Source organism: Maylandia zebra, linkage group LG18 (genome assembly GCF_041146795.1).
Source record: "Maylandia zebra isolate NMK-2024a linkage group LG18, Mzebra_GT3a, whole genome shotgun sequence".
In the NCBI taxonomy this organism is placed as follows: Eukaryota; Metazoa; Chordata; class Actinopteri; order Cichliformes; family Cichlidae; genus Maylandia; species Maylandia zebra.
In genome coordinates this window covers 7,711,769-7,855,947 of record NC_135184.1, presented here as the reverse complement: position 1 = coordinate 7,855,947, position 144,179 = coordinate 7,711,769, and the positions used below count along the sequence as shown (strand labels likewise).

The window sequence follows — 144,179 nt, the reverse complement described above, 5'->3', positions numbered from 1 at the left end:
AGTGTGAATGTGTGTGAGTGTTAGATAGAAAGCACTTACATAGAAACAGAATAGAAAAAGATGCTTCTGTGTTGCAAGTTGCATAAAGTGCTTTGAGAGCTCGGGAAGAGTAGAAAAGTGCTAAATAAGAACATAAATAAGAACCCTTTTTAACTGCCCTCGGTCTTGTTCGTCCTGCTGGATAACATTGCAAAGTGACATAATTGTATTGTTAATATACTGCATAAATATTCCGGGTGTGGTGATGCAAAGCCAGCATTACACCAAAGGATTGAAAAAGCATTGAAAAGAAGTTAAAAAAGGTAAAAATATTGAGTTAGGCAAGTTGCCAGCTGTTACATATAGTTTTACTGGTAAAGGCTCCACCCCCCTGTGACCCTGAAATGGATAAATAGTTAAAAACAAATGGATGGATGTTTGGGCTCTACTCGTCCAACTCACTAGAGAATAAATTAGGCTGTCTGTGGTTTTTTTGAACTAAAATGAGTTTGACACAATCATACGTCTTTTTTCCACAGAGGAGATGACCCTCACTGGTCATTAGATAGAATTCAGGGCACTTTAGATTGGCTTCAATTTTTTAAGATCTAAAGGCTCCTTGTTTTGACTCACCAGTGCCAGAACAGGAAGGATGTACTTCTGAAAAAGTTTGAAGAAAATAATTGGTCATGTGCTCAATAAAATCCATAACAAGGTCATAAGTTAGACTCTGAGTTTAGACAATGTAAGCTAAAATGAGCCAGTGAGCTCGGTAAAGCGAGGGATTAGTGGCTGTAGAGGGGTTCGACAATTTTGTATGTCATATTTGTTGTGAGCAAATGGCTGTGATGGGGGTGGATTAATTTAGTGCAGCTGTATTCGAATACTCTACTTATATCCCATACTACAAACACTGCTGTGATATTTTGTCTCTCTGCGCAGGTGTGTCATATGGCCAGATCTAAGATGACTTGATTTAAATATATTTATGGTGAACAGTTTTCTGCTCTGTGAATTGTATCATGGAGATGGGGTGATATTTTCTCTCTCTGTCAGGGCCTACTATATAGCAAAGCCTAAAGGCAAGTTTGGGTTGCTGAAGCCGGAGTGATTACTGGCCTTCTACTTACAGGGTGGTGGGTCTTGGAGGACAACCACTGATCCCCGTTTAAGTGGTTGACATGTAAAATGAAGCTGACTTGGGACACTGGACTGTTTTGTCCCTTCATATTTTTGGTCATTGTACTAATAAATTATCTTTTAGAATTGTATTGGTTGTCATCTTTTGCCAACGGCTGCAATGGCTGGTCAGACCTAGAGTCTCTGTGTGTTACAGTAGTTTTTGCTAATTTGCTGAGGAATGATGGTAAATCTGAGCCCCAGACAGATGGTTTGGGGAATAAACAGTGTTATTTGTGAAGGCAATGGGTGAAGGTACCTAGAAAGAAGTTAATATGAAACAGTATTATTCCCCAAATTAAACTCCATTATCTAATTTTACCCATGTTTCACGTGTTCTCAGAGCTGGCCCAGAGCAGCTGAGAGCTGAATGAGAACAGCAGGTAGACGAGAGCCCAGACTTGGATTATACTATAGCTGAAGTCATGAAGTTTAATGATTTGCATGCCTGATTATCAAAATAAATGCTTACTTTGTCTGTGGAGGTTGGTTAAAGATTTTTGGGAACAGTAGCTGGGTGAGCCATATTTGGCTCTTACTGACAATTTGACAACATCTAGGACTGCCTCCAGCTTGTAGTTATCATAACACCTCACTTCAAAGTTTAGGTCCTTCAATCTTTTCTCCAAATTGTAATGATCAGCTTTGGTTCCATTTCAGTCACGTAAGACTAACCTTTAAAGTTGACACAGTTTCTTGTATTGTGTAACTAATCCTTCTTGGTGTACTGGCCAACTAAACTGAAACCGTGAAACGTGAAAACAACATTTTAGTTAACTAAAATAAAAATAACAAAACAATATAATATTGCCAAATATCCTTATTTTTCTGTTAGTTTGGTTAAAAATACAATTTGCCTGAGGGATCGGTGGTTTATTGAGACTCTGGATGTCTACAAGACTGTGAGTCAACTGCTTTAACAATCTGTGTTTTTATTGTAGCTGTACTGTTTGTTGTTTTGTTTTTCTAAATCTCGCCTCTGACATATGCCCTCCTTCACGTTTATAATTAAAAAGATGAAAACTATCGCTGAAACGACTAAAAATAAACTAAAAATAAACAGTTTTAATCAAGAAACTAAACAAGAAAACTCTGGAAACTAACTGAAATTAAACCGAATTAAAAATAAAGACAAAATAAGAATAAAAAATTATAATAATTAGAAAATACAAAACTATAGTAACTGTAACAGATCATACGGCACCTTTAGTGAAAAAGAGACACGTGGTACAAAAATAAGCTGTTTCCCATCAACAGAACAAACATTTTGTGCAAAAATTAAATATGTTTCTGCTGGTCCGCCATCCTCTGTCTTTTGTTTTGATTCCTTGTTCTTCTTCCACTGTTCATCTTGATGTCAAAGACTTCACCTGGTACAATAAGGGGCTGGCTATGCAAGCTCATTCATTTACCAATCAAATCACACTGGGGGATGTGTGACACGATCAGACTCACACCAGGCAGTAACGGGCATAGCTGCTGCATTGTTTGATAAGCACTTTGATCGCTGACCTGCTGACTAAATACTTTGTCTAACAGTATCACATACAACAGAACCTCAGTGAGAACTAAAAAAAAACTCTGCATAAAGATGTGAAAAACTATGATTCTCATATATATTTACAGTATACAGTGCAGAGTATATTGAAAACATCCATTTAATAATATAATCAACTGTGTGTGCACTCATTCAATGTTATTTTAATTAACTAAAACCATTTAGTTAGCTGACATCTGTAGATATCTAAATGCCTCCCATGTAAATCTTTGGCGAATGGGAGGCTCAAAGGCTACTTTAACTCTGCTGTCGAAAATCTAATTAGTTCACTTTAATTACACTTTTGGTATCATCAACATTTGCTGTTATTTCAGACAATACTGAAACCCTGTTTGCTTATCGTCAGTATTTTTACTGTCTTTTAAATGTAATTTTCTAATTTACAAAGTTTATAAAATGCTAACAACATGAGTATGTAACTGGTTCTTTGTATAGACAGTGTGCTAAAACAAAAGACTTGAGACATGTCCAAAATGAACAACCATTAAAGTTTGTTTTCATTTAATTGTGAATTTATTAATAAATCATTGCTGATTACTACAAAGTCATGAGAGCTGAAAAGGTTTTTAACCTTAAGTTTTAAGTGAACTGGAAACACGGTCCCCGCAAAGGGCTTCAGCTTTACAGTTGTCGCGACTTAGTTTCATTCCCTCATTTTCTGTCTGCTTCACTGTCTCCTCAGCAGGACGACAAAGGATGGGCAAACGCTGGAACACAGAAAAGGACGACTGATTAGTTAATACATTGAAAACTTGGCTGTGATTATATATTAAGCCATTCAGCCATGACTGCGGTAGGTTTATGTGATTGATTATGTAAGGTGTGAGTCATGAGTTTCTGGCTCTCTTCCACAGCATGTCTTTCATCCTGTCTTCCTTCTCTCACCCGAACCAGTTGCAGCAGATGGCTCCGCCCCTCCCTGAGCCTGGTCTGCCAGAGGTTTCTTCCTGTTAAAAGGGAGTTTTTCCTTCCCACTGTCGCCACAGTGCTTGCTCATAGGGGGTCATATGATTGTTGGGTTTTTTCTCTGTATGAATTATTGTACGGTCTACCTTACAATATAAAGCACCTTGAGGCGACTGTTGTTATGATTTGGCACTATATAAATAAAACTGAATTCAATTCAATTCAACAGTAATAAAGTTAACTGTCTAAAAGTCTATAATAAACTGCTAGCATATAATCATAGTGTACAGCTGTACATACAACTAAAAGTTACCAGATTTTCAGAGCCATGCTTTTTTAAGATCAAGCCTGCATCTTTACCTCTACAAAATATTGCAGTTTTATAAACTCCCAGTGCATACCTGTGCTAATTTGTGATAGAGGAGGGTCGAACCATCATAACATGAAATAATGAAGATAAATATTTACATTTTTCTAATTCTCAAGCCATGAAAAATAGGACAAAAGACCATCACTGAAAGACGAGCCTATTTGTCAGCTTTGTAAAATTAAACAATATTAATGGGTTAACAAGTTTTGTTGAACTTGCCTTTGAACTAAGCCACGCAGTGTCACACCTGTGAATTACCATAGCTGGCTGGCTTTATTCTTTTAAATGTTATGTATTGATTCTACTAAACGAAGAAGAAAAAGGTCGGTGTTAACAGTGTGTGGCAAAATAGCAGGAGTATCTTCACTGAGCACTGACCTGTCTGAAGGTGCCTGGTGTTAAATACATCTGTACAGCTGCGAACAGTGGTACCATGAGAACAGACGACAGAGTCATGGCCCATCCTAGTGTGTATGCCCAGTCTGGGTAAACGTACGAGTTGTTAATCTTGAGGTGTTGATAATCAACGAGGTACAAGATGAAGGAAGACTGGAAAGGTTGGGTGAATCACAAAATAAAATTTAGATACATAGTTCTTACATGGTTATATCCCATAATTACAATAATTACTGAAAGAGATGATGGCAACGTTAAAATCAGTAATGAGGATTAGACTAGTGAATAATTGCCATCTCACTTTGATGCAGTTAAATTTCGAAACTGTAACAAACATAAATTGTGATCAACTTGTTAAAATGTATCACCACCTATCCATCCGTTATCAATGTTTTGGACTCACAAGTGTCAGCAGAGGAATGATGTATCTCCAGCACAGATTAAAGAAGGCAGATGGTTTCTGTCCTGCCATGTCCTGAATAATGTTGGAAAAACGATCAGCACCTGTTGGAAGTTCAGAGGTTCATGTAAAGATATGGTATAAACCCTTTTCTTATTTTGCGCCATTTATGGAAAGCAGTTAACACCATTTTAAAAGCTTTGGGTTTCCAGTCAACCATGGGGGCAGACAATTTTAGAAATGGAGAAAACTTGAAAGAGTGGTGGACCTTCCCAGGAGTGGACAGCCTACCAAAAGTACCCCAGGAGCACACTGGTGACTCATGGAAGGTCACAAAAAAGCCTAGAGCAACCTCTACAGGAGCCACACGTCTCAGTTAAGCTCAGTATTTATAATTCAACAGTAAGAAAGACACTGAGTAAAAATGTCATCCTACTTTGCTCAGTGTGGCTTTTACTCATTTTGTCTGAAAATCAAATAAATTATGTGCTGCATTTGGGTTTTACGTCTATTTTTCTACTTGGCTACTCACTCAGCATTTGACCATCTGTGACCATCTGCTCATTACGGTAATGTCTTCTATATGTAGTCAAATACTCACCAAAAATCCAGGCTATAGCCACACACTGACAAACAGCCATACAATCCTGACAAGCTCTGGTGCAACCGTAGTAATCAATAAGCTGGAATATGTAAATTCCTCCCTGGCGGAGAATGAGAAAGTGTTTTAATAATTAACAAAGCTTAGAAAAACAACCAGCATTTTAAGCATTTATTTGGTTATTTTTTACCTCGGTGACCATGGTCAGATGGATGAGAAAGAAGGCTGAACAGAAGATAAAGACAAAGATCTCATGCCTCACTGGAGCACGAAACAATGTCGGAAACAAGTCACTGATGGAGGTGATGACACTCTCTACTGTCACAAACTGGAGACAGGATTATGAGTGACTGTTTTCAGGTTTATATTCAACTGAACAGTTGTTAGTTAATAAACAGTCAGTACAACATTCCTACATGTGTGTCGACACTGAGCAGAATGAGCATCAGGAAAAAGCAGACGGTCCAGAACTGTGGCAAAGGCATCATCGCTGTAGCCTGAGGGTAAGCAATGAAGGCCAGACCTGGACCTGTGAATCACAGTTAAACAAGAACGAAGTCTATACTCACCATAAAACATTAATACAAAACCTTGTTCGAATTAATACTTGCTTTCAGAACTCTTTTGCTTCAAAATACATCAACAGAGCTGAAAGAGCCTAAAACCTTGACTTCACTCTGAATCTTTATATGCACAAGAAGTTATACCTGACTCAGCCACAGCATCCACAGTTACACCCTGTTTCTCTGCCATGAATCCCAGTACAGAGAAGACGACAAACCCAGCAACAAAACTGGTTCCGCTGTTCAGCAGACACAGCCAAAAGCAGTCTCTGGGGGGCAAAGTAAAGCAATCATAAAGTCTGTATTTTTTCATATAATTGGATATATAATAGTTAAACCTATTTTTAAATCCAATAAAGGTGACAATTCATGTAACTTGTACCTACTTATAACAGTTATTGTTGTAATCATTGTAGCTGCCCAGAACATTTAGAGTCCCCATCGTCAGGCTGTAGGAGAAGAATATTTGAGAGCCTGCCTCAATCCAGACCTGTAACAGAAAAATATATATATCAGATGCATGTACCAGAAAAGGCTGTATTCTATTTGAAATTGGTTTTTATGGGAATATTTATATGTTGGTTAGCTCAATTAAAGGTCCTACAGCAGAGTCCAAAAAAAGAAAACAGTAGAAATCAGTATTTTTAAATTAATGGTATTTATTCAAGTTTGTCATGCTGGCAACCACGATGGTGTACATGAAATTAAGTAAGCAATATACCTCAAGGTTAGCCAGCTGGTTCACATCTGGATACAGGTAGAAGTAAATTCCTTCCCATGCTCCTGGTAAAGTGAGCCCTCTAATGAGCAGTATTAGGAGTATCACATAGGGAAATGGGGCTGTGAAATAGGCTACCTGAAAAGAAAAAAAATAAGTTTATTTAAAATCTTGTGATACAAAAAAAGAGTTCAGCTTAAAGTTATCAAAATACTTCCAGTGACCTTTCCAGAAGATCTGACACCTTTCCAAATGCTGAAGTAACAGAACACCCAGCTGCCCAGTAAACAAAGAGCCAGCTCCCACCTCACACCGCCCATTTCCTCGATACCTGCAGACATACCCAGCATCCGACGCCTCAGAGAGGGAAAATTAGGAAAAACAAAAATCATGTTTTTAATTAATTTATAATTTGTTATGTTCAATTAAAGTAATTAGTGGATTTATACAGAAACTTGCAGCGATTGCATCAGAATTCAAATTTTACTCATGAGAGCTCTTTAAATTATAAGTGAATTGAACTCACTCCCAGAACTCGACTGCAGCAGAGGTGGCGTTGGTTAGATTTGCAGTCCCGTTAGATGAGTAAAGACCAAGACAGTTAGCTGGATTGGGGTGAGATAAGTAACTTATAACAACAATAATAGTAATACATTTTATTTATAGGCACCTTTCAAAAGCCTCAAGGTCACCTTACATTAGTACAGAAATTTAAAAACACACACACACACACACCACTAAATGGGAATAAAATACACAACTAAAACCCCAAAACAAAAGCATAAAAAAATTCTAGAATTCTAACCACAGAGAAGAGATTTACAGTAATCAAGCCGAGATATGACAAGAGCATTGACAAGTATGGCAGTATTGTTTGAGTAAGTGAGAAATGAAAGCAGTTAATATTGCGAAGATGAAGGTAGGCCGACTGGGTGATATTGTTTATATGTGCTGTGCAGTGTTGGGGAGTAACGGAATACATGTACCGCTGTTACGTATTTAAAATACAAAATATGAGTAACTGTATTCCGTTACAGTTACCGTTTAAAAGGGTGGTATTTAGAATACCGTTACTTTGTTGAAATAAAGGGATTACACGGCAGTCTTTTCCTGTTTCATATGTTAGGCTATGCCCTCTCTATTTTTTGTAATTCCACACAGGTGGAAACCCAAACAAAACACACATTAAGAGGCTCAAATGCCCGTGTCTCAATCTCGAGTCTCATAATGACGTGAAGAAATATTTTTTTAAAATGATTTAATATGAAGGCAATAGCAGAGTGTTACAGACATAGCCCTAAAGAATGTAGCCTCATGGGCAGTGTAGTCCGTGCTGCAGGGAGAATGGACTGCCGTACACGTTATGTATCTATGAGCGAGGGAGGGAAAAAAAGGTGAGTGGAAAAGTACGAGTTGTCATCGAGCAGAAACGGGAGCTGGAAGCATGTAAATATAATAATAACCACTGCAGCCAAAAAAGAGTGCCTGACGAGCCCAGTTGTAAGTAAGCTATTAAGACTCGAGTGTACACCGTGTTCCTGTTTTCCTCCGAAACAACAAGTTCCGCTGGAGCAGCCTTTCAACGCTTCTCTCTGTCTCTCGCCAGCAAAGTTGACCAAGACAACAAAGTAAAGCTAGTTTTCGGCTATGAGCCCGACACGGAAACCGACGTGTTAACCAGAGGTCCCTTTACTACAGTTCGGAGCCGCGGATCTGTTTTATATAAGCGCGGAATAGTTTTCTATACGAGATCGCTGCAAAAAGTGCAGCCTTACCTAATGTCCACCCTACTGTTACTCATTTTATATTAAGATTTAAAAATCTAGTTGCTATTGAGTAGCCTGCGAGTAGCCTTCAGTAATAGTAATGAATCACACAGGAACAGGACATTCATTAGTTGTAAAAAGCATGATAATATATTAAGTAATCCAAAGTATTCAGAATACGTTACTCTCATTGAGTAACATAACGGAATACGTTACAAAATACATTTTGGGGCATGTATTCTGTAATCTGTAGTGGAATACATTTCAAAAGTAACCTTCCCAACACTGGTGCTGTGGAGGAGATAGTACTATCAATGATGAAATCCAGACTCAGGAAGGTATGCAAAGGGAATTATCGGTAGATAATGAAAAACTGTTAGGTTTAGACAGAGTAGATGTTGTAACAATAAGAAAACATTCAGATTTATTACCATTAATTTCAAACAAACATTCAAAAACAGATGTGGGTGGGGGAGTGGCAGTGGGTTTGGAATACAAATAGAGGTGGGTGTCATCTGCATAACAGTGAAATTAAATGAAATTATTGCAGAAAGGCAGAGATAAACTGAATTAATCAACTGGATTGTGATCTGTGTATGCAGTTGCACAAACTGTGAACAACTGGAGAGGTATCAGGGAAACCAAGCAAGTGCCATATTGTTGATGCCAATAGAGGCTGATCTATAGAGTAGGATATGATGGGAGATTGTATCGAAAGCTGCATTAAGATCAAGGAGAATGAGAATAGTGATGAGTCTGGAATCACCTACAGGTAAAAGATCATTTGTAACTTTCACAAGAGCTGTTTCTACACTGGAAATTAACATAAACCAGATTGAAACTCTTCATTTAAATTATTTCCAGTAAGGCGTTTATGAACCAATAAACCAACTGTTCAATAATTTTGGAAAGGAAAGGCAGATTCTAAATTTTTAAATTGTTTGTGTCTGAACCATTTTTTCAGCACTGGAGTAAGTATTTCAGTTTTTAAAAGTGCTGGAACAGAACCAGAGATAAGGACGGAGTGTACAACATTAGTAATAAGTGGGCCAAGAGAGGGGAAGGAAAGTTTAACAAGATTGGAAGGCAGTGGATCAAGTTGACATGTCATTGACTTTACCTTACTAATAATGGAAGATATTTGAAATACTGAAGTAAGCTCAAAACTGGATAAAGAAAATGACAGTCGGGTAGGTGAAAAGGTGCAAGCAGAACACGTCCCTGCATTGCAGGAAGAAGGCAATTGTTGATGAATATTCATAATTTGGTATAAAAAAAAGTCCATATATTTATTACAGAGTGCACCAGAATGTGTTAAAGCTGTCTGAATGTGGAAAACAAACTACATATATTTCCTTCAGCAGACTGAATAATATTAGTGTAGTAAGCAGATGTGGCCACAGTTGTTCCAAGAGAGTAACAACAGTAACTAACTAAACTAAACTGAATAAACTGAACATATATATATCTATTTCTATCTATATATGTATATCTATATCTATCTATCCATCCATCCATCCATCCATCCATATATATATATATATATATATATATATATATATATATATATTCAGTTTATTCAGTTGATGTATATTTATAGTTAAAGAATATAATTTGTTTATGACTAAAATACATGTCTGTATGAATAATAAGTTTAGTTTCCCTGAAGAGATGCTCCAGGTGGAACAGGAAAACAATCAATTTAACCATTAATGTGAGGTAAACTGTTATATACTGCTATATACTACTATATATACTATACTACAGTAATATACTATGCTATACTACAGTAATAGCCTGATAGATAAAAGAAGATGATAGATAAAAATATACAAAGCTGAAAATGGAAAGACTGATTTTGTGTTTATACTGTTTTCTTATGAGTGTTCACATCTATTTCGGGGGGGATTATGTTGTGATTACAGTCATTTCTTGCAACTTACTTTTATATATTTACAAATCTAAAACTGTTGCTAATATCATGCCTTTTTTGCTGATTGAATGTTGCCTTACCTGTATTCCAGGTGTTCTCACAGCTGACCCATGGCAGCTGGGAGCTGAATGAAAACACGAGGTAGAAGAGAGCCCAGACTTGTATTAAAATGTAGCTAAAGTCATAAAGTTTCATTATGAAAGCTCCATATCCAATTCCTATGATGGAAATAAAAATGATGGTTAAAATGTTGTAATCTGTGGAGCTAATACAACATGAGCATTTAAAACTTCAAATATAATTTCTTATTTTCCCTGCTGATTTAATATTTTAACTGAGCAAATATACCTTGTGCCAGTGGACACAGTTTCCTCCAGCAGGTGATAAATCCTTCTTGAGTGTACTGACCTAATGAAGTCTCCATTAGGAACAATGGTATCCCACACACCACAGCTAAGAGACAATATGGCACCAGAAAGGCACCTGAGAATATTCAAACCAAGATGATTATGTAGCATCGAATGTGATCTTTTTTATGCTACTCGGCAATGATCCTTTTAACTCACCTCCACCATTCTTGTAGCAGAGATAAGGAAATCTCCACACGTTGCCCAGACCCACCACATTTCCTGCAACGACCAGAAGATATTCTGTTTTGTTGGCCCACCGTCCTCTGTCTCCAGCAGTGTTCTGACTTCGCTTTACTCTTCCTTTGTTCATCTCAAGGCGAAGGATTTCGCCTGTTGTGCAGTAGAGAGCTTTAAGTGTTTTGGTGTAGTTTCATTAAGTTATGAACAATATAAATTATTATAAGGCTTTGGGAATGCACGTGGCAGTTGACCGGTAACAGTCTCCGCAGCGTGCACTCCAATTACGCGCGATGACCGAAATCTGTGTAGTTATCTCAAAAACAAGATTTTAGTAAGTCATTTGGGTCACAGTAATTTGGCCAAGTGTGATGAAAGGGTTAATATTGGAATATTAACAGTCCTGTGTTTTGCATAATCGGAGTTACCAGATATGTGTTCCTGCGTTGGCAAAACGTCCTACCATATGTACTTGATGCACATTCCTGCTGTCACACAATTCCAGCATAAATTTAAATAGTTAGGACGGTTTGCCACTTAACTTTACCCATCAGCGTATGCTTCTAGCTCATATTCATAAAGGTAGGACGGTTTGCAACTTAACTTTATTTTAAAATCGGGTTTTAAAATAAAGTTGCGCAGAAACAACGGGTAGGATGGTTTGTCAGGACGGATTACCAGAACACCCCGGTCGGGTTTTTTGTCCCAGGCTAGGACAAAAAACCCGACCCCGGTCAGGTGTTTGTGCTGACAATCATCATATTTGATGATTGTCAGCACAAAAGAGGGAGAGAGAGGAACAGAGAGGGAGATGGAGAATGAGGACAGAACAGAGATGGAACAAGAGCAGGTGAGACACACATGTTAGTCAAATGGTTGTTTACCAAAAGTATCACCGTATCATAGGTACTCATGCATCTCGTACCTAGTGTTTCTTTTTAGGTTTGCTATTTTTCAAATTCTACATTTATTAAGTTATGCAGGCTTGTTTATACAACAAGGCTAAATAATTATATAAACTTTTCTCAATCTAAATAGTGGACTTTGGTAGAATTAAAAAAACAAGTGTAGTGCAGGTCTATGATGATTTTTAGTGCTACTATCATCTAGTTCTGATTCTGGTTCTGTCTTGGTTAAGTCCTCAGTAGTCCTGATTTTGAACTGTTGTAGTCCTGTTTTAATTCCGGATCAGTTCTGGGTCTGGTTGAATTGGGGTTTAGTCCTCGTGTCTTGATACAGCCCCGACTTTGTTCTGCCTTGCTGCTTAATTAAAAAACTAGTTTAAGGTGTCCTGCATGTGATATATATTTTTCCCTATATGAAGCCATTCTTTTTTTAACAAAACTGAAAACAGAGACTATTAATCTTTCAGTCATTTCTAACCCCCCCCCCCCCAAAAAAAAAAAAAAATATCCCACATGCATACTACCCTTTAGGGCTAAGCCCCAGGTGTTTCAAATGTCTGGCTCCGCCTCTGGTCCCAGCCCGCCCCAGTTTGCAGATATCTTGTGTGGAAAATTCACACATGAAATTTGTTGCTTTTTATGGAGTTTTCGCAGTGAAGAGAACTGAAACCGTTAAACAGCAGCCGAGACTGCAGTTAGATCCTTCAGCATCCTGCGCAAAGATCGCCTGCAAACCGATGATTGGAGATGTTCGGGAGGTTCGAAACTCGTCTCGCCTTTCTACACAACTTAATTAAATCTGATTGGATCTAGAACATGTTTATCTCCTTTTTATTCTTTGACGAAAGTGTGAAATTTCATCACAGCTTTTTGTCCTGCACTTTCAAAATAATTGCATTTTCAGTAACCAAACAACAATACACATAGATAACTGAAACAATAATGTCACATAAACAAAGACGAAAAAGACAGTTACGTCCTTTGAAATTAAAGGTTTGGCTTTAAGTCTGATTTGATTCTATTTTCAAGACTTGCGGACTTTTCGACCACTTACAGACACTTACAGGAGGAAGCTAACCATGTTTTTTTTAATGCTTGCAGACCTTGATGACGGTGAAAACTGAAACTGGTTGAATTGAAGAGCCAAACCATGTCATTTCTATTTTTTATTTAGTTGTCGTCTTGTTTTCGTCAGGAAAAAAAGGCCGCTGACAAAACTAATATTGGTCAACAAAAGTAACACTGCTTTAAAGAAGGAGCGGACCCGGAGAAAACGCGAGTGTTCACAGGTATTTGTGAAAGAGTGAATGAACCAAAAACATTTGCAGTGACACTTCCCTTTGTTAGTGTTGTCAAAACTCACTCTGAACAACTCTCAAAATATCTTCAGACTGTTTCAAGGTGTTTTCATTATTAATTCTATCATTATTTATCATTACCCAAAAAGATGAACATCAGTCAAGCGACCTTTGAACATTGTAAAGATTTTTCTGAAAGGATTAATTAGCGTTGTGGATGTATTCGCTGCTGGGAGGAAAGGCACCTATTATAAATACAGACACGTGGAATATTAAACATAAGTTGGTTTTCACAAACACACACACACAAAGAAAATTAAATTTCCTGAACTTTGTAACATCCAAGTTCTCACCTGTTCGTTAAGTGATGAAGTATTGACCCTGATTTCAACTCCAAGCGTCTACTGCTGATGAATTAGGCTCTCCTCTTTTTAAATGCCTTTTGGTGGCCCGTGTTTGGGCTGGAAGTCCAACATTTGATCTTTAGAATGTTTTAAATTATTAATTAACAGACAGTTCTGCCTGAATATGTATGTTTAAACTAGTCGCCCTCAGGTCTGCTTTCAGTGTGAACATTAAACTTAAGGTCACATATTTGTCAGAGTGACCTAACCAGGCAGAGACATAAACAATAACCTATTGTGGATGTGGATTGTAGATGTACTTCTGTACTTTTTCTGTCTTCTTCCTGTTTTTGATTTTCTAAATGTTTTTAAGGTGGTTTTAGAAACTAGTTATTAGGGGACTGGGTAGGTTGAGATTGTTCTGCCTCATGCAGCAGGTGAATCGGTGGGCGCAGTACCCTTTCCTGTGCTGCCTCTAAATACAAATAAGGCAACATTTTTCATGACTTACAGTATCCCGCATATCATTCCTTCCCTCTAACTCTCCCTCTTCACGCAGACCACTCCAGTTACTCTCCTGCAGCAGTTCCACTCCGCAAGCCTAATTTAGTCAGACGTGCTATGTTACTTTGTAAATAAACCTTTTAATACACTCATCACGTGTCCGAGTCTGCTTTCCGGGTAACCGTGAGCATTGCTTATGACAGAACGATCTGGTCAACCCATTGACCCCACGTGCCCAATACATTTACGTCAATGCGCAATTTCAAGCAACATGAAAAGTCCTAGGCACCGTGGTTCAGCAGCTCCGAGAAACCCACCAGTTATTTGAGCGCTTCGGTGAGTTCCTTCGATCCGCTCATGCAAAATTGTTCTCAACTCAGCGTTTCACGGAATCAAGCCAGAACCGAGGTCGTCGTTCTGCAGCAACCCGCCACTAAGCCCCGGGGCTCAGCCCTGTTCCCCGCCTCACTGGATCTGTTCGGGAGGAGTTGAGAGCTGGGCCGCTGTGTTCTCGTGTTGAAAGTTTTTATTAGTTCTGACAGAGCATTTAAAGACACATAACGAAGGCAAGGAAGAAAGCTTAAAAAAGAATCCGATCTGGCAGCATATAATAAAAGCGCAAAGCAAGGAAAAAAGAAAAATACGCACATAAGATGGATTCTTTTCAGCGTTTGGCTGAATAATCTAATGGTTTATTGATTGAAAGATATAGCTAATGTGACTTTACAGGTAACATTAAACACGGGAGGGGGAAGTCATCATATTTTCTGTCATCATACCACAGATGTTCAGCAGGGTAATAAAGGACAGACACGGCTGGAGTGAAGCGAGAGGAACGGACCACGTTGAGCTTAGACGGTGAGAGATCTGAAATAAATTATTATACAAACAAATCTGTCTAACTGCCTTCATTCGGTCCAAGAGAACATAGGATAAAGTCCTGCGCCATCATAGTGCTTACGCCTAGGCAGCGTAAATGTACAAGTTGTTTCTAATCAACCAGGTAGAAGATGGAGGCTCTCTGAAAAGGTGAGGATGTTATGCCAACCACAGTTATTCAGCAATTAAGTGTATCATTGCTGAATAACAGGGGGAATCTTGACTCCTAGTAAGAAAAAGTGTTTAATCAATCTGAAGTATTTAGTTTTAGAGACAAAAACTAAACCTTTACACCCCAAAAAGTTGATTCTGTTCATCTGGACGTTTTGGGAATTCCTTACCTGGATGATTGAACTTGCATCAACACATAAACTTTTACACCTTTCAGCTGTGATCTGTACATTTTAATGAGCATGCAATGACAGTAAACTCAGTAAGTGTTCTTCTTAAGACATGTTAAGGAGAAACTGTTACTGCCTGTTGCATATTTTGATAAGCACTTAGATTATACTTGCACAATCACACACTGGAAACGAAATAAAACTGTGCATGAAGTATAAAGCAAGTTTGCTATGACAAGAGAATATGCTGAGACTATTTTATGTTTGCATCTTATCTTACCACATTCAAAGAGGTACAGAAATATGAGTTCACAAAAAAATGATTCATTAAATCATAAAATGAATTCACAAAAACGTGGTGAAAAAAAAGGTCTTCAGCTTTACAAATGTCAACATTTTGTTTGACTGCTTATATTTCTATGCACGTCACTGGTTCTTCAGTTGGACAACAAAGTACGTGCAAACGCTAGAACACAGGAAAGGACTAGCGATTCGTGAATAAGTTTTTAAATTATAATAACACAGATAAATCAGTGCAGTGTGTTTTAAGCAAAATAGCACGAGTATCTTGACTCAGCACGGACCTGTTTGGAAGTGCCTGGTGTTAAATACATCTGTACAGCTGCGAATAGTGGTACCAAGAGAACAGAAGACAGACTCATGGTCCATCCTAGTGTGTACCCCCAGTCAGGGTAAACGTAGAAGTCATTCATCTAGAGGTGTTGGTAATCAGGAGGTACAAGATGAAGGAACACTACAAAACAAAATTCTTTATATGTGGTTGTTACCTGGTAATATGACATGATTATAGTACGTCATTCAGTGAAGTAATCAAGACGTCTCTAAAAGACAATAACAAGTCTTAGCCTAGTGAGTAATATCACGGTCACTTAAAGCCTTTAGACGCTGGACACTTAAAATTCACTCAAATATTTTGTGCGTTCAAAAATGAGTTAAAAAATTTTTGAACTCATTTTTAACACTGACTGTGCAATTTTGCAGGACGAATTTATGGCGTTTACTTTTTCAGAGTCAGATTTTTCTTATTTTTGCATGTCAATAAAGAGATCTCACCAATCAGACCTCTAGATCTGGCAAGAAGTAGGCATGTAGCGAAATAGTAAACCATTACTATTTTACACACAGCTAGAAGCTGCTCTGGGTCAATCACGCTGTTTGGAATTATTTCTTTGCCTTCACAGATGTGGTCCCAACTCTGCCAAAACGAGCTGACATCCTGAAATATGTACCGCAGCAGTCATGATGCAGCTTCAAATCCTGGATCAAACCATAATATTATTCCTGCTACTGCACTCTCTTGAGAATTGGATTAATAAGAATCTCAATTTAAGGAGCTTAGAACGAAAAACATCTGGACTAAAGAAGCACAGACGCTTTTATTTCCAAGCTGAGTACCTTCACAGACAAGAATCTCAATTTCTTCCTGCACTTGTTGAGAAACATGAGGAACAGCTGATTATGTCAGTAAATCTACATTTTTTGGGCTCACAAGTGTCAAGGGAGAAATGATGCATTTCCAGCATCATTTCTAGAAGTTGAAATTCTCCAAGCCTCTACTGTTGGTGACTGAAGTGCACTCTTTTTAAAAGTGTGCAATGCCCTGTTTATACTGGAAGACAAACATTTGAATTCCTAAGTAGTCTTAAATGATTGAAAAAAAAATACACTCTGTTCTGAACACATCACTCTCAGGCCTTCGATGATTTTAGTGTGAACATTAAACTTAAGGTCACATCTTTTTCAGAGTAACTTATTCAAACCACACAGGACACTAGGAATGACCAACCTCTTTGTGGATCAGGTTGCTGACACTTTCATGCACTTTCATTAGAAAGTTTGACCTATAGAAACAATCATATTTTGAAAACAAAGGTTTTAAACTGAGCTGAGGGCTCAGGTTTATTCATGACCTGGATGGGGGCTTGGGTGGCTTTTGGGTGGCGTTTTCCTGGTGGCTGCGGGCAGCAGAGCTTGGGAAGGGTCTGTGCTGGTGGACGTGGGTTACTGGCCAGGTAGCCTGTTGGCCACTGGTTGGGTCTGGGACAGGCTTGGGGGCTTGGGGATGCAGGGGCTCCTGGTGGGCCTCGGGGGCTTGGGTCCTGGTTGGTGTGTGCATGGTAATATTTAATATATATAATTCTTCCTTCTTCATTTTCCAAAATGTAATCATTGGCTATGACCCTTGACATAGGGTGACAAAGCCTTCTCTGAAACAAACTCTGCTTTAAATGAATCACTCTCTAAGATGGTAAAATAACTAAGCTTATAGTTAGTTATTTTACCATCTTCACACACTCAGTCTTTGTACAAGAAAGTTATGTTTTCAAATTAATAGTACACAGTTTTATTGTGTAAAAAAAAATAACGCATAGCCAAAGTAAAGTAAAAGAAGCATAGCAATAAGGGCACACATTTTTGGATCTGGCTACAGTTGCCGGTAATGAACAGCTGCACAAAGCCAGAAGTTGTCATGGTTTATCCATTACCAGCAGTCTAATGAAACTCCATGGTAGGGCAAGCTATAATTTCTGGGACACTGACTGTGGAGCTAGCAACTCTTCCTTATTGTCTAAAATTGTAATTCCTCAAGTGTATAGTTTTATCAGTCTTTCTCAAATCTATTTAAATTCTTCTCCAAATCGGCCAGCTGTACAGCTTTTCTGATTTCTGTCAAACCACCATCACCAACACCACCTCTGCTGTTACTGAGTTCTGGGAGTACTTCCACATGTACTTTAACATTAATCAATAAACATGAAGTTTATTTAAAACAACAATAATAAATTAGCTTTATAGTAAAATCTAAAAAAATAGTTTAATTCATAGCATTTACATTATAATGCCACGTCTCTTTCGATTTTTACATAAAGTTAATGACAAATTTATCCTGATAAAACCTGTACTGGCTATGTCTGCTTCATTTTATGAAAAAGCATCAGGTCCTCTGGAAAGGTTCCAGATCCATAAAAAATAGAGCTGTGGTACACAGCAGTGATTAGACTAATGAACATGAAACTAAAATATTGTCTTAATGTTTTCCTTTGAAAGTTGCATATTTCACAGCCACCTTTCCCTACATGATACTGCTCATCAGGTGCTTAAATCTAGCTTGGGAAGGGATTTCCGTCCAGTTGTAACCAGATTTGAATTGCCTCATAACTGTGGCAAAAGCTTTTGTCTCCCTCCTCTGGCAGTGCGATTATTTACATGAACACTGTGACCTGTTCTTGAAAAGATAAAACAATATAAATTGATGTAATTGTTGTTGTTCTCCTTTTTTCGACCAGATGCCTTTGTCTAATTGCTGTTTCTTTTTTAACTTAAAGTTAGTAAGGTTTCTCTGGTAACTCCCAGTTGCCGAGCACAGAAAACAGTACAATGTACTGTATAAATGAGAAGGAACTTACCATATAAGTTACCTACAGGTGATCCTCCTGTATTTCTTAACTACTACAATGCATTGTGGGATCAAGAACCCCAAAAGGAGGGAAAAGTAAGAGCGAGGCCAGCCATTACACTAGATTTTGTACTCTGGAGCTGCAGAAATTGCCTTCACGTTTATGTGGTGAATATTAAAGCTTTTAAAATAATGTATTTAAAAAGAATATATGTTTTTATTTAGAAAGAGTGGTTAAATTTTTAACCAGGTCTTCCCATTAACACCTGACCTGCCCAGAGGGTCAGTCAATGAGCTCGTCAATAGCTTCAATGCTAACATGTTAAATGTAATGGACACTATTGCTCCCATTAAGGTGAAGGTTATCTCTGGAAGGAAAAAGTCTCTATGGAGAAACTCCACACTGGTGAAAAATGAAAAAAGAGAGTGTAGGAAAGCTGAGCGCAGATGGAGAAAAACAAACCTCCAGGTTCATTATGACATTTATAAAGAGAAACTTCACAATTATAATTTACAACTGAGGAATGCAAGGAGGTCCTACTTCTCTGACATCATCACTAAAAACAGCCATAATGCTCGGGTCTTATTTTCTACAGTTGACAGGCTAACAAACCCTCCTGTGTCAGTGGCAGCTGAACTTCATTCGACCATGGCCTGCAATGACTTTGCCAAATTCTTCACTGAAAAAATCCAAAAAATTAGACAAGCAATTGGTACATCAACAGCAGATCCAGGATATGTACTGTGTCCACCAAAAAACTGTTTAAACACCATGAAACAGTTTCAACCTATTAACAGCAAAGACCTGGAGGACATCTTAGGTCAACTGAACTCCTCCTGCTGTTTTGATGTCCTGCCAACAAGTTTTTTCAAAAAGGTCTCAAAGACTTTAGAGTCAGACCTGTTACAGATCGTCAACTTTTCTTTATTATCAGGTGTGTTTCCAGAATCACTAAAAACTGCTGTAATCAAACCTATACTGAAAAAGGACAATCTTGACAAGACACAAATGAACAACTACAGGCCGATCTCAAATCTCCCGTTTTTAAGTAAGATCATTGAAAAAGCAGTTTCTCAACAGCTCAGTTACTTCTTAAAACAGAATAATTGCTACGACACCTTCCAGTCAGGTTTTAGACAGAACCACAGCACTGAAACCGCTCTGACCAAAGTGTTTAATGACATATGTCTGAATACAGACAGTGGAAAAATGTCAGTCCTAGTTTTACTGGATCTCAGTGCAGCATTTGATACAGTTGACCACAACATATTACTCAAACGACTGGAGAACTGGACAGGTCTTTCAGGAACTGTACTAAACTGGTTCAAAACATACTTAGAAAACAGGAAATACTTTGTATCAATAGGTAACTTCACATCTGAGCAGACAAGTATCACATGTGGAGTTCCCCAAGGTTCCATCTTGGGACCCCTTCTGTTTAACATCTACATGCTCCCACTGGCACAGATTATAAACAACAACAAAATAAACTATCACAGCTATGCAGATGACACACAAATATATATCACAATGTCACCAGGAGACCGAGGCCCTGTACAGGCTCTTGGTAAATGCATTGAGGAAATCAATGACTGGTTGTGCCACAATTTTCTCCAGCTAAACAAAAACAAAACTGAGGTAATAGTCTTTGGCGCCAAAGAAAAACGATTACAGGTCACCAGAGAACTTCAATCTATACATCTAAAAACCACAAACCAGGCGAGAAATTTGGGTGTAGTGATGGATGCAGACCTAAACTTAGAAAAACACATTAAGACAATAACAAAGTCAGCTTACTATCACCTCAAGAATATATCAAGGATAAAAGATCTGATGTCTCAACAGGACCTGGAAAAACTAGTCCATGCATTCATCTTTAGTAGGCTTGATTACTGTAACAGCATCTTTACAGGTCTACCTAAAAAATCAGTCAGACAACTACAGCTCATTCAGAACTCTGCTGCTCGAGTCCTCACTAAGACCAAAAAAGTGGACCACATCAGTCCAGCTCTGAGGTCCTTACACTGGCTGCCTGTCCGTCAGAGGATAGACTTTAAAGTTCTGATGCTGGTCTATAAAGCTCTGAATGGTTTAGGACCAAAATACATCAATGACCTCCTGACCCAGTATGAACCTTCCAGATCCCTCAGGTCATCTGGATCCGGTCTTTTATCAGTTCCCAGAGTCAGAACCAGACACGGAGAAGCTGCATTCAGCTTTTATGCTCCTTATATCTGGAACAAACTCCCAGAAAGCCTCAGATCAGCTGAAACACTCAGTTTATTTAAATCCAGGTTGAAGACTCACCTGTTCTCAGCTGCATTTGAATAAAGCACCAAATCCACACTTTAAGCTTAAATTTCAAAACTTACATTTAACTACTGATTTTATCTACTGTTCTGATTTTATCTGTTTTGATTTTATATACTGTTTTGTTTGTTTGTTTGTTTGTTAATTAGTTAGTTAGTTTATTTGCTTGTTTTAATCAATTTTAAATCATGCTTTTTATTTGTTCTTGTTTCTAATATCTCTGTAAAGCACTTTGAATCACCTTGTTGTTGAATTGTGCTATACAAATAAACTTGCCTTGCCTTGCCTTGCCTAAATTTGTTTGTTAACTGCTGTCTGCTGTAACCAGAAAAGTCAGGAATATTCTCTTGACTTATTTTAAAAATAATCGGGATTTGGGTTTAATATTATTTAAGCTTTCAATTTTAGAGAATACAAAGGTTATTTTTTTGCTATGACACTATAAGTTTTGGCCTCCAGTGGCAGGATGAAGACCAGTATTCATAAATACTATAGTTAGCTGTCTGCTTCTCTCTGGGTTTTACACAGCTGTGACTGCTAGCTAATGAGCTAAAGTCAGTGATATAAATAACTGGGAAAAGTGAAAACTTCATGTTTCTACTAATGTATAAGCAGGAAGAAATAATTTTAAGACTCTAATGAGTTATATAATGATACTTTTGCTTTACAGTTGCCTCTACTGCAGACTTTGAAGGGTTTCAGACAGAGTTCCACTAATCCCAGTTTTAGCCTCAGCCCGCTAATGCTAGCCTCTGATTTGGGTTGCTAAAGTAAAGACTGTTAGCTAGCTGACCAGCATGAACTAAATTCCCAGTTAACGGACTACAGTTGTAAGATTATTGAAAGGTAATTTTCACCTCAGCCCATTTATCATTATGTCCATGTTGTAGGACATAAGAATGTTTGATTAACATTTGTAGACAGACAAATTTTCGCTCTTGTCTTCACTCTAACCTTTGTTGAAAACGTGATTTATGTTATGCTGAGCAAGTCATTTAAAGCACCTGGCTTATTTTTGTGACACTATTGAGCTAATGTGATGAAAATATAAATATAATGTGATTAATAAAGTATGATATAAGCACAGTGCTGGTGCGTAGGGGTGTTATATGCCTTGTGGGATGCTTATGGGATGCTGCTGACATATTAGAAATAGTTTTGTCCGTGAAGCTTCTCAGTCATACGGGTCAGAGTAGTCTAAGTTGCTTAGAAAGAAAAGCTTCTGGACTTCTTTAAGTTTCGGGAAGATGTTTCGGGCAGGCCCAAGACTAAAGGAAAAGAAAGACAACTCCGAAATTCCATACTTTGTACAGCAGATGTATACCTGTTTTCACACCTTGGCTCGTGTGATTAGGCAAAGGTTCAATAGGGGGTCCACAACTCTCTTAGGGACACTCCTAATAGGGCTTAGAAATCTAGGACTCTCCACCAATTTCTCTTGGAACTGAAGAAGCTTCTTGAATGAGAGGTGAAAAGTCTTCAAGAAACTTAAAGATGTCCACACGCTTTTCTTTCCAAGCTCTTTCCTAGCTTAGACTAGAAATTGTTATGTCTGTATGAAGCTTTTTAGCCTAACAGTAAACAGAAATAATCTTTCTTCAACAGTTGGATCCTTAGAGATTATTCTCTAAACCCTGCACTGGAAAAAATATCCTTCACTTCACCTGTGATCACACACTTTAGTTTTCCAGTGCAAAGGAAGCTGGCAGAGGAATGCCCAAGAAAAGAGAAAACTTTACAGAGTTGATTTGTGGCAAACAAAGTTAGCGTTCATATTTTATCACATTTGAATACTATTTAAATTTATAGTTTTGTATGCCTGAATTTTACTTGTAAGAATTGCCTTAAGGTGCAACTGTAAGTGCCTTTAATCAACAGTTGTTGTGATTTTGGTCTATATAAATGAAATTAATTTGATTTTAATTCAATTATACTTTGTACAACCAAATCACATATCTGTAATGCAAAAAAAACTGAACAATAGCAAATCTAAACCTTCAACCGGTGCTGACCATCATTTAGTAACATTACTGAATCTATGAGTGTTCTGTCACTAGTAAGTTTGTTATCAGCTTGACAGTTACAAAATATATAGTTTAATTAAGCTTACCATTATTTTTAAAGTGCTAGTTCACAGCAACAGTTGTCTCAAAAGTCTTTGTATTGTAATCCTAGTTTATGGTCACAGTGGTTAGACAGTGTTTCTAGCCTCTTTGGGGCTAAATGCAGTAACAGAAAGTTACGGATCATTTAGACCATTGTGCATTTAAGTCTTGCCTGTAGTTTAACTGATGTGTGTCATCTGGCTTTATAGATCAGTACAACCGGGTATAGGCTGCATAGTATTGGAAATGTGTGCAGTGTTTGCACAAGCGAACCAGTTACAGTATGAAAAATATTTATTGTACAAAATAATGAACTTTTTACAAAAGGATGTCACACATTCTATCACAAAGAAACCTTTAACATTTTGCCCTCTCAACTTATTTAACCAGTTCATTTTCATCTAATTGCTATGAACCGTTTTAATTTATTAGTTTTGGTTTATTTCTCAAGTTTTGCAAACTTTCAAAGATGTCCTACATCCTGTCAATTACAGACACCTCTAGATAAATGACTGGTACATTTATCACACCCCATGATGGATTATGAACCTCTGTCATCCACAGCGTTCATGGTACCACTGCTGGCAGCTGGACAGATGTGTTTGACAGCCGGTACTTTCAGTTAGGTTGGGCTTACGATGAAATGTTTAATCATTTACTGAGAAAACCTTGTGTTCTTCTTGTGTGGTACAGATTTTTTAACATGTTTAGACAATCTTAGTCAAGTTCGACCTTTTCGCATTTGTCTGTCCTTTTCTCATTTGTAGGGTGGAACAAGTGTTAACACAGCAGAAAATTCATTAGTTTATGATTTTTATGGTAACAGCTACTGGAAGATGGTCAGATTAGATAAGTATGACTTCTTCAGTCTGGTGAAGTCACTTGGATAAGTGATGAAAGGTTTCTCCCACTAAAAGCGCTACATCCAAATGAAAAGAATCAGCTTTTTGGGATTTGCACCTTATACTTTGTACTTCATGGTAGAAAGTATAACCAAAATTAGACTAACCAAAATTAGACTCAGATGCCACATTAACTGATGAAATAGTACCTATTATTTTGAAATTTGACATTGCCTATAATGAGTATTTTATTTTTGCTTCTCTGGATATATTTTGATACTAATTATGATATATTTAAGTAAAATGTTTAATGTGTTTAGATGTAAAAGTGTCTTTTTAAAGATCTGAAAAAACACTGTTGCTCTAGTTTTCAGTTTCACCACATGATGATGAGGCAGTTGTATGACAGACTTTATATCACCCATTTTTAATTTATGTCTTTCCCATAAAATGACTGGATGTAACTGCGTGAATGACAGTGTCATTGTTTTCCCCTGTGCAAACACTCATCAGCACATTCTTGCCTAAAGCCTAAGGCATTTACAGTGAAACTAAACCTACACACTACATGACTACAATAAATAAGAAACAGCTGTCAACTAATAGGCTTAGCTGGATGCTGAGCTCTTCAGTACACATATGATTTGAGAGGCAGGGGGCTCAAATAAATGTGTATTACAGTGCCACTGAGCAAAATCTCTGAAAAACCTTTGGCAACATGGTGGATCAGTGTTGCCCCACAGCAGGAGGATCTTGAGTTTAAACCCAGGCAGGGCTGTTCTGTGTGGAGTGTGCATGTTCTCTCCATGCTTGCGTGGGTTGTGTCCAGGAGATCGGGTTTCTCCCACTTTTGGGAAAAAAATTCCTATAGGCTTTTGTGAGCCCAGGATACACCCACAAAAGAGACTGATTTCATGAGCTTCACTTCCTGGTTAGATAATGTGACATGTGAAAGGTCATCAGGTCATTGAAAAATGATTCTAAATATATTTTGAAATGTGAAAGGACATCTCTTCCTCATGGACACTTCTGGAAACGTCTCACACTTAAACTCGAAACACTTAAAAACTCGGTGAAAACAAGATACAGTATTTCACTGGAAAGAGGCTAATACAGTAAACTCACACTGCAACTCACCATGATATTTATGTATATGTAGATGCACATGGCTGGAATAAACTTTTTTTATGTGTTTACCTATATATTATCAAATGACATCTAGTAATAGTAGTCTGTGTACCTGGAGTTAAAGTTGGGATCTGCCTGATAAGACAGATAAGAATAAATGGCAATCAAATTCCATTAATCAATTTTCTTCCAAGGCTGGAGCCTATCCAAACTGTCATAGGGCGAGAGGCGGGGTATACCTTGCACAGGTTGCCAGTCTGCTGCAGGGCTAACACCCAGAGAGACAAGCAACCAGTTGCACTCACATTCACACCTGTAGGCTATTTGGAATGACCACTTAACTATCTGGATGTGTTTGGACTGTGGGAGAAAGTCAGAGTTCCTAGAGAGAACCCACACAGACATGGAAAGAGAGGCCACACAGAGAGGCCAGATGGTATATCAAACTCAGAACCTTCTTCCTGTGAGGCAACAGTCCCACCACACCATTATGCTATGTGAAATCAAAATGATCAAATTCTATAAAAGAAAGATTTTTGAATCAGTGACTAGTTGTGATAGAAATAGCTACTAAACTTTCATGATTTTTTACCATTCATACCTCCAGTCAACACAAGGATATTCAGTGGGTAAACATTTTGAAATGAGGATGAATTTAAGAGTTTTTAACAGCATCAAAAGACAAGTGTTGACTTTTCATGTTTCAATCAAATTTAGGCGTAAAGGCATTCATTTTTAAATACCATGAAAGGCCAGACTCATCCCAGATTTAGCTGAATAAAGAGGGACATAATAAGAGCTCATATGACTGAATAGCCCTTCCTGTTGTTATTACCAGTATAGTAGACATAGTCGACAATGTGGTCTGTGGGGACTTGTTGCTCAGTTATAGCCAGACTACCCTGTTAGCTCACACAGCAGCGCCACACCCTTTCATCCCTCTGTGAACACACAAGTGGGCCAGTAGAACTGGTATTCGGATTAGCTAAGCACTCTAAAAGGATATCACTCAGTGTTTCAGGGAGTGGCCTGAAAATGTGTCCAGCCGCTAGCGGTTTGCCATGGCTTTTGCTCCATTATATGGCATCTGCTGAGTGAGGTCAGGCATGATGAATTTTTAGTTATGAGGAGGTCTCACAGCTGCAACCTTCACAGCATGCCGTAGTTCTGTCCTCTCTCGGAAGTAACAATAGCACTACTGTTCCTAATATTTCCCTGGCAGATTAGATAAACAAGACTCCCACACTGTGGAACATAAATACATTTTGTCTGTTTTATTGAAACTCATAAATATTCAGTGAAACATTCAAATCTAAGAATGAAGAATAAGTCTAATGTTATGATGCTAAATTTGACACATTTATAGTCTATGTACATGGTTTACAGAGGTTTAAAAGCACGATGGATGATATATAAATACATTTTCTGCATCCATTTTTTTCCCCTTCTGAGGCATAAAGTAAATTTTAGGCAATCTTATAAGTGTATGAAAATGCCATTTTTATGGCAACACAGGGGTAAGTATTTATTGAGCTTAGGACCAAAACTAATTTATGACGTATCTTTTATAGTAAAATCATAATATATACACAACATTATTGTGGATGTGTGCAACTGTGGCTCAAGGAGGTTAATGGTTGAATGTTTGGTTGAATGATTGTGCACATTCCCCAAATAACAAGTATATCTTTGGACTGTGTGAGAAAGCTAGTATAACCTGGAGAGAACGGATGCACACGCAAGTTGAGGGAGGACACGCAAACACCACACAAAAGGAACTCAGCCAACAGGTGGATTTAACAACATCCTCTTTCTGCGAGGAGACGGAGCTAACTACTGCATCCGCTGTGTCACCAGTTTTATTCATACATAATTTTAATGCTGATTGCTTTCTATATTGTTCTAATTTCTCATCTATTAAAAAATAATTACAGGTGTGCCATGTTTTTAACTTAAAATACAAAGTATTGAGTGATGACTACAAGAAATGATCTGAAATTAAGTACAAGTGAAAAGTGGCAGCAAGGTACAAATACTTTAAATACTTTGGGCAGCTGCTGTGAGCTTTTGTGTGTATTTGCTGATTAATGAAGATTTCACTACAGAAAAACAGTAAGGAGGGGAGCGCCTGCCGGGGTGACGTCATTGTGATCCACATCCACGGTAGCAGGAGGGGTGAGGTGGCCAGCCGCTGATCCACCGGTATCATGGCTTCCTAACAGGACGGGGGGAAGTGACTGAGTGGAAAAACAAGGATTTTTGTCTAATGTCCAACTGATCATCGCCCTTTCTAGAACCTGAGATTGGGACAGAGGGGCTCGGCCTCCCTTTTCGCCTCTCACGGCCGCCCCTGAGATCCAGTATATACTTTAATTCTTCTCGTGAATTTCCATTCTTGAACCGTGGAAGATGGCCGACCCGGCGGAGTGCACCATCAAAGTGATGTGCCGTTTTAGGCCCCTGAACAGCTCCGAGGTGACCAGGGGCGACAAGTACATTCCCAAGTTTCAAGGGGAAGATACCGTCATTATCGGGGTGAGTTGATTTGTGTTGCTACCTGTTTGACAGAGCCCTCCGGCACTGGCAGCCGTACGCCATTTTTGTCTTTCGTTGACGGCAGTTAGCACCTTAGCCTGGTAGCTAGCGGCGCTAACCTGCTCACGGTTGCGTTGTTTCGCTGGCCCTCGGCTGGCGCCTCGATTCAGTGGCTCACATATAACGTGCTAAGTCTTCAGCTTTAATTTTATATACAGACTCCGGCAGGATTTAATTCCACGTTTCGGAAACAAAGCCCAGTAGTTGTTGTCATAAAAATGTCACCACTCGCGGTTGCCCTGTCATTGCTAGCGAGCTGTCATTCAACAAAGCCACAAACACAGCGACAGGTTAAAATGTCGTCGGCGGCCGCGCGCTTGCCTGCCAGTCCCATCCCTTACAAACTGCAATATTATAACGATATAAATTATTCATAGAGTGTGCATCTGTAACGATAACTCTATTATGAACAGTTTGCGTCAGCATAAAGCGTAAGCCAGCTTTGATTTGGTAGTGGCTAGCAGGCTAGGCCAGCTGGTAGTTGACAGATTAGCTGGCCTCGGCTAGCTGGCTAGTATTAATACTGTAGCTTAATCAGAGCTAACATCAGATAGCCGACTAGCTGGCTGTTGAACCAACCCTTCTGCAGACCATGCACGTTTATCAGAGTATTGGATATGAGGGTGGGAATGAGGAAGAGGAAACGTGGACACACAATAACTGGGAGTGGAAATGTCCATTATCATGCAGGCCAGTTGTAGTCTGTTGGACTAAAGTGACTGGACACATTGCAGTGCTATCTTATAAAATCCATGTGTTCTCTTTTCAGGATGTTTAAACTAGAGTTTTTTGTCTTTAGTTTAATTACCCCCCTTGCACTTGATAAGGATAAAAGGCTTTGGAACAGTTACCATCACAACAAAAGAAGGAAATGCCTTGCAGTACCACGTTACCTCCATTTTACTAAACCAACAAAGAACTTGACTTGAGAACCATTTGCAAATAATGTGCACTTGATGCTTTGTCATCGCAGGCCTGTAAAGCATGTCTAGAGCAGGAGCTGTTCACACAACTTGATGCCCTGCCATTGCATGCCTCTACACAAAAGGAAGTTACCCGATCTTTATGTATTTCACAGTTACTTGTAATTAAGAAGCAAACAGCCCTAAACCTGAACTGACATATAAATTTTACAGTGTATGCTCAACAGGTGAAAGGGAGTGGCATATTATTTGAAGAAAACGTGGTTAAATATTAGTTTTTCTTGACGGCAAACTGCCTCACTCTTTGTGGACTTTGCTATCTTTATATGATATGATCACCAATGGAAATACAGCTTTAAGAGAGATTACAAGGCAATAGAAACTTGTCGTGAATTTGAGTCACGTCTTCTCGAGTAAAACTACTAATTTAGGTGGTGATTGTAGAGTACAACACAGCCATTCATTTCCTGTCAAGCAAAAACAGAGATGACCGTTAGAGCTGTGTGCTGAGTTCTTGAATAGTTTTGCTGACAATGACTTCAGGCCTCCAGCTAATAGCAGGCACACTGTCTGTGCAGCTAAGGCATGATGCAGCCCTGCCCAGTTCAGAGTGCCAGTCATAGTGGCAAAATACCAGTGCAGATTTTGAGAGACGCAAGTGTTGCGAGCCAGAAGCGAATCGTCTCTGTTGGTAAATCTGCTTCGAGAAGTACAGGACCGGCAGCAGCTCAGGGATCCTGTGTAATCCCCTGGTGTTTTTCTCTCCTGGTTACCAGCTGTTGGACCAATCAGAGCAAGTGGGCGCTGGGCAACCACTGCGGGTGGGGAGGGTAATTATTATGGTGATGTATTTTGTTTTGCAGATGCTCTTAGCTCATACTTTGTCCTTTTTGAAACAATTCAGGGCATGGACTCTGAGCTGGGACTGATACCTCAGCATCAGTGCCCACACTTCCAGCTGTAAAGAGAAGCAGCTAGACCAGTGCAGACCATTTTGATAGTGCTTAATGCTCCTTTTTAGCTTTGATATTAGCTGATTACCAACACACTTTGTCTTTTCGGAGGAATTCACGCAATACATCAGAGTTCCCCTGTAGCTCACTTTTAGGTACTCCCAGTCTTTTGGCTTGAAAGCGAGAGGTAGATGAAGTTTCCAGATGAGGTGGTATGGGTGTCGTAACTAGCTTGATTTGCCAAGAAAGCTTTGCCATCCTAGTGTGAGTGTGCAGCAGGTGAATTATTCATGCTTTCTTTCGTTCTCTGTCAGTGGTACACAGAAAGATCAGGTCATCACCCCCTTCCTTTGCTTTTACGTTTGCTATTTTCATACATTAGCCTCAGATGTCCCTCAAGAACAGCTTTGAGGTACTTTTACAAAGTGTAGTACTGCAAAAGCGTGAATGATAAATGGGAGGAAAATTATTCAAAAGAGGATATAAAAGGAAATGTTGTATAAAAAATTATATGTACTGTATGTACTGTATGTATATGAGTGCATGTGTGGTGGATAAAGAGCTACACACTAGTTTCTCCTCTTGGAATTGTTTGTGGCTAGGTGGTTAGCAGCAACTAAACTCTTAAAACGAGAACTTTTTGATTACACATGTAAACGCTAAAATGAGTCGCTAGTATTGTTGGATGGTCTGCCCAAGTAAGATTGATGTGTTTGGTAGGGTTGTCACAATACTAGAATTTGAAACTCGGTACTGATACCTTGGGAAATATTTGATACCATATTGTTTTCACAAAGGGGAAGATTTTGACCCCACCCTGCAACAACCGAAGTGATGGCAAAGTCATCTCTCGAAAACTTGTTAATTTAACCTGTTAATTTTAATTTTTTCTTTCCCAATTTGAAGTTAGAGTTAATAAAATAAGTATTTAGAAGTTTTTACAGAGTATTTGGATCATTTTATCACAGATCATGAAGGTAAAATATGTTTCAGAACCTAGGCACTGATACCTAGGTCACAAACACCAATACCGGTAATACTTACTCTCTAAATAATTGAATTATTTTAGAAGAAGAACAGTATGAAAAAGTTAAGAATAAACATATAGTTAACGTTCATCGTCTATCTGCAGCAGTGTTGTGTGAAGTTGTGAATCGGCTGGAGGAGGCCACTGTTGGTATCGATACTGTTGCAAAGGTGTATTTTAATTCGATATAAATTTTTAGTATCACTTAATACAGGAGTATTGATATTTATGTATTTAATTGTGAAAACCCTAGTATGGAGAAACACAGGATAAAAAAAGTGCTTATGCAACATATAAGATGAGATAAATCAGATATACTGTATTTATCCCAAACCATGGGAACTTACTGTGTTCCAGCAGCCAAAACATTAACCATAACAACAAAAAAATCTAAATAACATAAAAAAGCTAAGTAAAATAAAACTGGACAAAACGGCGAAATCAGGTTAAAAAAATATGCAAAAGGAGCAAATTGAAACAGAAATGATATGAAATGGTTTGAAGATTTTCTGTCCTTGTGACAGCAGCACTTAAACAGATGACAGAGAAGAGTGAAAGCAGTCAACACCTTTTATTTTTTTCTGCCATATGTAAGAAAAATCCAGATTTGGGGAAAAAACCCCATGGCTGTATCATGCTTTGAATATTAAGATGCATTGGGTGTTGGTAGAATAATCTAATTGTAGCTCTATTGTCTAAGATATAACTTAATACGCCTGATAGAAAACCATCAGGAAGCAAGGGGTGTGACAGAGCACTCATAAATACTCTAACAATACATTTCACTGCAGTTACAATTACACACAGTAATCCCATTAGACATAAGTGCAGGTAACAATGAGGACTTTAAAGTCAAGCTCTGTTGTTTGCTGACAGCGTCTGGCAGTCCTGATAGTGGCTCAGCACTCTTGTTTTGGGTCAGTTTCCGGGATGTGGCTAACTGGAATGAATTACAAATGTCTTAAGATGCTGCCGGTAGGTATTGCACAGAGCTGTGCTTTAGATGCGACCGTCTGTCAGGAGGGGATTATGAGCCGGTGTGCAAATTGAGGACATCTAAGCACAGCTGCAGTCGTCTGAATGATTCCAACACCGGTAAACAGGCTGTTGCGTTTGCTGCCAGGCTATGAAGTATCTGTGACTTCACCTTGAGTAGTGAATGTGTTTGCTTTTATTCCTGGCCTCAAACTAGTAAGCTAGTAAGTGGAGCCTTCAAGGTGACAGCAGTTGCTTGTCGTCATTTTCATCTTCCTAAACAGGTGTTAACGCTGAATCTGACAGTAACTTACCTGCTGCCATGTCTGTTTTTAACCTGGGCTATCACTAATGAGGCTCTCTTGTGCTCAGACTGTTAACACATCACAGCTACGTCCTTGCCTGTACGGCTGAAAACAAGATGAGAGATCCAAACCTTCAGAGATAGCATGCCATCCCAGCTGAACTTCAGATTTGCTTGTAGCATTAGTTTTATCGCCCTGCAGTTCATCATCTTCTTCCTCATCTTGCACTTCGTCATCTTGCCAGCTATTGATTGCTATCTGACTGAAAGTCTACTTTGAAGTTTTGACTAGCCTGTGGGTCAGAGTGAGATACACTTGGCTTTTTTGAAGCAGGATGGCTCTTAAATTAGCACTAAAAGCTCAGGGTATACTTTAGTTTATTTCAAATGCTGGGAGAGAGATGTGGGATGAGAAAAGCTATATTAGATGGGAAATGCAAGCATTTAGAGGTTAACTAGAGTGCAGCTGACAAAGGCTGAATTGGGTGGAGAGTAAAAAAATACAACAGTATAAAAGCCGCCAAGGTTTTAGTTTAGGTTTATTTATTTATTTATTTTGTCCAACATCAGATGACATCCCTCCTATTAAAATACATTTCCTGGTATCTTTCAGTTTTCTCTCTTAAAAAAAAAAAGAAAAAAAAAAGGAAAATGTGTTTGGGGAAAAAATGCTTTTAAACACTTAACAACTGATGAAACACACCTAAAGTACAATTAACAGTGTTTCCCCACACGTAGACTTTACAACCATTAATGATTTTGCTGGTGAACAATGCTGCCACTCTTTATTTTTAAGGTTCAGTTACTGCTTACCAGCTAGTCCTTCTGGTGTCATGTTCTGCCATTGGCAGGCTGATCAGAACCATGTTCTGGCGAGTCTCTTGTGTCACGATCAGGGATCCACCCTGACATCACCATCTACCATTATGATGGTAGGGCTGGGCGATATATCAAAAATTTATCGTTACCGAAATTTATGACTCTCATCGACGTCATTTTGCCCATGTCGGTAAATTCGGTATTTAAAAAAAAAAAGAAAAGGCATGTGCAGGTTGGCGATGTTCATGTCCCTTTAAGATGCTGTGCTACGTTACAGACTTGACGGGGTGGAGTCACATGACTCTACTACCTGTTGAGCAGACACTGTGCGATTTTTTTCAGTCGCGCGAGTCAGCTCCTGCTCAAACTGTACGATTGACTCGCAGGGGTTAGAAGTTCATAGGTCACGATGCAGGGTCTCACACTATACGGCCCGATGCTCTGATGCGACCTGAGTGCTCACACTGCGTACATAAAATGAAGGTTATAACAGAAATTCTGTCGCTCGCTCTCCCTCTCTGTCTTTCACTCACACAGACACGCACACCACCACCATCAACTTTGCTAAATTGCTAATGAAAAACATTGATCAGGCAGCTGTGATGGAGCAGCAGTGTAGATCCAACTATTTTCACGGTTGTTGTGGTCGTGATCATTTTGTGAGGCCACATCGAAAAGGCTCGGATAAGCTTTCCAAAGTTCTACAAGTTGTGCCTCCATCGCTTGTGTCCAGATCACACGCTGCACTGCCGTGCCGCGCAGTCTTTTTTGCTGACATTTGTGTTTGCGCGTGCGCAGTGTGACAAACTGCGGTGACACCCTCACGACGGTCGCGACGACCAAGCGATTGATGATCGGGAGCTCGTCGTGAGGTGTCAATCGCTTCTCGTTACCCCACGTATACTATACGATGCATGACGCACGATGAAGGCCAAAATCGGGCCGATCGCCAAAACGGTCGCACGACTCAAAAATCGGCTCAAAATGGGCCAAAAATCGCACAGTGTAAACCCAGCATAAACCCAGCATAACAAGACGAGACACGGGTGGTGGAGGAGGAAGAGGAGACGCTTGTTAACAAAAAAAAAAATGCATCATCAATCGTTTGGCAACATTTTGGATTCAACAAGGATGATATTGATCAAAAAATTGTTAAATGTAAACTCTGCAAAAAGACTGTTGCGTCAAGTCAAGGTAACACAACCAACCTCTTCCACCACCTGCAGCACAAGTTTTTGTTTAAGAGTTTATAGTTTTCACTAGTCACATGGCAGTGCTTAGTATTTATTATAGTTTTTTCTGTGTTCAATTGACATTTGTGTTTGTGACATTATTTGTTTACAAGTTATAGTACCTCAAGGCCTTAGCAGAGATAGGCCTTTGTCCATGATGGCATTACATTTGCACAATCATTGTTTATTTTGTGAATAGCCAATGTGAAACATATTTATTATTAAACTATTTTGTTTACAAGGGATACACATTTTTTAGAGAGCATGGTTACATATTGTATCCTACACTTTTTATTTTGTTCAGTTAATAAATCTTAACCACTAAAAGTACTTACTTACGGTGGCCCTGAATGTCTTCATTTATTTTCAGTGACATTTTACAGTCCTTTAAAGTGGTAATAATATAATTGCAATGAATAGGTCTAGGGGGAATAATATTATCAAAATAACTGGAGGAACTATGCTGCCTGCCACAGCTCCATCAAATAAAAAAAAAAAAAAAAACGTTTGTTTTTTTTGGCACTTGGGGTGGTTATCGTCCATTTATCGTTATCGAGGTTAACTGCTCAATTTATCGTGATATTGATTTTAGGCCATATCGCCCAGCCCTAGTAGGCCTTATGTTGTAAGCTAGAAGGCCACAAAAAACAGAACTTTTGCAGCAGGTGGAGAGGCAGTTAGTGGGCTGCTCCACTGTGCTGTGAAAGACTGCAGAAGAAGAACTACTGTCACCAAGTGCAGAACATCTGTAGCAAGAAACTGTTTGCATAAGCAGCTGATTACTCATCTGTTATTTATTGTAACAAAGTATTATTTAGTAATCCAAGTAAATAATATTGTGTAGTGGGTCCCCATGTCTATCTTTGAGTTACTGTAGATGAATCTATGCTGCTGCTGCTGCTGGACATTTTTTTAAGTTTGTATAACTTACAGCCTGCTGGTCAGCTTCCATCAGGAAACACCTATCCGATTCTGGGTGGGAACATGGTCCGTAGTGAATTCCTATTGTGTCTGTTAGTGAAAGAAACTATTGTACACACATCTGTTTACAAAACGCAAGTCGGTTTATTTTTCAGAGATTGCAGATTATTGGCTTTCTTTTTTTTCTTTTTTCTTTTTTTTACTGTCATTAATACTCCTCCTCCTTTTTTTTCTTATTTTTTCCCCCTGCAGGGTAAACCTTACATGTTTGACAGAGTGTTTCAGTCAAATACAACACAAGAACAAGTGTACAACGCCTGCGCCCAAAAGATTGTAAAAGGTGAGGGGTCGCTTTTATTTTTGTAATCATTTTATATTTCTTTGTTTACAGGCATTTACACAGCAGATCAGTTGAATCTTTGCTTTACTAAGTTCTGAGTTGTTTTGGGTTTTCTTGTAGATGTTCTCGAGGGTTATAATGGGACAATTTTTGCATATGGGCAGACATCATCTGGTAAAACACACACCATGGAGGTAAGGATGGCCTCCAAGTCTTGTCTTCAATAAAATTTTCATTTGACTTTGAGACATTACAGTAATTTGTTCTGTGTTCCCAGGGGAATCTCCATGACACAGATTCAATGGGAATTATCCCCAGGATAGTGCAAGACATCTTCAACTACATCTATTCCATGGACGAAAACCTAGAGTTTCATATCAAAGTAAGAAGACGGGATGCACAATACAGTGATCCAACAGATAAAAAGTTTTTTATAAAAAGTGCAGTTTTTACTCCTTAAAACTGAAGTTACATTTTCAGATATATAGCTAAGATCTGAGACTATGAGTGCAAGAGACAAGCTGCTTAGTTCCTTCTTTTTTTGTAGCCTGCGGTTATTCTGTGTTTCTTATGCCTGAGACAATATAAGAGACGGAGAAGGGTGATATGCTTTGAACTGCAATGTCATATTTCCTGTTTGACCCACCTCCTTTGAGCTCTGCTCTTATGTTAAAGCCCTTACTGTGAAACTGTACTAAGTACCAGATTTTAACTGTCTGCTGCTGCTGTATTTGAAGTATGTGTGAAGAAATGAATTAAATCATTTAATCAAAAAGATCCAAGAAACAATTACAAACTACACTCTTCAGACCTTCGCACATCTTTCTCTTAGAGTAAGGCAGATCGATGAGTGTGCATCTGGATTGTTTAGTTTGTTCCTTCAGTTTGGCCCTGCATAATGAGATTGTTTATCTGTTTACAGGTTTCATATTTTGAAATCTACTTAGACAAGATCCGGGACCTTTTGGACGGTAAGTGTCAAACATTTCTCATCTCCTCTAATTGTACCAAACTTTGGTAACACATGTCAAAGGAGAAGTCTGTGAAATGGAAATTAATGAGCAGCAGTTAGAAGCACGGTGTGGCAGTTGTTAGCTGTATATGTACAGAATTGCAAATGTAGGTAATTTTGTAAGTGCAACAATGTATAAAAACATCTAAAAACTAAGCATAGGAGCAGGCTGTTTCAAGAGAAATATTTCTTTTGTTTATTTGTATTTTATTTGATCTTAATCACGTATTTCCATGCTTACACATTTTGAGTCATATATGTTTACACTATCAAGTACAACTTTATAAAGTGCTCTATGAATAGTGGGATGATGTATACTTTCTTTACCAAGTCGCTGGCATCTTGACTCAAGATAGCAGAAATAGAAAGATGACCAAAGGGAGGGGCGGTTTTTAGTTGGTTGCATGAGGATGCAGAGTCAGGACAAGTGATTTTACTGATGCTTACTGAGGTCTAGCAAGCTTGTTAACATGTGAGTTTGTGGCCTTGTTTTACGTATCTTGAATTGCCATCTTCACTGTCTCAGTGAAAATTGCAGGTAAAGGTAAAGAAAGAAACTTGCCATCTTTAATTCAAGATGCACTGTATTATCAAAAATCACTACTACACAAGTGCGTAGCATGCGTGTTATGCTAACAGTACAAGTACACACTATATATTCATATCAAAATGAGCTGCAGAAGCTGATCCTCAGTGTTTTGTTGTGTCAGTTGTGCTGTGCCTTAAATCTCTCACAGTACCAGTTCTTATATTGCCCTACATTGCATAATAAGGTTTTGTCGTCATTTTTTAATAAACTACGTGTTTTATTATTAATTGTAAAAAAGTTACAGGTCGTCATATTTCTTGCTGATTGGGTTTTTCTGGCTTTGTTTGTTGTAAACGATCTAAAAGGAAATGGTTTAGAAGTCCAAGACAGTGAAGATGTAGAAATGGCAGAAGACTGAACACACATGAAGATATGAATAATAAAACTTTCTGGTCGGATAAAGGGCCTTTATATGGCCAGTGCAGGAACAGCGAGTATAATGGGTCCATAAGTTTCAATACATCTACAAGTCTCGCCACTTGGCAGCATTGTGAAATGCCACAGGGCACTAATTTAGACAGTAATTTTGAAATGTTATCTAAATTTAATTTAATTTGACTGGTCACTGGAATGTACTTATACAGAGAAACCAGTCAAATATTGACAAAACAAAAAGCACTTGTTTGCTGTTTTATGGTTTTAAAGGTTTTTTCCCTGCCATTTCTGTTGCGTCTATAGATTTCATTTCAGGATTTTTTCTAATGTCATGGCTTTGTCTTTTATAATGCCTTTGAATTAAATGTTTATAGTTCAAAATTAGTTTGTAAGGCTGATTTATTCCAATTTACTTCCAGTGTCAAAGACCAATTTGTCAGTGCATGAAGACAAAAACAGAGTACCTTATGTCAAGGTGAGACCTACTCATATATATCAGATTTCAACAAACTGGTAAAACCTGCTGGAAAGAGAAGACCAAGAGTCTAACCTCATGTTTTCCTTTTGTAAAGGGCTGCACTGAGAGATTTGTCTGCAGCCCAGAGGAGGTCATGGATACAATTGATGAAGGAAAAGCTAACAGACATGTAGCAGTTACAAGTAAGATACCACCCTCTGTCATGAATCTATTTACTGTAGATTTTGTATTTTATAGGCTGATGATGTCTGACCCAATGTCGCCTCTCCCTCAGACATGAACGAGCACAGCTCCAGGAGTCACAGTATCTTCCTGATCAACGTTAAACAGGAGAATACTCAAACAGAGCAGAAGCTCAGTGGAAAGCTGTACCTGGTAGATCTGGCTGGTAGTGAAAAGGTAATCTGGAACATTTGTTACATATTGGCCTCAGTGGTATTCATTCTGCTCTAGCAGTAACTTAGTGATAAATTATTGTAATATAAATTGTTCCTTTGTTTTTTGTTTTTTTTCATGTAGTGGCAAATAATTCGGGCTACAATCCATTCTTTTTGTTGACTATTGAACTTTATTTATTCTGTGATTCTCAGGTCAGTAAAACAGGTGCTGAGGGAGCAGTGCTAGATGAAGCCAAGAACATCAACAAGTCCCTGTCATCCCTGGGAAATGTCATCTCTGCATTGGCTGAAGGAACGGTCAGTACTACTTTGTTATAGATTTTAGACTCTTACTGTGATTCAGCAGTGTAAAACAAAGGAGTATTTTTTTTTTCTTCCATTTAAACTTGAACGTCCCACCATCCTAACACGTGCAAATGCAGCTGATGTCAAAGAATGTAGTAGTCACCTCACAAATTACTGAAGAACTACAAACTTGCAAAAACTACCCAAAAAACAAAGCATTTGAGGCATTTACTAAAAGTTCCCTTATGGCCCTCAATCATATACCGGCTCCCTAAATGCTATGAAAAGCCCCGCTTTTAAGAATGCTTCAAATGTGTGCCAATTTCTCCTTTTTAAGAGGTCTGTTTATGAGTATTTTTTGATCGTGTCTAGGATTTTTATTATTTATTTTGGATGAATAATTATCCATTTGCTAAAGGTGTTTTATATCTGAAGTCTGTCTTTGGTTCAAAACATTATGAAAAATAATTTGGTTTTCACAGCATAATGTGGTGTATTCAGCATAATAAGCATTAAATCTGTTATAACCTCAGGCTATGCTCTTTTGCCTCATGCTTCTGTTGCATTTTGAAGCAGACAGGCATTACTGTTATTGTAGTAAACAGAAGCAAAGTCGGTACCGACCAGCTGCACAACCCCAGGCTTGGTGTGCTTGTTGAAAAACCACAGTCCTTTTCTGTGGTCTTGATGTGAAAGTAACATTTTCAGCCTTCTACAGGTTCTTTGTGCTGCAGTAACACTTAAGCAGATTTAAAAAAAAAAAAAAAAAAGCAAAAACATTTCTCCCAGCAATTTTCATTCTGATTTCACCCTTTTCATTTTGATCAACGATTGGTCTGATGTAGAGACTCTTGGCTTTGTAAACAACCTGAGGCGGGCAATGGTGTAAAACAAATGAGCTATTGTCCACAGATGTCTTGCTTACCGTTACTGTGTGTAGGAGTGTGATGTATAGGAGGCCGTTTCAGCTGAGCCATTTGGATAAATGTGAATCATATATCAAGTTATTATTTAAATGTCTGTTTTTTTTTTCTAAACTTGTGAGACCTGTAATATAGGCGGATAAAGGTTTTTAACCCTCAGCTGTAAAAGGCTGATGGGGTATTGTCGTCAACAGCGATGCCTCTAACCTAAACCATGCCTCATGACCAAAAAAATGTACCCAACTTGTCCACATTTCAAGCATTCAATATGTCTTTTAGTGGTTAGCTTTGTCATTGCTAACCATTAAAAGACATATTGACATCCAGTTGATTCTTTTAAAAATAACCTATCAAAACCAAGTGGTAGAAGTTGCTCAGGCAGGTCAAGTTAATGTCAGTGCTGTTTCAGAACAATATAAGGACTCAAAATGCCCTACCAAATGGTTGAGCAGAACATTAAAGGGTTGATGTTTTATTCAATATGACTCAAACTGAGTGACTGAGCCCAGAAACTTGTAGGATTGGTAGCTATCTTTGTGTGTGATGAGATCAGGCAGGAAGAAAAGAGGAAGACCTGAGAGGTTTGGTGTGACAGACGAGAGTGTTAAGGATAGGCTGAGTAAGTAGGTGATCTACTGTGGCCATACCTAATAAGAGAGGGGCCGAAAGAATAAGAAATTTTACCTAGTTAGTATTGTTAATATATGCTGTAAATTTGTAGGTAAATCATATTGAAAAAAGCTGACTTCCAGGCCTTTTAATGTTTCTTCACTTTTTATTGGTTGTTTAATTTCTGGTAAATATATTAATTGACTGCGCCTGTCCTTCAAAAGTGTCCTCTGTCGAAAAGGTTGAGTATCTCTGTTGACAATGCCACCTTCTCTGAGAACCTGATGCATATCTTATCCTGTCACTGATATTAGTCACTAATGTCAGTGACTACACATGTGCTGTGGTTTAAAAAAAAAAAAAAAGCTTTTCTTTTTCTCTAAAGCTTTTATTTATTAATTTTATTTCAGGGAATTGAGCTATATGTGATGACTATAAAACATTTAGTTATTAGTAATCCTAATTTCATATTTATGGGACTAATTGCAGAGCTGATGTTTTACTTGTGTTTGAATACAAGTGTGCTTTTCTGTCATTGAATTTTATGTTTTTTGTTGCCCATTTCAAGGCTTACATCCCTTACCGAGACAGCAAGATGACCCGTATCCTGCAGGACTCGCTGGGCGGTAACTGTCGAACCACCATTGTCATCTGCTGCTCACCTTCCTCCTTTAATGAGGCTGAAACCAAAACCACCCTAATGTTCGGGCAGAGGTCAGTAGGCTGATGGAAAATTTTCAACTGTGTTGGTTTTGTCAAAACAAATCCGCTTCACGTCCCACTTTGACATTACAGAAAATGTTTTCATATAAATTAAGCAACTACATTAGAAAATGTAATTATAAATATCAGATTTACAACACAGCAGAATATAAAGTTATAAAAAAAATACTTGTTAAGTTTCAGATGGTGCATTTATGTGCTATTTTCCTTGTAATGAATAATGATGCATGAGGTTTTTCTCTGGTGGAAAACAAAAATGTATTTCTTCATAATCCAGAGCAAAGACCATCAAGAACACAGTGACAGTGAACATTGAGCTGACAGCAGAGCAGTGGAAGCAGAAGTATGAGAGAGAGAAGGAGAAGAACAAGACCCTGAGGAACACCATCACGTGGCTGGAGAATGAGCTGAACCGCTGGAGAAATGGTGAGGCTGTCGTCTAATCCTTTCTCAGTGCCGTTTATGTGCGCATGAAAGAAACAACTCTTCTTCCATCTACTGAACACACGTTTTCCTGCTGCTCCTCAGGTGAGAGCGTGCCAGTGGAGGAGCAATTTGATAAGGAGAAAGCCAACGCCGAGGTGCTGGCCCTGGATAATGTTATAAACGAAAAGGCGGCCTCCACGCCCAACGTGCCCGGCGTTCGGCTCACTGACGTGGAGAAGGACAAGTGTGAAGCAGAGCTGGCCAAACTCTATAAACAGCTGGATGATAAGGTGCGTTTGTCAACCTGTGTGTGACAGGTTTTAAACAATTACTACTTAGTAAATGTGAAAATGCGACAACAGTTAAGTTATACCAGTAACTAAAGATTGATTCCCGTCAGACTTTATTCTGCTTCCTTTTCATTGGGAAGTAGAAGTCTGAGTCTTCTTTTGAAAATCTTCAGTTATTAAATGAGAAAAATGTTCCTTTAATCATCCAGACCATTCTTTGTTTAACCAGTGGTCTTTCACCTTGTAATTGTCTACTTGTGGTGTTTGGCCTGGCGTAAATGCTGATGTTGCCGTCTGTCTTTACCCTTTACAGGATGAGGAAATCAACCAGCAGAGCCAGCTGGCTGAGAAGCTGAAGCAACAGATGCTGGACCAGGAGGAGGTGAGTACTGGAGGTCTAACAGGTGGCGTGGAGGCACAGATGCAGAGTGAACTCGTGATCTTTGTAGCTTCACAGGAGCGAGGAAAAACGTGAAGCTGTCACATCACTATGAAAAATGTTTTTATTGGACTTAAAATGCAGTCAGCTTTCCTTATTGTTGCAATGACACGTTTAAAAGAATAAAACAAAGTTAAGCTGCTTTTCCTTCATCCAGCTTCTAGCCTCTTCCCGCCGTGATCATGAGAACCTCCAGACAGAGCTGAACCGCCTCCAGGCGGAAAACGAAGCCTCAAAGGAGGAGGTGAAGGAGGTGCTGCAGGCTCTGGAAGAGCTGGCTGTCAATTATGACCAGAAGAGCCAAGAGGTGGAGGATAAAACCAAGGAGTTTGAGACCATCAGCGAGGAGCTCAGCCAGAAATCGGTGAGCCCGGAACAGATATCAGCATGCTCATAGACTCAGTGATACTTTAATTTCATTCAGGTGCCTTTTACGTGTCCTTTATAGTGGCCATGTTAATATGCAACACACAGACACAGCGCTATAATTAAAGCCTTTAAAACCTGCGGGGATTAAAAACTAGAACTGACACATTCACCCGGCAAACATGTGCATATTAATTGGTGCTGCAGAACCTTTGTTTCTGTAAGTAACTGAACCATGTTCCATAAAGTGGAGAAGTACTTGGCAGATTGACTAAATGCCTTCATTCTTATTACGTGCCTCAAGGCAAAAACATTAATTTATGATTTTACAAAGGTAATTACACCCTCAAATAAGTCTCAATGCCTGTTTACAAGAACGTATTGAAAAAGCAGCAGAGGAGTGAGGGAGCAATGCCTGTAGTAGTAGTAGCCTTTTGGCCACATAAGTTGTCGTGTGCAGGGTCAGAGAATGTGGAGGAAACTTTAATTGGCATGCACTGATCCAGTTTTTTCCACTTGCAGACTGGAAATCATTCTTGTGTCTGTACAGCAGAATCCGTCTGGATATTGCTTCCCTGACTTTTTTTTTTTTTTTTTAATCTAACAGACACATATAAAAAATAACATAAGATTATGGAATTTATATCTATCAGTATGCTAATTAGATCAAAATGCATAGAATAAATAACATCATAACATAAACATAAATAACATGCTTCTCTCATTTTAGCTCAGTGTGAGAGTGAGTAGGTCACTAGTTGCTGTTATTAATTATAGGTTCACCTGCTCACATACAGCTGAAATAATATTAATTGCACAAGTTTTACTTGCAAGTGCAATAAAATATTCCCAGCATGTGCTATACTTGAACACAGTGATAGAGAGATGCCTGACAGGGAAAGATGAACACGCATGCACCAGTACACCGGTTGTATTGTTGTATTATAGAGAATAGCACTGAATTAAATTCAAATATTGGTTAAGAAGCAAGAGGGACAGCTCAGGCTGAAGAGCTTGGAGACAGTTGTGAATATATTGGACAAAGGAATATTGAAGATGGAGCAGATAGGAAGGAGGAAAAGAGGAAGACCACAGAATGTATGGATGTAGTGAAGGAGGAAGTGCAGATGGTTGGTGTTGGGTTGGGATAGGATGAGATGGAAGTCGTTTATCTGCAGTGACCCCTAAAAGGGATCAGCCAAGAGAAGAAAAGGAGGAGCAGTGACAACGTTAGTGCTGAATCGTTCAATAGCAGTTAACTTTGTATTAATACTTTCTCTTTTCTTGCAGTCCATCCTGTCATCTCTGGACTCTGAGCTTCAGAAGCTGAAGGAGATGTCCAACCACCAGAAGAAGAGGGTGACTGAGATGATGTCATCACTGCTTAAAGACCTAACTGAGATTGGCATCGCTGTAGGCAGCAATGACATTAAGGTACTGAGCTGATTTCTGCACTTTCTGGTTCAGCTTCTATCCATCTTTTCCAGTTTTTGTTCCTCTTTTTCTCATTTCTTTTCCCACTATGTGGTCTTAACGTCGGTTTTTCATTTCAGCAACATGACGGTGGCAGTGGTCTGATTGATGAGGAGTTTACAGTGGCCCGTCTGTACATCAGCAAGATGAAGTCAGAAGTGAAGACGATGGTGAAACGCTGCAAGCAGCTAGAGGGAACCCAGGCAGAAAGCAACAAGAAGATGGATGAGAACGAGAAGGAACTGGCTGCCTGCCAGCTGCGCATCTCCCAGGTATGTGGAAACGAACCGAAAACGGCACAGTGAATCACGGCTTTCACTGGCACCTATGTATTTACATGTGCCTCTTTCCTCTGTCCAAAGCACGAGGCTAAAATCAAGTCCTTGACTGAGTACCTGCAAAATGTGGAGCAGAAGAAGAGGCAGTTGGAGGAAAATGTGGATGCTCTCAATGAGGAACTTGTCAAGCTCAATGCTCAAGGTACGTCACTCTATGAGGGAAGGGCAGGAATTAAAGCACTGGCACTCACTCAAAGTCCGCTTTAACCTCCTAAGACCTGAACTCTTCCACGGCATGGATTTTTAATTTCTCTTTGATATTTGGTCATATTGGGGCCCGATGAATGTAAAAACAAAGAATTACCAGATTTATTTATTTTTTTTTACCTTATTTTTGTTTTTAAGAAAAATAAGAGCCAAGTATGAGGACAGTATAATGTCCTTGTAAGTGGATACCAGGCCCTTGTAGAGCAAAATTCAGTATTTTGGTCTAAATAAAATGTGATGTCCACATATGTGGACGCCAGGTCCTAGGAGGTTAAGACGACGTGCAGTCTAGCAGAAATAAACAAGCTTTCACGGCTGGTTAAACTCAGTGTGGTTTCCTACAGAAAATAATGAGTTCACTTTGAGGATCTTTTGTACAATGCATTCAGCACTTTGTCCTTTTGATGTCAGTGAATAATGGGGAATTGTTTTCTGTTATACAGAGAAAGTCCATGCTATGGAGAAAGAGAACGAGATCCAGACTGCCAATGAAGTCAAGGTGTGTTCCTCATTCCCAATAAACAGGATGTTAAAAAACAAACAAACATCAGTTTTATTTTAGGGAAGTATTTTATTATTGACAGGAAAATTACACACTCACGTATTTTATTTTTAATTTCTGTTTCTTAATTTTATTGTCTTATTTCTGTGTTGGTGTGTGTTTTTACCTTTATTGGGCTGGCTGTTTCACATCAGCTGATGACGGCCAGAAGAGACATTAAGAACAAGTGGTCCTTTGAGTCTCATTTTGTCCTGCCATATAATAGTGTGAGATCAATTGTGGGTGCATAAAATGCCACATAAAATGTTCTCAGTGGCGGCCTTTGGCTGACTATTGTTACTAAAATATGTCACTCCCATGCTAATGCTAAATGTCATCCTGGTAATTTTTTGTATCCCATTATCATTTTGCTTGTTTATTAGTCAGTGAAAATTTCCTTTGAATCTGATTATCTGTTTATGTCTGTGTTCAGGAAGCAGTGGAGAAGCAGATCCACTCCCATCGTGAAGCTCATCAGAAACAGATCAGCAGCCTGAGAGACGAGCTGGACAACAAGGAGAAGCTCATCACCGAGTTGCAGGAGTAAGGCTTTACAATGTCCGGCTGCCTTTGTCGTCAGTCTTTGTCTGTGCACATAGATGCAGTAGTGGGACATGGAAACCCACAGTCGAACAAATATTTATGCAAAGTTTAATTGAAACTGCATGGAGGTTCATGAGAAGAGTAGAAAAAGTGCACTCAGGACTTGGATATGTTGACTGAGACATACTTACTATGATTTTATTTTGTTTCTTCTAGTCTGAATCAGAAGATCATGCTGGAGCAGGAGAGACTCAGAGTGGAGCATGAGAAGCTCAAATCCACCGATCAGGAGAAGAGCCGCAAGCTGCACGAGCTCACGTATGTTTACTGTCCACTGGCCGCCATTTTCTGTTTGTTTTTCTCTTCACTTTCAAGATGCAACAAAAAACAACTCTGTCAACGCGCAGTTTTGTTATAGTTTTTTAGAATTTCAAATGTGATGTATTATTGTTCTTTTGTTCTTCTTCAGGGTGATGCAGGACAGGAGGGAGCAGGCCAGACAGGACCTGAAGGGTCTGGAAGAGACAGTGGTGAGTTCATTGAAATTGTCTGATAAATAAAGTACATGGGTTTGAACAGTCTGACCAGGTGTCTTTGACTACTCAGCTTAGTATTCTTTTTAATCCCAGGAGAAGGATGCCATCTGCTTTTATATTTAACTCCCTTGATCTTATTTTGAAACTTTAGCAGTCTAGTCCCCGTTTCCTCTTCCGCTGGCTCGCTGTAGTGGTCGTCATTGTTATTCTGTTTTACCAAAGTCCAACTCACAGTGTTGGACTGCAGCACTCTGTAGTCTTTGTTCAGCTCTGGAAGTCCTCTGAAAGCTAGTGCGCCACTCTAATCAGAACATACAACAGATGGAGAGCTGTGCTTTGCTGAGGTCTCTCTGAGGCTGAGGAGCAGAAGCCTGCAGTCCAGTACTGTGGAGTTGAAGATGACTTGTGGTGCAGAAGAAACATTGGGCAGCCGATTCTATTGCTGCATGATTAATTTATCACAAAATGCTCTGCTGTTAAAATATTTTGAGAGGAGCATGTTATGAACAGCATTATTTGGCATGCTTGTGTCTTACTTTTGCATACATACACACTACCATTAAAAATGGGATTCACCTTTGTAGGAAACACACTGTGTTTGTTTCATTATTCCTGCAAATGAGTTTAGAATACACTTTTCTGTTTTTATTTCAGGCTAAAGAGCTGCAGACTCTGCACAACCTGAGGAAACTCTTTGTCCAGGACCTGGCCACCCGAGTAAAGAAGGTGAGCATTCACAGGATGACAGGCAGCTTACCAAGAAATATTTATGTCTGTAGAGAAGAACTTTGAGTTTAAAAAGAGAGAAAGCACACCAAAAATCACATGCAGCAATAAACAAGGATGTGGTGACAGATGGGAGGCGTGTATATTAATCTCTGTTCATGAGTCACATCTGTATGTTTTTTATTTTGTGCAGAGCGCTGAGATGGACTCAGATGACACAGGTGGGAGTGCAGCTCAGAAACAGAAAATTTCCTTTCTTGAGAACAATCTTGAACAGCTCACCAAGGTTCACAAACAGGTACGAGACAGACGTGCACACCTTTTGTTTTTGTTTTTTGTTCATGCCATATTTTTGTTTGCCTGTTGTAGCGCAACTCATCTTCCCTTGTTGGCACTTATGTATGAAGCTAAAATGACTAAATGATTTCCACGTTTTCACGCAAATTGTCCCACAGCTGGTGCGTGATAATGCAGACCTGCGCTGTGAGCTTCCTAAACTGGAAAAGCGTCTTCGAGCTACGGCTGAGCGGGTCAAGGCCTTGGAGTCTGCTTTGAAGGAAGCCAAGGAGAACGCCGCCCGCGATCGCAAGCGCTACCAGCAGGAAGTGGACCGCATCAAAGAGGCCGTCAGAGCCAAGAACATGGCCAGGAGGGGACATTCAGCCCAGATTGGTTAGTAGGAATGAACAGGGCGAGGAACACCCCTCACCATTCTTCCTTTTAATTACGACAGAAAGTCAACATTTTAATTTTATGGTGGATCAAAGGAGAACATCGTGTTGCTGTTTTGCAGAAGATTTTGCTAACCTGTATATGAATATCATTTAAATAGAAAGCTGAATTTACTTTGAAAAAAAAAAATACACCAGCTTTGTGTTGGTGTATTTTTTTTTTTTTTTTATATCTACTGGATTTCTCAATTATTTGATACCAAATATGAGTATTTCTTTTTCTATCTCTTTAGATTATATGTGTTGAAAGGTACTTTAATGGGAACCTGTTAGGCTTATGTCTCTGCTTTTTCCCCCTGAAGTTCTCTAAGATTAGCTTTGTATGATTGACAGTTCAAAATAATCCACATTCATCTTATACCAGGCCTCGGTGCATTCCTGCTGTTTTGGCTCCACTGTAGCTTTTGTCTGATTGGCTGCCTGTCATAAAGCAAACGGTCGTCTTCTAAAGGTAACTTGTCTTCCTCTTCTGCTCAGCCAAACCCATCAGGCCTGGGCAGCAGCCAGTGGCATCCCCCACCCACCCCAACATTAACCGCAGTGGAGGAGGCTTCTACCAGAACAGCCAGACGGTGTCCATCAGAGGAGGGGGCAGCAGCAAGCCTGACAAGAAGTAAGTAGTTTGTAGTTGTTAGGTTTTTTTTTTTTTGTTTTTGTTTTGTTTTTTCTCACACAGCAATTCTTAAAAGTACACAATAACGCATCAAAAGCCAGGCATGGTAGACTTTCATTAATATCCAGGAGTACTGAAGATATCCTGTTAAAAATCATTTTTATTTATTGTACAACTGAAAACTTCTTAAGTTAAATGAAAGTAGTCTTCACTAATGCACTTCACTAATTTTTTTTTTTTTTAATATATATATTTTTATTATGTAGCTGAAGAGCAGCAGAACAGAAGGACGACACCACAGAAGAAGCCAATATCACCCCCCGCCCACCCCGACAGCCTGTCATTCCATTACAGCGAACAGACTCCTCGTCGCTGCTTTGGAACCACGACGGAGTTTCTGAAATATAAATATATATATATATAAATATTCCCAGCTTGTACAGCTCCAGCCCCCCCACCATCACACCTCCACCTACCCACCCCCCTCTCCCCGACGTTCTAATCATGACTTATCTCTTTTTCTCTTACTGGATATAATAAAAGAAAGAAGACAACAGTTTTAATTTACAAAAAGCCAAGATAATATTCTTATTCAGGCAACCAAACGCAGTCTTGAGCGAAGCCTCGGCGAGCGAAACCGCAGCGCGACTCGAATGTGTAGCTTCGGGTTTGTTGATTTTATTTAGTTTTTTTCTTTTTCGTTTTGCACAGTCTGTCGTCATCTGTCGTCGTGCGAGTAGTTCTGCACTGTGCCAAGCTGAATGTAACGGTCGAAAGATCCAAAAAATTCATAGAAATAAACACCTAATACTAAAAAAGACCAAAAAAAAAAACGAAGAGGAGACCCTATAAAGCTAACCTCTGTACAGTTCATTGTTATTATTATTATAATTATTATTATTATCATTGGCTGTTAACCACACTTTTCTCTGGGTAGATTTTACATGCTTCTTTACGGGAAAAACAAAAAAGTACAAAAAAATGTTTTGAATTGACTAGATGGCGTCGAGCACTACTGTTCTGTCTGATCTTGTTGTACAGTTGTAAAATTGGCACTACTGCACACGTTTCCCTGGAGAGACGAGGCTAAACACAAGGATTAAACTAAAGCCAAGAAGACGTGCAACAGTGTACCGTAGGTGTATTTACCTAAATACCTGTGGAGGCCAACTGTTTTTAATATTAAGTTAAAAAAAAAACTATACTCATTAATGGTGGCTTCATGAGAAGGATGCAAAGAATGTAGAATGAAGGGAAAAGAGAGGAGGAGGATCCGGTTAACACAACAGACTTCCACCTTTTAGCATAGCCTATGCTACGTAGCTAAATGTACTGTTTTTACTTCTCTCAGTGGTTAATAATGACGTGTTAATGGAAGCTGTTTAATATCTCTCTGCACATTGGAGCACATAGATTGCAAGTGTATAGATGGAAATAGCACACGAAGCTCGTCCTGTCCTCGCTGGGTCCCTGTCGGTAACTCGTCTCCTTTCACTCGTGTATTCAGGACCTCTTCTTTTTTTTGGTTCTTGTTACTAGTTTGACTGTTGAATCCCTACAGTGTCATGTTTTCTTTTTCAAGGGTGCCTCGCTTCTTCCGTCTTCCCTCCCCACACCTTATAGATTAAAAGACCCGTAACTGTATGCGCCCCCTTTCGGTTATAAATTAGCAGAGTGTCATGCTGGGTTTTATGTACTGTATCTCTTTCTTTGTTCCATAGATGGTGTAGATTTCTATTTCAAAGTGGGGGGTAATGATGGGCGGGTGGAGTGGGATCGTTCAGTTGATGGGTTAAACCTTCGCCGCTGATCAGCCAGTCAGGGAGAGCGGGGTCTATAATTGCACAATGATCTTCTGTTATCATCTGGAGGAAGGGTCTATTTAACTAAATCTAACCAGGGGTGTAGATTTTTTGTGTTTTTGTTTTTTGTTGGTTTTTTTTAGTGGGTTTTTTTAAATTGTTATTAATTTCCCATCACATCTTTATTTTAACCCTGTGAAGCCCCACTGCATTTGGCAAAGAGCTTGTTGTGATTGTAATCCCAGCATGAGAACACTAACATCTTGTGCAAGTGCAATATACTGTAAAATACACTGTATATCAGTCGGCCGGCAGGTGTGATCAGGGTGTGGTTGCAGTGGTAGTACCTGCCCAATCCTCCTTTTTGTGTTGCGTTTACTTTCACTGGTGTCAAGTCCTCGGTGTGTGTGCTCTCTTTCTTTGATCACTCTTTCTGAAAAGCTGAGACATGTTGCAGATCTTTTGTTTTGTTTTATATAAACCTCATATTCTATATCAAATCTACTGCAGCTGCTGTAATGGAAAGTTAACAAAAGTGCACAGATTGTATAAAAAATCACATATGACCCAAAGTTTTGAGTTTGAAGCTTTTTAGGAAGATTGGTCAAAGAAACTTCTACTGAAAAAGGATACGTTTTGAGACTGGTGGAACGAATGTAGCTGGAAAACAAAAGGAGGGGAAATGATTTTGGCTAAAACCTGTTATCTCCATACAGGAAAGCTGGGTGTAAAACAGCACTTCTTTAGCTGCACTCAGATAAAAAACACTCCACATGTGGCTGTTTTTGAGTGGAGGAGGGGAAGAAAAGTTTTGACAACTGCTTGTTGTCGCTGAAGTGTATTCAGTTGTAATAATTACGCTCTGCAAGATGCAGGGAGGAGTAGCTCCCTGCATCTATGACAGGACAGTGTTTGGTGTCTTATGGAGACGGTTTATACCATCTGTGTAACCTTCTAGATTTAGCTGAGACATTGCCGCGTGGACCTCAAGATGTTCATCCTTTGACCTCCCACCAAAACTGGACACGAAATGGGGAATAAATACAGCAAAAAGATAAATACGTGTGTTTACCTAAATTAAATTTTGCATTAATTCTAAATTAAAAGTGTAGCCACTTTTTTTTTATTACTGTGTAATAGTTGGTCAGTTTTTAAAAGGACAGTTTTGGGGCTCCATCAGTGGACAAGGTACTGGATCATTCCTGGAGAACTGGGGCACAAATGGCTGGGCTCTGATACGGACGGAGACGGGACGTTAATGAGATCAGTTTTGGATTGACTGCATGATGTAAATGTATGTGTGATTAAATAATTATGAGGAAAAAAAACTGCCCCCTCTGTGTTCTGTCATTTGACTCTTGTGAATGTGGAGATGGGTTTCACGTGGCTGTTTCTCTTTTACGTACATACACTGGTCGACTACTTTTTTTTTTTGGTTTGTGGCTTTGTTCTGAGAACTCTCCTGGAATTAGAGATGGGGTCTTCTTTCATGCTTTAACACAGTCACTTCAAGCAAATCCAGGTACATATAAAATATTTCCCCAGTCTTAAGTGGAGGGATTTGCCACTGAGTGGCATCAGCCCACTAGATGGTTTTACAAAGTGTGAAAATTGCTGTGAGGAAAGCTGCAGTTGGCTAACACAGAAAGACAGCAACTCATACCTACAGCCATTTTAGAATCACCAATAAATCCAATTTACAGTCATGGCAAAAAGTACACCCTCTGTCAGTTCAGGTTTTACATATAATTAAAGAAGGGCGTAAAATTTGGTGAATACGACCTCAGATGAATGAAATACATGACGTATTGCATGAAGATGAAGCCAAAGTGCAGAAGCAGTACACCTTACTGCTTCATCGTGAATTAAGAGGACAAGTAGCATGTGATCATTTGCAAGTGTGAGCGCCTTGACTAAAGCAAAGGTCTTGGCAGTTTGCTGGTCTGAAGCATTTAGGTGTGTGTAAACACAAGGCCAAGGAGGAGAGGGACCAGCAGTGGTCTTAGAGAAGCAACTTGCTGCCCATTATATTTAAGAACTGACAGGGGATATACTTGCTGTCCTGATGACTGAACCCATCTTTGAAAAGTTTGCAAACACAGAAAAGTGCCAGTCGGCTGGTGGATTCAAACCTGTGTGCAGTGTGTCGCCCAGCACAACAACTAAAACAAGTGAAAATATAGGACATTTTCTCAGTATGCCGGGGATGTCCCAGCCACAGTGGGACACCTGATTCCCCCAGACTCAGGATGTTAAAGTTGTAAATAGTAAAATTCTATTGTTTCTTGGCCATTGATCAGTGGTCATGACAGTCTGCATGTTAATGATCATGAAACTGACCTCATGACCCCATTGTTAATCAGTGGTGCTAGGTTTGGTCTTTATGCAAATGTACTGTTTATAAAGTTGGGGAAACCTGCAGTCGGCTGAGACTGAAGAAGTCACTTTGATGAGTAATGAAACATTTCTCCCACTGAAAACACAATGTCCAGATCAGCAGAATCAACTTTCTGCGATACTGTATCTTTACAAAACCTTTGCAGTTTTTGTGCTTTTGTAGAGCCGCTGTGATCCATGCATACTAACAAACCTGTAATAACTCCTGAGGGAATACTGATGCTTTTTTCTTTTTAAATAGATGGTTCATTAAAGGCTCATTTGAAGTAAAATCTTGGCCAAATATGCCTCATAAACATCAATGACTTTGATTTCTGCTGTTGCCTCAAGCCATGGGTGTCAAACATGCAGCCTGGGGTCCAAAATGGCCCACTAAAGGGTTCAAACTGGCCAACTGGATGAGTTTGTCTTTATAGTGTTTATAAAAATAAGACAAAGTTAAAAGTAGTGTAAAACTTTTGATGTAGAACAGTGCAGCTTTTGGTCCCATTTGTAGATGGTCTGTGAATTGTAACACACAGGGAAAGGAATGGGCATTTTGTAAACCGTAAAATGATAGTTGATTGATTGTTCATTTGCTGGTCACTCACTTGACAGCACATTGGGCTGATTAGCACATTGTATGTGTGCCATGAACTAAAAAATTTTTTTTCGTTTTAAAAGCAGACACAATTACGCACAATGTATTTGCAGTTCGCGGTCATCACCGCCAGGTTGCGCTAAATCCCCTTTTGTGTCCGGAACACCTGAAAGTTCGAACCATGTGTATAACTCACAAACAAGAGAAGAGGTCTCACTACGATAGCTAGTGATTAGTCATTAGCCACTTACAACTACAGCATTGCCTGATAAAATAGTGCTAAGTTTAATTATTTTGTTAAATGTGCATGTACAAGACCGGTGACTATGGTAACTTACAATTAGTTAAACCGGAAAGTTTTATTTTTGTGTTTTCCGGAAAATATATAGAATAGCACGTCTTGTCTGCATAGACGATCTTTGCTTGAAGGTAGTTGCGAAGTTCTCGGGGCAAGCGACTCCACGGGAGCGAGCACTGCTGTAGATTACACACCGGCTAGGGAAGAGCAGGACGGACTGGAACGCCGCTCTCCGACAAACCTGACAAGTAGGGAAATAGTTTCACATGGTGGTCGGTCGACGGGGAAGTTTACTGGGAGTTTAACTACACCCGGGAGCACCGTCGTGTCGGTGTGTTCCCCCCTGGGAGCCAGCGGAGGAGGTAGGTGAAGGTGCGTATCTGTGCCTCAGTGCGGGACACTGAGGAATGCTGTAGCCCTGAAAGCTAATTAGCTAGCTAACGTTAGAGGGCAGATTAAAGCAAGACCGAGGAGACCTGCGAGCTGAAACTGAGAGTTAAGACCACAAAACGTGACGTTAAGGTGAAGGTTAAAGCTCTGAACCCACAAAAGAGCCCAAAGCTACTTTCAGACCTAATATATATAAAAAAAAAATCAGAGAAACTTGAATCCTTTTGGGAATACCTTCTAAATTAGCGTTAAGAAAGCGCAGAAATCAGTGTTTACTTTTCTAAGGAGTGTCTTAAACAGATGTGTTATAGTACTTTTTGACTGGCAGGGTTAACCTTATTACCTGAGAGCAGTGAAATGGATCTGCCATAGAGCAGAAATCCTCCCGCTCACACTTTTTTAAATATATGAAATAGTGATAAATGGCTTTTTAAAGTTGATCTGATCCTCGTGGTTTGAAAGCTGCCGTTTAAATCACAGTAGAGCCTATAATCATCACCTCAACGACACAGTCCTATCATGAATTATAATGAAGAACCTTTAATTGTTTCAAAAATGTTCATTCTCTTAAGTTTTGAGGTGATTTAGAAGCAGATGTGTCTATGCCATTAATGAAAGTCTTTCTGACCTTAAAACTAAACCTGTACTTTTTAAAGGGCATAAGTGAGTGTCAGTTGAGCAAGTAGTTAGTTATTTGAGAGTTTGGATACTCTCCCCCAAATCTGCCATTTATGAAAATAAAGCAATATTTGTTTATGAAGTGAAAAAGCAACCAATTTAAAGAGACTGTTAAAGCAGTTTTACTGTTTTTATTTACTTTATTTTTGTAATGATGGGCTTGAGAAAACCTTGCTGGTGACAGAGCTTCACGTGGTGAACAGAAGAGAGATTTTCTATAAAACCTCTTGGTCTTATTGTGGCCAGCATGCCTTTAACATGTTCTTTATTTGTGTTTTGCTTAAAATGTGTACTCTGATTTCTTTCTTTCTCGATTGAGGGAGCTGCAGCTGGCCGTAGTTGGTCGAAGTGGTTCAGGCTGTGGCTTTAACAGTGATAGGGTGGGGGGATGCCGTGGGGAGCTGATTTTGATTTCTCTAGAAGAAAATTATGGTGAGAGCCAGTGTCAAAGTAGGACAGCCAGTGCTGGATCCAGGCTGTTTGAGGCAGCTTGGGCCTATATTTGGTGGCTTCTTTGTGCACGGGGCACAGTGCACTGCTTCTGCTTGTTACAAATAGATACATCGAGAATTAGTTTTACACATTAAAGGGTCTATTTTATGTCCTCACTTTTCCCCCACTCTGAAACTATTCTGACTTTTGTTTGTGAGCTGTTTGCTGGTAACTGTGTTTTTTCTGCTCCAAACAATTGAAAAGCAAAATATAGATATGGGCAGTATAAACATAACATTGACACATAAATCTGGACACAAACAATTGCTTATTTGATAGAATTATGGTTCATTTGGAGATGTGTTTGTGGTCCTCTGGTGAATGTAAAGCCAATATTTTTGGTTCCTACCGACTCCTGAGGGAAATGTTTGGCTCTGTAGCGAATAACATTTTTACTACTTTTTGTTCCACTGGGTTGCTTTGTGTGTCTGTGAGTTTGTTTTTCTTTTTGTGTTTTGTGGTTGTTGTTTTTTTTGTTTTTTTTGCTGTTTTAGGGTTTTTTTTTTTTAAGCTGTTTGCAGTGGCTTGAAATGGGACATTTAAGAGCCAGAAAGCTAAACAAAGAGCTTGACAACTAAGAGGAACCACATACATCATTTAGATGATAATTTAGATGATTAAAAAAAAAACATGGTCGCAGTAAAGATTTACCAAGGGTCAAACTGAACCCAAATCCCTCTAAAATATCCAAACTGCTAAAGCTTTGCTTTTAGCTTCTTCTTTGCTAACTTACCTCTCCATTTTGCAACCATCGTTCTGCAGCTAACAACACAGAATTTAATTCAATAGATGGATTCCTTAAATAAGCTCATTGTTACCAGTCTAACTTTGTGAGATGGGATCAGACTGATATTGGATCCAAATATCTGATATGTGGTGCATCCCTGATTATCACCATGTTTTTAAGAGTATTAGCTATGTGTCTCTTCTAGTGGTGAAGTGGGTCTGGACATAAATGTAAATACCCATACCCCATTTTAACAAACTGTGCCTGTAAACAGGCAATCAGGACGTCTATAAGGTTGCAGTGTCACAGATATGCGGTCACTGCCCTTAGCCTTGGTCTTGCCAAAGAGACTGACCATCCAACCTTGAGCAACTTCCTCCATGTCCACCCATTATTTCCATCATCACAGCCTCTTTTGCTAGCTGTTGTTGGCAGCAAGAGCAAACACACGCATGTGCTCTTGACATCTGAACAGTGAATGACCCAGTGGAAAATAATTAGTGCTTTTCGAGACTCATGCTAATGTTCTGTTACATCTGATCGGCGCCCACAGGCCAGAGTGATTTGCACTTTGTGTTACAAAGTTGGATAGTTCTAATAGATGTGACCAAAGTTTCTAATAATGAGGTCAGCTTGTACTACCTAAGAGCCAAAAGCTCGCATTTCAGACGGCTCTAAAAACTCTGAAGTTTTTTTTTTCTCTCCTTGGCTCTGAATGATGTCAGTGAGAGCAGATATCTGTGATCTGACATCCCACCCACCTGCTGTTCACACCTTCCGTACTGTGGGGTAGGGCTGAACGATTATGGAAAATAATCTAATTGCGATTTTTTTTGCCCCAATATTGCGATTGCGATGCGATATGCGATTATTTTTTTTAAGGTATTTGTCTTCTGTATTATTAAACAAAGACAAGCAATACATCATATAGTATGGCCAATACTATATTACATTAATTTTAAACTGTTCTTTCCTGGAAGACAGACCTCTGTTATGATGACATGAGGTGATGCATGAATTGATGACTGACATTTTTATTTAACTTCTGCTATCACAACAGTATATTTGAACATACACAATAGTTTATTTTTAGCTTACAAACATCTGAGCATAAAGTGCTGACAAGGAACCCTGGTGTAAACATTAAAATGAAAGTCAGTACAATGTGCAGATTGCAGAAATATACATAAAAAAAATCAGTGGCTTTACCACACTCAGTTTTTCGACATCTGTGAACTACTAGACAGTCATTCAATTAAAAAATAATATTAAATAAATAAAACTAATAAATAAAAAATACACACATCTTACTGATCTCTGCAGTCAGTAACATTACACATAAAGTGCAAACATAATAGCAATTGTATAAACACACACACAAACACGCCTTTAAAGTTTAAAGGCGTGAAATTGGACGGTCTAGCCTTCTGATTAGCTAATCAGAAGGCTAGTTCTGATTAGCTAATCAGAAGGCTAGTTCTGATTAGCGTCACCGCTGTCTCGGTGGAGTTTAATAAACTCGGCCGTCTGCTTCTTGCTATCTAAAATATAACCAGACACTGGTGTAAATTCTCGACTGTCTCATACTTCTGTTTAATAAGTTTTCTGTTTGACGTTTAGTCAGCTGTGTGAAAACCAAGGAGGAACCCACCCGGGGGATTAATAAAGTTTTATTTTATCTAATCTAATAACTTTAATCTCAGCCAAACCGATTTACTCACGAACAAACAAAACACTGAAAAAAGCCCAACAATAACATTTTTAGGTTGTCTAAGTGACTTATATATCACGTTTAACCCGAGCAGCGAAACTCCGCGGTGATCTGAAAATGATGTGCCGGGAGTTGTGCCGCTCTCGGCCGCATCAGTAACCCTCGAGCTCCCGGCTAGCTGTCGAGCTGGTGGGTAGCAGACGCCTCTGAAAACGTCGAAGCACTTTTGCAAATATGGGATATCTTGATAAACCGAGCAGATATTTGATGTTTACACAGCTACTTTCTCGCCTGAAAATATGTTAAAAGTTTATTTTGTGACCCAGAAAGATTAGTATGAGTAATTTTAAAACTTAGTAGCGGCCGCCATTGCTGGAAACTGGAGTTTGGCTGGGCCGCGCTATGAATTCTGGGATATGGTAGTAATTTGGACAGCCTTCGGCGCGTCGCTGTGACGTAATCGGTCTACAAATGCGGCCTCAGGAGGATGCAGCCCATGAATTGTATAATATAATCGCAGTATAATCGCAGCCTTTGCGGTTAGAAAATTGCACTTGATCATGTCGCGATATTATCGCAAATGCGATATATCGTTCAGCCCTACTGTGGGGCCACCAGTTGTAATAAAAATACAGATTAAGATGAGGCAGATCACATCCCAGCAAACTAAATGTGGAGCAAAGAGTATGCTTGCATGAGACAAGTAACTGATGCTGAGAGTTCATTGGCAGTTTTTATATCATGCAGAAATGTGGATGATTCGTACGCATTTGTAACCCTTTCGATACATACAAGTGTAAATGACCCCCGTGTGGGGGTTGTGAGACAAATTTCATGCTGCCAGCTTTGCAGATCCACAAATGTAAGCTGTGTCCATCATCTGGGCTTCCTCCGTATTCCTTCCTTAATGTTAGCCTGCTGTTATTGTACAATGGTAAAATTAACATCCACACAACCACAGTGTTTCCACATCTGCAGCTGAGCACTCACTGACTTTCCCCAGCAGAAAAACATTTCAGGATGCAGCAGCAGCTTATTTGATTCATCGAAGCACGTGCTTGTGAGTCCTCAAACATTACACACAAATCACTGCACACATTTGTTAATCTTAGTGTACGCTGGTGGATAATGTCATATGCATTTGTAACCCTTATGAGACATATTTCTCTCCATATTATATATCCAACTTAAAAACCACAAACAAGATGGTTTGTTATAATCAGTATTTTTTTATTTTAATGTATATTTCTCACATTTCCCCTTGCAGTAAGTACATTTATTAAGGATAAATGGAAGCTCTGATTTGTTTTCATGGCCTCATTCATGTCCATTTTTCCTCCTCCAGTGACTGTTAAAACTCTTAAAGTTGTTCATTTTCATAGTGTAGAATACACCCGTTATTACCACATCTTTTTGAGCCACACGATGCTTGTCAGGCTGACGGGATAATGATATTTCTTTGTTCATTAATAAGAGAAAAGCAAACGACCAAAGCTATAAAAATAAATGTCCAACAGCAAAGACTTAAATTGAATTGAACACACATTACTTAAGATGTGGGTTGAAGCTCTGGCTTATTACACCTACCTTTTTTTTTTTATATATATACAGCATAGTCTAAATGGCAAGTCATTTATAGCAAGATTTCATCTCTAAAAGACCAAAGAAAACATATTGAAAGTAAATGTGTTGGCTTTTGTTTAAATATAAAAGATCAGGGGAACGGGGGGGGGGGGTGCACAGTCACCCTAATCATATTTAAAGGCATGGAAGCAGAAACATTATCAAGTTTAGACCATGATGCTGAATAAATTGAGTAACTTATGTTTCTGAAAAGTTCATGTTCTCAGCCTGTATTAGTACTTAAATGAGGAAAGCGCGGCTGATTGCCATCTCTCCCCAACCCCGTTCCCTTTAAATACCTCCACAATGGGAATTTGCTTTCTCTGATGAAAATAACTTAAACTAATCACCAGTGGCCCGGCTCTGAATCAACAGTCTGAACTTGGCTAACAAGAGTCATGTGAGACTCGATGCAGAGGAATTTCGCCGCTGCTGCTGCTGCTGGTGCTTCACTCGTCCCTGTTTCAGTTGAAATATTTAATGTGCTCACAATGAGAGAGTATTTGCAGTGTGCTGATTTCTGTTTTGCTGAGGCAAGAGAAACTGTGAGGGTGTGTTTCCTGCATGTGCTGACAGCAGCGGATTTTTAAACATACATATCAGTTCCAACACTTCCACACACTTCAGCCGAGGTCCTGCTTTCATGGGACCCACCCATCCACTCTGTCTCCCACTGCAAATCTTATTACCATCACTCTGAATTAAGGGTCGTCTTCTGATTTTGCTGATTGGACTCTGAGAAGATTTGTTTGCTAAATAGCAGCACTGAAGCTGTAGCTTAATCTTAGTGGGGGATAAGTGAAAGAGACAACAACCCCCAGGTACTTAATCTTCCAAAGACCTTTCCATATGACGAATTGGAGCATTAAGTTGATTGTCTGTTTTGTTTGTAGTCTTCCTCATTTTAATTCAAAGGGTATTTTCAGAACCAACATGCCAGACTCTCTCATAGAGGGATTGCATTTTTGACACCTTTTTCATAATTAATCATCACTTTTTTTAAAGCTACATGTTAAAAAGGAACCCACAAACTTTAAATGATTTGTTGGTTTTTACATGTTTAGCATTGTATGACTTGAGGTTTACCTAACTTAGTAATTAAAAGCTGTACTCTAGTTTAAAATCAGTCTTAAATTTAAAAACAGTGAGAAGGAAACATTCAAAGGTATGTTTTTTCTGAATCAAAATTGTTCTTTCAAGGGTCACTTGGCATATAAGGCCTCAGTGCCACAGGCATAGAGACTGATTAATGAACCTGTTGCAATCTCTGGTTTCTACAGAATTGCTGAGGTCATCTTTAGTTTCCACAGAAGATGGCGACTCTTCAACTACCCACCTAGCAGTAGTGAAACTTGAAAAAGTGTGATGCAAACTGGAAATGGAGAAGGTTTGCCTTCAGAGTCAAATTTGTGTCCTAAAGCTGCATCAAGGGTGTTTCAAAAGGCAAAACTTTTACTCTGAAGGTGAATGGTCTCCATTTCTGGTTTGTGTTGCACTTTTACAAGTTTCACTACTGCTTGTTGAGTAGTTGACAAGCTTTGCGGACAAAATAGCGTCTTCTGCGCAAGAGGTACTTTTTTGGTACCTTGGCTGAGGTTCCAAGTGAGCCGAGTCATGAGAACGACTTCTTCTCAAAACTCAAACTGCCATTTTCAAAACCTAGCAACGAGGGAAATGGCTGCACAAAAACCAACACCGTGGTCTCTGAGTCTGACAAAAAGCCACAGAAAGCGCAGCAGGTATACCACTGCCACGACGTCATGGGACTTTGCTACAATGACCCCAAGCACATTAAGGTGGTACTCAGTTGTAATGGAATAAGACCAAAACCAAGTCGAGTAGAGTAAAATCTGAGTAGGTACTAGTGGAAAACAGGCATTTGACTGGTTCACATATATAAGACAAAGAGTCTGTTGTCTAAATTTGTTCCTGTTATTTCTGGCTGATTATGAGCAAAAATGTGTTTCATGCTTGAGTAAATTAAACCTCACATTGGAAAAACAAACTGGTTGAGATTAGATTTTTATGACCCATGTGGTTTTTCTTTGAGGGAAGACCAAAACCCTGCAAGGGGTGGAGGGATGGCAGGAAATTAAATCTCATCTCACTGTCTTGAGTCCCCAAACCTTCCAGCCACTGTGATTATTTCACTGGGCAAACGATGCTTGTAGAGCCCCTTAATATTAGCAGGTTAGGCACGCCATTTGCTCAGTTATTCCCAGAAAGGCGGTCGTGCATCTGAACTCTGTGCAGACTACAGAGTTTTTTTGTTTTTTTTTATCTGACTCCTGTTTAGTGTTGACTGTTTATTGTTCTTTTTTTTTTTTCTTCCTCTCCACTCTCTCCAGCCATAACTGGTTGTGCCAGGTTGACTGCCCACCCTGAGTTTGTTTTTTTTTCCCTTCACCACTATCACCAAAGTCTTGCCCATTAAGGAATTCTTAGCTACACTATATATACTCTGGGTTTTTCCAGCAAATCTTGACTTTCCCCCAAAGAGTTTTTGACCTTCCCCCAAGGAAAAATCTTCAGCATTGTAATAAAAATATTTTGTTAGCAGTTAATTTAAGTGGGTTTTTATTATTAAAATCCATATTTTTGGACCCAAATTACAGGAAAATGCATAGATTTATGATAAGTATGTTAACAAAGACACTTTGTAAACCTACTAAGGCCCATTTTGAGCTGGGAAAAGCTCTCAAAAACTAATGGACAAAAGCACTGTTAAGCTTCCTGCCTTTTGATTTCTTTATTAAAGAAATAGGTTTAAATTAAATACTTTTAAAACTATCTTTTTATTAGTGTTCTACCACATTTGGTTTCATCATATTTTTCCTTGACTACAAGCACTGTTTCTCATTTAAAAAATAAAATAGTGATATAGTGATCGACTCCATGCCTTCAGCATGAGGGTTGAGGATGTTAACAAGGAAAGCTGCCACTACTACTCATGCTATAACCATCACACAGTCTTATTCCTCGCTACTCTGCTGTTATTCAGTGAATAGCTGTGAATTAGCACCAGATGCAATGTTTTATTTTCATTTGGCTAATGGACTTTCTGTTCAGCTGATAGATTCGGTGAGATTTCCCTCAGTACTTGTTAGCCTGAACCCTCGAGTTAATCTGTGGCGATATTATCCCACCAGTCACTGCATCAGCAGTAATCCCAGCACTGCTCGCCTAATCACAGATATTTATTAAGCTAATGCACGACTGAAGGTAAACAGAAGCGCAATGCTATTATTAGGTAATAGCTGCCAACCGCGCATTTAATGTTCAGCTGCAGCTTTAATGGTGACACCCAGTGGAAACTACTTTTTGATTAATCAAGTGGTTTTAAAATAGCGTAGCTCATGCTGGTTAATGTGTGTGGGGATATGCTCATTAAGCATTCTCAGGACACTCGTACAACCACAACAGTCTTCACAGTGACCACTATTTGTTGTGCGCTTTGTCTGGTGCCCATTCCAATGTTTTCACAGAATTCGTGGGGTTATATCACCAGCTGCAGATGGTGGCCTCGCTATAGTTTCATGGATCATGGGTGTCTCTTAAGTGAATCTGCATGTGTTGTGCAGCGATGCTCATCATTCATCATGAACTCAAGACGAGAGGAAACACACAGAAGTGTGTTGGTTACTATTGTAGAGATGCAAATTTCTCCCCACCTTCTTTTTTCTTGGTATGTATGTGTGCTTTTTGTTTTTCTTTTGTGAGTGTGTGTGTGCACGCGCGCGTGTGTTTGTGGAGGGTGTCGTTAGTTTAACGACATTTCCTTAACTGCCCCAGTGGCTTACAGGGACCATAGGACTTTGATACTGAAGAGAAATTAATGCTGCTGGGTTAAAAAATAGCAACAATGCACTCTTTGTCTTTGGAGGCATATTCTTGGTTTGATAATGATGTAACTCACTGATAATTTTGTAGGATTGCAGTTATGACTGTCATTGTAATATCCTGCTGCTCATTCTGCAGTAGCCTGTATCGTCGTCAAGTGAGTCTGCTTGACTATCGCACTTTGTTTGAAATTGTTTCACGGCTGACATTACAGGTCCTTTAACCACCTCGTGGTTTTGGATGCCTTGGGACAGTAGACTAATTTGATTTGGACTATTTCATTAAACAGGAAGGAATGAGTTGCGATGATTTTTTTTTCATACTTTATTTAATACTGCAAATATAAACACTGAGGTCCCAGTGGCTTTAGTATTTTAATTATTACCAGAGATACAACTGATTGGTATCTTGTTTCTTTTCATCAGTTACCAAGCTCAGGCTTAGTTTATGTGCAGATCTAAAGTTTCAAAAGCAAAAAAAAAAAAGTTGGAGTTTTAAAAATAAAATCTATATTCCTTTTCTTTCAAGTGTTAGTTTTGTGGAAGTGACTGGCATTTTTGCTTAAAATATAAAGAAAATTACAAAAAGAATAGATCGTCTTTCTTCTCATAAAAGAACTGCGTGTTAGTCTAATTGATGGTGAATGGTTGTCTGTCTTTCAGTGATAGATTGGCGACCTGCCCAGGGCGTACCCCGGTCGTTGTCCCGTGGCAGCTGGGATAGCTTAAAGTTTATAGGTCTCTAAATGTCTCTTTGCTTTATCAAGTTTGCCAACATTTGAGAAACATTATACCCAGTTGAATATTTGTGACCTAGTAAATTTGTGCAGTCTGCAACAATTTGTCATTGTAGTTATTGCATTTTTACATTGTACATATGAGGCATTCAGCTGACACTTGTCTCCTAAAGTGACTAGTCAGAACTTTAGAAGTCATTTTTGTCATGTACCGGAGGCAGAAAGAGAGAGCTGAGACTAAATCTCTTTTTGTAGTGAGAGTTGACTTGAGGGTAGCCTAAGATTGTAGTTTCTTTGAACTATTAAACTTATTTGATCATAATATATTTATTTTCCTGTTAATTTGAAAATCTAAACAGCTGAGGTACCTCTTTCTATCAAAATAGGCCATGCTCAGTCATACCCTGAAGCAGTAAAGTCCAACCAGGAAACACTAATTTTATTTAATCTAATAGTTTTGGTGTATTATTGTTTAACTCAAGGTTGGCCACAAAGTTCACTATTGATAAGATGTTTCTTTTAATATAAGCCTTGACTCCATTAAATAAATCATATTGGCGTACAGCATCACATCATTGTGTAAGAGAGTGTGCGCACATGCATGTGACTTCAACAGGAAACTATGTGTGTGACTTAGCTAATCCAAGATGCCCTAATAGCTGCTGGACAAGCTGTCCTTAGTGAGGAGGAAGAAATAGAGTAAGACATAAAAACACAGTAAGTGGGAGAAAGCAGCGTGACTCATGTTACTGTCGCCACTTCTTCCGTCTTATCTTACGTGCGGCTTTGAAGCTCTGAGCTGGACGGTACATTCACCCTTGAAGAGGATTAAATCTTCTCAGTTTATATCTTATTTGTTTGTTCTGATTGGGTTAGCATGTGAGTGTCAGGCTTTCAATGGCATTTTTATTTTTGTCTTTATTTTGATTAAATGAGAGGAGAAGGGAATAAGTATTTTCTGACTTAACTATACCTCAAGATTTTTTTTTTTTAATGGTTTTAATGTTCATTGTTAGTTTTGATTTAAGCTTATTTCTTCAAGTTATTTTCTCTCATACATAAAAACACAACTTTTCATTTTTCCTTAAAATTGTTAGTTGAAAACATGTTGTTTTAATGACAATTTAAAAAGAAATGCATACGATACCTTTAGTTAGAAAGCCATTCAAAGTTTTTATTCATTTTATTGTTTCAAAGGTTACTAATACAGAAAAAGTAAGTAATAAGAAGAGCGTTTCTCTATACATACACTTTAATTAGGTGGCACAATCAGGAATATTTAGGTATGCCACATTATATTTGGTGAGAAAGTCTACCACCTCTGCGGGCAGGTCCCTGTAATGGTGGTCCCAGAAATTGTTTGGCTGCCTCTCCAGAAAGACTTAAGTCTAACTCCACCACCTTGGACTATAGCTGCTAGTTGCTGCCACATAGACTTTGTTAAGCTGCAGTCCAAGAGAGTGGACAGAGTACATTTTCAGGAAAAAAAACTCACTAATGAGACAACTGAGATTATGATTATATTACTCCATTTAAAGGTTATAAAGTATTTTGCAGAGATGCTCCTTATTGACATTGTTATTTAATAATTAATTTCAATCTTTGGGGAAAAATGGAAAAACTTCACAGGTGATAACTTAGTTAGATGTTATACATACTGGAACATTAGAACATTGTGGCACCCGAGGTGTATATATAATAAGTACAATAGCAGAGTTATTCACACTGAAATTAAATGTATATTTAATATATTCTCTTTGTTTTTTCAAAGGTCTACTGATGAAGACATGGTAATAAATATTTTTCTTTTGGGGTGAACAGCCTGGTGGATAGTAAGAGGCATCATGGCAGATCTGCCTATTGCCCCGGGCCAGATCTACATCGAGGTAGAATACGACTATGAGTATAAGTTTAAAGACCGGCTCATTAAGATCCAGCAGGGGGAATGCTACATGCTAGTCAAGAAAAGTAATGAGGATTGGTGGCAGGTGAAAAAAGAGGAGGCGTCTAAAGCTTTTTATGTACCTGCTCAATATGTCCGAGAAGTCCGCAAAGCCCTCATGCCACCCCCTAAACCAATCCTCCATCTTCCGAGTGCTACTGGTAATCCATCTTCACAAAGTGCAGGTGCACGCTGGGTAAAACCAAACAATGTGGATCTGGGACTCAACAATCATCCCGCTGAGAACCTTCACAGAAATGAGTCCAACTATCAGCGCTCCCCTTCAGCACAAACTGGAAACACGGCTAAATTCACTCCCCCGATTCAGCGCAGGGACAATAACCACCATCATGCCCCCACCTTTCCCACTGACCATGACAAAGCTCTCGCTGAAGCTCTCCATGGTGGTGTCCCACCACCCCCTTACAAAGGTGGGTCCAGCACCCTGCCCCGCAGTCGAGCCAGATCCCCAGAACTGGTCAGAGCGCCACTGGACGTGGACACCACCCAGTACTGTGACTCTGCGGGTGAAGATAGACGTACAAATGACTCTGAGTCTGGAGACGAACTGAGCAGCTCTTCCACTGAACATCTCCAGGTAACATCAAAGCTTTTTGTGCGTGCGTGTGTGTGTGTGTGTGTGTTACTGTTAATGTTGGCGGTGATGTATACAAGAATTTTGGGGGGGGGGGGGGGACATTGTGGAATAGGACTTTTGTTTCACTTTTATTAAATTATAGCCAATACTCACATATTGGATATATCAGATCCAGAGCAACTTTTGTTTCTTGTTCCTTGATTACGGCCTTAGAACGAATGTAGCAACTATTTTTGTTATTTTAGGTGTTTGTGAAACTTTTCACATCAAGTGTTTAATATATGCAGACTATTTCTGAGCAGATGCTATTAGGTTTGCTAGTATATCAATTATCCTACTTTCTTCATAAAGTGTTATGAAGAACTTGAAAAGGGAACCTGAACCTGCCACACCCTGCTACAGAGCAGTATCTGAGCCCTCGTTTATACTCTGTTGTGGACATAGACACGGGCAGCTGGCGACATAATGGCTAAGTAGGCATTCATGTTATTTTCCACTTCAAGCACAAAAACAAAGCAACGTGTATTGGTGCACTGCAGTGCAACGTCACATGATAACAAAAAACTGGCTGGCACTTGGACGTTGTCACAGACCTTCTTGGTCACTATCCAAAGTGTGATGAATTTACATCACTCTGACCCGAGTGGACTTGTGGTCGCAGAAAGTTTAAATGCCTAAATGATTCATGTGCAGCACAGAGATTCGGTTTTCAGATAAAAAATCAGACCAGTATTCTGTTAAACAGAAATGGGTCATAAAGTGTTTTAGTTTTAAACTGTTGGTATGCCCAAATGACTAACATTAACATTAATTTGTTCAGTGTCAGCTGATTTTTGCCTCTAAACTTTATTTTGGATAACCTAATAATCTTTACCTGTCCTGGATTACTTAAACTTGTTCAAAACCTTTAATGTGTTCTGATAGCTTCAAAAATTAAAGACGAAACCAAGTCCCAAAAGAAAATTTTGCCCTCTTTTTTTTTTTTTGCCTTTTATGTGTCTAACATTTTCCAAAGCCACAGTTTGATTACTACAAGATAAACATTTCCTACACTTTATGTCATTTGTTAGCAGAGGCTAGAAGGTTGACTGTTAGTTTGGTTAAAAAATAACTTTTTTCAGTTAATCTCAGAGAATCAAGGGTAAAGAACTATTCTCATACTGCCTTATATTACACTAGCCACTGCATCCAAAGCGGAAACTCATAGTATTTTTTTTTTTTTTTTGCCGCACGCACACCTTTATGCTGAACGTGCACTGCAGGTATATCCAGTTAAAAGACACACATCTCCTGTTCCATGAACAGAGTTCAGCTGAACTTCTCTTCCTGTTCTTATTTTCCATTTCTAAGTTATTATTTGCACTATACATACACAAAAGTCAGCTCCTTCATTAGCACCATCATTAGAAGTACAATAAAAACACTGAAAGAAACTCACATGTTTCGGCTTGAACCCGTGAGCAACACATTTGATCGTGTATTGAGTAATAAAGACACTGTCTTTACCTTCCCTGTGATAATAAAATGACAATTGTAGGATTTTTTGTCATTGACACGTCACGTCTTCTAAATGACTTATTTGTTTTACAACAGGTCATCTAGTTAATCTGTCAACTGTAGTTTCATAGGTTTGGATCTCAGTATGATGCATCACGCACTGACGTAAGCATTGTTTCAGTATGTTGTGCGTAAAAAGGTTATCTGAAGGAAAGTCCTTTTTTACAAGTCCATGTATTTTCTGAATGCAGCCCAGTTCTCAATAGATCTCCTTCCTTGGTTATTGTGTCTGTGTGTATTTAAATGGAAGGACAAAGGTCAAAGCAGTCAAGCTTGATTTTGGTTATGTATACAACCAGTCTGGCTTTGTGTGCCAGTAAACTCTGTGATTTTCTCTTTCTTAGGGCAAATACAACAACTCAGTCTCAGTGATTTTCACAACATTGGCCGTCTTGCTATGTACTTTATGCTGCAATTGACAGTCTCATAGCAGTTGGTGTTGGCAGGGAGAAAGAACTTCCTTTTCATAGAAAAACATTCCCAGTAGAAGCAGGCTCAGGGTGGCTTTTTGCTCGTTGTGAGAATCAAGATTAAAAAGTGTATCCACTGTTGTGCAAACTGCATCAGCATCATTCCTGAAATATCTTCCTTATGAGAACAGACCTTTGCACAACAGAAACTGACACTCGAGGAGGAAATTGTATCGTGTATGTTGTGACCATAACAGCAGTGGCAGCTTTATAGGTGACGACATGATGAATGTCTCCTGAGAACTTTCCACCACTGTGGTAGCGATCAGACCCCCCTAACTCATCATGTGCTCCCCTGTTAAGCTCTGAAGACACATGCACATGCAAAAGCGATATTTCCAAAATATGTAGGGCAAGAGAAGTGGCCTGAGGCGTCCCGCTACTGGAAGGAAAAGATGTGATCTGGTGTTCTTCACTTACTGCCGCTGCTTGATAAGGATGTGTTATCTCTGAAAATCTGGATTCGCTCTGTGGTGTAGTGTCTTCCTGTGATTGTAGGCTTTTCATAAGGGACCAGAACCAGTGTCATCAATGTGATCTATCAACCCATAACATAGTAATGATTCAGTGATTGACTATTCTTCAGGCCTGCAAAGCTCATGAAAGCCAGAAGGTGGACGCTTCCTACATAAATCCGGTGATGTGAAACTCATCCAGTGTTAGTGGGTTTGTTTTGTTTGTTTTTTCCTCAGTCCTGGCAGCAGGGTGCTGGTGACACAAACTCTGGGTTGAGTTAGGACTTCCTAAAACAAGCAGAGCCCTCATGTTGTTGCTTGTAAACAGTGGCATTGCCATAATCAAAACTGGCCTAAATCAGCAGGTATAGGAGGAAGAGAAGAAGTCAAAACCTGAATTAAAGTCATTTTCCAGGAGGTAAGGAGGTTTTCAGAACTGTTATCTTTCTCTGTATAATTTGACTCTCTGATCTTCTGCACTGATATACCATTACAGTTACAGTAAAACCCAACACGATCACATACTCGTATCTTGAACCTGGCAGTGCCGCGGCAGCATAAAAGTAAGGTTACAAAAATCAAGAGGTGCATGACTGACCGCAATGACACCAAAGTATGGCTTGCGCCTGCAGGCGTGTAGTGTCGTTCACTCATTGAAGAAGAGTGTACTGGGCCCATTTGCCTTTTTGCTTCCCTGCAGCCTTTAATTTAAAGTATAAAGAAAGAAGTAATGGATATAAAGCCAAAGCCGCAGTCTGAATGCAGGAAGGAGAGCTGTGTGTTTGTGTCCTGCTGCCAGGTCCTGTTTCTTATTCCCAGTTCATCCAGCTTTTGACAAGCTACTTGAGTAGGTTGTAGTTAGTGTGCCAAACACTTATCTGCTGTACTCGACCTGACACCAAGGCCCACTTTGTCACTACTTTTGTCACATGTCCTCCTTTAAACTACTGGCAGTATTTCATCATTACTTCATCTGTTCATCATTATCTCAGACAGCAGGGACGTTTTTTTTTAATGAAGTTTGGGAATGTTGTCTGTCCAAAATAGTACAGATGTATTCAGAGATGCATTCATCTGCAAGAAGAAGAGTTTACTCCTCTAGCTGTCACTTGAGCGTTTGCTCCAAGACTAGTGAATCACAACGACATTTTGCAAGCTTGAGAAATTCAGTAGTGAGAAAGAAATCCAGGCAAATTTTCTATGACATAAATGTGTGATGTTGTGCAAAAGCAATTTGCCTTGGCTGTGCAGACCTTTGTTGTAATAGCTTATTAGCTGTGTTGCACCATCCAATTTTAATTAAACATCTCTCTAAAGTGCTTTACAGTAAAGGCATGCTTTGTTGGGGGAGAGATGAAGTTACATATATGCCTTTTATGTGTCTAACATTTTCCAAAGCCACAGTTTGATTACTGCAAGATAAACATTTCCTACACTTTATGTCATTTGTTAGCAGAGGCTAGAAGGTTGACTGTTAGTTTGGTTAAAAAATAACTTTTTTCAGTTAATCTCAGAGAATCAAGGGTAAAGAACTATTCTCATACTGCCTTATATTACACTAGCAACTGCATCCAAAGCGGAAACTCATAGTTGAAAGGTGACGTACTGCAATACTATTAGAGCAGTAAGAGAAACAATGCAGGTATGTTTGCAAAACATCGCTGACCTGTCACTGCATTAGTATTCCATTCCTTCTCGCAGTTTCCAGCTGAGATATCACTCGGTACTTCCATGCATACAGTTAAAACCTCTAGCAACACTGGATTGGTCATTGTATTCGCTGAAGGAGATGCTTCCCTCCTGCCACTGAATATAATGGCTGTCAGATCTTGCTGTGTTTTTAATTTGCTGCTTTACTGCACTCTCATCCGTTGCCTTTCATCATCCACCTTCCGTCGGGATCTTGATCGTCGGTCAGCATGTGGGGGAAAAACTGAAGCATATACTATATGTCTACTATATTAAAAGCATTTTTTAGTCCAGCCTGGTCACCCTGACATCTTCTCTAGTGAAAAGAAAGTGAGGGGTGTTAATTTGTATCCTGTATTTGTAGCAGCTCAAGTAGATAAGAGTGACTACTAGAGCTCCTTGATTATGGCAGAACTCATTTTTCCAGTTATTTTGCTGAATATTGAAGTAATGATTATTTAATATGATTGCAGAGTTTGAAAACCTTTTTTTAAATTTACTGAATGGGTTTCCAGGAATTTATAATGCTTCAAACTCAAATTAAATAAATGTGTACAGCACTAAGAGTGAAGTAAAACAAACGAAGGCAAAATAGAATGCCATCGAATCGTAGTTTCATCTCGATAATATTATTTCAACGATCAGTGAAATCCAAAATTGTAACTGATAATAAAATTAAGTTAATCGCACACCACCAATGAAGCAGTTTTGTAATGCAGGAAAAGGGATGTGCTGAAAGTCAAAATGTTGTTTTGTGTCAGTGGACATCAAGTGTGTGTGGTATAGACTGTGACGCATTGACACATTGTGGTTAAACATTGCAGCTCAGTTATTGCCTGTGTTATTATTAGCTATTGTGTTATTAGCTTTTAGTTATTTGATCACATTCTTTGATAATGAATTATTTTTAAATGCTGCTGTTATCTGTGGCATTTGTATAGCAGTCAATGTTAGATTTTTTTGGAAATGTCTGAATTAAGGGATTATTTGCCAGTTTATTCTTACACAATAACATGCAGCCAGTTATTTTCTTGATCAAAGCGGAAAAACCACAATGGTTAGCGTTGCTGTCGTCTGTCTGTCTTACCATCTCGCTTGTTTACAACTTTCTATCAGAAGAATAGAGAGGGGTGTTGCTGCAGGCCTGGCTGTTGGTTGGGTGACTGCGTAACATCTGAAGACCAGCAGTTAACATTAATAAAATGCAAATAATTAGTTCAATTGTCTTGGAGTTAATTTATAACTCTGGGTTTTGTTTCCATTAGTGCTTCTTAACATTTGTGTTTCTCTTTATGTAAACTAGAACCTCTTTTAAAATATATATATATATATACTTTTCAGCAACTTTTTATGGTGTCTTTAATCTAGAAACTCTGCTGAAGGTCTTAAAATTATGTAAATCAGCTGTTCTTTTGCTGTCTCACTTTTTAAAAGTAACATTTAAGAGTTACCAGCTTTCAGTACCCCCTCCTCTGATTGTCACAGTCAATTACACCCACTCAACCCTGCAGACTCCCATCGTTCTTAAATGGCAGCTGTAATCAACTAAAAACCTGTAATGACTCTCAGCAGGATGATTGATTGGAGGACTTCCTCATTTCTTTGATTACTTAGTGTGGCAGGAAGTTGAGATGGCAAGTGTGTGTCTTTACACCGTCACACCTTGTTTCTACATGACGTGGTTGAACATTGATGTGCATCTTTAGCACATGAAACAAATATTTTAGTCATTCTCCGCACACTTACGCAAGCAGAAACACACACACACATTCTATGCACTCTCATTAGCATGGACTCCTGTTTCTGTTCAGTTATGCAAAGACACATTCAAACAGACAAATTTGTACACACACACACACACACACACACACACAGCGTCTGAGAGATCTGTTAATAGGAGCCAGGCCATCTGCACTACTGTTAAATCTCTTTCTCTGCCTTATTAAAAAAGCTTATTATATCAAATGTTGGCAGGAGGATCCAAAGTCTTTCAGTTCCCAAATGTTTTCAGGGTTAGGACCCCAGATGGAAACATAATAAAAAATGGGCTCTACTTTGTAAGGATTTTAAATAAAGCATGAATTAGTTGCTGGAGAATATATTTTTCTATTAACAGATTAAAATAATAAATAAAATAATTTTTTTATAATAAATTATATATTTTTTAAAAAACTTTCACTGCTGATTTACAGCTCTTGAATTACAGCATCTGCTTACCTTTACTGAACTAAAGTTGAGAGAGAGGTTCCCTGAAAAAGAAGAGCTTGCTCTTTTTACCTACTTTCCACCGTTTTTCCCCTGACCTCTGCTGTATGTTCCTTTCTTTTTTTTAACCTTATCATACTCCATCATGTTTCCTACCAAATTGTTAGTGGATTACAGTTGACCTTCTGTCAGAAACATACTTCTCATACATCTAGGTCACCATGCAGCCATCCACATGACTGGTAGCTCAATGACAGGTTGTTTAGTATGGCTTCAACCAATAATACTTCTTTTATTAACAATTAACTGAGGGTTTTATTGAATCGTCCATTGCCTGTCACAGTTTAGAGAGGCTAAACCTACCTCTGCCACTTGCATGCTTTTAGCTAAAAAGGGGCTTTTAGTATACAGCATGCATAAAAATACATACAGAGGAAACTTATACCTCATTTTCCCCACCAAATTACTAGTCCTAGTCCTAGCTTGCATGATTTAATGAAAAAGGTGTCTTTGGTGCAATTATTGCCCTGTGTTTCTTGAGGATACTAATTTCTAATGGGAGTCAAACCTCAATATGACTTCACAGATGTGGCCTTTCAGGAAACTCTCAGCCAGTAAACAGCAGATCATCTGAAGAAAAAGAAGGTTAAGTCTGCAGATAGCTGTGATGTCAGTTTGGATGCTCATCACCGATGCTATGAACCAGCCCTGAGGACTTTATAGTACTCTTCTCAGCCTGGGACACACACAAACCCACAGAGTTTCAGGCAGTCTGGCAGCTGACCCTTTGCAGTGTGTTTGGTTGTTGTGTAACAGAGCAACGGCGAGGCCAGATTTTACACACTTAATTTATGTCTCTGTCTGTTTTTTTTTTAAACACTCTTCTATCCTGTTACCTTTGCCTTCAGTCAGATTCACCTGGGCCTCTTCAAAGCTCTGATTTGGCCACTTCCACTTACCTTTTTATGTTGATACACTGCAGTCTTACCTCTCACTAACATTTAAAACATTTAAAAGTAATAACTTTAACCTGCGACTTGAAACATAAAAAGGGTTCCAGTAAGGCCATTGAGTAATTTAAAATGCATTTCCAGTATAAGTTTTTTTCTTTTCTTCTTTCTATAAAAATCCCTATACACATTAGAAGAAGACTGAAAAATCATTACTTTTTTACTCACAAATTTTGTGACTTAAATCCAATATTGCCATAAAGCTGTCAAGCTCATTAATTTAGAATAATTTGCAAAGGGTCTTTAACAGCCAGTGATTTCAGAGAGAGCTACTTGGCTATGAGACTTTTAGAGGGTGAATTTTGCTGGTTTTTTTGGAGGAGAAGGCATTCATAAACCTTCATAAACTCTGATGGTTGCATCATTAGGACATAGATAACTAATAATTAGTGCTAAGTACAGTAGAATTTCACTCATCAAACCTGGAGCACATTGTGTTCTAGTGTTTGTTATAGAATTTAATTAAAATGCTCCAAAAGGGACCAGCATCATAAGAGGTCCAGCTCAGTTATTCAGAGACTTGGCTGCAGTTAGCTGCATTGGCCTGTGTTAGCCCCTATCAGTCAAAGAAGCTGTGTTCCTAATTTTAAGCCTCATCAGTATCCAATCTGATGCACTAAAAACCTTCACCTATTCTAAAGTTTTATGGATGATAACATAAGTCCCTTTTCATTGAAAAATGATACTGTGATTGTGTAGAGTCATAGCCGGAGTCGATACTGGTGACATGTCACCTCAGCATTAAAGACTGGTGCATCCACAGTTCTCACAAAGTCAGATGTCTAGTTTAGGAAAGTTGTGTAACAAGAATTTGATCAAAATTGTAGGAGTTGTGTTACATTTCACAGCCAAGATGCGAGTATTTGCAGCTTCCACATTGATGCAAAATCAGGCTTTTCTTAGTACAAGAGCTGCTCTCTGCCACATCATACTGTAGACTGATGAGCAATGAATGACTGAAGTTAGACACTGTAGAAATGCAACTCTCCCCGAAGTATAAATACTCTCCTTGATACTGACTTTCAGGGATAATCCAATGTAAACCATTGCTATTCTCTGTATTTCTTTAATTAGAGAGACAGATGAAACAGAAGACAGAGAGAGAGAGTGTGTGTGTGTGTGTGTGTTTGTGTGCACGCACTTCATGGAGCTTTTCTTAATCCCTCTGGGAGCTTCATTTGGATATGTATGTGTTTCTGTGTGTGTTTGGTTATTATGTCAGCTGCGATGTCCTGTGTTGTGCAGAGCGGCATTATGGGAGGGCAGGTCAAGCGGCGTGTGTCGTGGAAGCACAGGGAGAGCGAGCATCACTAAGCTGTGTGTGTGTGTGTGTGTGTGCTCTCTCTCTCTCTCTGTCCCTCCCTCCCTGTCTTTTTATGTAAGGATGTGTGAGTGAATTGGAGTTTGTGTATGTGCTCACAGAGTGACATTATCTGGTTTGCCACAGTGACATGTCAGTCAGAGAGTTGGTGAATAGGCAGGGGCGGCTGCTTTTCTCTGCACCATCACTGTTCTCATCAGCAACGCCGGCTACAACACTTATTCTTCTGCAGCGGCAACTCAGCTACAGGACAGTATGTACCCAGATGAGAATGAGACGGTAAGACAGCCGCTTTATGTGTGCATACACTGGCAGGGGGATGCTCTTGAATAGAGAATTTTTGTAAAACTACATGCACATTTTTTGCCTAGTCAGCATAGCCTGCAGTGTGTTATACTCTGTTGTACCAAAGTAATGTGTTGCGCAGTGATTAATGCTCGCACATATTACTAGCGCAATGAAACTCTTGATAAAGCATCAAGCTGTTTGGGTTGCAGGAAGCACACATGCCAGCAGGCACTGCTGCATTTACAGAGTCTGTTGCAAAGAGTAAATTGTCTTTAAGCGAAGTGCTGCCTGTTTTGAATGTCATCAGTCATGCTGCTGTATATAGTGATTTAGTTATTTATTTAGTTTTATCTTGTTTATGCAAGGATTTATTTTCTTACAGTTATATGCATAATCATACATTCTCATTCACAGCTCTGTTTTTCTTTCCATTCACAAAGCAGGTGATCTTGCAGCTTTAGCTCACAAGCTTTGGGCAGATTTGTGTTTATTATCCATTCTCTCAGTGTGAGTGTTCACAGTAATCCATACCATTGATTAGTGAAAATCTAGCTGCTTTTTACTCCCACTGATCCAGTAAACTCAGTAGCCGGAAGGGACACAGGGGAGGTTCAGTCTTATCCTGAGATGTTGGAACTGATGGTGCCATGGGACAGGATAGCTAAGAGGATGCACTAAGCACTTGGTATGCTTCATTACATAAGCGCCAGCTACGTAACATTTGTTTGGACAGCTGGCTTGTGAGACGAGCTCGGGGCAGCAGTGATGATGGCAGAGAGGACAGGGAGGAGGGTGGCAGACAGGGCAGAGTATCCTGTGACATGTAATTCAATTATAGATGCGCTGTATTTTAGAATGATAGTTTAACAAACAATGCTTAGTAAGAAAGTTATTAATCTTATGTTTTTAAATAATAATTTTTGGCCATTTATTGATTGTCATGAGTAGTGGGTGATTTGGGTTGTTTTTGGTTTTTTTGCCCTAAACCTTTAATACAACATGCATGCAAGACGCTACAATCAGCAGCTAAGATTTATTTATTTTTTCCCCTTGTAACTGTAACATGCATTAAATGAATTCTCAGACCACAAATACTACAACATATTTACCTATATGAAAATAAATACCTCTCTAAAATGTCTCCTTTACTAGGTTTAAAGATGGACTTTCAGAAAATTTTACAATTTTCACATTTAATGCAACATCCATTTAAAAACAAAAAAAACAAAGATGATGGAGAGCCTGAGGTGAGAAAAAAATCTTTAACATTCACATTTTCACATGTAGAGTTTTGACAAGCAGTAATATTTGTGATCCACACTATTTTTCTACTTTCACGTTTTCACTCACGTGTAGTCATGCTGGCATCATTGCACCTAGAATAACAGTGTATTTTATGAAGAATAAATGAGAAACTAAAAGCTTGCACTGCAGCTTTCACACTCTGCAGATCTATCCAGTGGACTTGCCAGTGGGTGGGTTCTGGTTGCCTGGCCACATGAAACTGTATACCTCTTCCACAACTGCAACATCAGATTATTATGTTAACATGGCACAGTTCCTAATTAGGGATATACCCAACTAAGCAAAAGGATGATTAAACTTTCGTGCCTTCTCACGTTGGCATCATAACAGTATTTATTGAAACTATACATAAATGATTCTCTATCTCTGTGAGGGGAGGCTTCAGTAAAGCAAAGTGTACAGTAAGACAGAACACACCTTTGACAGTTCTTTTAAAACTTCCTTTCCTTTATGTGATGATCAGTCATTTCCTAACCACCATGTATACCCGAGCAGCCACCGAACCACAATGAGCCGCTACGGTATGTAATCTCTTGGTCCAATATAAATAAAGGTTTGCTTTTGGCCCTACCCATGTGTACTTGTTTGGCTGAGGACTGCTTGCACTATTAATTTCTGACTTTCCAGTAGAGTGAACCACCTGTGTGTGCACTTTGCCCTCTGCAAAGCTCAGAGTCAGAGATGATTAACTTGGCAGCATGGGAACATGATTTTATAGTTCTATACATCCAGCTTCAGTCTGGTTAATATAGCGTGGGTCTATGAGGAAATGTAGCCCTTGCATGCTATATTTAGGAGAAGTCCTAGAAATAAAGTGACTGTAAGAAATGTTAATTTTTTTTTTAAAGATAAACCAATTAGACTGATACAGAAATATAAAGTTTTATGATTTTATTTATTTTAATAACATCGAGTTTGTAGTTCACCACAGCATCATTTCATAGCCCAGAATGGCAAAAGAATCAACATCCCTGCCTATAATCTTAAACAACACGCATTTAGTTGCCGATTCACAGGTCTATAACTAGGTAACATCTGCTGTTGTCCTGTTTTTAAACCCCCCTGAAAGAAAGCCTCTAGGTCAGGGGTGCTCAATACGTCGATCGCGATCGACCAGTCGATCGCAAAGGTAATATTGGTAGATCGCATGGCATTAAAAAAAATAGATGCCAGCCTATCATCCATCCCGTCACTTGATTGATACAGGGAAGCCAGTCAGATGACAGCAGATTTTTTCTGACGCTTAGGTCGCTGCGCATGCGCAAACAGCGGCGCGAAGTGTAGTAAAACTGACAAGCTAGTCAGCGAGTTAACTCCAATTTTTAGCTCTCGGTTTTTTCTCTTAAACCTGGCCGTCAGCAGCTACTGTCCGGACTATGCATCCCTGGCTGATTCAATTCAGTGCAAGTCATCAGAGTAAACTCAGGTAATGACAAAAAATTTACATAGTTAATTGTGTTGTGAAATATTGGATATTGCGGTTATGCATGTATATACATTGTAGATATAAAGAATCCTCAATATATTTATAAATAAGTATATGTTTTGGATTTTTGTAGTGGGTAGATCATTTTGACTTGGTCATTTTATAAGTAGCTCACATGCGGAAAAAGTGTGAGCACCCCTGCTCTAGGTGCAGGAGTTGTCAATAAGATGTGTTTAAGGGCCTTTTCATCCTCTGCAATTTATCAGTTTTTTTTGAAGTTGTGGCTTCTTTTTTTTTCCAGATTTCATGTCTTTATTGCAATTTTTATAATAACTTTTTGCCAGATTTCCTTATTCACAGAACACACATATACAGTAGCTGTATATACAGTGCGTTTCTTCAGCTAAAGCTTAGATGCGGATAATGGAGTCAGACTTTAGTCTTTACCAACAAAGACGTACTTTCTCTTCAGAGTCTACAGTGGGTTTCTAATGTGTCAGTGGGACACTGTATTCTCGGCAAATGAGTTTCTTTTTCAACTCTTACACAAAGCTCCACAGTTGAGCCCCTGCTGATTGTTAACCGTCTTCTTACAGTCACCCTGGCTTGAACTTAAATGGCAAATTGCTGGTGGCATCGGGTTCTTATTTTGTATTTTGTAGTTATATAAACCTTTGACAAATTCATGAAACAAGTTGGGACATGCACCTAGTATAATTTCTTCCCCGCAAAAGGAAAAAGAGCATGCCTGCATGTTTCTTGAGGATGGGAATGCTTTTTTAGGCAGTCAACTGAAACACAGCCTGACGATGCTCTGTTTAACCACGTCAGTATGAAGGTTTGATGGAAAAAATGCTGTCTGACTAAAATGAAACCTGATCATTCAAACCTTAAAATAAAAATAAATCTGCCAAAAGATGAATAGTTTTTTGGAGAAATTTAAAAATTTGGCTGTTTGAGGTTGACAAAGAAAGGGTGGTTTAAAGAATAGCAGCTTAATAATAGCCAGACATCTTTTAGCTTATCAGTTCATCATAATAGCCAGACTGCCGGTAAAGAAAAATACTCTGTGCCTCTTCCTGGTTATCATGTACTTGAATTTCGACAGGTTTGAACAACTCTTCATAGCTCAAGGCCTCCTTATTTACCTGATGTACCTATGACAGGTTTAGGCAAGTATTTGCTGAAATGCCTCGGCGTAGCTGAGTTAGCAGCTTGTAGCGTAGGCATAGTTGTCTGAGAGTTGCAGAATTAGTAATTGAAATTCAGAGATCTTTTCTTGAAATCAGGCTTATCTGCTGTCATCAGCAAGTTTCATTATTAAAGTGCAGTCCAAAGATTGATTAATTAATCCTGAATGATTTTATCTTGCACTTCGAAGCTAGGAACAAGTTAGAACTACGAAGGGCAACTGCATGACTGGCTGACTGCTCAGATGACTGTGCTAGGTGTGTGTTGGTAACTCTTCCAGCAGTCACAGTTTATACACAAGTTGTATACAGTTTTATACATATGCTCTGAACTTGAATTTCATGAATGTCGGCTTGCACATTTCTAAATAAACAATTTGTAAAGAAATTTGCTTTATATGTGGGATGTCCTGTTTAATTTTGCTTAATAAAACATAAATGAACACACACAGAATGACTAGGGTCATTCTGGGGAACTGGCTGCACACTGTCAGCTCTTCTGCAGGATAAAAGCTCCTTAACTTCCTGTTTATACTGGGCTCCTGCAGTAATTCCATTTCAGATTAGATTAGTAGATTATTCTGGGAGACCTGTATGCGCTTCCCTCCTGCTTTTGCTCTTCCTGTCTTCAATAATAAGTACAAAGCAGATGTAATACACCAAAGCACCCATTGTATGTATAATGTTGTGTCCCTCAGAGAAAAACCAGTGAACCCCCTTTGTTTTTGTCAAACTGGTTTTGCCAGCAGGTTTTTGTGCCTTGCTCAGGTTAACTGTTTGAGAAGTCAGAGATGTGATCCACAGTTTTGTTCATTTGCATTCAAGACCTGTAATACAGGTTCAGCACCAGTGCTGGTATTCTGAGTAGAATAAGGAGGAGGAGTTTTTCGCCAAGGACAACTGGATTTTCCTATACACAAACCTTTTATCTGTGACTTCACAGAAGCTTGTCTTTGTCGACGGTTTGGCTCACTGTATTCAGGTGGTTATTAAAATGCAAGCTTAATCTGATTCTTGTAGTTCTTGCTCTACTTCACATTGTATTAGAGTAAGTGCATCAGGGAAGTGTCGAGCGGGACACTTAAATCTTTCCACTGTGCAAATCTCTGCAGCTTTGACTACCTGCATGGTTGGAGATAAAATGTGTGCAGACAGAAAAATGTTACTAAAAATATGATTCATTTTTACCCAGACTTGTAGTTGAGGGGCACAACAAAGACATATTTCTTTCCCCCCCAGAAGAAATCCCCAAAACATGTGAGAAAGAGATTCAGACTGAGGACGCACTGATATTTCCATCAGATATTAGTCCAATCCTGACTTAAAAAGCTGGATAAGGATTTCATGACAGTTAATTTCAGATTAGTTGTTCTACGTTTACTATGACACTTGGCAGTAGCAGTGCACCAGTAGCTGAAGGCTGGCTAATAGCAAAGGCTATTCAGTTATGAGGTAGTTTTTACTCACCACATTGACAACTAGATAGTTGTTGCAAAGTGGAGACAATTCATCATGGTAATCCAGAAAACTGAACTTTAAAGAACCCGACGTGGTCTGTGATTGGGGTTAGGCACTAACTAACTGTGTAACATATTTTAGAATGATAATGTATTAAAAGTAAATTATGTGTGAAAATACAGTGGGGCAAAAAAGTATTTAGTCAGCCACCGATTGTGCAAGTTCCCCCACTTAAAATGATGACAGAGGTCAGTAATTTGCACCAGAGGTACACTTCAACTGTGAGAGACAGAATGTGGAAAAAAAAATCCATGAATCCACATGGTAGGATTTATAAAGAATTTATTCGTAAATTAGGGTGGAAAATAAGTATTTGGTCACCTCAAACAAGGAAAATCTCTGGCTCTCACAGACCTGTAACGTCTTCTGTAAGAAGCTTTTCTGTCCCCCACTCGTTACCTGTATGAATGGCACCTGTTTGAACTCATCATCTGTATAAAAGACACCTGTCCACAGCCTCAAACAGTCAGACTCCAAACTCCGCCATGGCCAAGACCAAAGAGCTTTCGAAGGACACCAGGAAAAGTATTGTAGACCTGCACCAGACTGGGAAGAGTGAATCTACAATAGGCAAGCAGCTTGGTGTGAAAAAATCAACTGTGGGAGCAATCATCAGAAAATGGAAGACATACAAGACCACTGATAATCTCCCTCGATCTGGGGCTCCACGCAAGATCTCATCCCGTGGGGTCAAAATGATCATGAGAACGGTGAGCAAAGATCCCAGAACCACACGGGGGGACCTGGTGAATGACCTGCAGAGAGCTGGGACCAAAGTAACAAAGGTCACCATCAGTAACACACTACAACGGCAGGGAATCAAATCCCGCAGTGCCAGACGTGTTCCGCTGCTGAAGCCAGTGCATGTCCAGGCCCGTCTGAAGTTTGCCAGAGAGCACATGGATGATACAGCAGAGGATTGGGAGAATGTCATGTGGTCAGATGAAACCAAAGTAGAACTTTTTGGTATAAACTCAACTCGTCGTGTTTGGAGGAAGAAGAATACTGAGTTGCATCCCAAGAACACCATACCTACTGTGAACCATGGGGGTGGAAACATCATGCTATGGGGCTGTTTTTCTGCCAAGGGGACAGGACGACTGATCCGTGTTAAGGACAGAATGAATGGGGCCATGTATCGTGAGATTTTGAGCCAAAACCTCCTTCCATCAGTGAGAACTTTGAAGATGAAACGAGGCTGGGTCTTCCAACATGACAATGATCCAAAACACACCGCCCGGGTAACAAAGGAGTGGCTCCGTAAGAAGCATTTGAAAGTCCTGGAGTGGCCTAGCCAGTCTCCAGACCTCAACCCCATAGAAAATCTGTGGTGGGAGTTGAAAGTCCGTGTTGCTCGGCGACAGCCCCGAAACATCACTGCTCTCGAGAAGATCTGCATGGAGGAATGTGCCAAAATACCAGCTACTGTGTGTGCAAACCTGGTAAAGACCTATAGTAAACGTTTGACCTCTGTTATTGCCAACAAAGGTTATGTTACAAAGTATTGAGTTGTATTTTTGTTATTGACCAAATACTTATTTTCCACCCTGATTTACGAATCAATTCTTTACAAATCCTACCATGTGGATTCATGGATTTTTTTTTTTTTCACATTCTGTCTCTCACAGTTGAAGTGTACCTCTGGTGCAAATTACTGACCTCTGTCATCATTTTAGGTGGGGGAACTTGCACAATCGGTGGCTGACTAAATACTTTTTTTGCCCCACTGTATGATGCATATGACTCAAACTTGGGTCTTGGGTGTGAAAGGCAGAATGATTAACTTCTTCACCATCAACCTCTCCAGCCTCCAACTTTCTTGTGACTGGGGATGGGAATTGATAAGATTTTCACGATTCCGATTCCATTTTCGATTCTGTTTAACGATTCGATTCTTTATCGATTCTTCTTTTTAAATTCGGGGCGACTGGAATCGATAAGGGAATCGTTTGCAAAATGGCAAACAATTCCAAGGAATTGAAACGGTGGGAACCGGTTCTCAACAAGAACCGGGTTTCGATACCCATCCCTACTTGTGGAAATTGTTCATCTCCTGTACATGAAGACAAATAACCACACACGAGAGAAAACAGACGGATTAAAAATTGTGTTCAGGCATGAAAAAAAATGTGTCCTTCAACAAGTTGCCATCAGCTCGGTTATCATCATCTTCATCTGCATCATAGCTGTCACACATGTGAGGAGGTAAGCTCACAATGAGGTTCAGGGCAGGGAATAGGAAATTAGTAAGGCCATGAACAATAGCTGCAAGCTGCAAAGACTTTCACACCAAGCTGACATCAAAGAAGTAAATGGCCTGATTGCTAAAATAAACATTAAAGTTAAGCTGTTGTTCTTGTCGTTGTTGCCACTGCTCCTTTTAAATGTCAGTGCATTCTTAAAGCAAAGAATTGTGAACTACTGATGTGGCAAAGCGTAAGCAAACTCTCAGCTGTAAATTAGCTAACCCTTTTCTGCTTACTGTAGCTGTATACAAACACCTTTCGATTGTACTGAGAGCCTATCATAGAGGTTTCACACGCAGTATCTGCAAGTAAATGTTCTTTGCCCCATCTGGCTTTGTTGAAATTTTGCATATTTCCCAAGCTTATCAGTAACTTTACATTATAATCATAAAGGATGAGGGGTAGTCAAAACGACCAAAATTTGACATGACTTGCAAAACATTAGGGTCAATGCTGCTGAACATCTACCTAAGAAGTTCGTTGTTAAACTTTGTCTTTCGACTGCTTTATTGTGCAGATTTCTAGAACACAGTCAGATGTTTTTAAGTTAAGATTGTCAAAAGGAAGTCACAATTGCAGGAAGCTGATATTCCACCGTTTATTGTTCATGGACAAAACTAACTTACACCGCAGTGTTCTTAGAATTTCATTCATTGTTAATGTTAAGAACAAAACAAACTGTCCACAAATGTTAAGATTTGTAGTATCTCTCATATGGGGAGAAAAAGTATTCTTTGGTAGTTTGTAATAGATTTGGAGCTTGCTATAGCTTTCCTTTACAAAATCTTTTTTTCTTAGCTCATTACCACGTCTTTACTTTTGTTGTGTTATAACATGTTTGACTTATACCAGTGTGCAGTTTTCTACAAGCTCCTTATAAAATTGTAGATGTTTTTCCCCCTCTCCTTTTATGTCTCTGCCTCCCTGCTTGCCTATCACAGTGACCTTGCAGAATTTGCATGGTCATTGAAATAATCACAGCCAGCAGGCTGCTCCTCTCTCTCTCCACGTTGCTTCACCCCTTCCCCGGAGTAGATGGAAAACTGCCAGGAGTGATTTTGAAGACAAGCTACAGTGGTTTACAGCACCTGTGCAATGCAATTTTCCACTCCTTTTTTGTCATTTCCTACCACAACTTCACTATAATACCTACGGTTATTCTAGCAGGGCAGCTTTTCTGAATATCAAATATTATTTTTCTTTAGCCTGCTTTGCATTCCCAAACTCTAGTTTCACAACATGGCATCTGGTGGACTTATTTGCTTGTTAGCTGTCACTGCCGGGTTTTGCCACCTTGCTCAGCCTAGTTTTTAACAGGTGAGTAAAAAGTTACCTGTTAGGAATCAAAGAGGTCAATGTATAAAAGGATTTCTCGATATTTTAGTTTTCTAACAGCACAAATATTGTTATGGGGATGCTCTAGATGTGTGCTACACTGGTCACCTGCAACATTAAAAGTAATGTTTACGTTTGGCCCCCTCATGCAGCCAGCCTAGCCCTGAACCAGCAGATCCTTTGAGTCCTCTGAATTTCAAGATGGGTTGAATGTTAATTTAGACTGGATCTCTGGACTTTGAAGCCGAGCTCAGTCGTGTGGTCTCTTTATAATGTTCCTTGAGTTGTTCCTGAGCAGTTTCTGTTGTTTAGTTGGGCCATTGACCTGTAGTGGGGTCCTCCGCTAATGCGGCCTTTTTTAGGCAAGGGTGCTTTGTTTGCATCAGTGTTTAGATGGTTGTTAACAGCAACGTACATAAAAGGACCCAAGCTTGCAAAGTGTATTCTTTTATAATGAGATGATCATTGTATAATAGTCGGTGTCAATAAATGATAATTGAGGATAGAGCCTCATTTACTTCCATGATCATTGTTATTACATCATGTTGGGACAGAGAAACCAAAGATATCTTTGTTTGTTTTTGTTTTTTTTAACATTATAACATTCTGAAGGCCTATTTCACCTTAATTACTATTCTATAGAAGTTTTAATTACTTTAGCAAATCACTACAATCACCTTCTGTCTAGTTTTTCTCCACAAGTTTCTCCCACAAAGTCATTTTTAAAAGGAGTTTTGGCATGCTACGGGCTGACTACAGGATTGTACTTAGCCAGAGGGATCTTTCTTCCTGACTCTTTCTTCTTCATACCTGGCCTTTACTCTCCTCCTCCTCCATAAAGAGGTGTGCTGTTGAGGCATGATTCTGTGAGGAAACTGGGACTCGTGGCCTCATCTCTGTAGCCTGGAGGAGGGGAGAAGAATCTGAGGGTATATATATTTTTTTTTTCCCTTTCTCGCTCTTCACCACACCTCTTGAATGTGTGTAAAAGCAGGTCGATACACAGCTCTGTGGTGAACAGAGTGTGAAAAATGAGCTAGGAAAAATGCACAGAGTGATGGAAGGATTACAAAACAGAAGATGTTTTTGTGCTGATATTCAAAATCCTTGACCACATCAACTTGTGAAACCACCTCATCAGATGAGAAAATGATTTATTACTTTACTGAAAAACGACAGCTTTCTCCCGTTAATAGTAAAGGAAACATAAAAAGAGAACATTTTTTAAAAACTGTTGCAGTTTCCTTTTTAAGAGCAAATCTGTTATGTTGGCCTGTTTTCCAAAGAAAAAAAATGGTAAATGGTCTGCATTTGTATAGCGCTTTTCTAGTCCCTAAGGACCCCAAAGCGCTTCACACTACATTCAGTCATGCACCCATTCACACACACATTCACACACTGGCGATGGCAAGCTACATTGTAGCCACAGCTGCCCTGGGGCGCACTGACAGAGGCGAGGCTGCCGGACACTGGCGCCACCGGGCCTTCTGACCACCACCAGTAGGCAAACACGGGGTTAGTATCTTGCCCAAGGATATTTGGCATGCAGCCTGGGATCGAACCACCGACCTTCTGATTAGTGGCTGACCTGCTCTGCCACCTGAGCTACAGCCACCAAAGTTCAGTGGTTTCTTATCTGGGATACATGACGATGATGATTAGTGAGGCTTCAGCAGGAACTGTGGCAGGCCAACCTATATGGACTCAATCTCAGTAAAAAAAACAGCATTTAAACTAAACTGCAGTTTCATTGTGTCTTCCCAGCAGTTATCAGGTTGTTTCTATTTCTGCCTCTGCATCTGATTTGGGGAGTATGTGTTGTATCCTTGGACTGATTGCTCTAGTTGTACATTTATTTTCTCATTACTCTCCACCAATTACTCTGCACTGTCGTTGACCTTGTAAAAAGACTTCGGAGGGAGCATTTGGGCGCATTGTTGAGCTTAATTACACCGAGGTTTCCTAATTGCTCTGTCATTTTGTCGTTGGATGCTGCTGCTTAACTTTTCTGCCACACAATTATTGGCCCCTTCGCTAGCTATAATGCAGTGTTTAACTGGCTCACTGGACCTAAAGGCATGGAGTGGTCTCATGGTGAATTCCTATCAGTTATAGATCATTAATTTCACTTCACTTCAGGTCATTCCAGCTTCATTTTGTGTAAATGGCACAAACTATCAAACCATCTCAGAAACATAATAAGGTCATTGCCCTATATTATAATATTTATGGCTAATGATGTATATGTATAAATATGTATATAAATGTATATCAGGAAATGCACTTAATTTATATTTGCTTTTAAAAGCACAGTGAGTTTAAGCTGAACATAGTTTCTAGCTTCATGGTTTTATTTAAGGCTCTGCTAAAGTAGCTTTGCAGGGTTCACAGTTCACTCTATTCACCTTATAATGGCCTTGGTGCAGCTCCTTAGTTCTTTCTCTCTCTGTTTTTCACTCCACTTTCTTTAAGTCAGCTCTCTTCTGGTTGGCTACATCTCGTAAACCGAAGGTTTGAGAAGCACATGGCTGGGATTTAGATACTCAAACAGCTGAAGCTTTTTGACCCTGATGATAATATATAATAGTCATCCTCTCTCTTTGACATCATGACCTCATGTTTGTGTTGTGAGTGGACATTTTTTCTTGACCATGTATTTTATTTTTGTGTTGAGTATGAGGAACAGATTGTTTGCAAGACATTTCCAAGTAAATTGAGGTCAGTTTGTTTACACTGCACATTTAAACTTGAAGGTTCGAAAACATAAACCCACCCGTTTAAACCATATATATAAATAAAATAACAAAAAAATAAAAGTTTAAGCAAGTATTGATTTGATGATTCACTACATAATCTGGAAAGGTCAACACTACTTAAAAGCTAGTGGCGAACTACTGTGTCTACATTAACAGTAGACGAAGAGTGGATGCTGTTTTATATGTTCAGTCCAAGTTAGAGTCAGAGAGATGTGTGTGACTCTTGGCTTTCTAAACAAAGCCAGTTTAGGTTTTTCCATAAGAATGTCCTATTTACATGGCAGTCCAGTAACCTAGTTAACCTAATCAGGCCAAAGATGTAATGACCTCTTAAATGCAGGCTGTTTATTACATTTAATCACTGCAGATCTGTCTGAGAAATGGAAAGTGAAGTTGAAACTGACCTGATATGATTTGGTTTATACTTGATTTGGTGTGTTTTGTTCCAGATGTTTTAGTCATGGAGCACTGTGCCCTATCGAATGTCTACCCTCTGTGCCTGTTGTCTGGACATCTGAAAAAATATCACAGATAATTTTTATCAGCTTCTGAACCTATTTTTAGTCCACGCTGACGGGCGTTCTGGTAATCAGGTGGTGATGACAGATTTGTTTTGCGCAAATGTGTCACTGAAATAAAGTCTGTGCGGAAGAGGAAAGGAACAAATGGTATTATATGGTGCTGCTATAACATAAGCCCCCGCACCTCTGCAGTATTTTCCTCTGATTTACAGTAATCCTTAAACTTCTGTGTGCTGCCTTGTTGTTTTCTGGGGGGTGTGCTGCCAGTGAAAAGGCCACATTTGTCACGTCTCAGACATGACTCACTCTTTTTCCGGTGCCCACTCATTATTGAGGTCCACTGCATTTAGTGCCCATTACATCTATAGCTCTTTTAGATTTCTTTAATGTTTTTTATGCATTGAATCTCCAGTTTATTTAAGATATTAATGTTTCATGTTTGTTTTTCTTTGTGAATCATCGTCTTCCTCCTACTATTTTGTCCTCTATCTTTTGTCTCAGCCCTGAAATGTTTGCATCTGGTTAGTTATTACTTTCATCTCATGTTTGCCCATAGATGTCCTTTTATGTGACTTTAATATTGTACTTTAGTGGCAATATTGAGTCATCTTACAGTATGTAGGTAGTCTTTGATGTAGCTTTAGTCTGAACACCGCCTCTTTAATCAGCCCTATCTCCAATTGATTTCTCACCCACATGTTTGACTTTAGAGACGTTGTCGATGTATAACGGAAGAAAGTAGTTTTTGTTTTTTATGACTCCTGAGATAGAAAACAGTTGTTTGTAATGACCTCAAGGTTTTTATATCAGTGTTAGCATTGTGTTTGTGATTCTAGAGGCTCTTCTGACCTCTGCAGTTGTTCCAGGAAGTCTTTAGGTTTATGACCAATGACGGATTTTTATATTTTTAGTATGAGAGAACTGTTCTGATTCAACCTTTGTATTCTAGTAGAGAGGCTGCTATTTTAATTGTGGCTGATTCTCATGACGACTGTTTTCATGTATCATTTAGTCTATAGATTGCCATCAGATGATAAAACCAATAGTAAAAAAAAAAGATCCAAATACTTTTGGCTCTTTCCTGCAATCAGCTAAATAGAACTATTTAATGTTCACTTTTATTCTTTTTAAAAATCTTATACATTTTAAAGCTCCGTGTTGTTTCTATCTCAGATGGCCTGGTTTTATTAATGTACATTTTGGTTTCATAGAGTGTCTAGCATCACACGTATGTTATAGAAGGCTAAAGCCGTATAAGGCTGTATTAACATTGTGAAATATAAGAAAACCGGGGACCCCATTTGTGAGTGGATTATATATTGTTTTTTTTGTTTTTTTTTAAGTTAATTGTTATTTGTTATTTTTGTTTAACGGTCAGTTTTTTTTAATATTCATTGGGACAAAATTTAAGAAGTTCATAATAGATATGATGTAATACTGAGTATTTGGTGAACTGTAGATAACTATTGAAGTCCATGTGTGACAGGGATTGCAGTCATTACCCATGAAACAAGGAATTCCCAGTGAGATTGTTGAAGGACTTCCTGCCCTCTGGGAAAACTTTGACTCGGGAGGTAGAGTGGGTCATTTACTAATCAGAGGATTCGATCACTGAGTTATTCAGTGAAGTGTCTCTGGATGTGCGTGGTAAATGAAGGCAGCCTAGTATGGATGAACAGTATGGATGGATATGTGAATATTTATATGGAAGTGTCGTATTTAAAAAATAAATAAATAAAATAAATTACTCCAACTCTGTATTACAAGACAAACAACGCTTAAGGCCACTGACTGACGGATCAGTATAATAGTCTCAAAGAAATGTATGTATTGATGCGTTCTCAGGCTTCCTGTGTTGGTAAATTTAACTGACATTTTAACTGTTTCATGCATGTTTTTCTTTTATTTCAGTTAGCTTTGTAAGTATTCAGTATTGTTTCTGTTTTCTGTTTATTGTCAGCCATTTAGCTTTGACTGAATAAAGTCTACTTAGATAATTGCAGCTCCCCTCCAAGCCTCTTTATCTTCACTCTTGCTGAATCAAGTGCTTCATGGCTGTGGTCTGTCACTGTTGTCTGGGTTAATGGATGCATAGCTTCATTCAATGTCAGTGAATGGACACCCAACACATTTGGACTGCTTGAAGGACCCCAGTCAGTGTTTGAAGAAATAATACCCAGTCCTGTCTGGATTTGTTTTTTAATGTTTTAGTGTGCCCAGCTGGGTCAGAGTGCACAACAGTGAAGCTGTGTCTGTCTAATAATAAGATCAGACAAAATGTGTACAGCGTGGCTGTACAGTATTCAGTGGTTTATCAAATTTTATGTCTCTTTATTTTTAGCTTTTTTTAAGGTTGTAATAAGTTTTGGTGTTCAAAAAAAAGTTAAAGTGATTTATGTTAGTTGGAAATGAAAAATGTAAGGTTTTTCAGACTGACCTTTCACCTGTGTTTACAGATGGTATATTTACCTTTCAAGTGAAAGTGTGGCGTTTACTATCTTTGTTTTACAAAGCCAGATGTTACAGTGTTGGCATAAGAAGGTGGAATGCTATAAACAAAGCTAGCTTAGGTGACTTGGCTTGTGAAAGGCAACCATAGATGGTATTTGTATATCACATGGACAGAGATACCTGTTGATTACTGCTAACATAAAAATAAAATAGTGCTAGAATTTAATCTGCTGAGAAGATCTAAGCACACATTTCTTGGATGGGCTTTTGGGCTGTGTTAACCCCACATAGTTTCATAAAGCAGAGAATTACCCATGTCGACTAGAACAGTGTACCAGGCTGGAAACGTGTCTGATTCATGGTTAACTGTGAGCATTTTAAGGGAATTATATGTTTATATAGTTTACATACTGGTTGTTTTATGTGATCAAATTGTGATAGATGTGTTGTGATTGTTGTTTTAGTGGACTCTAGTTGAAGAACAGGCTGTGTCCCGTTAATGTTCTCTGATGTTCTGCTGCTGAATGGGAAATAAACCGAACGTGTCCTGCCTGTCGCCGAGGGATTACTACAACAACAGTGCGCACACACATGCACAGCCATCTGCCTCATCACTCACAAATCAATTCAGAGTTCTGCTGCAGCCACACTGAGGTTAAACAGTATCTGACAGTGAATTAAAGACTTCGTTTGCTTTCAACAGCCTGATGGCACGTCAGACGTTTATCTTGACTACGAGAAAATGATAATCTCCGTCTGCGGAACACTCATTTATAATGGTGTAAAACACACACACACACACACACACACACACACACACACACACACACACACACACACACACACACACACACACACACACAGTGAAGCTTGATTTTGCATGTGCTTGTCAGTTTTTGCTTGATAAAAGACTGAGGGGTCCATAAATTGAGTTATTGCACAGGTGATAAACGGTTCTACAAAAAAGGCCTAAAAAGCTGAGAGAAAGGATCAGACAGGTGCACAAAGCTGCAGGTGTCCTCTTGTACTGTCTCCCTAACCCTTTAAACCACATTTTCCTATTTTCAGTTCAGCAGGAAATGTTTGGCATGCTGTATGGGCAGCTCTGTTGACATTTTCTGCTGCTGGCATTGACGAGTAAATGTTTTCGTCAGTGTAGCTGTCTCCACCTCCGCTTGCTTTGTCCCTGACATTTCTGCATTTGTTACGTTAACCACAAAAAGTCTATCTTGGCAGAAAACCACTGAAATAAATTATAAAGGTTTTGACTTGCGATCCATTATAGCACCAACAAAGGCAGAATTTTCAGGGGTTTAATTTTCTGCAGGAAAAACTGCACTTTTCCCCCAAATGAGCTTAACTAAGAATCTTTAATAGTTCTGTACAGCTTGTGTAAGAAACCCATAGTAAAGCTAAGCCGTGTTTACATCATCTTACTGTAATGATCGTAGCCTTTGTATGTGTATATGTATGTCCTATTTCCTCAATAATGGCTGGGCTGTAGCTCATGTGGTCATTGGAGTACGAATAAATGTAAATTATAGATAGAGAAAACTGTAGAAAAAAGTGCTTGTATGAATAGTTGTGATTTGGTGAGCGAGGCATATACAGCAGATGTATATGTTTCTTTTTGGGGGGAGGGGGATGTTATGTTTTTGTTTTTTTTGTTTTGTTTTTTTTTTATCTATGTTAACTAAAAAAAATACTATAGATTCTTTTGATTTTCATTTCATCTCCCCCCTGCAAATGTGATGTTACATTCTCCGTTTGCTTTGTTTCATGGTCATGTCATACAGGTCATTAGCCAATGAAAATACCCCTGATTAACCTCCTTTCTAACATAAACAATTACCTAAACAATACGTTTGGAAAATGTTTTATTCATTATGACCCTAAAGGAGTGACTAAGCCCATAAGTTCATCAGGAACAGAAGTCTGGGCTGGGGCCATTTTCCCATTGACCTTCTGTGGTCTTTTCACAATCACGGGAGTCAGCCCCTGGCAGCAATTAACAGGAATGCAGGTTTAAAGTTCATTTAAACACACTGACTGCCAACAACAAGCTATGTGAAAACCAGTTAAAACCCACACCTCACATATCTACATGGAAGGACACATTCCCAAAACAAGCTCAAATTTGCAATTTATAGTTGACTGATATATGCTGATGACATGACTCATTCAGAGTGTCTGCATGGGCAGTTTTCACAGTTCACTGTCAGGGTTGAAATTTGGTTAATTTAAAGGCGCATGAGTGATTTGTTCAGCATAGCAGCAGCCTGCTGCTGTGCATCACACAAGCTATTCGAAGGAAAGGGTTGGCACTGGGACACACTGTGTGAAACCACCTTATTGAGATAAAGTCACCAGAATTTCACACGTAAATCATACATAATAGAGAACAGTGCAGAAATTTGTTGAATTAATTAAGAATCTTTCCTTAAAAAATGACTCATAATAACTGCTTTGTTTGCTTTTTAGCTTTTTAAGGCAACTCTGTGGCTGAAGCTTTTTAAGGCCAGCTGGAATAGTAGTGGTCTTGTAACCAGAAGATAATGAGGTTAAAAAAATTATTGAAAATAGGCCAGAAACTCTCTCTCTTTCGTGAACCATGCATCACCACTTAAATGAGTCTTTAAGCAAAGCATTTAATGCCCAGCTGTGCTAATAAAGTTTTTTTAAAAGCACCAAACAGTAGGAAACTGTTGCTTCAGGCCTGAGAGTGTGTTCATTTATAAATGCAAAACAGATTGATAAAAGTAGATCCAGTCCACTGTGCTGTAGCGTCTTAAGTTAAATGGGTAGTTTAAATAGAGTGGAGCAGACCTGAGTGTGAACACCTGGATTTGAGTTCCCACATCTCAATCTGGGCTCTTTTAGTTTGCCTACTGTGGTAATATGAGTAAGATTTGCAGTTGATTCAAGTTTTAGAGATTTTCAAATATTGTTTGAAAAAAAATGCTAAGGCTAAAGATGTTGTTGGGCATATTTGGCTTTACAGAAAACACAGGCGGTTAGTAGTTGTGATAGCCTGATGTTATCATGTTATAAAAGTGGCGTCAGTGTGCGATTATCTTGCAGTACAGCACATGTATCAAAAAGTTTTATTTACCTCAAACCTTATTTTTTTGCAGTAATCCAAAATCTTATGGAAAAAGTCAAAACTTTGTAAAGACTCTGGACAAGCTTAGTGTTCTTAGGAAACCTACTCAGGTTCATAACGTGCTCTGTTTATTGTGGCTGAGAATCAGATTCAGTGAACTGGTCTCTAAGCCTGTGGAATGATATTGTGACTGGGATTAGCTGAGCAGTAGGACGGCACAGATAAGGAAGAGTCTCTGTATCTTTGCTTCATATCTTCATCCTCCTCATCTGTGTTGGCTGGATTGACAGAGCTGGATTGAGATAACAGGCGTCAAGATGTCAGCATCAGTCAGTTGTGATTTAGATAGCCTGCTATGATGCAGTCCTCCATTTATCTATTTAAGATACAATGAAGCGGCCCAGAATAGGATAATCTCAACCACGGCTTGCTTTTCTGTGGTGAAAGTGAAAACATCATCTTTTCAATCTGGTTTTTCCCTTTTATGCTTTTTGTCTAAAGGATTTCTTTTTTTGATACATTTTCAAAACCAAGATAACAAATGCACTTTCCAGGCTAAACAAACACTACTTCTCTTAGCTGTTCTTAAAATCCCTCTTTAAATATCTAATGTTTCCTACCTGGCAACAGGATGGTTGGCTCGATGTCTGTGTGTTAGATAACAACATTAAATCCTCTGCTGGAGCCCGGATTGGAGGAGAAAGCTACATCTACATCTTCGGAAGTCACATCCATTTGTATTATGTGTCCTGAGCAGTGACCACACCTGCCCCCTTGCCTGCTACCCTCTTACATAAACACACACACACACACACACACACACACACACACACACACACACACACACACACACACACACACACACACCTTTATATATAATATTTATACATGCCAGCTGTCCTTAATGGACCCCTCCAGCTCTCAGCCAACCGCTGTGCTGGAGTATTAGCATCATCAGCTGTGACCAGTCAGGTACATGAAATTAGAAGATTAATCGGCATCTGCAGAGTCTTAAAAACAACACTATCCACATCCTTTATCCTAAGGCACCTCTTCAAATATTACCCATTGTATTTTTAGACTTTATTAGAAGAACACATGTGTTAATGTGGGCACAGCTGCAAGCCCATGGAGTGAATAGATGACCCTGAGTAACACCAAGCCTGTTTCTGCTCACTTGTTCCTCTGTTTATGAATCTCATTAATGTGTGTGAGAACTTTACTGCATTGGATGGAAAAAAAATAAATAAATAACATGTTCACAATTTCTCTGGTTTATCAGCTTGTAGAGATTTCCCTAGTTCCCTATGGAAAAGATTGGCATCAATATTTGGATAACGTTCAGCCTTATCCATTGGACTGTGTTTAAGTAGTTGGCCTTCCTTAATTGACTGATTAATTATACAAGGTATTTTTTCCACTTATTTCCCTGTAATATTTTTTAAATCCAGCACCTAACCCAGTGGGGACTCATATTTAAAAATAAATAAATAATTTAAAATAATTAATTGATTCAGAATGTTGACATTGTTTTAGTAATTAATCACATCACTGGGGAAAAATGCTTAAAACTACACAGGTTCACTGGTTTCAGTTATGTAAATGTGAGTATTAGCTTTTTCCCCCCCCCTCTTATTATCATGTTAAATTAATTGAAATGAGTCATTTGGAGACGTTACCTCAAGATAAAAGAATCTGCAGTAAGCATTTTTCACTTGTTAATTTTTTTTAAGCCTACATTATTAATGTAGCTGATGGTGAGACCAGCCATGATGTGTACTTGGAGATGGTGGCACTGAGAAAAAGACAGGAGACTGAGCTTAGGTAGAAGAGTTTGGAGACTGTACATAAAAGTTTGTCAATCCTTGCTTATACCAATGTGACATATAGATGACGGCTCAGTTATCTGCAATAAAATACCAAGAAGCCTTTTTAAGTTAAAGATGGATTTGTAAATGTGATATTTATAAGGTGTAGGATAGTATTGTTGAAAAGGATAAGATTGACCATTTGTAGGAACTGAACACATATCTGAAGTTATAACTGTAAATCAGTGACTTTAATAATATTAATGAACATCCTGTAGCATGCTGGGAAAAGTACAGATTTATACTTTCTTTTTGTTTTGTTTTTTTGGCATGTGATTAAAAACAACATTGTAACTGTACCACATACTGAAGGCATTTTGAGTTCACCCAGGTCTTGAACCCACCTCAGGCTGTTCTCTTTTTGTCCCTGCATTGTCTGCTCTTTTCTCCTGTTGAATGTCACTTCTCTTGGGTTGTGCAACTATCTTGGGTGGGGCCTGTGTTTCAAGGCCTTTCTGTGTGTTTGTCCATGGTTTGCTGTTCTTTATTATTCAGTTGGGTCATATTTGGTGAGATTACCTCAGACTACACTGAAATAGGCATCAAGCTGCAATGAGCATGTGTTTTACAATCATGGGGTTTGTCCGGGTGTCTTTGTAACTTTTCCAGACACATTAAATGTTATTTTTGATTGCAAGCTCCTTCCCTCTGTGTTTTTTATTGTTTCCCTTTCCCTCTGTGTTCTTCCTACAGAAGAAAAAATGTCAAGTTTAGTTCACTGCTCGTGCTGTAAAGTTCTCACTGCGTTGCAGTATCTGTGATGTAATCAGCTCGGCTCTAACATAGCCTCCTTTCTTCCTGTTTCGATCAGGTGTTGTCATGCTTCCTAGCTGGTTTCACCTGTCACATGTAGCTATGAATTAAAGTTTACCAGTATACCAGTAACTACACTGATCCCAAAGTAATTGGGTAATTTTGTTTGGATCAAAAAAATGATTAAAACATGAACTTTCCATTGTAACATGAAACCTGTATCCCACATGTGAAGAAAAATGGGGAGTTTTTCTGCTTCCGTCAGCTACATTAGTGCAAAAAGAAATGTTATAAAACCCTTCCAACTACATTATGCAATAAACTGTAACCACCGAACATGACCATGTAAAGCACTGCAGTGGAAAAACCCCTCCAGTGAAACTAAAAAACTGAATGGACAAGGAAGTAGAAGAGGGAAAGGGCCGGCCTGTCTATTTTTGTTTTTGTGGGCATGATTGTGCATGTGCACACTTGTATGTGTGCACACTAGTCAAGCGCGCGCACTTGATTCACATCAAAGTACCTGTGTGTGTGTTTATGTTTGCATGGCCCATATCCCTGCAGGTATGTGGTAGAGCAGGTTCATCTGTGTCAAATAGAAGAGGTAAACGTGGACAGACACACCTCTGCCTCCTATTCCTCCTGCAATACTGCTACGTCTCTTTAGGTTTAACTTTGTTGTCAGGCTGCCACCTAAAGGACGGTGCGACCTTAACCTTTGTCTCTTTGATTGGTAAATTCTTTAAAGCACGTGTGTAAACATTTTAAGGTACCCAATTATCGCAGTTTACGCCGTCTTTTGCGATGGGCCCATCGCACAGGCTGATATCGCGATGACAATAAATTTTCGATTTATTGTGCAGGCCTAATATATATATAATCTCTGTAATCATCAGTTTGTAGTCATGATCACAATGTTGCACATTGATCTGTTTTCAGAGTGTTGCTGAAATGATTTGACTAGAAACCAGACATTTGTTTTTGAAAAGCAGCTGAGCAGTTTTACAGTTGACCCCATATTTACGAGAACCAGGATAACTTTGCATAAAATGAACACACTGCTCTGAATCTCTCAGCAGACGAGTCTAAATATAAACAGCATCTGCAGCCAGTTCTCTCCAGTGTTAGCGCTGATGGATTCACTGCCTGAAGCGGAGTCTTAGGTTCTTCTGTTTTTCCTGGTCCTGATGCAGTTTATCTCTGAGCTGAATAACACTGGGCCGGGTGGTTATTATTCAGACTGCAGGCTGTGCTGATAAGACTGTAAATTTAGAACTGGCAGCATCACTCAGTCCCTTTCGTTTCCCCACCCATTAAGCGGTGCTCTGGCCTATAATAGGAAATTAAGATGCTGAGCTGCAATCAGAACTGTTAATTGGCTGCTGCTGCTGCTGTGTAGTGAACCCTCAGGCTCAGACTGTGGCCTGTACACCGGGTGCTGTGGTTGTACTTAATTTCTGGTGGAACTGTGGTTTGGTCAGCCTGTGTAATTATTAGCTCTGTGTAAAATGGTAAATGGCCTGTATTTGTATAGCGCTTTACTAGTCCCTAACATCCCTAACAACTAGTCCCTTTACACATCCAGTCATTCACCCATTCACACACACATTCACACACTGGTGATGGCAAGCTACATTGTAGCCACAGCCACCCTGGGGCGCACTGACAGAGGCGAGGCTGCCGGACACTGGCGCCACCGGGCCCTCTGACCACCACCAGTAGGCACTTTACCCATTGCCTACTGGTGGACACAACGACCAAGACTGTCCAAGCCGGGGCTCGAACCAGCAACCTTCCGATTACAAGGCGAACTCCCAACTCTTGAGCCACGATCGCCCTCTTTCTTCTCACAGTTTGGTTTCTTAATGATTTCTGTTCGTGCCGTCTCTGAAAATGACCACTGTCATATTTGGAAATATTTGTTTTGGGAAATATTTGATTTTCCTCCACAAGGAAGAACATAAAACATCGTTAAATGTTTCTGATAGTGTAGCATTTCCAAACTTTAGTGCTGCACACTAAAATGGGTTCTTTCTTCTTAATTTAATTTGCCTGCTTGATTTCCCATGATTCCTTATTTTTGTTTTACTTTAATTTATTTAATCCTAAATGTTCATGGTCATTTCAGACAGAATTAAAGAATTAAACATTAAAAATGTTTATCATTTGTTCTAAAATACTTCTCACAGCCCACCTGCAATAACTACAAAGGCCACACTTGTTTCCACTTTTACCAGCTTGTAAACTGTAGAGGGTTTCTGTGTTCCTGGCATTGACTCGCAAGTGGCTCAGATTTATTGTGGCAAAGCAAACTTAATCAGCTGTTCACCCACTGAGCTGCATCGGATGCATTATACAAGCTCTCCTCTTATTGTCTGTATTATAAGATGGCACTTTAAACACTAGGGTTACTCATAAATACCTAATTTTATGCTTCATAAAAATGTCACAGCGAGTGCTTTATTTCGGATATTTCACTGCAGGAATCCCTGTGCAGAAAATGTGCGTAGGTGCTGACACCTGACTCCATTGCAACCTGTACTTAAAGCACAGTGTACTGACAAAGAGAGCAGCTTCCTCATACTGAGAGGTCAACCTCTTAATGTTCAGTGGCTTCAGAGCTCCGTATTGATTAGCTGGTCAGTCTGATAACACCAGATGTCCAGCACCAGCTGCTCAGGGATATACTGCTGCTTTAACAGAGTTAAGAGACTCCCTGTGCATTTTTAATGAGCCAACCTGGCAGTAAAGACTTTAGTTACATAATAGGGGTCTATTTGATAGAGCATATACAGCTTTGGTGATAAGCATGTTGTTCTTTTCTGTACTCCTGAGATGCTCAGATTGGTACAGGCATGAAGGGGATTTTTATTCTTGTGTTTTTACAGAATTGATACAAAAACAAACTCTTGTTTTCTGTTTCATTAGAACTTCTCATCTCTTTTAAAAATACAACCCTTTGGTCTGGCAGTAATACACAAAGTGTCTACTTGTCCTGCACAGATTTGATGGAGTATGTAGAGTGTTACACGCATATTGTCATTTACATAAGATAAGATAAGATAACCTTTATTAGTCCCACACGTGGGAAATTTGTTTTGTCACAGCAGGAAGTGGACAGTGCAAAAGTTATGAGGCAAAAATTAGAATACAATAAGAATAAATACAGTACACAACTGTACAGAATAGAATAAAATAAAATACTATATACAGTAGAATAAAATAAAATAAATATACAATAAGATAAAAATAGAATACAAATACAAATACTATATACAACTGAGTAAAAATACAACGATGACAGAAAGGATTATTGCACTTAGTATTATTGCATATGTATGGATGTGTGTGCTTGATCAGTTAAAGTCTTTATTATGGAGTCTGACAGCAGTGGGGAGGAAAGACCTGCGAAATCTCTCCGTCCCACACCGTGGGTGCCGCAGTCTTTACATGAAGGTAATAGCAGTAAAAGGATGTGGATGTATATCACATATAATCAGAAATGACAAAAATCACCATCATCTAAATATCCTCCTTCGTTCGATTGCAAAAGCTTATAACAACAAAGAAGACTCTGGCCTGCCAAAGTGCAGTGAAGCTAACGTTTGATCCAGCTTCAATTAAACAAATGAAACAAAGTAAATGCACTTAAGGCACTGAGACATGATAGTTGCTGTGTATCAAGGAAAATAGCCTTTTTTTACCTACATTACATGCATGGATCGCATGTGGCTTGTTGCTGTACTGCTAGTAGAAAAAAACAAAACAACACTGCTTTGTTGAATTCGCAGAGTTGTCTTTTTTTCCACTTAAGCTTAAATTTCCGAGCAGCCTTGAGGAAACTGTGTTTTTCGTGGCCAAAACTGAAGTGGGCGACCACCTCTGTGGCTTTTTAACGGTCGATTGACTACCAGGACTTCCCCTTTGACAGATCCATGCACTAAATCACATGTTTGTGCAGCATTATGCAGGAAGACCACAGAACAGTCACCAGTGTTGCACGCTGCATGCAGTAAAGCAGACTGACAGCTTCAATCAAATCGCTCAAAATACTAAACAGGGACGATGGCAGTGATCCGTTTGATGAAACGTTTTTCGCGAGCCATTTCAGTCCATGAAGAGGATGACGTATTTACTATTTGTCAACCACTGGAGGTAATTTGTCGTGCATTTTAATTAATGGGTGGAAATTTGCTCAGCATTGCAGAAGCTTTCTACTGAATGCTGGCTGTAACTTTGAAATCTAGAGCTTTGCTTGATAACCCGCGTGGTCAGAAACTTTTAAAGAAAGTTTGGACTTCTGTGAAATGTTTTCACAAATAGAGGGATGAAACTGTTTTAATTATATAATAAGATACAGTATGTATATTGTGGTCCTGTGATACTGTATTGAACAGCTAGCACTTCTACGGAATATCAAGTTCTCCTTGGTACCTCCAGCTGTTTGCTTGGCTCCTGCATATTTCATCCCCATTGATTCCCATGCAATAAAAACATCACAGAGCCAACGTTGGGAGGCCTCAGGGCACTGGCATTATTCATGCCTCTCTCTGCCCTGTCGCTCTGCAGCCGCGCTCCTTCTTTGTAATGCCAACATGAAATAATCATGACAAGAAGCCCATTGACTGCATCACTGGTTCATCTGGGTTTTAAAGGATGCTCTGTCATTAGAGCAGAGCTGTACTACACAGCAATAGAAATGTTCTTCTTTGACTGAACAGGAGCTCTCTTGTTCACATGGCACTTGAATATCACCATATTTTACGTTCTTAGGAGGTTAGAGTTGTAATCATGTTTGCCACTGGTTAAAGTGACGGTTACAGACTCACACTTAAAAACATTTGAGTCATGGTTGGTCAGGTTTTCCAGCTTGTTATACAGGAACATTTTTGTAAGTGTTTAAGTATCAAGACCAGATTGCTGCATGTTGAAATTAAAACAGGATCTGAAACGTAACTCATATTTTCCTTGTGAACTTGAATGGCTCAGTCCAGCCAGTATCATTTTTCACTGTCTGCAGAAAGTTCTTCTTCTGAATGATGTGTACGGGGGGACAATGCAAGTTAAAAAGGAATTCTTATCGTTAGCAGTTATCCTGTTAGTTTTTAAGTAAAAATGTCAATCAACACATTAGGGTTTGCCAGTAACCAGTAACAGTCCTTTTCTGTGTTCAGAGTTGTTCAGATGAGGTTGGACAAACTCTCATCCCAGTGTTTAGGATGCATCTTGAGCTAGTTTAACTTCCTCTTTTCTACCTGACATGGGTTATTGCCACTCCCGGTTGTATAACAGCAGCAACTTCCTTCCCTTGTCCTTCTCCAAGTTCATTCAATGATCTGCTCCTCCACGGCTCACAAAGCCTTGAAGTAGAGCTTGTAATTTCTCTCTGACTTTAGTCAGTTACTCAATGCTCCAGTGCAGCTGAGAGAGTAGAGTAAACCTCAAACCTACTGTGAAGATTAAATGATTGACTTCATTTGAAACTCTGTAGGAATGGAGTGTGGGGGTGAGCTGTTTGATGTACGTGCCGTTCTAAAATGTTTCAAATGAAAATGTCTACCAGCTTGTGCATGCAGCTGGTGATTTACAGCAAAGCTGTGAATATTTTACATCATGCCCCTTCACTTACTGTCCAGGAACTTTTATGTAACAGACTTACATCCGGTCACAGATGAATCACAGTTCCCTCTTTCTTTTTTCCCTTCCTTAGACTGTGTCTTCTGGCCAGGGCCGCCCCGAGTCACCCGTCTACAGCAACCTCCAGGAACTGAAGATCACCCAGTCTACCCAGCCCCCTCTGCCCTCAGCCTCCCCGCTCCATGTGGTTGGAGACTGGGAGACCCATAAGGACCAGAATGGTAGGCACTTCTACTACAATCGCGCCACCCAGGAGAGGACCTGGAAGCCACCTCGAACCAGGGACAATAGCACCAGAAACTTGCAAGGAGAGAGCCACAGCACCGGAGAGAGCTCAGAGGTAAACGCAATTTACCGTAGTGGAGGTTAGTGAAGTATCGCGAGCATTGGCAACACTTTTGGGTTGCCTTTTCCTGAGCCATGTGCCCTAGTATCAAGATGCATTACTTTGAGTTTTAACAAGCAGTGACATAGCCTCGTGAATAAATATGAAAACATAACATTAGACTGATATATCATTTTAGATGCTTAATATGTGAAATGATGGATAACAATACATTTTAATAATGAGTTGTGTTGCTGTGAAATGTGCAGCAGTTTCATTGAATCCAGTCTGATTTGCAAATGCAATATATGACACTTTGGTAACCATAGATATTTTGGTAAACAGTAACAAATAGAAATATAAGCAGCTGCTTGGACTATGAGTAAGCCTGTAAGATGATCAAAATGTTTGGAGCAAGTTCAAATTGTTTAACACCCAGCAAGAGCACATAAAGTGACGTGAAACTGCCCATCACATCATTGGTACTGTAAAAATGCTTTAGATAGCTGTTACAAACATTACAGAAATCAAATACTTTTTTCATTTTAGGTATTTTTATCTTGAAAATCAGCAGAAACATAGTAGACGGCAGTCTACAAGTCAGGTAAAAATGCAGCTGTAAGAATCTGAGAAGTAGAGATCATAAAGGGTCTGGTCCTTTTCCTTTTTTTGCCATACATGTCAGCCTCTGATCAATCACTGCATAATTAATATGTACTGTCCCTTTTAAATAAGCATTAAAATAAAGCAGGTGCAGCCAGCCTTTATACAGCTCTTCTGACAAAGTTTATATTTTATTAAATCCTTTAATCTAAATTAAGTCCCAATTGTTATCGCATCAATTTTTATAACAACATGAACTCGGAAATGTTACTGTTAAACCTTCGAACAGGTGAGCCATTAATCACCTGATGTTGCAAAAATGTTGACAAAGTCAAACTGGTTCTCACAAGCACACAGTTACATAAACCCGCTTGTACACAGAAGTTGTTCATATATACTCACCCAGCGTCAAAGCATGAGTCAGAGACAAATATTAAACTGAAAACAAATATGCCGTGGCAGTACTTCATCACATATTGTGGCTGTCTTCTCACTCACATTGCTATACACGTAGACAGACGGAGGCAACTGCAGAATTGCTCTTTCAGCCCCGCCAGATTGTTTTGGGAGATTTGGATTATCAGACAGAATATATCTCGGAGATAATGAAAGTTCTTGTTTTCTTTCTGACGCAACAACAGAATGATTTGTCCTCGAAAAGCTATGAGTAAAAGTCCACAATGCTGTATTTCAGTTCAAATGAGATGACTACAGCTGATCAACAGTGAATGACTATTTTTATAATCAGCTCACACACATACACACACGCGCTAGTGACTTACCACATACCCCTGAGTCATCTCTAATACTGACTCAGCCTCTGTTTCATTAAATGACTGCACCACACTGCCACCTTCAGGCCCAAAGCAGGCACTGTCCCCTCATCTGTTCTGTGCCACAGTGCGGGAGCTGCCTTCATCACTGGCCAAAATCAAGCAAGAACATTTTTAGCACTCTGTTGACGTTTCTGGGTCTCTATACTGAATCAAACTGGTGTTGGGTGTTTTACTGATGATTTATTGTTTCTGGGTGCATGACTGTCTTTTTTTCTCTCCAACGCTGTGGTGAAATTTGCCCTCTCCTGTCTCTTTCTCTTTTTAAACAAATGGCAGACCACCCCTCTCTCGCTCTCGCCGTCTTTCCTCCCCTTTCTCTCGCTTTCTATTGGTCGACTGCAGCCTCTGTCATCGGAGGACACCTGCTTCAGTACCTACTCTACCTACTCTAGCCAGTCAGACAGCCAATATGGCTCACCGCCACGTGGTTGGTCGGAGGAGATGGACGAGTACGGTCACACGCTGTACGTCAGTGACTATACTAACGAGAAGGTACCGGCTGCTCCGCTCCAATCTGTCTTTACTGCTGGGGGTTTCTGGGACTGCACGTGGGAGCAGGTTTTGATTTGATTTGCTGGAAAGTTCTGCTTGGGGGGCACAGCACAAATGTTTCCTGTTAACAAGGAAACTATGATGATACCAAACTATACACACTTTTACCTATTGTTTTCTTATTGTCATAATTTGTTTTAATGGCTTTTATGTGTAACTAAAAGGAAACCCAACTAGGTCAAATCTACTCAGAAAATAAATTAATAAAATCTTAATCAAGACAATATAAAAGAAGGCTGAAAATTAATATATAAATAAAATACATTTTTAGGATTCAAACCACTGAATGATTTTTCTCCGGTGTGTCTGCTCAGTGGTTAAAGCACGTTGATGACCAGGGAAGACCTTATTACTACAGTGCAGACGGCTCCAGGTCAGAATGGGAGCTGCCGAAGGTGAGACGCTAAAACAGTCGAGCGATGAGAATTAATGGCGTACTGACCTGTCGTACAGGTGAGCACAGTGTACGTGCTGCACAACCGCACAGGATGGACCACATGTGATGGGGCGGTAAAGCTTCATACTTCAATGCGACAAGCGATAACTAGAGAATACTTGCGACATCTCTACTGCACCTAATAATTTAATATATTATTGCAAGGGCTTTTTTTTTTTTGTTAATGAAAAAATGGTTTTATGGGTATACTGAAGTCATGCAATTCTTTGTTTCTTCAATGAAGTACAACCACTCCCCTCCCCAACCCTCTGGGGATGCTCCAAAGACCCGCAGTCTAGACAGAAGAAATGTGGAGCCCATCGTCCTGACCAAGTGGAGACATAGCGCCCACGTCCAGGACCCAGCTGACAAGGTCTGACACCCCTATACAACAAATTGTCAAATTGTACTATTAGCCTCATGCACCTTACTTATCCTTAAGGTTTCCTGCTGCACCTGGATTTAAAAATAGACCGAGATATTTGTTGAGTTAAGATTTTCAGTTGTAGACTGATTGCTTTGCAGCGGCTGTTAAAAACCAGGCGTTTCCGAACAGGCTCTGCACGCCCACATCCATACAAACACCAAGTCAGTGTCTGTTCCTTCAGCCTGCATGACCGTAATCGCACAACCGGAGTGATTATTAAACCTCCTTTCTAACTCTCAGTTGATTTTATTTTTAATTTAAATAATTTGCATTAATCACAAACTGGACTTTTGCAGCAATGTTGGATGATTGTCTTTAAAATGTACTGATTAGCCTGAACATGAAGTAGTTATAGCTGCATGAAACCTCATAGAAACTGTAGTTGCATCCACATCTTAATTAATAATCCTTTTGTGTCTCCTGGAAAACACACAGGTACTAGACACACATTATAATCTCACTGCTAATTACCATCACCCTCTTTCAGTTGTCCGTGTCTCCTTAACCTTGCATCATATTCTCATTAACCTTCTTTTGTTAGCCCATTTGACATTGTTTCTTTTTTTCATCCCTGTCTCCTGACTAGGACGCTCCTTTGGGTCTCAAGCCCCCCTCTCCTGACTCTGACTCCTGCCCTTCGTCTCCCAAGCCCCCCGCCTCTGTTAGTACTCACCACTAACCTCACCTTCTTCACCTCCTGCAGGGATTTAACGTGGTCTCAGATTGTTGGATGGTGACACATGTTGTATGGCAGGTTTCCTGCACAGGTCTTTGTCCCAGTTAAATAAAAGAAGCTCAACATCCTGAAGGAAAACTAAAGTCCAATTGAACAAATACCTTAAACCTGTGTAGGAAATCCTGTTAATAAGCAGCACTGTGGATTATAAAAGCATTTCTTGGCCTTGGTTAAGCACACAGAAGTTTTTATATTGTCAGAAATTGTTTCCCTGAGTTGGTTAATTCACCAAAAATCACCGTGTTTGTCTGAATGTTGCACAAGTAGTTTTAACGTTAGTTTATTCTAATACATTTTCATTCATTCAATTCTGCCTTTCAGAAAAGTGGTATAGTAGATTTTTGGATTTTTTGCCTACAAGCTAAAGGCTGTTATTATTCTGGTGGTGGGATGTTTGGTGGTGGCGGTGGTGTTTTTATACAGCAGTAGCAACCAAGATTAAACAGCATCTCTCTCTGTCTCTTTTTGTGGGAATTATCAAAATTAATCAATGTTAAAACTGTGTATTAATTTTTTTCCCCCTCTGCAGCCATCTGAAAAATGTGGAATTCTGAATGTGACAAAGATCACTGAAAATAGCAAGAAAGTGCGGTAAGTAGTAGTAAGTAGCATGATGATTAATATTATGGTTAAAGGGATTGATGAGTTTGCCAGTCAATTTCTCCATTACCCATAAAAGAATTTCAATATATGAGATTAAAAATAAACTGAAGCTGCCTCGCCATAGTTTCAGGTCATGTCTCCACATATAACCAACATTTGTGACACAAATGGTTCTTGTATAGTGCTTTTCTACTCAAAGCGCTTTACACAACTTGTGCATTCACACCAGCACATTTTTCTAGGTGCTTTCTAAGTAACATTCATACACATTCACACTCCGATGGATTGCAACATGGGGTTAGTATCTTGCCCAAGGATATTTAGCATGCAGGCAAGGAGCAGCCTGGGATCAAACCACCGACCTTCTGGTAAGTGGCTGATCTGACCCACCTGAGCTACAGCCACCCCTGTAGCTCAGGTGGGCTTACAGGTTCGTACCTGGACTTTTCAGTCCTTTAGTGTGTGTGAAAAAGCCGATGCCTATTTATGACTATTGGATTTATTTATTTGCTTTTTAAATGGAGCTTCAGGCGACAATGTATTTGCAGAGGTACTCGTTTAACTCGTCTTCTTTATTTTTGTTGGTGAACGACTTTGCTGTGTGTGATAATGGTGCAATGAAGACTGTAGGAGAGACAAGTGAAATATTTTACACAGTGAAAAAAACTGAATTATTTAGTAGAACTAAACTACAGAATCAGCTAATGTTGTGACTTAACACCATTTTAGCTCTTCAGCTGATATCTCTGCCACTACATCAAATAATCGTGGTCAGCCAAATCAGTCAACATTGTACATTGTCAGTGTGTAAATGTTTCATAACACCCGGCGCTCCTGTTTGTCGCTTACACGTTGTGCATTATGGAGGTTGGATATCACTACTCTTATTAGGTGAAGGTTAACCTTCTCTGCCGCCATGGCAGCAGTGCCGCAGGGGGATGATAGGACAATCGAACTATAGAGAAAATCCAACCCCAGTGAGTAATACTCTCTCAGTATTATTATCAGCACAGCAGAGGGTCTCTCTTATTAGGCTAGTCCCCTCATGATTTAAAAAATAATAATAAAAGCTTTTTTGCACATTTCCCTGTAAGTTGCACCAGGAATCATTGTGTTGTTAAAAAATAGGCCACAATTTGTCCAAATTAATCTGCTTTCTCAAAGAGGGTCCACACTGGAAACAATTAACTTATGTAGTACTTTGTGGCTGATGGTTGGTCAGACTCCAGTTGCCTAGGTAACCCTTGAAAGTATTTACCAACCCTGTAATGTCAGTCAGCGGTATCCTTTGCTCTCACTTTTTGTGAGAGGAAGTTGAATAAAGGACCTACCTGCTCAGCAGAGGTATTTTGCCCATCATTATTGAATGTTTGACGTTCTGTAGTCTCTGGACACCATGCTGCTGCTAGGACATCTCTTTACTGTCAAATATTTCACAGCCTGTCTGTGTAGGTTCTGAGTCATCCAGGGCATGGTAGTCTATCTTAGAAGCTTTTTTGAACTTCTTCCCATATGAGTATGAGTATCACAGCCTGCTATGCGACGCTGATGTAATGTGTTTAGCCCATGCAGATGTTTTGTTTTTTTCTTTTATTTACCACATTAGGGTTTCTTTGTAATGATAAACTTAAAGATTGATGCATGCTGTCATTACTTTTTTCTTTATAAATTCCAAACAATGCAGCATGACACACGATACTGTTTTTCCAATATTTTGGAAATTATTTTGTTACACCAGTTGAAATACAGGCTATAGACGCCATTAGAAAAAAAATAAATTAAATGGACGTAGCTTCTTTCTATGAAAAGTGAAGCAAATGTAGAAGAACCTGAACTTGCATTCTTTTTATTAGCCACAAGGAGGATAGCTAATAAAAGGCTGCAAAAAGACTTAAGATCCTATCGAAGTATACGAGAAATCGGCTCATACATTTCACCTCAGTAAACATTTTCCAGATGAGTTAATGTCCTCAGTCACTCCTCTCAGGTCATACTGAAGTCTGTTTGGTACATGCTGGTCATTCTAAGGGTCAGAAAGGATGTATCCAGGTTATACTATTTGGTTTCTGATGGGCAAGTCACTGGCCAGAGCTTCACAGTTAGACCCACCCCTTGTTCATCACATTCGCTTCAAAAGCAAGACGGCGATGCTGATGGCAACGATGCTTATCTTAAGACTTTAAAACTAGACTTCATAAACTTGTGGGTGATGTTAAAGTGACTATGTCCGTCTTTTACCCTGTCGGATGAGTGGAGGACAAAAAGATTGAAAAACAAAAAAGGAGGCAGTTAAGTACTCTCAGTAAATTAACAATAGAAACGATCCCGTGAATGTTTCTCCAATTCTTTTCTGTCTTGCATGTACATGATGTAGTTGTCTCTAATCTCAGCACTTGTTTTAAGTACATGAAGTATGTTTTTTTTGTTACTATTATTATTATTATTATTTACATCCATTACAGGAAGAACTGGACTTCTTCCTGGACCGTCCTCCAAGGTTCAACGCTCCTGTTTGCCAAAGGACAGGGAGGTGGAACTAGCTGGGTGAGTGATAGAAACTTGCTGCCATTAAAAGCTGTCGTTTCGTATCAAAACAGAGCCACACACTGTTTTGTGAACATTAAAGGCCATTGAAAAGAGTTACTAATGTGGCTCTGCTGCTCTGTTGTATTGAAAGACCTCCTTCAGGGACTTTTTCATCTGAGTTCACTTTCTTACGCTTCTGACACAGCCTGTATCGAACACCGACTTTCATGATTAGATGTATGCCCAGCAGTATCCTTTTCATTATGTACAGTTCAATTTTGATTGCAGCTTTGTTAACACAGTCCATAACTTCATACATTAGGGAATATTTTGGAGGTAACCTCTCCTTTTGGTGAAGTCTCACTAACTCAGTGAGGCCTGAAAAAGGTCAGTCTCAGTGGAAAGGTCGTTCTGCTTATTTATAGTGCAGGTCAGTTCCTTTGATCTGAAGGGCAGATGTAGGAGTGTTAAGAAACACTGTGTGCATTTAAGCTTTTGAATTGGATGACTATCTGGTTTCTGTTATCTCAGTCTCAAGGGCAGCCTGGCTGCTAACTGTTCCTTTACCTGTTGGATATAGTTAGCTGGTGGTTAAGAAACTCGGTGACAGGTTAAACTTCCGAATTAATTAAGCATGCCTCTGTATTCTGTACTTATTCCCCTGCATCTGGGGTTATTATATAAACCCCATCTCTTCAAAATTTGCACAACATTTTTCAGGCTGTTTGTTAGGTCACTGAGGGGGAGTTGAATATTCTCTCTTCTGTATGTGTCCTTTTCTTTCCATGCCTCCATCTCTTTACCTTTGGCCTCATCCTCCCATCATCCTTTTCTTTCATTCCTCCCTCCATCCCTCTGTTCAGCCATACTATCAGAGCGGCTACTTCCCTGAATTGCTCCTGTCACTGTTGAGTAACTGGAGGCCGTCAGCTAAGAAACAACCTGATGTCTCCTTTGGCTGCTCAAGGCTCAACCGAGCCTCCTCTGTATGTTCTTCCTCCTTCCTTATGCGTGCTTCCAACTCTTCCTACTTCTCTGCATGCCATCTTCCTGCTGTCTGTCATGCTCTGACTAATATTCACTGGCATGACTCAAAAAAAGGGACAATATTGCTGTCATTACTTGCTAATCTCTGGGTTGACAAACAGGATGTAGATTTAATTTAATCATAGAGTTGTTTGGTTAGAAATGGAAAACTGGGATGGAGATCTGCAGGGCATCACAATTATTGATTTCTCACACAAGCAGGATTACCTTGAGTTTTAGATGTACTTGTGCAAACCAATCTTTTCTGGACTGCCTTTGGTTTATGAGCTCCTGATGTGAAACGAGTGCTACAGGTGGATTTTGTCATTTTTTTTGTTTTTGTTTAGCACACAGGAAGACTACAGATCAATCACTGGAGTTACGTTTTATATGCATGTGAATTTGGATCAAATGCATGTTTTTTTTTTTGTTTGTTTGTTTTTCTTATTGTTTAGATTTTTTTTTTTAAACTCTACTATCAAAAAGTCATCAGTCTCGTCAGCCAATTGGCTGAAGGGTGAAGACACCTGGTGTGCCAAGAAAAGGAAATACTGAAGCAAAGTGTGTGCAATTACATTGAGTCCCTAGTACTGATTTAGGTGGTGATGGGCACTTTACTCTATCGTAAAGGCAGTTGGACATTTTAAATGTTATTTCTTGTCTTCCTTTGAAGGGAAGTGCATATTTAAGCCTTTGTTTTCAGCAGTAAATTAGGCAGCAGAGCACTGAGTAGGCAACTAGGACGACCACATCTAATACACTTGCAAGGAAAAAGCTGAAAATACAAGTAGTACAACTCTCCATTCATATTCACCATTAAGTGTTTGGCCTCGACTGAAACTATTCTTCTGTTTTCTTCCTCACACTTTAAAAGCTAAGAAAATTTTACAGTTGGGCAGAAACTTGACTGACGTGCGCACCGTTATCATTTGACTTTTTATTTTCTTTGATGTGAGCTGTTGCATGGTTCAACAATCAAAGAAAAAGGAGACCCCTGTATATAAGCAGGCCCTCTGTTTGTTAATATGATTGTTTTTCTGTCTCTGTCCAGTTTGGAGGTGGTCAATCGAAACCAGAGTTCACAGTGGATCTGAAGGGCGGCTCAGTGGACTGGGCTTCCAAAGACAAGTCCAGCAAGAAGCACGTTATAGAGGTGAGGGAGATCTTAAATAACATCCAGTCTTTTGCTTTTATCGCTTTTTATGAGGCGTCACTGTTTTTACATATCATTTTTTATTCAGAATCAAAATAATATCTATTAACTGTAGACCAAAATCTCTTGTTCGCCTCTGTCATATTATACATCTGTGCAAACATTTTAAAGAACTTCAACTATTGAAAAAGCTACAGCGTTGAAATCGAAATTGTAATTTCTTTTAAACATGAGAAAGTTAGTAGCGTTATTTACAGATGAAATAAACACATTTTTTACTTTATGAACAAACGTTGAAAACATGAGAAAGGAACAAAAAGCCATCACAAACAAAAAAATCCAGCACTTACTCCTGAGCTTTTATTTCTGTTTATTGTATCAAAAAGCGATTGTGCATGTTGTTTAACATTAGTGCTTGGGTGTGCCATGTAAATGTGCAAGATTTGGCTATAATTTGTTTTATGATTTTCCTCTGCTGTCCCCAGTGAGTTGCTAAAGCATCTAAATACATAAATGACAAAACAAACACAGCCAGTTACTGAAACAGTAACATGTATGTTACTGCAGATTATGACGGCTTGCTTGATTGAAGTAAATGTTTCATATTCAGGTGGAGAAAGCATTGAGTGATGTTAATATTTCTCAGTTATGAAGTATAACAGGTTTTTCCTGGTTTAAGCTTCTCTGGTGGGTCTCACAATTTCTTATATGCAGGACATCCAGCAGTTATTGTAAAATGTTTAGAGAATAAATTATCGCTCTGGTGGATTCGGATGTTTTGTGATTTTAATCAGTAGTCAGTGCTGCACTCACAAACTCAAAATGTTTATGAGAAAAACGATTTGTGCCTCTCTGCAGCTGAAGACTCGTCAGGGAACAGACCTGCTGATCCAGTCAGAAAACGACAGCGTCGTCAACGATTGGTTCAAGGCGCTGCAGGACACCATCAGCAACCATGTGAGCAGCAACACCTTCACTCTGTCAATATAGTTTCCATCTGTTTCAAACAGAATAAAGTCCATTTTAAATCATCTGCAGTGAGATGATTTAAGATAAGATAAGATAAGATAACTCTTTATTGTCATAGCACAGTCATACATAGTACAGTAGTACAATGAAATTGGAAAAACTGTCCTACGTCGGCACTACATATAACACAACACGACACGATATGACACATCACAACGTAACAAACAACACAACACAGTATATTAACTTAGTATAAAAAAGAAGAATAAGTGTATGTGTATTGCACACTGTTATTATTGCACATTAATTATTATTGCACCTTGTTATAAATATAAATATTATTGTTATCGTTTTAAACATTGTTACCTCCCCCTAAAAAGTCCAGGGAGGTATCCAGTCAGGTCAGCTATTTACATTGATCAGGGCTATTACCCTGTTGTAAAAGCTGTCCTTGAGTCTATTTGTTCGGGACCTCAGCAGCCTGAACCTCCTGCCAGACGGCAGCAGCTTAAACACCCGGTGTCCTGGGTGTGTGCAGTCCCGTAGGATGCTGCGTGCCCTCTTGAGACAGCGAGTGCTGTACAGGTCCTTCAGGGAGGGAAGAGGATGTCCAATGATTTTTTGGGCCATGTTGATGACCCTCTGGAGTGCCTTTCTGTGTGCTGTGGTGCAGCTGGAGAACCACACACCGATGCAATATGTCAGCACACTTTCAATGGAGCAGCGGTAGAAGACGGTCAGCAGCTCCTTCTTCAGGTCCATTTTTCTGAGGATTCTCAGAAAGTGGAGACGCTGTTGGGCCTTCTTTAAGACCGCAGAGGTGTTAGAGCTCCATTGGAGGTCTGTGTCTATGTGCACACCCAGAAACTTGAAACTGGAGACCCTTTCCACGCACTCCCCGTTGATGCTGACAGGCTGCAGCTCGGACTTCCTCCTTCTGAAGTCAACTACCAGTTCTTTTGTTTTGGTGGTATTGAGGTCCAGGTTGTTGTCTGCACACCAATCTGACAGCCTCTGAACTTCAGCTCTGTATGCAGTCTCATCTCCCCCTGAGATGAGCCCCACCACAGTGGTATCATCTGCAAACTTGATGACTGTGTTGTCTGGGTGGGAACTAACACAGTCATGTGTGTACAGAGTGTACAGTAGGGGACTCAGTACACAGCCTTGTGGAGAGCCGGTGTTGAGGCTGAGGAAAGATGAGGCCCCACTCTAACTCTCTGTACACGGTCTGAGAGGAAGTCTCTGATCCAGCGGCAGGTGGTGGAAGGAAGTCCAATTTCCAGCAGTTTATCTATTAGTCTGTCCGGGAGTATCGTATTGAAAGCAGAGCTAAAGTCAACAAAGAGCAGCCTGGCGTAACGGCCCTGCACTTCCAGGTGAGAGATGGTGGTGTGGAGCGTTGTAGCAATGGCATCTTCAGTTGATCTGTTAGCTCTGTATGCAAACTGGAGCGGGTCGAGTGTGGGTGGCAGGCAGGACATGATGTGACGTCGGACCAGTTTCTCAAAGCACTTCATTATAACAGGTGTTAGAGCAACTGGTCGGTAGTCGTTGAGGCTGCTAATGTTAGTACGCTTTGGCAGTGGGACAATTGTGGCTGACTTTAGGCACGGCGGGATGCAGGACTGGGACAGTGAAGTGTTGAAGATCTTAGTGAAGACCCCAGCCAGCTGGTCTGCACACTCTTTTAGGACCTTTGCGGTTACCCCATCTGGTCCGGTGGCCTTCCTGGGGTTCACTGCCCTCAGTGTGCGCCTCACCTCATATTCCTGCACTATGAGGCTTGGGCTGCTGCTGTCCGATGTTTTTGCTGCTGCTGCCTCTGGTCCCTTCACCTCAAAGCGTGCGAAGAAGTGGTTCAGCTCCTCTGCAAGCTCCGCGTTACCCTCAGTCAACGTGGTATTTGTGGTTCAGCATGAAGGAATACGTCCGGGTTTGACATTGTGCGGGTGTCTGATAAGAGAAACAAAGAGGACTGCTGTGTCGCAGTTACCTTTTTGCTCTGAGCACAAACTAAACAGCAGCTGCTCATTTTTACCCACTGAGGGAAACCGTTAACCAACAATAGGCTTTATGGTCTGAATGAAACGCAATTTCACATTTATGGAAAACCTACAACGAGCAACTGTAAGGGAAATAAACACTTCAAAGCTACATAAAAGCAGAGTAGCATGAAAATTAAACCGAGAAGATAGAGAGTTTATTGTTTTCTTTCCAGAGGCCAAAGAGCACCTTTTGAGACTTTTTACAAGCGGTTGTATCTTATTTCCTTGTGCGTGTATTTTTTTTTCTGTGTGTATTAGGCCAGTGAGTCTGATGACCCCATAGAGGCGGACATGCCCGAGTCGCCTGGTGCGGAGAAACATGACAAAGAGAAAGACCGCAGAGACTCCAAGAAAGCCAAAGGTGTGCATGCTGTTAAATGGTGGGATTCATTCATTCAGGGTGTGATTCGAGAAATAAAACGTGACTAAAAATGACTGAAAGTAGCCACAAATCATCACATGCCAAATATTTACAGTAGCAGTAAATGACTAACGTGCATGACTCCTCTAACAAAGAGCAGAAGGGATACATGAGTGAAAGCACAAAGTACAACAACAAGCCTATTTGGTCAAAGGCCTCAGCAACCTCATCTGCCCTCCTTACCCTATAAAACAATAGCTTATCAGTTTCACTCCTCCAAAACATCATGGCGATCAGCGTGCTGAGACGAATGGTGGATAACACCGTCCTGTCTCGTGTCTCCTCCACAGCCATGAAGCCCTCAACCACCATGGACTCCGCCGAGCACAAGAAGACCAGGCACAAGCTGAAGAAGCTCCTGACCGGCCGTCCCACCCTTCAGACCGTCAAGGACAAGGGATACATTAAAGGTGCCAAAGAAACAACAGCAACACTCGAAATGTTTTCGGTTTCATTTCTTCTGTGGAAAGTTGAAAAGATGTTACAAGCAGCAAAGGTTTGGAAATGTGATGACAGCAGTAAAGAAGCACACATCAGTGCTTTTTTTTTAACCACCGCTTGCCGTTTAAGGTTAGAGCCGTACATTTGGATGCATCACGTGAGCTTTGGTGTGTTTCTTGTTATTTATTTTACTTTTAAGACTTTTGGCTTAAGACATCAGAGTCCAGATTTCACACATAAATCAGGAATTTATGATTCGTTTTCGCCTTCTGTACCTTAAACTCTAATAAAAACTAAAAGCACTGAAGTACCAGAGGTCTAATGTTGAGATCTGAAAGCAAACTAGTGTGTTTGGTCTGTTTTATGACCGTTCTTTATTTTCTGTCTCCAGATCAGGTGTTTGGCTGTGCTCTTTCCAGTTTGTGTCAAAGGGAGAACACCACGGTGCCGAACTTTGTCAAAATGTGCATTGACAATGTGGAGAATAACGGTGAGTAACTTTGCTGTTAAGAGAAAATCATTCTACTCTCTGTTTTCTTCCCTGTCATAAAAGAAAGGTGAGGTTTACTGCCTACTGAAATAAGGTGCGACTGTGGTCTCCTTTTAGCTGATTGTGCTTTTCTGCTACTCAGACTTTAAGGTTAATTTACAGATACTGATAACCTGGTGTTGATCCCTGCAGGTCTGTCGGTAGACGGGCTGTACAGAGTTAGCGGGAACCTGGCAGTCATACAGAAACTCCGCTTTGCTGTCAATCACGGTAAGTGCCCTTTGAAACTGCCTCTGCCTTTAATTGCAGAGATACCACTGAAGTGAATAATGGAGTAAAAATGAAAAGTAAAGACGAAAAATATTCAAAACGTACTTTTTTGTAATAATAATCAGTTAAAGAGCTTTTAACACGATTTTAAAAACACAATTTGATGTGTGATACATCACCTATTTATGGCACAACACTTTACAAAGCATTAAATATTCTCACTTTTTAATGTAAATATTTCTTTAAAGTCATGTTAAATATTGTCAAAGTTCTACATTAGGAGTACAGGTAATCTGGTAATCCCTATGAGCCAAACGGAGCTCATTTTCACATTTTTTTTCAACCCTATGATTTTTATGGTGTTGATGTTCTAAGCACACAGCTCTCTAGAAGCTCCATTGACCTTTTGCTCAAACCAACCAGACAAAAGCTAAACAGAAAGGAAGAGAAAGCTAAAACTGCTTCATTCAGGTCATAGATGAGCATAATATTTTACATACAGTGTTATACAAGATATTTTGACTTGAATTCCTTTCTTTTATTCTCAATAAGATACTTAAGTGGTGTTCACATGTGTTTGTCACCAGATGAGAAGGTGAATCTGTCAGACGGGAAGTGGGAGGACATCCACGTGACCACAGGAGCCCTGAAGATGTTCTTCAGAGAGCTGCCGGAGCCCCTCTTCACCTACAGTCTCTTCCACGACTTTGTCAGCGCCATCAGTATGTGTCTCTGTATCTGTAAATAAATGCAGTGTCACTGTAGTATCCCTTAAGTGGAATCCTGTTAACTTTTTAAACAGCTGGTTCACAGCACCCAAACAGCAAAGACCCAAACTCAGTCAAGGACTACAGCTCCTGGGTTTTTATCCAGGGACTCATCTGTATTTACTGTAAGGGTCTGTAAAGACAGGCAGGGTCAGCTGCAGTCACCAAACCTCTCTCTGAAAACGCTTTAAAAATGAGTGTCAGTGAACCGAAGTGCACTTTTTCTCATCATTGTCTCACTGAAAGTAAAGATATGTTGGATTTTGTACTGGTGAGCTGGTGTAACTTTGTGATGGATCCAGACTTTGATGGATTTTGTCTTTTGTTCTGCAGAAATATCTGACCACAAGCATCGAGTTCAGTCGATCAAAGAGCTGGTCAGACAGCTGCCCAAACCCAACCACGACACCATGCAGGCTCTCTTCAAACACCTCAGGAAGTAAGAGCAGCACACCATGTTATTGATTTTTCCCTGATTGATTTTTCCCCTCCTAGGAAAACAAAAGTTAAATATTAAAAAAAATCATATTCAATCATAAGAGGGCTTCATTCTCAACATGAGCAAACTCAAAGGTGTTAAATAATGGAAGAAAATAAAAAAGATTGATCTACTTGATGACTGCTCAGTTAATTAACAAATGAGTACTGAGCACTCTTTGGCTTCCATATTACCTTGCACGGTAAATAACTGACAATGGGTTTATCTATTTTTTCCAGAGTGATTGACTACGGCGAGGAGAACCGTATGACGACCCAGAGCGTCGCCATCGTATTCGGCCCCACGCTGCTGCGGCCTGAAACGGAGACGCTGAACATGGCGGTCCACATGGTGTATCAGAACCAGATTGTAGAGCTTATACTGCTAGAGTATGAGAGCATTTTTGGAAGGTAGATGCCACAGGATGAGCTTCTCTCTCTTTTTTTTTTCTTCTTTTCCTCTCCCAGTGCAGAGCTCTTCCTAACCTAGTGTGGCAGGCCTCGGGTCAACCCGGCCCAGCCTCGCCCTGCTGGGCCAGCTTATCCTGAACTCTTACCAACCTGGCTTCTCTGGTTGCTGACTTCTCCGATCTTCAAAATCTTAGACCAACAAAGCCAACCGAAAATATACAATGAAAACATCCATAACTATCGACCAAAAAGTTTGGACTCTTTGCACTTTTCAGTCTCGTTTTCTCCCGCAGCTGTATTTGTGCCACTTTACTGCAAAGGTGGCGTCCTTCTGTCCTATCACTGGATTCCTAAAACTATTATTACTTACTAGGCCAAGCAAGCCTGAACTACTGCACAGACTGACTGAGGCCAAAGCAGCAGCAGCAGGTCCAGTAGGCTGTATTTACAGATGAGGCAGCAGTATTGGGGGTTTATGATGCTGGATGCAGCTTGTATGTACTGTACTGTAAATCTCATTACTTGTATAGTCACTCCTGTATGAACCACACTGAGGAACCAACAGAAGGAAACCAAACTGTGGACTCTTTACCCTCGGACAGAAAAGGTGAAACATGCTGACGCTGTAACAAGAAGAGGAGGGAAGAATATTTTTTGTTGTTGTTTTTTTATTTTGTTTGTTTCGTTTTTCTTTTTTTACATTTAGTTTAAGTGGATCATTCCCCCTCTCTTTGAATCTGCTTCTCTGTATTTTCTTGCTGAGAAACAGGACCAAGGTCCTCTGAACACATAAAGGTTATCGCCTCCGGTATTGCATCTGCACGCCACCTTCTTAGTTTTTAGAATAAATCATCTAACAGTGGGCAGAACATCATCTTGGGGGGGACAAAACAAATTAACGATATTGTACAGTGTTTGTGCGTGTGCATGTGAATGGGGAGGGTGGATGGATTCATGAATGAATGAATTAAATAGCAATATATTGTAAAAATAGTAAATATAAGTACGCCTGGAGTATTAAAAATATATATGATGCAAGGGAGAAATCACTATTGTGTGATCATTGTGTAACCAACAGACCTGAGAAATAAAATTATGAACTGGGATGTGGAGGTTTACCTTTGAGTCAGTACTGTTGGCGTCTAACTGAATTAAAGACCTCAAATAAGAGATACTCTAAATCTTCGTTCTTTGTTGATTTTGCACTTGTTCATGCATTTTAGTCACCGCATCACAACACAGAGGGCTGGGTAGGACCATTTTTTTAAAACTCAGCAGCAGATGGACATGGCAATTGTGACATCATCAGCTGGTTATTAAATACTCTAGCTGAGGATTTTCAGTATTGCTATTTTGCTGTTTGGATCTGTGAGTGAGAAACTGAAAACGGTGCATGCTCATAATCATCTACCTGTCGATTACAACCCCGATCCAGAAAGGCTGGAATGCTCTTTAAAATGGGAATAACAACAGGTCGCATGTTTATAACTGTGTAGCATCCTAGCTTCTTTTAGTGATCGGCAAACATCTGGGAACTGTGGAGACCAGCTGACCTTTGGGAGAGGAATGGTGTCCTATTCTTGTCTGACCGTCCTCGGTCGCTGCGTCAAATATTTGGTTTCATGATGGTTTCAGATTTTGTTCAGCTGATGAAAGGTCTGGACTGCAGATACCCAGACTCCTCTATGTGAAGTCATGCTGTTGTAATAAAGGTGCAGTATGTGGTTTATCATTAACTTCATGAAGTATAAAAGCCTCTCCCTGAAAAAGACACCTAGATGAGAGCATATGTTTCTGTAAAATGTACAGCAGTGTTTGTGTCTCGCAAGATGTGTAAGCTGCCAATTCCATAGACACTAATATATGCACCCCATCCTCTCTTGGACCAAGAGCTGAGAACCCTCGTCCCTCATCTTCACTCAAGAAGGTGCAGCATCCATGAATTGTAAGAATTTGACATTTTGGCTTGTTTGGGGGTTTTGTTTTGTTTTTCTGACCACAGAACAGTTTTCTACTTTGTCACACATCCATTTCAAATGAGGAACAGTCCACGGAAGATAGCGGTGGGATCATATTCACATATGGCTTCTTTTTCTTCACGGTAAAGCTCGAAACTTCTTTTTTGGTGGCACAATGAACTGTCTTTACCCCTGTCCTCCCACTTCCCTCATAGTTTCTGGAGGATTTCCTGAAACGCACCGATTTCCATGACACACTCATGCTTGTTTTTATGTACTGGGGCTCGAGGGCCCAAAGATCCATTTTGCATCTCCTTGCTCACAGAGATTTCCCCAGATTCTCTGAATCTTTGGATGATATGTCGTATAGATGATGAGATGTTCAAACTCGCCACTTTTTTTTGTTGAGCATTATTCTGAAGCTTTTCCATAATTTGTAGATCCATTTTCGGTGGAATGATGGGTGTCTGCCCATCTGTACTTTTGAGAAACTTTCTTGCTCTTTTTAAGCCCAATCATGTTAGGGACTTGTTGCCAATTAACCTTGTGAATATTCTTCCAGCTGTTTCCTTTTTGGTTCTGATTACCTTTGTTAACACCATTCCAACTTTTTTGAGACGTTGCTGCAATCGAATTTAAAATGCGTTAGCATTTTCTTTAGTCTTAAAATTGGAAATGTTCAAAGTTTAAACATTACAAGTCATTGCATTCAGCTCTTATTTACATTTCACACAAGATCCTTTTTTCTTTTTGGAATTGGGGTTGTACCAGTTAAGCCTGTCATGAGGCACAAATACCCGGCTTTATTGTCCTTTTTTACTCTAATGTAGACTAGAATTTGCAAAATAAATCACATGTTGCATTAAATAAGACTTAGAAATTTGAATAAAAGCCATACACTCATCAGGAAATTGTTTCCTGAGCACTCAGACCAATGAAGTCAAAGGGTTGTTTTCCCAGTAGGCTTCTATCCGATCAGCCTTTTGGCTCTGCCCCCTGCAGGCCATTAGAAAAACTGCAGGGTTAAGACACTTCCACATCAGAGTCAGTTCTCAGACCCAGAAAGTTGATCATCTTTTATGAACAGTCTGTATTTATTCTTTATATTTGATTCAATCTAATTTTCTGTGAAATTAGTTTTGTTCTCAGAAGGTCATATATTTTATTTATCATAGATTTTAATTCATCCACAGTGTCAAGAATGTGACATTTAAACTCACATTTTCTGCGTATAAAAACGTCAGAATAGGTATGGGCTCAAATTGTGGTCATAAATATTTTGTACTTCCAAATCAGTTTTGTATGTGTAAAAAGAATTTGTGTGTGCATGAAAAAGATTTGTATGTGTAATGTGTATGTGATTGGATTGTTAAATTTGTGATTGACATGACATTGGCCAATCAGATGAAAGGAAGAAAAATAGGGTCAAAATCCGTACTTGTAACTTGAAACTTGAGTGCAGAGTTTCACACATATTTTTTGGCTAAGTCCACACACAAATCTTTTTTACGCACAGACAAATTCTTTTTACACATACAAAACTGATTTACAAGTACAAAATATTTATGACCACAATTTGAGCCCATAAATAGGCCAGGGCAGGGCTGTTTACAGGAGAGATTTTGACTTTCTGTTGCAACAAAACAATAGGTAACTAATGAGTTCAACAATGGCTGCTTTTTGATCATGGAGCCAGCAGGCAGTGTGCACAGTGGGGTTATAGAAGCGGAGCACTGTACTGCAACAAAGCCTTAATTAAGGTGATGAATCCCCCCCCCCCCCCCCCCGTGAATTTCCTGCTAATGAGACACACCTGGTGGAGAGTAGTGAAGAGCCACAGACCTGCTTTATTTTCCTTTTTATTTCAAATAGTTTAGGTTGTCTTTTTTTTTTGCACTTCTGCAGGCTTCAGGATTTCATGCTGATTAGTTTTATAATTCAAAACCTCTGAATGACAGCAACCCTGAGGGGAAGTTATCTACCAGAAGCCAGAGGTGTAGTCACACCTCCCATCGCAGGACTCACGGAAGCAGACACGTGTGAAATAACGTGGAGATCAGACAGATCCATGCAGCTCAGAAACTGTGACTCTGCCGATATGATGTGCAGGCTTGTACAGACATCCAGCTCACGACCTGCGAGAGCATTTCATGTCAGAAACTCCAGTGCTCAGACAGAACGCTTGATAAGACGTTTTCCACAGAAAGTGAGCGGATATTTTTATATATGCTACTTTACTGTCAAGAGAAATGATTCCAGGAGTAGGTCATGTACAGTCTGTGTGCTACTCAGCAGGGAAATAAACATAAGAAGTTTTAATTAGAAATATATCAAGGTCATTGAGGCTGACACCTCTGCTTTGTAGTCACACATTGGATGATTTGTGTTCGCACTAATCAGTGTTTAAAAAATGATCAACATGCACACAGATGCAGACACTTGCCTACATATGCTATTCTGCATGCTTTTAAACCATTTAAAATTACAATTCATAGTTTTATATGTGAATTATATAATGTTAAATTACTATTAAACAAATGACTGACTAAAGTATTTTAGGCTTAATTTACTTCAACCATATTCCATATAAATCAGGTATCATACAAAAATAAAAATAGCTTCATGAATATGACTTTAAGGACTTAACAACATTACTTCAGTTATACTACACCAACATCTCTGATACATTAGCACTAAGAGAACACTGAATGATCTGGTGGTTTTTGTCCATAAAACTACTCGTCTAAGATTACCACAAAGTAAAAGATCTCTGCAACATTTTAGGCACTATTGCCCCGATCAAATCAGTGAGCTGAGATTTTCTATTCTAAACATGAACTACTGTTACAGCAACAGACACGGACTACTGCTGACCCACACAACAACTCAATTTCCACTATGTGAAGGAGCCAAACACATGCCTGCTCCTCTCGTTAACTGAGATAAACTGCTGGCACATTTGTTTTACATCTATACTGTCCAGCTCTTCTGGTGGACATACAGCAGCATTGTTTAATCTCATTTGAGTCATTGTTAACCTTACCCATCTTTTTAGTCTTCTGAGAACACTGAAGCTTCTTTCAGCCTCAGTACATGCATTTTATCCTCAGATTAAAATTATTATTATGTGCCTGATGTGCCTCACCTTTGACCCTGGCTCTTCCCCTCCGACTGCACTAGGACATATTGCTACCTGATAAAATAACACATTGATTCGTGCCATATAAAAAGTGAGACATGTCAATTCAGATTCTTTGTCAAATATACACTAATGAATCAATTTACACCAGCAGCCTAACAATTGTTATGATGATAAATACTAGTTAATCTATAGCACCAAATCATCAGCCAGTCACCTGTGACCTTGCCTCCTCACCTCTGAGCTACAACATGGCAGAGCTGCCTCTGTCGCCTGACAAATAGGACATACATGACAATAAGAATAAAATGTGCAGCTGCTTCAGTGTTTCTGTCAATTTGTGCAGATCTTGACTCATCAGTAATGTTTGTAGGGTGAGTGCATTTTTAAAACAATTTGTGCAAACTGCACTACAAGGTGGATATTTGCAAAATCATGACTACCTCATTATATTTTGTCTCAAAAATCAACCCTATGAATATGTCAGTGCCATTAGGATGAAATTATTGTGTCACCAACATTTTAACGTTAGACATATAATTTTAACAGCCTCTGTAAACTAATATCCTGGCTTGCTCGAGGCTGCCGTTTTCTCTGACAGCTTCAATCAAAATTAGAAATGCTACTCTGGGACTGAGAGAACTAATAGTGCTGCATGTTGTGCAGTTAGTTTACAAAACACGTTATTCATGGTTGCATACAGTTTTAGACTGATGTGGGCCAAAGCCTGTTACGTTATTAAGACGGACACATTTTATGAGTGAACTTGGTTTTAAGTGACTTACAGGTTTCTTTGAAAAATACTTTCTTATATCCAGGTTCTTCCTTGTTGCTGCCATCCTCCTCTCCTCCTTGCATGTCCTTGCATCGCAGGCTTGCCGCTGCTAAAACTAAACAGAGGTAGGTCACATGAGGTAGGACTCCAGTAGAGAACGTAATTTAACTCTTTCTGCACCGCTGGGTGAATGAGACGTTGACAGATCGTTTTTTTTCTTTCTATCGGGTTTGTTTTTCTTTACTCGAAGAGATCAAATTATTGGTGGGGACAATTCAATAATCGTTGGATATTGGTGGGGACATGTCCCTTCCGTCCATGCCAAATCTACGCCCTTGTGTATGCACATAGTTCTTCAGAATTTTGAATTCTCTATAATTGCTCTTATCTCAAGCCCCACATTAATACACCTTCATTCTTCCAGGAAAACAGTTTAGCTGAGCTTGCATTCTTTCTCTTTCTAAAGACTGTCCTACTTTAAATTGCTTCAGTTACACATTCATACCCATGAGATGAGGTTAAAGCTGTATTCACCAATTCAATAAAAACAGCTTTTTTAAAAGATGACATTGACTCAAATTATGTCACAGATTTAAAAAAAAAAATCGCCCATGTCCATCTTAGCTGTGAAAATCCACTGGTTTGAGACCAGAAGACACAAAATCAACCTCAGGGGTCACAAAGCTGGTGTATTTAATGCAGCCTTGCAGTACATTGGAGGGTTTGCGTCAGGAAGGGCATCCCGTGTAAAAAATATGTCAAATCAACATGCAGATCCATTCACTGTGGTCAAATAAGGGTCGAACTTAAAGTACCACAGTCAAGATATATAGGTGTCACGGCGGGGTGCGCCGGTGTGTTTTTTGAAACAGGACCCGAAAGCAGATGTGGACGAGGAGTTGCAGGTTTAAACAGAAAGCGATCCTTTATTTGGATGATAGCAGTAGTTAAACATGGAACCCTAAGCAAACTAAAAAACACTAAGAAACAAATACTATGAAGTTCTATGACTATAACAATGACAATAACTAAGACAATGGTGGAGATAACAGACGACCTGACAACGACATTCAGAAAACAGAGGACTTAAATACACACATGAGGTGATCAGAGGAAGTGGAGACACATGAGAACACAGCTGACTCAAATGAAACATAATGACAATACAGGGGAGAGTAACACTAACTACAATGAACAAAGAACACCAGACTCTTACAAAGTAAAACAGGAAACACGGAGACATAGACATGGAGATAAAACATGACATGAACTTAACATAACCACATAGACATGAAACATAGACGCAGGAACCAGGGAGACTGGGGACAAGGGCAGATGACAGTAATAACTAAGAAATAAGGTCTGAACAGCAACCTAGAAATTAACTAGATTGAAAATGAATACAAAAATACATAAAACTCAAACACTGGGTCACACGACCCAGTACCGTGACAACAGGGTTTTCCAAATTTAGCAGTTTCCTCCTCCTTATCTCTTGTACAGAGAGTAAAATAGTTTAAAGCAATCTTATGATTTTTGGTTGTGTGCGGTAAATAATTGATCTGCTTTTAAGGCAAAAATATGATATAAAATAATCTCACAAGGCTGACTCCCAGTCTGGTTGGAGTATAATATAAAGGCTGTAACTGCAAACACATCTTCATCAGGTATTTAAGCCACATATATTTGACTGAGACTGAACGATCGAGGACAGGTTTCTTTGAGTATTGGTGGATTATTGTAGTTGACTTTGTCCTGATGTGGAAGCGGAGAGTTTCGTGCTCTTCAGTTGGACTTTTGTGGCCCCTCTGAGAATTTTAACACTGACCTTGCAGTCTGTCCTCTCAATTATAATCAGCTAAAATTAGAAAGTTAACATCAATACTCTTAACTCCAGCCTTACAGAGTAAGAAGATTTCTCTGTTATCTTTGAAATTACACAGTGGTGGCTGTTGCTGCTGAGCTCCACAGTGAGGCTACACCTCAGGCCCCGTGTCAGGCTCCATCAGTGGGGACCATCATTAGCTGTATCCCTGAGGAGCTGTTTCTGCTCCACTTCACCCTCAGCCCTTTGTGGCCTGTGCTGATAAGGCCAAGCTAATATCTGCTCAGTCACTGGCTGCATGGGAAATGATAAACATAGACTGAGCTGCTGTCCACTCCACCGGGACAATAAAAACTCAAAGTCTAACACCTAAAGTGCACTTTTAGCTTTATATGTGGTTTTTAACTTACACTGAAATATTTCATTTGGTACCTTTGATTATCTTCACTTTGACAAATTCATTTTCACTTCATTTGAAACTGCTCTACATGCATCTCTGAACCCTTGAATTTTGCTCAGGAAGCAAAGTGATGATAAACAATTTAGAAAAAAAGCAGCGCAGGTGCTCCTGATTATGCTCTGATGTGCTGCCACTGCAGGCACAGAACCAATGATCAGCCGTCATGACACAAGAACGCAGAAGATGTTGAAGGTGAAGTCTAACAAATTAAGTCAGGTATGGTAAATGCAGTCTATTTACACCTACAGGCCAGTGGACACTCTTTCAATGATGAGGATGCACACATCCTGGACAGGGAGGAACGCTGGTTTGAGCGCGGAGTCAAGGAGGCCATTTACGTGAAAAGGGAAAGGCCATCTCTGAATCGAGGAGGGGGCCTGAGGGTACATCTGTCACCATCTTACAATGCTGCAATTGCAGCCATTCCCCAACTCTCTGTAAATGGTACTCATGGCCATTGATCAGTGGTTGGTGATCAATGGTCATGAGAATTTGCATAATTACGATGAAAGAACTGACCTCCCAGTCTCATGTCTCTGTCAGAATCTTAGAGCCTTAAATCTCCAGTCAAACTGATGCATTTACTCTCCCTAAAGCAAAATCTCTCTCTGCCCCGCTGTATTATAGCCTTCACCCTTTCCCTCAGTCTAAAGTCACAGGTCCTACAGTGGATGTTTTTTGGCAGTTGCTGGGATTCATAATTTTTTCCCTTTGGTCGTAACCCAGAGGTCATGACCGCGTCCGAGGGTAGGAATCAGATCAACTGGCTCAGGCTGGTAATGCTACCCCTCATCATCGCAGATGCTCTCGTCTCCGCTTCATTCATGAACAGGATCGCAAGATGCAGCTCTTTCACTTAGGCCAGCATTTGTCTCCCCACAGACACTTAAATTTAATAGCTCTGTATTTTTTTATTAAGACTTATGACTATCTGCTACATTAATTAAAAGCAGTATAACATTAATTTACATCTCATTAAACAGCTGCGTGACAGCTAGCCTCACAGGATGAAGAGATGCCGTCTGCTGACGACGGATAGCAAGGATAGAGGGTTTAAACGTGTACATGGCAGGCTGACACAGTTTTTATCTCTCATGCTTATGTATGTGTGGGACCACCTCTGAGGAACTCCCCTTCCTTCTACAGACATGCAAATGTAGACAAACCTACCTCTGTGTCTCCTGCTACTGGTTCTGCATGGTAATTGCATTCTTGCTGGTTATTTAAAAACACACGCACACTGGTTGACAGGGTTCTCCTCAGACTCCTGATTTTTGTTGCAAACTAAGACTGCACGTTTACTCTGAGGCTCTGCTGAATGGAAACCAGAGAGCGAAGAAGACGAGCAGACTTCAGTGCAGCTACCTCACAGCGTGCAGTATTGAATTTTACTCAAAGTCATTTGAACCTGTTAAATGTGTGTGTATGCTTTATAGGAAACGAGTTTAACTCAAAGACTTACCAATTGCTTTCCTTGGCACAGTAAAAACTTTTACAGACATCAACACTTACATGAATTTAAACGTGCAGAGGATACGAGCTTCCTGTGTTTTAAAGTTCCTGTCAAGATTTTTATAAACTCCTTTTTTTAATGATAGTCTGTGGGGATGAAGTGGGTTTAAGACTGCTACAGTGTTGCAGTTTTAAACTTAAACAGACAGGCTGTAAACCTTGTCTACTGTGTTATTTGGTTACTTCTATAGTGGTGCCACTGCTACAGTTTCTATTGCACAAATATGTTATTTGCTAAGTATTTAGTAACAAAAAAACCAAAACAGAGCATTATAATCAGCCGCATATCCAGCAAGTCTCTGCAGCATGAATTCTAAATGTTTTGTCTTTGTGTCCATGTGGTACATAGACTACAGTCAATCAATAGATCAGTTACAGATACTCCTGATTATTGCATAAAGCACCTGTTCACAGAATCAGTTTGGGCAAATGATGTCAGGGACATGATTGTAGATTAGAATGGGCTACAAGACCCTCAGCAAGAAGCTTTGTGTTGGTGTGCTTATTCAGGGATAAAAGAAGTATAAAATGACCGTCAGCCGCCCTCAGTCTGGAGCTCTGTGCAGGATCTTGCCTCATGGGGTGAAGATGGTCATCAGAAAGGTGGAGAATCAGTCCAAAACTACACAGGGGGCGCTAGTTAATGACCTGAAGGCAGTTAGGACTACAGTCACCAAGAACACCACTGGTAACACACTGTGCTGTAATGGATTGAAACCTTGCAGCGCCCACCAGGCCACCCTGCTCAAGACAGCACACGCACAGGCCTGTCTTAAGTTTGCCAGTGAATATCTAAAGTGAGAGAGGGCTTGGGACAAAGTGCTGAAACCAAAATCAAACCCTAGAGCTTGGATCAGCATTTAGGGGTCAGTGGACAGAGCCAGGTACTGTAAAATATTAGACGATAACCTCCTTCTCTCACCCAGAACATTGAAGACGGGTTGTGGATGGGTCTTCCACCATGACAATGACCCAAAACATATCGCCAAGGCAACAAAGGAGACTCTAAAGAGAAAAAAAATTAAGGTCATGGAGCCGCCTAGCCAGTCTCCAGACCTCAATCCTGTAGAAAATCTGCACCTATCTCCTAAAAATCAAGTGGATACTATTTCGGAAATAGATCCTTTTGGCAAGAGGCAAATCTCTGTTCTTTTTTTCTTATTTTTGTGCTTTATTTCTATGTATAATCACAATGTTCTCATTCTATTGTGACCACAATTTGTGTAAAGCAAATAAATATATTTTTTTAAAAAGAAAACACATTAAAGTAGCCTAGGTAGTCTCCAGACCTCAATCCTGTATGAAATCTGTGGATGGAGTTGAAGTTTTGAGTTGCCAAGCAGCGGCCAAGAAACCTAAAGGATTTAGAGAGTTTCTGTAAAGATGAGTGGGCCAGAATCCCTCCTGAGATGTGTGTAAACCTGGTGACCAACTACATGAAACTTCTTACTGCTATGCTCGCCAACAGGAGTTTCGCCACCAAGCACTAAGTCATGTTTTGATCGGGAATACTTGTTTCTCTCAGTTACATTCAAATCAGTTTAAAACTTTTATGTATATCTAAACTCTATTCACAGTATGATGCACTGATACACTAAACTTCAATAACTTATTTCTCTACTATTCTACTTCTACTCTAACCTTCTGAGCATCACTCAGCTCATATTATGAGCTATCACTTTCTAGCCTTAAAAAGTTACAGTAAGGGTATGGACATTTTGACATTCTTTGTACTGTTGGGATGTCTGTCTGTCTGTTTAGGCCATTTCTTCTTCCCCTTTGCTTTGTTCATCTGGAAGACTTCCTTATAACCCAGGTCTAACACAAAATTTCTCCACACTGCCCACATATGTGTCGCTGATACTGTACTATACTGATAGTACCCGTCGTGCTATGAAATGTATAAAATGGAACATAAGTTTTCCCCTCTTATCGTAACCACTTAGTTAAACTGCTGGAACCTGATCAGACCTTGGGGAAAAGAAGACTTGCTTTGGAAATAGTCAGATTTGGTATGGAAAGCACTGATAACGTATGGGAATGTGAAGCTCTGTGTTGGTGCAGCTAAACATGTTTACTCGAACAACAGGAAAAACAGTCACAACTGCTTCTGGTGTTAAAGCTCTGGGCTGGTTTTTGTCTCCTCATAAGGCTTTGGGTTTCACTGGTTGCTCCAAACTGTGAGATCTCTATTAAGATAGACCTGAGTGACAAGAGCTCCAGGTAGCTAACAATCTCTCTGTATCCCCCGCTGGTTGGCAGTGATGGTGTGGTGTAAGCCACTCACTAGTGACAGGGGGACAGAAAAAAAAAAGCTACCCAGCAGGATAAAAATCTGCAGGGAAGCTGCTCAGCCTTTTGAAACGTTGCTCTGAATTTCCACTATATTTTTATCCAAGACAGCCCTGAAGAGTCACTCCTTATCTGTCAGAATGAGCTGGAAACTGTCAAAATATATTTCACACACCCAGATTTTTCTCCCTGTATCTGCTCTTCTTTAGCAGAAAGGCCCAAAATGTTGATGAGTGAGATGGCGCGCTGCTCGGAGGCGATATCTTTTGCTACCTTCAAACAGAAATCATGGAGCTATATTTCCCAAGTGAGAAATGACATCCAGGCAGTTTAGGTTGTGCGAGCAGAGATTCTGATGAAGTGGGATGTCTGAAAGTTGAAATGATGGATACCTTTTGTCCAAGTTGGAATAAAGGACCAAGATAACTTAAGACACTAAAACATTTCAAAACACAGCACATTTCATAAAATCTGTGAACTTTCAGGAAAGCCGTAATAAATAAAGTGAACAATAAGGTCATTTTCCCAAAGACTTCCTTGCAATTGGACTTACTTTTTAAAGCACAGTAGTTGCCCCCTGCAGTTCATGCAGAAAGAGCCTGCTACAAAGGTCACTTGAAAAAACCAAGTTGATGAGTCTAGCAAGTAGCTAAAGAGATGCACATGCGGATGAGACACTGGGAATTTCCTGGAAACCATGGAGATGGTTGTGCAGATGAACTAAAAACAAAAAAACAAAACGGTAGAGTCACAGTTTGGGGTATATTACATTAAAGCACGGATCCATTTTGCCCCGTATCAATAGTTCAGGCAGGTATAGGTGGTGTAATGGTGTGGTTGGTATTTTCTTGGCACACTTTAAGCCCCTTAGTACCGTCTAAACTTTGTTTTGAAATCGCCACAGCCCACCTGAGTATTGTTGCTGACCACGTCCATCCTTTTGTGGACACAGTGTCCCCATTTTTGACGGCTGCTTGCAGCAGGATGACACGCTCAAAACAACTCAAACTGGTTTCTTGAGCATGACGCAGAGTTCACCGTCACCTTCCAGATCTTAATCCAGTAGAGCATGTTTGGGATGTGTGGGAACAGGAGAATCACACATGAATGTGCAGCTGACAAAATATGGATCAAAATCCATGTTGGTCCATATTGAACATTTTCCTCTTGTCACGGCTGGCGGAGGGAGCCGTGTGGTGTGGAGGAAAAGGAGGACCCAAGATGCAGCGAACTGATGACAGAGTGATGTTTATTTACAAGGTGGTGGTGGTGGCAAAAACAGGCAACTCAACATGAGCAATTACAAACCTAAACTGGGAGAAACTAAAGACAAACCTGAGACCATACAAAAGGGGTGCGGGGCAGAGAGACGCAGAGACAGGAACGAAACACCATAGAATGCAGAGCTACACGGAGGAACGCAGTGATACATGAACGCAGACGAGCCGACGAGGAGCACAGGCAGACACCAACTATAAATACACACACCAGGTAATGAGGAAATGGCACACAGGAGGGGACACAGCTGGAACTTAATGGGCATAACGAGACACAGACCTACAAAGTAAAACAGGAAATCTAGAACCCGAACCGGACACAAGGGGGGAGGACACAGAATAACTAGAACAGAGGGAAATAGTCACAAAACACAAAACGCTGGGTCAACGACCCAGGACCATGACACCTCTTCTCTACACAGGCCTTGGTGGAATTTAATTACGTTTAAGCGATGCAAACGTAAATGATGGTGGCGTCATGATCTTTATATTACACATGATTCTGTCGTTGTTGTCTTTGTTTTGTTCTTTTGTGTCGTTAATCATTGATTCTTTTTATAGTTTTCTGCATGAATTTGGCTTTTTCTCATCAGTGTGACAGCTGGACAAAATCCACAGTCTTATATTCATGTCAAACACAATGGAAATGAGGTTTCAGTAGTCTGAATCAGACAAATAAATAAATAAATGTTGGCATATGCATCAGGTTTGATATTTTTTGCAACACAAATCTCACAGCACTCATTTCTAAATGCATTTCTTAGTTGGAAAGGACAAGCATTTTAAATATTGGACATAATCCTTTACCAGCATTTTCTTTTCTTTCTTCTTTCTGGTTTTTTTCCTTGCATACATCCACAAAAAAATCCACTAGTGTAAAGACAGAAGCAGCAAACTTCCAGTCCTCTGTCTCCCCCTCCAAGATTGCCACATTTTCTTCTGGATGCTCATCACAGCTCCACAAAGAAATACAGTCTGGAAATTAAAAGAGGATATTTCCCAAGTTGTTGTTAGAATATTTTGAGAAATATCTACTGAGTCTATGTGTTTGGAACGCTGAAACCTGGCATCACGTCTTTCATTTAATAAAGACTAGATTTTCCTAACAGCTCTTCCAGCTTCATTACTTTAAGAAGGGATCTCTTTAAAGCAAGTATGAAGAGAAAAACAATAACAGCAGCCAAATGCGATGCTTAAAGGCAGACTTTTAATTTAATCCCAAACCAGACCTGCCTGTGAATGTCAAGTTTTACTGAACGGTCTGTCACTGGCCATGTGGTGTGAGTTGACACTAACTGATAAGTTTGTTTTAAACATGAAAGATCTAGCCTTTGGGGTAACGTGATACTTAGTGTAAAAAGATTATTCACAGCTTTAAGTTTTGTAAGTTTTGCCAGGCAGATTTGGGGATTTTAATACTGCAGAATGAATAGGTGTGTAATTATGCTTCTTTGACCCCAGTGCTTTTATTTTTCACATGGACATCTGGCCCGGCCACGGCCTTTGTGGATGACATTTATGTAGTTAAAGTGAAATCTGAGCGCTAGAAGCCCGCTCTGACAAGACTCGAGCGAGAGGTTTCTGCCTCCTCCGTGTTTGATCGGCTTGTTTAAAATCCCTCAGCACACGGAGCAAAGGTGCCAGAATTCTCCTGACATTTTGGTTTGATGACTGACAGCAGACTGGCAATGTTGCCCAGTTAATGAGATTTATCCAGAAAGGCCAATCTGCTGATCCGCAGCGATGCAGTGGCATTTCTCTCACTATAGATTGATCGATAAGTGGCCAGACCTTCCCCTAAAGGCTAAACATTAAAACGAAAACACAGCAAATGCTGACTTTAGATGAAACTGCTCACTGGATCAAAACAACCTTTTTTCTCCTCTTCCTCCCAACAGACTGGGTTAAATGCTTGAAATATTCACAAAAATTAAAATGCAAATGTAAAATGCTCTATTATAATCTGAGGTCTGCTGTGTGTTGTTCTTCCAAATCAGTGTGGAGCTGTATCAGATGAAAAAGATAAAAACATTTTAAACTACTGAATTGTCTCCTACGTAAAATTGAGCTGCTGTGCTGAACTTCTCATTGAATTTAAATAGTGCGAGGAGTATTTAAGTGTTTTATTAATGTTATGCATATGAGCAGATTTAATATGCACACAGAGGCTGTATACTTGTTTGCTCAACGAGAGCCAGCTGTGCAGATATCTTCTATATGCTAGCTAGCAGACGCAGCACATGAAAAAATTGAAATGATCTGCTTGTTCACTGCATTTTCATTTTCTTTCACACTCAAAAAAAGCTTCACTATTATTAATAAACTAAAAACAAATTAATTGTGATGTTCTTGTACATATTTGATTGGGTTTTAGAGTAAAACTTTGGGGCAGTTAGCTTTGCAGACAGCAGTATGACACTCTACACACTTACACATTGTAGATATACAACATACAGACAACCAGAACCACATTTGCTGTTTTCTACTAGTGCAGCACCCTCTGGGATGTCCTTTTTTATACACAGCTTTAAAAATGCACTTATTAATTTTCACTCCATAGCAAGTTTTTGTTGAGAGTGACCAGCATGGACAGCCCAGTCTGAGCAGTTTGGAGACAGAGTTAGAGAAACCGTTGAGACATGTGCAGAGGAGGGATAGTGGATATATTGGATGAAGCATGTTGAATATAGCTGTCAAGCATGAGGAAAAGAGGAAGATGCAGAGAAGATTTATGGATAGTGAAGGAGGACATGCAGATGGCTGGTGTGACATTAGAGTTATGACAACCCACGGCCTCATGTTAGTATTTGTTGTTGTCTGCTGTTTGTTTTCCCATTTTCCAAGGAAAATTATTTCACCTGAGATACGAGACGGTTTCCTCCCAGGACGTCTCTCTCCTCCTAGAAGACCATTTTTCATTTGCTTGGGTCGACTGTGTTACAGTTATTCTTAGTTTATGCCACTTTGTTTGTCTTTTTACTCATTATTAATATATTGTGTGAGGTAAAAAACACAAGTGTATATCTCTCCTGCACAGCCATTGGCATCCCTCTGATTTTGCATCTTTAAATTTAAAATTTGCATTTGCAAATTTACAGAAAGTGGATCTTGATGGCTTACAGCAGGGGTGTGGGGAACTCCAGGCCTCAAGGGATGGTGTCCTGGAGGCTTTCGATGTGTCCTTGATCCAACACAGCTGATTTAAATGGCTAAATTAACTCCTCAACATGTCTTGAAGTTCTCTAGATGCCTGCTAATGAACTAATGATTTGATTCAGGTGTGTTGACCCAGGGTGATATCTAAAACCTGCAGGACACCGGCCCTCGAGGCCTGAAGTGTCCCACCCCTGACTTACAGTAATCCCTTGTGTAGTTTCTGGCTGAAAGTCTGTTAAGCTGCCTGCGTCTTGTCTGCTGTACTCAGGGGCACCTTCAAATTTTTTTGTCAGCAGGAATAAATTTGAAACCAGAATATTTGATCAGAATTAAACAGTGTAGAAAACGCTGGGTGTAATTTTCAGGGACTCATAGATGTTTCACATTAAGTATGAAAATGCACAAGAGTTTAAACATACCTTTTCAGTTAATATCTCTTTTTGAAAACTGGCAAAACAACTATTTAAATTGCTTCATATTTAAATATTTAAATAGGCTGAAGACATACTGCCTAAAATAAAAGTTCTCATTATACGTGCTTGCATTGTATTAATATTTCAGTGAGGGGCACAGCTCTGCACATACCTTAGAGTTTTAAATAATATATTCCAATTAGGATTTTCCTTTTGCCCTGTTCCCCAACACATTTAATTCCTCCTTAAATATTTCTAGTTTGCACATCAGTGGCTGAAGAGTTGAATATGAGAGCTTCTTCCACTCGATTGGCTGAACTGTTCTGGCTGGCTCGAGCGCTGAAACATTAGTGCTTTCTCCTCTTCGTTTCACCCCTGAGGTTCTCTTTGTCAAGCTGACCGGGGCTGAAGAGGTGGGCGTGAATGTTGACACCGCTGTCATCTTTTGGCTGCAGCCTCTTCTCCACGGCTCTTAGCAGCGCCCAACATTAAGTTCTGTGTTAAACCGGCACAGGGGTCTATCAGAGAGCGACATTGCTGTTTAGAGAAGAAATGTGGCGTGAAAAAATGAACTGTTTAGAGATTTCAACAGCTGCTCGCATACAGAGAAAGTGTCGTGGTGTTTCGGATGGCAAATGTTATAAATGTCTGCTGGCTTGAGCCGTGACACAGATCAGTGCTGAAAGTCAGACTCACATCACCACCGGCTCGCTCTGTGTGTGTGTGTGCATTTGTCGTGGCAGGCATTAATCCAAAAACTGTTTCTCCAACTTGCCTGAGGGTGCAGCTGTCTCCATCAAGGGCAAATAGAGGCAAATAATAGAGCAGATTAGCATAAAGTGTCAAGACTCAGCTCGGGGATTTGTCTCCAGACTGCTCCTGCACACTTCTCCTGGCAAATATTCACTGCATAAAAAAAACACTCCTCCTAAACTTAGGTCTTCAAGGCTGAACGTTTGTTTTTGTTTTATTTTGCTTTTCAGAGACAGTAGGAGCAACGACACCTCCTTTTGAAATGTTTAACCCGTAATTCTTTTAAATAATTTTATCAGTTTGTTCCTTATGATTTGTTTTTCACAATCTAAATGTTTTGGGGACTCATGTACACAATTCTGCCTTCTGCAGTTTTAATAAACTGAATTATTTGTTCACTTAATATTTGCCATTGTTCCTAAATTAAGATAACACACAGAATCCAGTGGGGCTACTCTCTCTGTCATTGCAAATGCAAAGGACTCCAGTGTTGCTTTTATCATCTGCACGGGACGTTATCGTTATTGATCTTCTGCACCTGAGACAGCTGAGGCACGCCCTGCCACGTCTTAGTTGTTTTTAATCATTGCTGGTCTCTGCACAGCCACGGTGAGAGCTTGGTTCACATTACCAGCTGTAAGTCAGTCTGGGCAGACAGGCCGAGCCTTTGTCACTAATGCTGTTCATAATATTTACATAATATTTCTAGGTGCTGTCTAGGTGGGGAGAGCAGAGAGTCATCTCTGCTTTTTCATTGGCCTCCATCGTGACCTCCAGCTTGGACTGAAGTGGTTTGCAGCTGATTGTGGTGCAGATGGGATGAGAATTAGCACCTCCGTCTGAATCTGTGGTTCTCAGCTGGAGTAGGATGGAGTGGCCAGTCCAGGTCAGTGAAGGCATGGAGGAGCTTAAGTATTGGTCTGTTGCGGTGAAGAGAGCTGACCCCGAAGGTGTCGATTTATAAGTCGATCTACGTGCTGACACTCGCCTGTGGTCACACTGACTCTGTGGACATTACTTTCACAACTAACAATACTTTAAAAAGAAATACTTTTTGTTGTTTTTATTATTTTGTTACTATAATTGCTTCTTACTGTAAATTATTCTCGAGGTCCCCAGGTGCCCCAGTCAAACATCCACGTGTGTAAAACATGTTGATTAAATAAAAGCTGTCGATCGCAGCAGCATCCCGGCACACACCATGCTTGGTTGGATCAGTGAGTTTCCTCTCCCACGGGGACACTGTCGAGCAAAAGCAGGACGAATGTCACGGTGTGATTTGTTACATGCTCGGTTGAGTTTGTCCACCGTGTCAGAGTCGAGATTCACTGCTATGCCTGATTGCTTTCAACAAGTTCCACTTCTCCAGTCATTTGATGTTGACAAGTTCCAGTGGAAAGCATCACACGCTTTGATTTCTGGAGGTATTTGCATAATGGCTGATCTCTCTGTCATGAAGGACCTGTTGAGGAATATCTGTGAGGACCTTGCAAAGGAGGAAAACTCGACCAAACTTTAAAAATGGATCTGTTTGTATGAGCACTTGTCCTGGTTTCTGTTACAGTCAGCATGCGTTTGAAACATGTGCAAACATGTAACTGGGAACACAATATTTAAGGCAAAAACAGAGTTTGCACAATTGTAACAAGCTTGAAAGTTGATATTTCTTAAACACAACAACTCTCTTATGTAAACTTCTTGCAGCAGTTCTCAGGAGTAGTTCTCCAGGGCTCCTGATTTTCCTTTCTTATGGGAAGAGAAATCAACTTGACAGCCACTTTTCCATCGAGACCACTACTGATGAGGCTTCAGCAAACAGTAGTTCGATCAACTGAAAGGGCCAGACGAATCTCTCAGGTCCTGTAACGTAGTTTCTGCCCATTAAGGACATGAGTGTCAGATACTGTTCATGTGCTGTAGATTTTATAGATAAATATAAATGTAGATTTAGGCCTGCCACTTCTTTTGTCCTCTGATATCTCCACTCTCCTCACATTTTTAAGGACTGAGGTATGACAAGGTTTCCACTGAAAACTCTTTGGGAATCACCTCGTTGATTCAAAAATACTATTTTATGCCTGTAAAAACTTGTTGTTGTTGTTGGCATATTTTGTGGATTCAACAAAAACAAAAAAAGGGAACAAGTGATATGTTTCTCTTGACAGGATGTGAGTAACAAAGTGCCAGCAGACAGAATTTAAAAATGGTTCTTTGATGAGCTGTCTGTTATGTGTAGCGATAACACTGGTTCATCACTTGAGTTAGGTGCCTTTTCTGTGCTTGAATAATTCATAGGTCAGTGTTAAATGTCTTAAACGGACAAACAAGAAAAAACCCTCTGAAAATGATCAAGTACGTGGACTGGAGTGAAAATGAGTGACAATATCCAAAGAAAACTTTGAAAGAGCTTCAGAAAGCCTGGGGAGACCGGTCAAGACCAAAGTCTGGCTGCATGAAAGCAAAATATAAAAAGTGAGAAGTAGCTCAGTATTTGTGCAGTACTTTATATAATAATCGTGAATTAATACATTTTGTGTATTTGTGTGTATGTCACAAACTGTTGTAAGGTTGTTACAGTGTTTCACTTTTTTTCCAGTAAGACAAAAATTGTGTTGGTGAAGCCAGATAAGGCGACAAGTTGTTTATCTGTTAGGATGGAGGAGCCATGATGGTAGAGACAATAGATGTTTATGTGAGCTGAGCTTCTTTAGCAGGAAAGGACAGTGTTTTCTTCCCTTTTCCACCACTAATCACTGCTTAACTCAAACCTGCCAGAAAGCAAAACAACAGTCCTGGACATCACTGCAGTGTGAATTACAGTGAGGGAATCCTTTACCTCCATGTAATACAAGTTAACAGGTTTAACTGTGGAGCTGAGAACAATGCTGGGATGCTGCAGGATTGAAGAGATAGGAGGAAAAAAAGCAGAGATGCAGAGAGAGAGAGAGAGAGGCATTCACTCTAAGTTATGTAAATTTCCAGAAGCTGTTCCCAGTAATCATTTCCATTGTAGATTGTGGTGTAATTGTGCTGCTGTTTTGCTGCTGATAAACCTTTGGAAGAGTCCAGTCTCCATTGGATTCTATCAGGAGGGTGTCAGACAGAAAGTCTTGGCTCCACCAGGAACCAGGAGGGGTTTTTGCCACAGTAGCAGTAGTTTTTCTTCTTTGTCCCAACACTGACAACACGCAAAGAGAAGACAGAAGTAACAGGCAGAGAGGGATATCAACACCTTGTTGTCATCATACGTACATGCAGCTCGTTTGGAGTTCTTATCTGCAGCAGCTGGTGGTGCAGAGAGTACACAGCCTCTTAGTTTTGATGGTCCAAGTGGAAATAAAAACCACTGACTGAAGAACTAATCAGGACTTTTGTTTGTGTCAGTGGACCATCAAAAACTTTTCAGTTTCCTCCACAGCCATTTAAAATTTCACCACTAAAATTCTTTACAAGAGGCAGTGCTGAAAAGAGTTATATGTATATATATATATATATATATATATATATATATATATATATATATATATATATATATAAGGCTGGGGTCTATCACACCAGGCAAGACCCCAGGTGCAGGCTGTGTAAAGATGCCCCAGAGACAATCCAGCACATAACAGCAGGGTGCAAGATGCTAGCAGGCAAGGCATACATGGAACGCCATAACCAAGTGGCCGGCATAGTGTACAGGAACATCTGTGCCGAGTATAACCTGGAAGTCCCGAGGTCAAAATGGGAGATGCCCCCAAGGGTGGTGGAGAATGACCGAGCTAAGATCCTGTGGGACTTCCAGATACAGACGGACAAAATGGTGGTGGCTAACCAACCGGACATAGTGGTGGTAGACAAACAGAAGAAGACGGCCGTAGTGATCGATGTAGCGGTTCCGAATGACAGCAATATCAGGAAGAAGGAACACGAGAAGCTGGAGAAATACCAAGGGCTCAGAGAAGAGCTCGAGAGGATGTGGAGGGTGAAGATAACGGTGGTCCCCGTGGTAATCGGAGCACTAGGTGCGGTGACTCCCAAGCTAGGCGAGTGGCTCCAGCAGATCCCGGGAATAACATCAGAAATCTCTGTCCAGAAGAGCGCAGTCCTGGGAACAGCTAAGATACTGCGCAGGACCCTCAAGCTCCCAGGCCTCTGGTAGAGGACCCGAGCTTGAAGGATAAACCGCCCGCAGGGGCGTGCTGGGTGTTGTTGTATATGTGTATGTATATATATCTATATCTATATCTATATATATATATATATATATATATATATATATGTGTGTGTGTGTGTGTGTGTGTGTGTGTGTGTGTGTGTGTGTGTGTGTGTGTGTGTGTGGTTATTTTTTACCTGGAATATTTTTAGGTTCATATATTTGACTGTTGTGTGAGGGATGTGACCACTATGTGAGTCAGGAACAGTTCTGAATATCATACACAGCAATGCCACAACACTGAAATTCATTCAGAAATAAAGGTATTCATTTAAACACACTTTAATTAATTACAACTTAATATTTAATTGGCTGGTTATTTCAAAAACAGCATTGGGGACTGGATTGGACTCTGAGATACCAAATATTCAAGGATTAGGGAAAGGTGCAAAAATGACCAACTTGTACTTCTGTCCTAAGACAGAAATAACATTCTCTTGCACCTATTACATTGCCTGGTAAAGCGTGCATTAAGAGATACACCTCAGAAGCAGAAGCCAGGAAAATACATGGCTTCTTCTCAAAACACTCATTTAGGGTGTACCTTCAGCAATGGCATAAAGCTAGACCCATCCAGAGGTGACGCTGAGCAAAAACATCTGGAGGAAAGAGCTGTCACACAACACCAATGACAGGTGACTTGTTGCTCGAATAAGAACCGGTCAACATCATGAAGGCAGACATCCAACAATGAGCCTCAGACACAGAGAACTGGAGAGCACCAGGCCTAGCATGATCCATTCTAGCTGAAAAAGCACTCCGTGTGCACTTCACAGCAGAAATAAATGAACAGCTTAATTGGCTGGCAGGACAAGCCTGATCATGAAAGATCAACATTGAACTACCGCCGATTCATCTGCCTCTCAGCACTGTGGAAGTTCCTCTCAGACATCAGTGCAACCAAGCTGAATAGGTGCCTGGGTCAAAACATGAGCACACCACAACCAGAGGCTCAAAGCACCAGCTACTGGTTTAGAGCAGTACACAAACAGAGCAGGAAGTAATCCTTGGTGCAAGTATAACGATGGATCAAAGGTCAGTCTAGTACTGGAAGACTCCAAGACTATCAGTTTTAAGAAACTGTTGTTCTCCATGGACCTGAAACTCTTCAGCCAACTCATCTCAATGTCAGATCTGGTCAAAGATTCAAGATTAAAGTGGGCATTAGCTACATCCTGTACATGGGTAAGACAAGAACCTGTACACAAACAGCAAGTGAGACATCAACTCACCCGGACCTACAGTACAGACATCAGGATGGAAATTAGACTTGCTATCTGTGGCACTCTGGTGGCAAAGACAATCTGGGGTGAGGAGTGGCAGGATAGGATACATACAGACATATAGGACAGTTACAAGTACCTGCATATCCCACAGTTCAATGATAAAAGCACAAGGAGGTCAGCTGTAGTCAAATACTGCCAGAGGGTAAGACATGTAAGGAGAAACCAGTTCAGTAGTAGCATTAAAATTCAAGCCTTCATCATCAACAGCTATGCCCTACCAGTCATCAAATACCCAGCTGAAATAATAAGACAGCTTCATCAGGTGAACGATCCCACTGATGTCGAGATGTGAAAGCTCCTCACAGCAGAGGGTTCCACCCAAAGTCCAGCTGAGGCATGCTGAAGCACTTTGAGCATCGACAAGAAAAAAGGAGAGGTTAGTGAGTGTCCATCCAGGATGCATACATCAGGATTTGCCCTGAGCTTGAGGAAGACACACATACCAGCCTTATGTGTTCTATATATTCACTAAAAGATTAATTAGTTAGAAAGTGTGTTAAAAAACAAAGATAATAAATAAAGGTTCCTAAATTCACTACAGTGAACCATCCTCTGTCATTTTTAATCCAATGTGCTTTAATCAGCAGTTTTGAAGGAAAATCCTGCTCTCTAAATGACTTCCTCTCCTTTCTGTTTGCTCAGCCGTAGAGCAGAGGACAGAGCCGTTTGATGACTTTCAGCCACTCAGGGTGAAAATTGGTAATTACTCTTCAGGACTGTAAAAAGACGTTCAGTGAAGCAAAAGCAGCACCTTTAAAAATAAAAATTCAGACTCTCGTGTTTAAGTAAGAATCCTTTATTTTACTTGCAGCATTATACTAACGAAAGGATAAATAAAATACTTTTTGTGGTCACAAAACCAAGTCCATGAAAATGCAGCTTAAATGAATTTAAAGCTGTTATGTGCTTTCCTGCTTGTTCACTTCTGTTCACAGTAAGAACAAGGCAAGGTGACAAACAAGGACCAGCACAAAGGCACATGACTCTCATTTCATATTAATCTCATAACTATCATCAAGTAAAATAATCAGTGACTAATGGACCATCTGTGCACTAAACAATTGAAGTGTAGCAGCTTCACACATAAAAAGGAAAGCTCCAAATGAACTTGCTGTGACTGTGGACGTCCGTCTCCCCGAGGACTCTTTATCTCCTGGAGCTGAATATTAAGAGAAAACAAACAAAACAAAACAAAACTCCTCAAAAGGTTTTGTTAACATTTTCCCAACACCCAAAAGTCCAAGGTCATTTCATCGCAGCAGCAACAATAAGATGAGAAGGTGTTTCTGTCCAGTGGGACAAGGATTTGTTCAGTGACTGGAACTTATCGAGGTGAATGGACGTCCTTGGCTAAACTCCAGCTTCAGTGTCTGAGCAGAGAGGATGAGCAGCAAAGCTGTGAAAACTCTGGGTGGATAAAAAGTCTCCAGAGATTGTCAGGATTTATATGTGCCTTGTGTTGCTGTAACTGTAGTTAATAATAATTCAAAAATCCTCATAATTTCAGATCACTTTCATCTATACTGAATGTCTTTTAGGAGCAGTGAAATCAGTCTCTTCATATTTCAGCTGCAGCAGACTGAATCTGTAACTTTGAGGAACAGAAGGACGCTAACACGTCCCGGATCTGATGTCTGCCTGAAGGAAGCTGGAGGCATGTCACTGTTTACCGCAGTTGGAAATCATCAACTTATTATTACATAATATTTATAGCTGCATTCTGTAACACTATGCATTTCAGTCACACCTTTACAGCCAAAGGAATATTTTTATTTCCATCTTCTGTAACTCTTATTTGATGGCATCTTCACCCTTTTCAGAATCAGAATAAGCTTTTTTTTTGCTCTCAGAGTAAACAGAAGACAGACAGTACAGATAATAGCAACATGACACTCACACTAACAACACAGAGACCTTTTTAGGGTTCTGTACAGTATCTTAGCTGCTCCTATTCCAGTCAAAGACCAGCTTCTAACGCTGTTTTTACCACTGGGTCCACTTTGTTTTTTTTATTCCACATCTGCTACAGTTGTTCCTTCAGCTCGTTGTACTTCTCTACTTTGTGCTCCTTCTTCCTGATGTTGCAGTCTACTGGATGACCAATCCCGTGCAGAGGTTTGGTCATAGTTCCTCTTACTGTTCCTCATCACTGTCTGTCTTCAGCTGCCCGAGGGGAGCCGTCTTCCTGATGTATTCGTGGATGCTTCATGTTTCACCCTGAACTGTGGTTCTGACACTCACTAATCCCCACTCTCCGTCTTCCTGCTGCTCATAGAGCCTCAGGGTGCTGGACTTCAGGTGGAGAGCTCCCCGGATTGCAAGGAGTTTTCGTGTGTTAACGTCAGTGTTGTCTATTCCTCCCTGTGCCCATCTTACAACCTTTTGTACAATTACAATTTTCATTTTCCTCAGACTAAAGCCTTTTTGGGGGAAACAGCAGAAATCCCCCAAATAGAAAAACAGAATAAAGCCATTAACCTGCACTGTTACATTACCCACCCAACATAAACTGAATACTTAAAGTTAGTTTACGATCACCAGATATTAATGCTTTATTTCATACCACCAGTTGTACATCTTTCCCCATGAAGGAATCGATCTTTAACTGTGAATTCGCAGCATAGTTCCTGTGGGGGGGGGGATATTTGTTATTGAAAACATTTACACAGCACTCAGTTCCAGTTAATTAACTCCAGCTAATTGCTGGTGTAACCCTTCATAGTCAGTGCACAGTTGGTCTGCAGAACATGCAGATGTCTGCAAGCAAACACGCTATTCAACATAAACAACATTTCCAGTCATGAGTCATATAAATCTTTTCTCATGGCTTAAATTGATTAATCCTTGTGAGCACATTTTTTGGGAATTAGAACAAAATTCAACAAAACCAACTGAACAGCTAACTAAAGGGCTTAAAACCTGCTAAAACCTTTCCCTTTGTTATTACTAAATAACAATTTATTCAAGGACAGTTTAGAAATGCGGGCCTGTAGCATGAAGTGCCACCCATGTGATTTATCTGTTGTCAACACTGATCAAACAAGCAAAATGTCTTTATATTGGACTTTTTAAAGGGATTTGTCACAAAAAAATACCTAAAAAACATATTATAATGGACTTAAAATGCAAAAATTTAAAACAGCATGCAAATTGAAAGCAATAAAAAAGAAATGAATGAAACAATTCTAGGATGTAAATCAATAAACTAACTGAAGAATTGAAAATAATAAGTAATTGCGGACAAAATAGTAAGACTGGAGTAGAATTCAGCACACCTAAAAGCAGGGCTGCTGCAACTAGTGTCACCCAAATCTGTGTTCAATCAGAGGCTATTAACCGTCTTCAAAAACATCCACAGGATTGGCAAATCTTAGAGATGCAGGGAGAGTATTACACAGTTCAGGGGACTGAAAAGCCCAATCACACTGAGACCTTAGGCGTGTGTAAAAATCTCTGGGACTGACAGTAAGTTTATTAGACTTAAGCAAGCAAGATGAAGAGTGATTATGAAGGAGATCAGCCACGTATGCAGGAACCCGACTATGAAATGCTCAGCGTGTAAGGGGAAGAATTTTAAACTGGATCCTGAAGTCAACTGGGAGCCAGCGAAGGGAGAAAGTAATACAGTTTGACATAGTAAGGAGCCTGAACTGATCCAGGCACGATGACGCCTACAGGAGGTCATAAACAACAGACTATATTCACTGTGACCACACTCTTTATTATCCGTAAAGAAATTATCTGAGAGGAAACGCTTTGGATTATCAGTGCCAGACAGAGGTGCACTGACAAATAACACCAGATGCCATCACTCTCCACCAAACAGACAGGATAAAGTCTCCAGCAGGAGGATTGGCAGGATTAGCGCTCTGGATGGTGGAGCTTTCTAGGTACTGTTTTGTTTCTGCAGTATAAATGAATAACTGTGACACTGTCCACTTATAGGAGCTGCTTGGCCATACAAACCCATGCCATGAAGCTCCCAGCGCAAAAATATCTGTGCTGATGTTAATGCCAGACGAGACAGAAGACAGAGGGTTCCCAGCCGACTTGTGGATTCAAACGCAGCTGTCACTGCTGTGTTAACCACTGTGCCATTGCACTGTGCAGACTTAGAGTCATTGTTTTTATTATCTTAATTTTCTGTGTAAGATTTCTTCCAAGCGTCGGCTTAAAAAACAGAGTAACAAAAATGACAGTGGGTGAGCTGAAGCGCTCCAGTCAGACTGTGGAAGTTAAGTAAAGACTCTGCTGACTTCTGGATCATGCAAACCCACTCTAGTACATTTCAAGAATAAAAATGAGGAGTTGTTAATTAACACAGTAAGAGGTCCCCTTTAAGGCAGATAAATTATTAAAAACATGCAGAAAACCAACAACATTTGCCAGAAAATGTATTAAGCTTTCTCTTATAAGAAATGCTCAACTTTACAGTAACGACAGTCACATAGTCAATGAGAGTTTTATCACTGGCAGCCACACAGACTTGTAGAAGTTCAGTGAGTCGAAGTGGCTCTCTGTGGGGTTTTGCTTCCTACTGGGAATACATGTTCTACTAAATGTATGCACACCGAGTACGTTAAGAAACTGAACAAAAGCTTTTGTTCTTTATTCTCCTTCAGCACCATTTCCTAATTCATGCTCTTAATTTTCCCTGAAGGAGATTTAAAACACGAACAAATAATTAAAGCACGTGAAAAGAAAAGGGAGAGGAGGGCAAGAAGCGAGAGGAATAAGTAGAATAGAAATGAGGACAAAGAGAGAAAATGACACTCGAGGGGGTAAAAAGTGCACAGCAGGAGGTGTCGAGGAAGAGAAGAAGCAGCGTGTTGACTCCCGCCCTCTCATTATAAAGGTCATTAGTGGTTCCCCTCCTCCGGCTGCTGATTAATAACATCATTTAGATCAAAATGCCGCTTAACTCAAGACCTCTGAATTATAGTTTAGAGAAAATAA

General features: G+C 39.7%; 3 protein-coding genes across 9 annotated transcripts; 2 read left to right on the top strand and 1 right to left on the bottom strand.

Annotated features, from left to right (window-relative positions):
• Nucleotides 1-2,957: 2,957 nt before the first annotated feature.
• On the bottom strand, nucleotides 2,958-11,233 carry LOC101470558 (sodium- and chloride-dependent GABA transporter 3). The gene is made up of 14 exons (XM_076876518.1): nucleotides 10,936-11,233; nucleotides 10,718-10,852; nucleotides 10,450-10,587; nucleotides 7,197-7,275; nucleotides 6,895-7,027; nucleotides 6,674-6,808; nucleotides 6,339-6,442; nucleotides 6,097-6,221; nucleotides 5,806-5,918; nucleotides 5,580-5,717; nucleotides 5,390-5,492; nucleotides 4,792-4,892; nucleotides 4,371-4,541; nucleotides 2,958-3,423 (listed from the first exon to the last, which is right to left on the bottom strand). Exons 1-14 carry the CDS (start codon nucleotides 11,087-11,089, stop codon nucleotides 3,289-3,291), a joined length of 1,764 nt encoding a protein of 587 aa, XP_076732633.1. The 5' UTR covers nucleotides 11,090-11,233; the 3' UTR covers nucleotides 2,958-3,288.
• Nucleotides 11,234-27,178: 15,945 nt separating this feature from the next.
• Nucleotides 27,179-50,871, top strand: LOC101470268 (kinesin-1 heavy chain). The gene is made up of 26 exons (XM_076876527.1): nucleotides 27,179-27,566; nucleotides 35,033-35,120; nucleotides 35,241-35,314; nucleotides 35,398-35,502; nucleotides 36,043-36,091; nucleotides 37,516-37,571; nucleotides 37,669-37,756; nucleotides 37,849-37,973; nucleotides 38,165-38,269; nucleotides 40,358-40,503; nucleotides 40,790-40,938; nucleotides 41,041-41,228; nucleotides 41,542-41,610; nucleotides 41,825-42,031; nucleotides 43,324-43,467; nucleotides 43,587-43,778; nucleotides 43,869-43,986; nucleotides 44,495-44,550; nucleotides 45,026-45,135; nucleotides 45,352-45,453; nucleotides 45,605-45,665; nucleotides 46,326-46,397; nucleotides 46,591-46,695; nucleotides 46,853-47,069; nucleotides 47,606-47,741; nucleotides 48,008-50,871. Exons 1-26 carry the CDS (start codon nucleotides 27,441-27,443, stop codon nucleotides 48,009-48,011), a joined length of 2,892 nt encoding a protein of 963 aa, XP_076732642.1. The 5' UTR covers nucleotides 27,179-27,440; the 3' UTR covers nucleotides 48,012-50,871.
• Nucleotides 50,872-52,935: 2,064 nt separating this feature from the next.
• LOC101469602 (rho GTPase-activating protein 12) lies at nucleotides 52,936-117,346 on the top strand. 7 transcript variants are annotated; one of them, XM_076876528.1, is made up of 19 exons: nucleotides 52,936-53,180; nucleotides 64,787-65,555; nucleotides 100,733-100,999; nucleotides 102,700-102,915; nucleotides 103,290-103,370; nucleotides 103,656-103,784; nucleotides 103,937-103,999; nucleotides 104,425-104,499; nucleotides 105,104-105,165; nucleotides 107,640-107,721; nucleotides 109,781-109,882; nucleotides 110,741-110,839; nucleotides 113,158-113,260; nucleotides 113,611-113,730; nucleotides 114,153-114,251; nucleotides 114,444-114,521; nucleotides 115,109-115,243; nucleotides 115,622-115,727; nucleotides 116,006-117,346. In XM_076876528.1, the coding sequence occupies exons 2-19, from the start codon at nucleotides 64,860-64,862 to the stop codon at nucleotides 116,178-116,180; spliced, it is 2,688 nt and encodes an 895-aa protein (XP_076732643.1). In that variant the 5' UTR covers nucleotides 52,936-53,180; nucleotides 64,787-64,859; the 3' UTR covers nucleotides 116,181-117,346. The 7 variants fall into 7 exon arrangements, with proteins under 7 accessions (XP_076732643.1, XP_012778519.3, XP_012778523.3 ...); XM_012923065.5 differs by having other exon boundaries at nucleotides 52,936-53,190; XM_012923069.5 differs by lacking the exon at nucleotides 102,700-102,915 and having other exon boundaries at nucleotides 52,936-53,190.
• Nucleotides 117,347-144,179: the final 26,833 nt, after the last annotated feature.

Excerpts from the sequence above, each read along its gene's own strand:
- LOC101470558 (XM_076876518.1), bottom strand. The coding sequence starts at position 11,089 with ATGAACAAAGGAAGAGTAAAGCGAAGTCAGAACACTGCTGGAGACAGA. Across the intron at positions 10,853-10,935 it reads CTGCTACAAGAATGGTGGAG|GTGCCTTTCTGGTGCCATAT; the intron begins GTGAGTTAAAAG and ends GAATATTCTCAG. Across the intron at positions 3,424-4,370 it reads CACCAGGCACCTTCAGACAG|CGTTTGCCCATCCTTTGTCG; the intron begins GTCAGTGCTCAG and ends TCTGTGTTCCAG.
- LOC101470268 (XM_076876527.1), top strand. The coding sequence starts at position 27,441 with ATGGCCGACCCGGCGGAGTGCACCATCAAAGTGATGTGCCGTTTTAGG. Across the intron at positions 45,666-46,325 it reads AGGGTCTGGAAGAGACAGTG|GCTAAAGAGCTGCAGACTCT; the intron begins GTGAGTTCATTG and ends TTTTTATTTCAG. Across the intron at positions 47,070-47,605 it reads GGGACATTCAGCCCAGATTG|CCAAACCCATCAGGCCTGGG; the intron begins GTTAGTAGGAAT and ends TCTTCTGCTCAG.
- LOC101469602 (XM_076876528.1), top strand. The coding sequence starts at position 64,860 with ATGGCAGATCTGCCTATTGCCCCGGGCCAGATCTACATCGAGGTAGAA. Across the intron at positions 107,722-109,780 it reads AGGGAGGTGGAACTAGCTGG|TTTGGAGGTGGTCAATCGAA; the intron begins GTGAGTGATAGA and ends GTCTCTGTCCAG. Across the intron at positions 110,840-113,157 it reads AGGACACCATCAGCAACCAT|GCCAGTGAGTCTGATGACCC; the intron begins GTGAGCAGCAAC and ends TGTGTGTATTAG.